General features: G+C 42.8%; 1 protein-coding gene across 1 annotated transcript; it reads left to right on the top strand.

Moving 5' to 3' along the window:
- The first annotated feature begins 38850 nt into the window (after window positions 1–38850).
- Window positions 38851–129664, top strand: MGAT5B (alpha-1,6-mannosylglycoprotein 6-beta-N-acetylglucosaminyltransferase B). Its single transcript, XM_066586394.1, has 19 exons — window positions 38851–38949; window positions 63289–63419; window positions 65986–66098; window positions 80329–80476; window positions 83112–83221; window positions 85239–85312; window positions 85534–85701; window positions 86573–86737; window positions 86846–87015; window positions 88544–88675; window positions 89034–89167; window positions 91414–91544; window positions 92873–92878; window positions 95815–95970; window positions 112665–112811; window positions 114774–114890; window positions 119487–119561; window positions 120297–120559; window positions 128668–129664. Exons 2-19 carry the CDS (start codon window positions 63352–63354, stop codon window positions 128864–128866), a joined length of 2376 nt encoding a protein of 791 aa, XP_066442491.1. The 5' UTR covers window positions 38851–38949; window positions 63289–63351; the 3' UTR covers window positions 128867–129664.
- Window positions 129665–144179: the final 14515 nt, after the last annotated feature.

Below are 144179 nucleotides of genomic sequence, written 5' to 3'. Positions count from 1 at the left end.
TCCCCACCATTTCCCCGTTGTCAGTAATCAGACCCACTGCTGAATGCATTGAGATGTGCTAAATAGTCCTCTCCTTCTATCCATAGAATGGGAGAACTACTTAACAGCCTATGTATTGCAGTCAAGGCACTCAGCAGCGGGTTCGAGCACCGACACCAAGGGAACGATAATTTTAAAACTTAACTCAGCAGGTCAGTTGCTTTGAGCCTATAAGCTTACTGTAGCTTGTAGAACTCAAAGTAGCTGATGGATTCTCTTTAAAGGGGTTGTGCCAAGTTATAAATTTATCCCCAACCACAGGAGAGGGAATAATGTAATGATGGCTAGGAGTCCGACTGCTGGGACCACCACCAATCATGAGAACAGGGTCTGGTTGGTCCTTAAGTGTATTACTTGTTTTAATACCATTGTTTTTATTGGCTTCACTGCATTTTATGAGTATTTTTATTTTATTATTTTAATTTAGTTTTATAAACAATCTGTTTTTATTGGTTTAAATTCCAATAAATACTCCAAATATTAATCCCTCCATCTGATTATGCATTCCTTACCTCTGGACCATGGGATTAAAAGAAGTAGGGGACAGATAAAAGAGGGTACAACTTCAGCATCAGGCTACACTGAACTTCTTTGCTTTCTATAACCAGCATGGAGACACATACAGTGGGTGGACAAAAGTATGGAAACACCATACGAAATTCATGCCTTAAATTACATGGGATTATTTTAATAAGACATGTAGAAACTGATTTTAAGTGAAGGTAAGATGACACAGATTCTGCTGCGTGGAAGTGACCATCTGCCCGAGCAACAAGGTTCCATTGGTCAGGGGTTTAAGCCACTCAACTGCTGTTACCAGCTGGCTCCCAAATCACCCAGAGCAGGGAAAGAGGTGAAGTAAACAAAATTTGGTGTGAAAGCTCTCAGCCAAGCATGGCTCAAAATGTCAGCTTGCGTGCTAATAATTAAAACCCATGCATTTCGTACAGTGTTTCCATATTTTGTCCACCCCTGTAGGTTTGCATAGGGGCTGCAAATACAAAACAGCAGGGTATTTAGAGCCTTTGCAAAGTTGCTTCATTGTCTGGTTTAGATCCTTCGAAAAAAAAACAGAAAATAAGTTGCAAATGTGGACAAAATTTGTTTGTGCTACATAATGCAAGGTTATTATATTTATTACGTGATGCTAAGCTTTCGCTGCCAGCCATTGACACATATATTATGCAACATGAGCTTTTGCGTGTTTCATTATAAAAGAGAAACAGGGCTGTCATGCTGATAACAGAGAACAAGTAAATAAAATCGCCACATTCCAAATCTGTCCGTAAAAAAAAAAAAGGAACAATATGCTTTTGGCATAATAACACATTATCTAACGGCATAATTACCAGCCAGACTGGAGCTGTGAACTTGTCAGCGTTTGCACAAGTGCAAATTTATATCTTAACCCATTAATGGTTCTCCGTTAGATGAAACCATCTGTAAGTTAAGACTTAAATGTGGCATTTACTGAGAATTAATAATCCTATGTAAATGATATACAGAGGAAATTCTGCTGTCGACCAGATAAATTCGGCAAGTGGAATTCAGCACCACTCAGGCCGTGGACAGCTCCTCATAGGCTTTGTATACTGTATTAGAGTAGGATTGAAGGGTGACTGTGGGGACGGATGTGCTTATCTCCCTGGGCTGGTTGTTATACAGGATTTCTCAGGCTGGAAGGAACGTTCTTTACAAAACTATTATCAATAAATAGTTTCCTCCTGTATCTGGCTGCATTCAGATGTCTCACTATCATTCTCTGGCATTGTCGGTGTGAAATTCCTCCTTTGCTCTAATCCATATTAATGCTTCTCCTGGTGCCTAGCAGAGAGAATTCCAGGCAGTATATTCACCCAACTCTCAGCTGACCTCACTAAATTTACTGCAATTTCCCGTGACAGTCAATTAAGTGTCCAGGTTACAACAGGTTAGCAAAAATATAAAGACAGTAAGAACTATCTCTAGCAAATCCAGGATCAAATCATGTCTATATGACTATATTACCTCATCAGACTACTATATATACTTAACTTAATTGGCTTCCTTGGACGTGATGGAATATATCCTCTGCAGCAGGACATGCCGAAGCTATATGAAAAGAGGATAATATTAAAATATAATCACATACAAGAACATGCAGGCATATTTAGCACTATAGTTCAATGTCCCCCATAAAGTAAAGGTAAAGTCCCCTGGTGTAAGTACCGAGTCATGTCTGACTCCTAGGGTGATGTCAGGTTTCTTGGCAGACAGTTTTTTTTTTGCGGGGTGGTTTGCCATTATCTTCCCCAGTCATCTTTTACACCCCCAGTAAAGTTGGGTAGTCCTTTTACCGACCTCGGAAGGATGGAAGGCTGAGTCAACCTTGAGCTGTCTACCTGAACCAAGCAGGGATTGAACCCGCAACCTGCAGGTCATGAGCAAGACCCGATAAGAGTAAGGATTAATGTAAGGCTACTTCAGCACCCAATGTCAAGACTAGTAGAAACAAAGGAGTATGAAGCCAAACAATTAATTTATTAAGAAAACACATACAAGAAATATCACAGACAAGACAAGAAGGTGACCCCTTGAGAAAGGAGGTGAAATGTGCATTGGGGTGTCTCTTGGCTCCATTGGTGGGTATGTTGTTTTGACTCGGCTTGCACTTAGCTCAGTTTACCTATGTGTAGTATTGTTTTTCACTTATGCATATGTTCTACTAGTCAGAGTCCTTAAGACCCATATATTTCTTTGTTATACTGAGATTTGTTATAAACTTTAAATTCCCATTCAATGGATACTTGGTTTTATTTTAGTCTTCTTGTGTTGTTTGTGATATGTAGACAAAAATATGGAAACACCATACACAATGTATGGGATTTTAATCATTAGCACTGAGCTGCCCTTTTGATCCCTGCTTGACTGAGAGCTTTCACACCAAATTTGTGTTTACTTTACCTCTTACCCTGCTCTGGGTGGTTTTGGGAGCCAGTTGGTAACAGTTCAGTGGCTCGAACCCCTGACCAATGGAATCTTGTTGCTCCGGCAGATGTTGACTTCTTCCTGGCAGCATCTGTGTCATATTACCTCCACTTACACCTCTGCCCGTGACATCTCTGCACCCTTCCTCCAAAACATCACCGACTGTCTGTCCGCTGTCTCTAACACCATGTCCTCTCTCACCTAAAACTAAACCTCTCTAAAACTGACTTACTGGTATTTCCGCCCTCCACTAACCGACCTCATCCTGACATCTCCATCTCAGTGTGTGGCGCCACCATAACTCCTAGACAACACGCCCGCTGCCTTGGGGTCATATTTGACTCTGATCTCTCTTTTGCCCCCTACATCCAATCTCTGGCCCGAACATGTCAGCTGCACCTCAAGAACATCGCAAGAATCCGCTCTTTTCTCACTGTGGAGATGTTAAAAACGCTTATTGTCGCCCTCATCCACTCCCGGCTCGATTACTGCAACTCGTTGCTGATCGGCCTCCCCTGCACCAGACTCTGCCCTCTCCAGTCCATCCTGAATGCGGCAGCCAGGCTCATCTTCCTGTCCAGCCGCTACTCGGACGCCTCTGTCCTGTGCCGGTCACTGCACTGGCTGCCCGTTAAATACAGAATTCAATTCAAACTCACTACCTTCATCCACAAAGCCCTCCACAGTGCAGCGCCCCCCTATATCGCCTCCCTCATCTCAATCCATCACCCAGCCTGGGCTCTCCGCTCTGCTAATGAAACCAGACTGAGTGCCCCTTTCATTCGAACTTCTCATTCCCACCTCCAAGACTTCTCCAGAGCAGCACCGGTCCTCTGGAACACACAACCAAAGGCTACCCGAGCAATCCAGGACTCGCAGAACTTCAGGCGTGCTCTAAAAACGCACCTCTTCTGGGAGGCATACCGCATTCCCTAAACAAACCTCTCTGTACTCCGCCTGATAACATGTTCCCTGACCTACTGATTGCAATCCCTGCTAGCCATCATAAACCGCTCCTGCAGTCACACCGTTTCTGCCGTCACACGGCTAAATGTCTGACCATTGTCTATGTGTATAACATCGCTCACACTTTGCCATACCGTGCACATCTCCAGCCCCTTTACCCTCTGTATCACCCCATTACTTGTAGTATGTAGTATGTCTATGTGTATAGCATCCCTCACTCCCCACATCACCATACCTTGCACATCTCCAGCCTTTACCTTCTGTATCACCCCATTGCTTATAGTATGTAAGCTCGTTGGAGCAGGACCCTCACCCCTATTGTTTCCATCAACTGATTACTATGTAACCGTGGTTCTGTAATGTTTGTACTTTTGTCTTTCTGTATCCCCTGTCTATGTAAGTGCTGCAGAATATGTTGGCGCTATACAAATAAAGTTTATTATTATTATTACTTAAAATGATTGAAATATGATTTATAAGCCCATGTAACTTAAGGCATGCCTTTCGTACAGTGTTTCCATATTTTTGTCCACCCCCTGTATTTTATATGTGTTCTCTTAATAAAATAAATGTTTGGCTTCATACTGCTTTTTTTTTCTTCTTGTGTTGATAATAAATATATAATATGGATTTATGGCAATTTTCCATTTACATCTTGGTAAATAATAGTTAACATTACATTGAGATGTCAGAAGCTGACAATCAGACAGAGATGAGCAGGTGATCCTAATCTCTTTCTGCAGAAGCAGTCTGTCATGTGTCACTTTTGCAAGAAGTTCCTTCTCCTTTGCTGTCCACTGATTGACAGAGATGTAGTGCTCCCTCTTTAAGAAGAAGTTCTTCAGTGGCTACAGAGTGTATTATTCAGTTCTGGGTCCCAACTGCTACAAAACAAATTAAAAGACTTGTCTCTCCAAAAGGTGTTATTTGCTCCCCACACTTATTCTCCTCATGATAGTGGATAACTAATTATTAGTGGGGGTCTGGTTGGTGGGATTGATGCTAATCACGAGAATGGGAGTCCTAAAGATCCCTGTATGAATGCAGCAGCAGTTGAGAGTGGGACTACCAGAGATATCCAAGCACTTGAACTCGTCTACCTGAGGCAGTCCCATTGAAATAATTGGAGTGGTGCTCTGCATGAGTGACCATCACTGGGGGTGTAACTATAGAGGGTGCAGGGGATGCGGTTGCACCCGGGCCCAGGAGCCTTAGGGGGCCCATAAAGCCTCTCTTCTCCATATAGGGAGCCCAGTACTATGAGTAAAGCATTATAGTTGGGGGCCCCGTTACAGGTTTTGCATTGGGGCCGGGGAGCTTCAAGTTACGCCTCTGACCATCACTGTATTCATTCTGGGACTTTGCATTGCATTCAGCACTTTTTCTTCTGTCCAGGAGCCGGGCAGCTGAGCAGAATCTCCATTATAGTCAATAGGGTCTATTCAGCAGTGCTTGGTTCCATCCTGAGACGAAGGCGTTCGGCTGTGGGGATTCCCCTTACATCACCTATTAACATAGCAATCACATTTCTAAGAATTTCTTTAAGGAATAGAAGCTGTAACTTTCTTAAATTCTAGTAAATCTTGAAAACATGTTGCAATTTTCAATGTAAAAGCAAAGCAACAGTCCGTTGTCATGTTTAAGGGCTTATCTCAGGCAGTTTGGTATATATACAGGATATACTATAAATGTCTATTGAGGGAACAGATATCCCCTAATCCCTATTTTGTCATTTCTTGCTTGGCAATTTTTGTAATCATAGACCTGAAACTAGAAATCCATACACATGCACAGCAATGTTTCCAATCAGTCTGCAGATGGGTGCCGCTGCCTCACCTGGTGGAACGAGGGTCAGGGTACTCTTATTCTGTCAATAGAATAGGTGGGTTTTCCAGGGGTAGACCTCCTGCCTACCTAGTGGATATGTCATAAATGTGGGTGAGAAAGGAAAATCCCTTAAAGTGAACCTGTTTCGTTGTACACCTAGTCCTATCAGTGGGTGGTGACATATACAGCTGGAGGAGCTGAGCAGATTGATATATAGTTTAATGGGGAAAGATTCAGTATAACTTGTATTTTATTAGTTTAAACCTCTGTACACTCTGATCTGAACAGTCCAATGGGCGGTCCAATCAGTGATTGATCGCTATCTGTGGATGACTGTATATACAGCGAGCTGTCAATCACTGATAGCCCCGCCCATCGGACTGTTCAGCTCAGAATGGGCAGAGGTTTAAACCAATGAAATACAAGTTCTACTAAATCTTTCCCCATAAAACTATATATCAATCTGCTCAGCTCCTCCTGCTCTATTACATGATGCCTGCAGTATATATAGCATATTCAATCTAACAGACTCCCTTCAAGTCTGCACTGAAATAATCCATTCCGGTATATTTTAGCAAATTGTGGAATTTGGATCTTGAAATTGTATCAAACATCAATCCTTTAAATTTCAAGTCAATAGTGCCCTTCAAACGGAAATACATAACAGCCTCCATATGAAGTGTTTCCATACCGTGTCATCGCGGTGTGACCCCTGGATCAGTGTTTTCATTAGTGATACGAGCTCTGTGCTGACACAATACTGGCAATCCAATTTTTCTTTGGAGTCTTACCTCAAGATGAAATAACTTTCACATCACATTAGAACAAAGCTCAGCTTTTTTGAAAGATTCTTCAATAATGGAATTAGCTGACTTTCTCCTGCATGTAAATTATGGTTGGCTTATTTCTAGTGCAACTCTTCAGAGCTCTGTATCACGCAAGATATAAAGCTGAGTAGCTGTAGGATAGGGTGCATACATAATATAGAAGCTATCGCTCTGCTAATAGAACTGCAGCTTCCTGTTTATGAATACATTGTTACTAAATAGTATTTTTCATGTTTGGCTTTATATGACTATTAGCTTCCTAAGGTAGTCAGAGAGGGTAGGGAGCAGATAGGAAACGATAGGCAGAGAGAGAGGAAGGGTCATGTGGAAGTTTACAATTGTTTTAAACTGTTCTTCTTATAAAAGTTATGTGATGCAAATGGGAGATGCTAAAATACCTCAGTAGTCGCACCTATTAGAAGGTAGCTTTCCTACAAGTTAATGTCTGACCTTGCAACAGACCTTGTAACAATGACTGGGAATTAGAGATGAGCGAGCATACTTGCTAAGGCAAACTACTCGAGCAAGTAGTGCCTTATTCGAGTACCTGCCCGCTCGTCTCTAACAATTCGGGTTCCGCCGGGGTGCGGCGGGGGAGAGCAGGGAGGAACAGAGGGGACATCTGTCTCTCTCACTCTCTCCCCCCCCCCCCACGCTACCCCCTGCTCACTCCCGCAACTCACCGCTCACCCGCGTCGGCAGCCGAATCTTTAGAGACAAACGGGCAGGTACTCGAATAAGGCACTACTCGCTCAAGTAGTTTGCCTTATCGAGTATGCTCGCTCATCTCTACTGGGAATATAAGCCAAAACCAGAGTCTTCTCCAGAAGGAAAGGATAACCATGCACAGACAGACTGTTTATGGGGTTTTGCCCTTTATCTGTGTACAGTAGGTTTTTGGCTGGCTGGGTAAGAGGCTTATAATGTAGTTGGGAGGGTACAGTTAGCTGTTGTGAAAACAGCTGACGAGGCAAAAGCCCTGAAACAGTCTGTCTGTACATGGTTATCTTTTCCTTCTGGAGAAGACTCCGGTTTTGGCTTATAGTCCCAGTCATGTTACAAGGTCTGTTAAAAGGTTGAACATTGGCTGGTAGGACAATTACTTTCTATAATACGTGGTGCTGCTGAGGCATTGAACCATCTATCATTTGCATACTAAATTTCTCAGAGGAGCATTGCTTGGCCTTTTAAAGAGACTCTCTCACCTAGTTTTTGCTCTATAGGCTGAAGGTACATGACCTGTGCAGTCTGGGGTGTAAGTGTTTTACTTACCTCTCCCGTCATTCCCCCGGTGTCAGTACTGGAAGCCGCTGCTTAATGAATTGAGCGACATGCTAAATAGTCTACCCGTTTTTATTAACTTTATAATGGCAGACTACTTAGCGCATCACTCAATGCACTGAGCGGCGGCTTCCAGATCTGACACTGGGGAAATGACAAGGGGGGTGAGTATAATAGTTACAGCCCCAGTCTCAGTGGGTCAACTACATTAAGCCCATAATCTTAGTTTATAGGGCTAAAAGTAGGTGACAGATTCCTTGAAGTCTCCTTATACCTACTAGGTGGTCTCCACAAGATAAAACCTCTATCCCTTTTGACTCAATAAAAGTAATAAAATGAATTGTTACGTTAGACTCATATAATCATTATTTGAACTAACATCAAAAAGCTTTTTTAGGATTTTATGGTAATTAACAGATTGCTTATTACAGGGAAGCTTTACACATAAATAGAGAAATGATTAGAATTTACATAAAAAGACAGGCAGAATGAGAATTTGGGCATCTGGGCAGTGCTAGAAGGCATCTAGTGTGGTGAGGTAGCCTAGAAATATGCCAATGCATATCTTTTTTAAAGATTACAGTAGACCGCTTTCTGTTTCACACTCAGCCTTTACCCCGCTACCTGCCGACTTTCCCATCTGTTGACTGCTTTGACTCTTTATATTACATCACCACATTGGTGTTAATCAAAGAAACTGGATTGGACTAACAACTATACACCAGGGAAGGCTTACACCTCATACTGGAATTGCATTAAGGAACTGCGGCTGGCAATCTAGCCTGTTTCTTGTGGCTGGCCAAGCAGTTAATTGGGACAGAATGTAGCTGGTGTTATAAGAAGGGCATTGTGGCTGGTACTATAGGGGAGACACGGGGGCTAGAAAAAGAATGGAGCTGGACATGCAAGAGATAGCACTGTGGTTGGCCATGAAATCTTCAAACTGACCACCAAGGACTGTACTATAGTTAATATTCAGTGAGATAGCCTACGTCACTGCATTTGAAGTACTTTTCAGTGATCTGTTTGGCACCAATTATAAACATAAGCATTACTTGCAGATATTTATTACACTAGATTGACCCAATGTTTGCTACGCTACACGAAGTTAAAATGTTTCAAAAGTGGTTGTTATGAACTTTTAAATCTGCTTGGTTAGGTGATTATTTAGAGCGTCACTTTGTATTTGGAGCAGATATCTAATACAAAAAAGCCTACAGGTCTCTCTCTGTTTGTCTGTCTTTCTCTCTGTCTGTTTCTCTCTGTTTGTCTCTCTGCCTCTTACTCTGTCTGTTTCTTTCTCTCTGTCTTTCTGTCCGTTTGTCTCTCTCTCTGTCTGCCTCTCTCTCTATCTGTCTCTTTCGTTGTCTGTTTGTCTCTCACTGTCTCTCTGTTCGTTCCTGTCTCTCTCTTTCTGTCTATGTATCACTTTGTTTTTCTGTCTGTCCCTTTTGTTCTTTCTGTCTCTCTGTCTGTCTCTCGCTCTTTCTCTATCGCTTTCTCTTTCTGTCTCTATTGCTCTCTCTCTCTCTCTGTCTCTTTATCGCTCTCTCAGTCTCTCTATTGCTTTCTCTGGGTCTTTCTATCGCTCTCTCTGTCTGTCTGTCTATCGCTCTCGTTCTGTCTGTCTGTTGCTCTTGCTCTGTCTGTCTGTCATTCTCTCTCTGTCTATCTCTCTCTCTGTTTTTCTATCGATCTCTCTCTGTCTCTTTATTGCTATCACTATTTGTCCTTCTATCCCTCGCTCTGTCTCTCTACACTTTCTCTCTCTGTATTTCTCTGTCTCTCTATCACTCTCTCTCTGTCTATCTCTGTCTCTCTATTGCTATCTGTCTCTGTATTATTCTCTCTTTCTCACTGTCTCTATATTGCTCTCTCTCTCTCTGTTTCTCTATCACTCTCCCTCTGTCTGTTTCTCTATCACTCTCTCTCTCTGTTTCTCTTTTGCTCTCTCTTTCTATCTGTTTCTCTATTGCTCGCTTTCTGTCTGTCTCTATTGCTCTCTCTGCCTGTCTGTCTATTACTTTCTCTTTGTCTGTCTCACTATCTCTCTATTGCTCTCTCTTTCTGTCTCTATCCCTTTCTCTCTGTGTTTCTTTGTCTTTCTTTCACTCTCTCTGTCTGTCTATCACTATCTCTCTGTCTCTATCCCTCTTTCTCTCACTGTCTCTCTTTATAGCTCTCTGTCTCACTATCTCTCTCTTTCTGTCTATCGCTCTCCGTCTCTCTATCGCTTTCTCTCTGTGTTTCTCTGTCTCTCTTTCACTCTCTCTGTCTCTCTATTGCTCTTTCTCTCACTGTCTCTCTCAATCTCTCTCTTACTCTGTCTCTCTATTGTTGTCTCTCTTTCTGTCTCTCTATCGCTGTCTCTCTCTCTGTCTTTCTATCGCTCTTGGTTGGGCAGTGTATGGTGCAGCTTAGCAATATATATGCTTCACACATTCCAGCGCATGCCTGAAGCACAGCAGTGCCGCCCATAAACTTAACTCACATTTGATGATTTTACGGCAGCGGTGAGCATGTGTGTCATCTAATGATATCAACATCATACACCAAACTTATAGCAAAGGGATGAAAGTGTGGTGGAAGAAAAAGCATCTAGGCTTATTTATATTAGATATGTATACTGCACAGACTCCTATATTGTGTAATGATCATTACTAAGTTGCTAACGTTGGGTTTACATATTGCAAATTAGCAGCATATTAAAAATATACCTGAGTTTTCAACAAGTTTTCTAAAATAAACCAGGTTCACCTTACCCACTCATTTCCTATTGTTTGCACCCGAGTTCATGTGCATAACATAAAGAGATTGTGGAAATTCCATACACTGTGTAGACAGATCTATCAGCCTGTGAGTGCAGGGAAGCAGACTGTAAAGATAGCTCCTTCCCCCACAGCTAAGAACTACAGAAGCTCAGTGCCTAACAACAGGCAGTGGATTGCAGAGGAGCTGGAAGGGAGACTCTGAGTGGCAGCCAATTCAGTTTTGATTTATACTGGTAAAACAGAAACATTTTTAATGAAAGTATATTACAAGAATGATGAGACACACGGAGGCTATTACATGAGCATAAGTTGTCTAAAAAGTTTATGCCCCTTTAAAATGTATCTGTGACTGTGGTGGTAGGTAAGGGACCCAATATCTTAACTGAATAGGTGCCTGGACTTTTCATAGTCCACCTTTCTAAAATTTCTAAGCAAATGCCATGTTGCGCAATATCCAAATATCTGAAAAAGTGGGCAGCACCCGTTATAATGTAGTCATCCTAAAAGGGGTTTTCTGGATAACATGCAATATTTTGTCTTTCCTTTCAAGTCTTTGACTTTACACGCAGTCATTCTTATCCATGTAAATGCTTATTAGTCTATGCCTTTAATGGGCAGGTCTAACATGATTTCAGTAAAGGTGTCAGAACAGAAATGTGAGGGAAGGGAGGAGAACAGAAATAGCCAACGGAGCCGTACGAAGCAGTAAGGTGCACACACAGCACTGTAGGGAGCAAGTTGGCAGGAACCCCGTGCGGTAATAGCCTCTGGGGGCGATTACGTTTCCATGGAGACTGAGCTGTTTACTACCCACATCCTACAACTAAATGAATATCAAACTTGGCAAGGTGCCCTCCACAGGAGAGTGAGCACCCACTGCCGGCTTAAAAACTATTAACCCCTGTCAGCCCTGATTTTCAACAAGAAGAAGGTTTTAATAGATTTGTGCTTGCATAACAAGCAAGTATAGCACAAGACTGCTGCAAATGGAGATAGATAGGAGATGGATGGATAGATGGATGGATAGATGGATAGATAGATAGATAGATAGATAGATAGGAGATAGATAGATATTAGATAGATAGATAGATATGAGATAGATAGATAGATAGATATGAGATAGATAGATAGATAGATAGATAGATAGATAGATAGATAGATAGATAGATAGATAGATAGATAGATATGAGATAGATATGAGATAGAATTATTTTATGCAGAAGTGAACATATATTACAAAATTGCATCGACTCCTGTAATACCATTTAATAATGTAGAATATTTGAAAATCCAATACCTAAGAGTTTCTATTAATGCCAGATTAATGGGATTTCACTACATGTTTTTTGCATTTTACAATTAAATGAAGATTTCCTTTGTTACAGCCTTATTAAGTTTATTATAGGGGTTGCATCACAATTGACTTTTATCCGCTCCCCATAGGATAGGTGATAAAAGTGTTACAGGGGAATCTCATTGCTGATCCCGAGATCAGGGGTCCCGTGTCACCTTCTCCTCCTCACAGCAGACTCACTGTACACGCCTGCTGTGAGAATGAGATTGAATGGAGTGGCGGTAACGTAATACCGATGCGGCTCCATTCATTTTCCATCAGCCCATTGAAGTGAATAGAGTGGCATTGCCCATGTGCAGCAACGGCTCTATTCATTCTCATGTCATCGCAGGGGGTGCAGTGAGCCCTCAGAGGCAAGAAGAGCAAGACACGGGACAGCTGTTCTTGAGATTGGTGGGGTCTCAGATAGATAGGTGATAAAAGTCAATTATGGTACAACCCCTTTAAGGAGGTGTATAACTGGTAATTTCCTTTATAATGGTATTATTATAATCATCTATACTAGAAGAGGAATAATAACCTTGTAAGGGCTTATTCAGACGACCATATATCGGCCGGGTTTTCACGCCCGGCCAATATCCGGTGTCCCTCTCTGCAGGTGGAGGAGGCTGGAAGAGCTGGGAGCAGTGCACTAAACTCCCAGCAGAACTTAGCTCCACCTCTTCTCAATGCAAAGAGCGTCAAGGGGCAGAGAGGGGCGGAGCTAAGTTCTGTGGTTTAGATCCGCCCCCTCCTGCCCCTCCCATTGCAAATAGTGCCGAAGGGCAGAGAGGGGGCGGGAGCTCAGTGCACTGCTCCTGACTCTTCCAGCCTTCTCCCCCTGCAGAGAGGGACACCGTATATCGGCAGGGCGTGAATACCCGGCCGATATATGGTCATTTGAATAAGCCCTAAGGCTGTGAATGGAGCTTAAATGCAATACTAGACACAACCTATAGACAAGAATAGTGCTGTTCCAGAAAAAAATATTCATTATATCTTTGACTAGTGGAGATTTGACTGCTGATGCCCACAGAAGGGTCCTTGGTTCCCTGTTGCTGGCAGAGAAGGGGCTATGCATGTACAGTTTCTTTCTTCTAAGGACTTTCCAAGAACTTTTCAAAGGAAAAGAGGACATTCATTATGTCTGAAAGAAAGGCGACTTAGATATCTATATAGGAAGAGGTTCTTTACAGTTAGACTAGTCAAACTATGGAATGCCTTACCCCAGGAGTTAGTAGCAGCCGATAAGATTTACAATTGCACTAGATGCTTATCTAATAACAAATGGAATTGAGGATTCTAATTAATGATCTATTATTGATCAAAAAAGGTCAAACTTGATGAACCTGTGTCTTTTTTCAACCTATGTAACTATATACAATTGAGTCACATTATTATGACCACCTCTTACTTTGGACATCGGCAGCTCGTAGCCCATGAAGGGAGTGACGTGTCACAGGCTGGATTGGTGGGTACATAAGGCGTGCGATAGGCTGTCTGCTCACATATCACTTATTGTTGTCATGGGTAAAAGGTGCGATGCATCAGAGTAGCAAAAGGGTTGATTATTGGCTTTTGGTTCAAAGGTAATGGTTTTTCTCATGCAATGCAGTTTGTGAACTGTTCGCGTGCTACTGTAGTGAAAGTGTATCGTGAATGGACAAATGGCATCATTGGGAATCACCGACATGGGAACTGTGGAGCAAAACATGCAATTCATGTAAGAGGTGAACGTCTGCTATGAAGGTGCGCGGAGACCGACCAATACACTACAATGGAGCAGCTCACCATGAAAATGAACCAGGGGGCTACTAGACTTGTCTCTAAAACAGTTCAGCAAACCCTACTGAGGCTCCGAAGCTGACAGATGGTCACTGCACCTACGCCAACAAAGATGCAGCGGTAGAAAAAGCTTCAATTTGCACAGCAATATTGAAATTGTACCACCGCTGATTGGCAAAGGGTTGTCTTCTCTGATGAAGTATGGTTTCTGCTTCATCAAACCGATGGACAATGGTGTGTCAGACGAGAAACATTAGAAAACAAATACCCTGCAATCACTGCTGGAAGAGCACAAGCCGGTGAAGGCAGCATCATAGTCTGGGGAATTTTTTTGTGACATTCTCTGTGCCTACTCATCCATGTGGAAGGCCCTCTGAGCCGATTTGGTTATGAATCTATTCTTGCAGATCACCCGTACATGTGGTTTGTCTTACTTCGGGCAAATGAGATCTTCCAGCAAGACAATTCACCATGTCACATGCCTAGAAATGTCTGGCAGTGGTTGGAGGAGTACAACAAAGACTTCCAAGTACTTGTTCCCCAGACTTGAACCCAATTGAGCATATATGTGACCACCTCGATCATCTGGATCCTCCACCACGCACCCTCCAGCAATTGTGGGATGCACTGCAGTCAGCATGGATCTAGATACCTGAGATAACCTACCAGCACCTTATTGAGTCACTCCCAGCTCATCGTGCTACTGTCCGTGCGGCACAGGCTGGTTACTCTGGATATTAGCCGATGGTCATAATAATGTGATTCATCTCTGTATATAATGTATATAGGAGATCTGGAAACAGCCACATGAACTTCTAAATTAATATGTCCTGAATATCCTTTCAGGAGTACTAGTTAAATTATGCTTCAGGTATATTTTGGGTGTTTCAAATCTTTTAAAAATAATGCAGTACTCCAGAACAGAATGACTACACTCATTTTCCTAATGTAATCAAGTAAGTTCTTCTGTCTATTCCATTAACAAGCAGAAGTATATATAAATATAAGACATTTGCAATGAGACTAGAACACGCCTCACTTGTGATAATTATAATTTATTAGAATTCATTTATTATCATTGGTTATTAAAACTAAACATGAAGAGTGACTTTCTAGTAGTTAGGCAGGACTTATCTCAGGCCAAGTGGAACTATTTCTCATGAGAAGGGCTCCTTCACACGAGCAAATGCATTTTAATGGTCGCCCACACACGCCGTTAAATCACATGAATGAAGAAATGACACGATCAAGTCCCGAGCTTAAATAGTGTTTTCTCATTCATTCACACAGCTGGGTGTGACATATTAGCAAAAAAATATACCGCAGTCCGGAAATCTCTCGCTTGCATTAATCCTCAGAATTACTTCAAATGCCTAAATAGAGGCACCAGTAAGCTCTTCCCTGTGTTGGACACAGCTAAACTCCCCCCCCCCTTCCCTAACTTTCCAGCTCCTATAGCAGTCTGTGGGAGCTACTGGCATATTCTGGACGCACGTTAGAACCAGAACTAACTTTCCTGCGTAAAAGCACCCGCTAGAATCAGCAGTGTATGTACTATTTTTTCCCGCTGGGTGATTGTTCACAGAGTAAAATCACCCATGTAAATGAATGCATGGATATCTAATGCCTCAAGTGGTCACGATTTTCGTCCGGTGTGAAAACGCACCTAAATAGCTGTGTAAAAACACTTGTGTGAATAAAGGCGAATTCTGTAAAATGGCCTTCTCATGGAGAACAGGCGCTGATAGCATCAAGGTTATGTAGTCTGGTCCTCTTGTCTTAAAGTACAGAACGTACAGGATGTTCTGACCAAGCAAGATTATACTAGATGTAATATCTACAAAGTTCTCATGAAGGAAAATGTCAACAACATAACATGATATGCTGAAGCATACGAGATGGAAGAGGGATACATATTTATTACTCTAAGAGGAGAAAACCGTATTAACCTTAAAGGGCTTTTATGAGAATAGAGAATTCTTTATTCCAGAAACAGCGCCGATCTCGTTCATGTATTGTGTCTAGTATTGCAATTTAATGTCTTTCAAGCCAACGGGGCTGAGCTGCCATGCCAGACACAACCCATAAAGAAGAGTGGTACTGCTTTTGGAAACAGTGCCACTCTTGTCCATGCCACCATGTTTTTTTCTTCTTAAGTAATCCATATAAATAGTAAACATGATTGTCTTTGAAAATTGAAGCTGTGACAAACAGCATGACGTAAAAAGTTCTGTATGACCTCTCAACTGTTTGTGTTCATAGTATTCATTGATGAAGAGAAGTTTAGATTATCGCATTTCTTTCATATCTAACGTTCCTTTGAAATACGAACGCTAATCATGCAGGTCATCTTTAACCCTTTGCAATCCAATTTTGGATTCAGGGTTTCCTAGGGGGCTTTCTCTTTCTGCCATTATACAATGGCACCATCTGCTGGCTAGAGCCAGTACTGCAGTGTGGGACATGCTGGAGAGGCCCCCAACAACAGAGCGGCCAATAATATACGGTAAGAATACCCTGCCGGACGTCTTCGGGCATCAGAGCTGTACAGCCTTCAATCAGAATGTCTTTAGATATCAGACAGTGGATTGGAAAGGGTTAATGTCTTGGTTGCTCACATCCTGTAACTCTTGTATACATCCAGAGTTTACAGCAATCCCAGATTATTTTTGAACAATGTCCTCTGTGACATAATAGCTAAAGAAAGCTCAAACAACAGCTGCATAGTGGAGCGCAAGTCGTATGGATTTCTCATTAGATTGTTATTTACTTGTTCTGATTCCTGATTGTGATTCCGGGAGCAAAAGTCCTAATCTCATTCTTGCTCTTTTATGTGATTTATAGATCAGTGATTGTAGGGTTTAATGATGTTAAATAAAGGTACTTCATTGGCTACATAGCCATCTGGGTAGAAATATATGACACTGTTGCATTGGTACTACTATGTGAGCTACTCTGCTGTGTGACGGTATAATGTATGTCGCTACCATGTGGTGCCATTGCTATGGATAACTTTGCACTAATATTTTTTATTAACTGAAAATTTAAAGGGGTTGGCCCACCAGACCCCGCACACTGCCGCCCCGGGAGGACCAGCAACAGCCACATGGTAACAGTATGTTTGTCTCATGCAATTTTATTGTCAGGTCTTCTGTGTTGTATGAAGTTGTTTGTGTATTGCATCTCTACACAGTACTGAAAGGGTTAGTGTCTGCAAAGAAGCTGTCTTGTCTGGAAGATGTATCTATTTGTGTTGTGAGTTTGTGGTCACATGAGGATGCTTGATATTTGTCTTGGCAAGGCGGATGCAAAGGGGGAGAGAGGGAGAGCATCCCAGATTTTGGCAAGAGTAGAAAGTCCTACGAGGAGCCCCAGATGGAGCAGGCTGAGCGGTGGCCGTGTGTGTGCCCTGGGCCCAATCTACCCAGGTCATTATGCTGTTGACCTGGAGGACCACAAGTGTGAGAGAGACTGCCATGCAGTGCTGAGTGCTTTGCCCTGAAACGTAAGTGTGTACCGGTAGAGAGGGAGAGAGAGAGGGAAGTTGGTCGGAAACCAGATCACGCAGATAACACGGCTGCGGATCGTCTGGAGTTGAATCGGAGAGAAGCCTCCCTGTCACACCATTAATCTGGTTTGCACCAGTGTCCTGATACTGGATCTAATTTGTTCTGGATTGTAACACTAAAGCTTTAAATAAAAGTGAGCTCTACTGACTGTTCCCGGTTTTGCTCTGAAATCTTAACTCTGTGTGTGTGGACTCTTTATTGTCATCTTATGGATTCACCGCAGAGGACGGAACAGTGGCATTACGAATGACAAGGACTTAAAGTAAACGACAACTTGGGTTACCCTGTGCACATCCCCCCCCCCCCCCCCCCCAGCAATGACTTAGTCAGGTCCTGTGCTACCCTCAGGGGAGGAGATGGTAGAGCCACCGTGACCAGTGACCAACTTTACCCTGCCATCTCCTCGGCTGTGGGCCTGCTCCTTGTCCGCTGCAAGAATCACTGCTAATGCACCGAAGATTTAGGGACAGAGATGACTATTGCTGCCTACTAAGGGGAGATCATTTGTCTCCCAATGTACTAATAGTTAAGTCGTACTCCAGCTGGCAGCGCTCCCTATCAAGCTACCTAGCCTTTGGACAGTTTCCCTGCATAACATAGCCTTGTTCCCGAATCCCACTATGCAGTCTCTTTTCTGGCTCCGCCCTGTCCCTGATTAGTCTTGCTATATAATCCCTCATTCCTTGCGAGATTGTTGTGCTCTATTGCCTTGATCAAGCATCATCTCCTACACCTGTTCTTCTTCTGCATACCGTGATTACCCATTAGCGACTTCTGGCTTCCCTCCTGACCACATTACCTGCCTCATCCATTGTACTGCATACCAAGACTTCCTGGTGCTGACTCCTGGCTTTCCATCTGACTACTCTCTAGACCTGCAGCTGCTACACCTGAGGCTCCACCTTAGTGCCTAAACTTCTACAGTGGGATTCCCATTGCTGCTGAGAGGTTAGTGAGAGGTTGTCAAAGAAAAGGCCCTGCTGCTTAGGCACAGGTGGGACTGAAGTAATGGCCCCAAGTTCTGTTGGTCGATCTGTAAGGAGGAGTCTTGAAATGTGAACGCATTTGCAAGAATTCATGTATTCTGCAAACAAATATTTGCACAAGCAAATTTTTTCTAGCTAAAATGAAGTTCTGCCCCTGAAACAGGTGGTCTGAGGGAGGAGGAGCGAGGACTCTGGCATGAGACTGGGCGAAAACAGCCCAATGTTTTCAGAGTGAGTCAGATCCTAATGCCAGTCGGACGTGCGGGACAGCTCTCCTGCAGAGTATTGTTTTTCCAAGTGCCACAGCGGTTCCTTTCTGAGGGATCCATGGATTTAGTGCCTGCCTTTGTCTAAAGAGTGAAGAAACCCAGAAACTGGAGAACTAAGAAGTTCTGATTACCGCCAAGGTTCTCGCCCCAGTGCCCTCTGTTATTGTAGGTTAAATGAACTGTGATTTAGCTGCCTTGATCTTTAAGGTGAGCCCTGATAAAAACTATTTTCTGCCATGTTAGTGAACAGCACTGTCAGTCTCATAACTAACTCCGCTCATGGGGAACATATCCACAGATTGGATTATACAGACTTTTGCTAATTTGTTCACCAATGACCCCACGTCTGGCTGGACACAACATTATTGTAACATTCCCATCAAATCTAAGAGCCCCAAGAACACCTGGAGAAGTTTTATAAAATCAATTTTATTGAGCATTGATAATGGAGTCCACGTTTAGAGTTGAACTTTCCCCCGGAAAGTTGGATACTCGTGCCCATTGTTTACCATCTCTCTCTTGGCTGCGAGGTCTGGGTAAAGGTAATCTACCAGTGTTACAACCCCAACCTATTGCATCAGTGCCTTGGAGCCCTCATTGCCAAAATTTGACCCAAGTACCCCCAGGGTCTGTGCGCAGCTGGAATTGGTGGCTGAGCTCCCGCTCTAGATTGAACCACCATGCACCCCGGCTTCAGGTTAACTGATACAACTACAGGGACAGAGGGCACCATCACGTACTTTAAACCGGGGATCAAAAAGATAAATTGCCGTGACGGCACGCTACTGTAGACGACTAGGCAGGCTCCTAATTCGCGGCTGGCTGAGCTCCTGGGAGACATGAGAAGACCATATATTTAGGCAGGTAACAGGAACTTTAATAAGGAATGAACTCTGGTATCATTTGCAAAATAATGTTTGATTTGTCAGCATGGTGATGCTGGCTTCCGCTGAAGCAGAGCTGCTGGTGCGCCTGGAAGTATCGCAGGTCGCTCGAACAAAGTCTCTTCGACCTCTTCCGCACTCAGCACCGAGTGTTCTCTTCCCTGTAGGGGACGCGCCTCTCCTCCTTCTTTTCTTTAGTCGCAGACGCAGGATGCCAGAAGCCTTGTTACTAGTCTTTCCTTTCCTCTCAGCCGCAGGTCTGAGTTCTCTCCAACCTTTCATGTCCTCCGTCACGTGGCGCCGCTCTGCTACACGGGGACCAACATCACAGGCCTTTAAAGATACAAGCACTTAAAGGAACAGTATACTCATTAACCATTAAACATGAACGAGCCAACAATGATTTTAATATCCTTCAAATGGACATATGCGCAATTGCGCACGTTTTAGCGCAACACATTTTCGTGTGAAGAAGGCACTTTTGCGCGTGTATCAGCACATTTTACTGTACTTTTTGCGCACGCAGGATATGTTCAGAATACCCCCGCCGCTGTGATTTAAAAGCCCATATCGCCTAATGAGGCCCAGATGTGTTCTTTTTTTCACAGAATTGCGCAGCCTATTGTGCATTTACGTGCACATCAAGTGCACATTTACGTACCCTCCCATAGACTTCTAAGAGCACCATTGGTGCGCAATTGTGCACAAAAGTAGAACATGCTGCGTTTTTTTCCATGCACGCCTAATGCGCACACAAAGAGGAAAATGAGAATGAACCCATTGAAACCAGATTTTGCACGCGCAAATAAGCATAAAAATAAATCTGTCTGAAGGAGCCCTGAAATGAACGATGATCGAAAAGCGGACAATTTATCATTCGCCGTTCGGTCATTGGCTACATTTACACCGAACGATTATCGTTCATTTTTGCTCATTTGAATGATTGTCTGAACGATAATCATTTTGTATAAAAGGGCCTTAAGGACTCCTTCACACCGGCGTGTTCCCGCACGTATTTGCACTCGCAAAATTTGCGTGCTGAATATGCAGAGAATAGAACCCACTGATGGCAATGAGTTCATCCACATTTCCTGCACGTACAAAAAAGTTGAACCTGCCCTATTTTTGTGCGCAGCAAACATCGCCATAGAAGTCTATGGTGTGCGCAATGTGCAAGGAGATGCCTGAAAGACTGCGCAATTCCTCTGGAAAAAGAACACTTCTGGACCTCATTAGGCCAAATAGCCATTTAAATCGGGGTGTGATAGTATCCCGGCCACAAAAAACCAAGTGAAGTGAACCCCTATGAAGTGTAAATACCATATACAGTAAAGTTTTGATTTATCTGCACCCCTATCGCCTTCACCAGCTTACGCCATTTACAACACCAACACCTGCATCTCTTGCAAGCACAAGGGAGAAATCAGTCCAGGAATAAAGTTGCGCTAAGACATGAAATACCCCTTTAAGGAGTATATAAGATGATGTATGGAAGGATGTGGAGAGCCCATGGATCAATAACATCATCTGTAATGGATTCGTGTTTAGCCGTAAAGGCTTCAATTATGCAACTTCCCTGTATTATGAGTTAGAGGCAGATGAATTTGCAAGACAATGGCTGGGAATATAAAATACCTCGCAGTCAGAACAAAGAATTCTTTATACAGACTAATATTACTACACTATGGAATGGGAATTCTATAATCTATTCTCATATGCTCACCTATACTTTAATCAGCATCTGTCACCACTCCTCACACTTGTGTGCCCCATCAAATAACACTTTTTTGCATTGTGCCGTTCCTCTGTTATTCCTCCTAAACAGAGTTTGACATTGTTAGCACTGATTGGACAGTGTGTAGGGACACCCCCTGATTGGTAACACCCAGTGATCAATTTATTCATATATTTCCAGGAGGAATAACAGAGGAACAGCACGTTGAATCATCCAAATGTGAACAGTAATCGTTCAGTGTCAACAGTGCCAACAATTGAACAATGATCAATAATTTGTTCATGTATCGTTTGTTAAAAAGTAGGGCCTGTTCTATTTTTCTGTGGTTTAAGCAGGAAACCCTCGTAGAAGTTTATGGGAGGTGCGTAAATATGCAAGGGGAAACATGAAACACTGCACAAAACACTAGGAAAAGAACGCATCTGGACCTCACTAGACTAATTAGCCTTTTAGTCCATGGAAAGCGTGCATCGTGCGTGCATGGGAACTGGGCCTGCGTGCACCAAAAAGTACAGTAATATGTACAGACACACATTTTTGCGCATATGCTCGTGTAAACCCAACCTAAAATTCAGCGATTTATCTGCACATATAAACTGTTTGGACAAGCGAATGAGCTGGTAAATAGAGGTGGAGTGGGTCAGGAATCATTTCGGCCACCCTACTCAAATCACAGTATACAGGTAGTTGTTCATAAATGAACAACTGCCTGTTTACACGGCCAATTCCTCCTCAGTTTCATGCCTGCAGAAACTGAACCGCGAACAAAAAGCGAATGAATTCTCATAATCATTAATCGATCATTCATATTTCCACTGGATGTGGGAATTTGAACGATTAACCCCTTTGGTGGCACGCCTGGAAAATCTCCGGGGCTTGCTGCACTGACAGTTAAACCCTGGAAGATTTCCATGGATAGCTCTAGTGCTGAAATGTGCAGAGCACTGAGCTGTCATGTGAAATACTCAGTGCAGCAAGCCCCGGAGATTTCCTTTGCCATAATACCAACTGTCAAAGTAGTACAGTACTTTCAAATACTTGCGAGATTAAATTGCATTGTTGCATTGTTTAAAAAAAGTGCCCTGTGAGGCATGACATGGTAATAACAAACCTGTCACTGAAGGGGTTAATCGGCTCGTGTAAAAGGGCCCTAAGGGAGAGCAGGGTAGCAGGTTGTTACGTGTGCTGCTGGGATCTCTAGTTCTAAGCTTCCTAGCAGCACAGCCCTCACAGGCAGGGGCGTAACTATAGAGGATGCAGGGGATGCAGTTGCACCCGGGACCAGGTGCCTTCGGGGGCTCATAGGGCCTCTCTTCTCCATATAGGAAGCCCAGTACTATGAATAAAGCATTATAGTTGGGGGCCTCGTTCCAGGTTTTGCATTGGGGCCCAGGAGCTTTAAGTTACGCCTCTGCTCACACGGTTAATTGATTGAGCTGGCTGGGTGTGAAACTTCCTGCTAGCCAATCTCCTGGGTCTGTGCTCACATATAAACCCAGCTCCTGGTCAGTCTGAAGCTGGTCTTGTACTGTTTGGATGTATCCGTGACCTGTGTCCTGTTACCTGTTCTGTTGCAGCTTGCTGTGTGATCTGTGCCTTGTGGTTCATGTCCGTTTGTACATTTATTTTGTTTCAGTTTGGTCTGCTGAGTTTGTTTGCTATGTCTGTGCTAGGTTGGCCCCTTGGGTCCTCTAGTACATGTGTCTTGCTAGTGTAGGAACTGCAAGATACGAGGGTCCTTGCCGGGGCTTGCAGCTTAAGTTCATTGGCCAATGTACGAACTAACACCTCGCATTTATATTCAGCTTATCATCTGCTATTAGTGTTTGCATTGTGGCTGCTGTATGCTGTATATTCTGGCTCTGTGTGTCCTGTGGTTCAGTCCCTGTCATGTGGTATGTGAATGCATCCTGTTCTGGTGCGTGGTTCCTAGGATCAGCTAGGGCCGAGATCCGAAGACCGCTGGGCTGCCCTTATTGGGGCAATGTCCCCGCTTAGGTAGGGCCAGGTCTACCTCCTGGTAGAACAGGGTCAGTTTGCCAGAAACCCATGTGCGTACCTAGTCCTCCCTTTGGTTGCGATCGTGTGGGCCCTGTGCTTAGTTTGCCCACACGATCGTAACACAGGTGAAGGTGAGACCACGGCAGGCGACTGCTGATATCAGCTACTGCAGCCCACACCTATATACCTGCTAACTGCACGGGGCTTCTGCAGTTAGGATGTATATAGTCGTATATTTATGAAGGGGTTAATGTACTTATATTTTCGTGACTGTTGGGGCTACTCCTATATCTACAGGTCTGGGTAAATATTAGGGCTTTCTCACATGAGCATCTTCTACTGCAGGCACACGGTAGTACACAATGCATTACATACTGCTTCGTGACGGCAAATCCTTATACACTATTTTGCTGTGTATACATGTATAATATGCGCTACGATAGTGAGTGCCGTGTTCTTTTTTGCACATGGAAGAGGCACCGTTGAAAGTAATGTAAAGTTAGTTACCGCAAAACCCGTTTGAGAGAGCCCTAAGAAGATGAATATCTGCATATCAGCAATACTAAGAAGCAACAGGTGAAAACCGCCATCATTACTCATAACAGTCTAATGACAACCCTAACCACAACAGTGGTCCAAATACTGAGTCATGTGTGTTACAATACAGCTACTTTCATAGTCATGAAGGGAAAAGTAGACCGAAGGGACGTCTATATGCTTATCAGACTATATCATGGGTAAATCTTTAGCGTTGGCCACATAAGCTCAAAGCAACTGGATCAATACTGCAAAATGTAAAGCCTGAGAACAAAGCTGACAAGCAATAATGAGGCTATCAGCAGCTATAGGATCATTATCTGACTTGGCCCTTGCCATTTACTGTCATCTTTCGACTTCACTAAAAGGTTATGGCCATTCATCTTAATTTTGTCTAGTTTAAAGGAACATGCTGAGCAGATCTGGTACACTGTATCACGCCTAAGAGGCGGTGCAGTGACACGAGGCATAACATGGTTTTTAAGTAGTATCCCTTTTAAGGAGTATTCTGACATTAAAGGGGTTGTCCCGCGGCAGCAAGTGGGTCTATACACTTCTGTATGGCCATAATAATGCACTTTGTAATATACATCGTGCATTAATTATGAGCCATACAGAAGTTATAAAAAGTTTTATACTTACCTGCTCCGTTGCTGGCGTCCTCGTCTCCATGGTGCCGACTAATTTTCGCCCTCCGATGGCCAAATTAGCCGCGCTTGCGCAGTCCGGGTCTTCTGCAGTCTTCTATGGAGCCGCTCGTGCAGAATGCAGGCTCCATGTAGCTCCGCCCCGTCACGTGCCGATTCCAGCCAATCAGGAGGCTGGAATCGGCAATGGACCGCACAGAAGAGCTGCGGTCCACGGAGACAGAGGATCCCGGCGGCCATCTTCAGCGGTAAGTATTGAAGTCACCGGAGCGCGGGGATTAAGGTAAGCGCTCCGGTAAGCTTTCTTTACCTCCCTGCATCGGGGTTGTCTCGCGCCGACCGGGGGGGGGGTTGAAAAAAAAAAAACCCGTTTCGGCGCGGGACAACCCCTTTAAGACAGAAGTTTCAGGGAACAGATACAAAAGAAGATAAAGAAGTAGTAAAAACTCTACTTGTATTTTAAATGACTTTCCGATGCAACATAAAGTGGTGGAGGGAATGCTCCTTACTCTGTCCACAGAAGTCTCTGAGCGGCCGATGATGCTCCAACAAGTGCCGGTACTAAGCCCTGCCTCTTGCCAGTGACACTGAAGGGGGAGCGTTTGATAGGTGCTCAAAGCTGCGGGTTAAACATTGGCCCTGCCTCTCTGATGACTTGAGCATTGACTAGGCTAGTGCTTCACCGACCTGAAGATTCACCTCTGCATGAAGGAAATGGTGAGGAAGAATAAGCCCGCCACCTACATGGAGTGTCAGGGGCCGAAACATTATAAAAGACAGGTACTATCTTGATTATGTAGAATGTGACACAGCACTACCGATGCTTAAAGTGGCGGAGGCCGCTTATGAAGAGAAGCAGTGAAGGCTGCAACTCTTGCTAGGGGAACCACCAGGAGCAGAAAACCCACCACAGACCTTAGGATGCACGTTAAACATTGTTCTTTATTGAATACAAATATATATGGATTCAGTGCGTCGAGAATATAAAACAACGTTTTGGATTGGACTGGATTGCCCTTCATTGGGCTATTGGAATAGAGAAGGATAAATAAATTACAAGGACGCCACCAGTGCCAGTTGCAGGTGCGGCCACATCCCTGAAGCCCTGCCAGCAATAGGAGCTGAGTGACTAGAGGTCCAGAAAAATCGGGGGGCACCTGAAAAAGGTCTATGCAGAAGGTGACAAAAAAAATGCAAATGGGTCATGGTGAGCAAAAGTGGACGCTTCCATGCATTACAGAGTGAGTAAGCGGAGAGGAGTCAGGGACCTCCCACGATCCAAGGATGGCCACCAGCGTGTGCAAGATGGTGAACACTTCAGTCCGAGAGAGAGGGTTGCTACAGCTGATGGTTGGTGCATGCATGCCAATGTAGACAGCGGGGAAAGATGGAGAAATGAAACAAGCTGCTGTGAGGTGAAACAAGGCCAAAGTCAGATAAGAAGAGAGGTGCTCGCGTGTGTAGGACTTAAAGAAGTCAGAGTCCATGTGTGAAAGCCAAGGATAGCTGACAGGTGAGAAAGAGAAAAGCAGTGGAAAAGAATCTGGACTGAGATGAACAAGAGAGACAACTGTAAAAATAGAGAAGAACTGTGAATTCCCTTTGGCAAAAAAGTCTAAAGGATCTTAGGCTCGGTGTGTGAGAACTGGCAATAATTCTGCAAAGAGGAGAGACTGTTGAGTTGGAAATGTTCTGGTCATAGGCAACGACAAAGCCGTATCCTTTCGGGCAAGCCCAGATCTAAAAGACTCCTTCAGAAGTGAGATTTAAATCGATGTTACCTAGGGCACTGGTAGCTAGAGGGTATTGGTAGATACAGGAGATTAGAAAGGGCTAAATGCTAAAAGGACAACGGAGGATTTAATGCTACAAGGAAAAATGTTTAAGTTGCCATTTGTTCTGTATTGGAAAATAAGTAGTGAAATGTAATGTTTAAATATCCTTCCCCCCTATGGAGAGATATACTCATCGTAGGATGTTATGTAATGTTTAAGCACTGAATCCTCCTGTAGAGTGATGAATATTATTTTTGTTTCTGTTTAGAAAAAAGTTTATTTTGCTGCATTAACCGCTGCTGTCTGTTACCGCTGCGCCAGCATAGACCATCCACTTGCATCTTACACCAGAACAGTCACTCCAGTCCCCACCACTCCGGTCTCAAACGCTCCTGCAATGCTCATCAATTACATGATTGTTGGCCTTAACAGTCATGTCTGCATGAATGACACACGATCACTGAGGCCAGTGATTGTACGCAGCAGTCACATGAAGAACACATGACCGCTGCAAGAGTTTGCAGGACCCATTGTGGCAGTACAGTCTTAGGGCTCAGTCACACGGGCACATCGGCGCCCGTGTTACTGCAGGAAGAAGACGGCCGTACCTCAAGACGGACGTCTCTCTGCAGCGCCGGGAGAAAGAACATGTGACCAGCTTCATTGCCGGTCATGTGTTCTTTTTTTAGAGCTGCAGAGAGACGTCCGTCTTCAGGTACGGCCGTCTTCTTCCTGCAGTAAGGACTCAGTCACACGGGCGCATCGGCACCGTGTACGGGTGCCAATGTGCCTGTGTGACTGAGCCCTTAGAGGGATTTTTAAAAGGTGTGTGTCCTTTTTCATTATTTTATAAGGTTATCTGCACACTGGAGTTTTTTTTTAAAGCTGGAAAGGCTTCTTTAACTATCTATACACTGGTAATGCTAGAGTGTAAGAACAAGTAGACTAGGTAAGCACTATGCAGAGTTATTTTTTGAGTGCTGCTCAGCCAATCAATGCAGTGCTCGATCAACAAATCAAAGCTGCCGCATTGTGGAGGCAGAATTTATGAATTAGCTGAGCTGCGGCATTGATTGGCCAATTCATAAATCCAGCCTCCACAACACGATGGCTGTGATTGGTTCTTCGACAGCTTCTCAGCCAATCAATGGAGTGCTGGGTGAACCAATCACAGTCAGCACATTGGTTCATCGAAAGCTGCAATGATTGGTTCTCGAGTGCTGCTCAGCCCATCAGAGCCATAGCTTTCTGGAGGCGGGATTTATGAATCCCATAACCAGGAAGGACAGGCAGCAGAGCCCCGGAGAGCAGCGGCAGGACCCGTACTGAGCCTGCTAGGAAAGTAAAATTAGACCTCCCCTGAAAATAAGACCTAGTGCCTCTTTTGGGGCAAAAATTAATACAAGACGGGTCTTCTTTTCAGGGAAACGCAGTATCAGGATGGAAGTGAGACATTTTTCTACTGCATTTAAAAAATTCATTCATTTAGAAATTGATGGCAGCAACACATCTCAGCAAAGTTAGGACAGGACTAACAAAAGGAAGGAAAAGTAAGTGGTACTCATGAAACACAGCTGGAGGGTCAATGTTCTACTAAGTCACTTGACTGTATAACAATAGTATATTAAAGAGGCAGAGTTTCTCAAAAGCAAAATTAGTCAGAGGTTCACCAATCAGTGAAAAACTGCATCTAAAAATTGTGAAACACTTTCAGAAAAATATTTCTCAATGTAAAATTGCGAAGACTTTGAATATGTTACCATCTACAGTACATAATAGCATCAAAGAATCAGGAGAAGTCATGTGCATAAGGGACAAGGCCGATGGTCACTATTGGATGCTCGAGATCTACAGCCTTCAGACACCACTGCATTAAATACAGGCATGATTCTGTAATGCGAATCACTACACGGCTCAGGAATACTTCCAGAAATCATTGCTGCATCACGCAAAGAAGAAGCCATATATCAACAGAATTCAGAAACGCCAGCATCTTCTCTGGGCCAAAGCTCATTTGAAATACAAAACTGTTCTGTAGTCAGATGAATTAAAATTTTAATTTTTTTGGAAACCATGGACGCCATGTCCTGCTGACTTGAGAGAGACCATCCAACTTGTTACAAGCACACAGTTCAAAAGCCTGCATCTCTTATGGTACGGGGTTTCATTAATGCCTATGGCATTGGCAGCTTACACATCTTGAAGGGCACTATCAATGCTGAGCAGTATGTAGAGGTTCTAGAACAACATTTGCCCCCATCTTGACAACGTCTCTTTCAGGGAAGGCCTTGCATATTTCAGCAAGACAATGCTAAACCACATACTGCATCCATCACAACAGCAATTGGTCTCCTCACTTCCCAGACGTTTACAGACCGCTGTGACAATAAGAGGGGATGCTACACAATGGCAGACATGGCCCCGGCCCAACTTTTTTGAGATGTGTTGCTGCCATCATTTTCTAAATGAGTTGATTTGTTTTAAATGAAATGGAAAAATGTCTCCCTGTCACCTTCTGATGTGTTTTATGTTCTACTATGAATATGTTTATGTGAGATTTCCAAATCATTGCATTCTTTTTATATTTATGTTTTACACAGCGTCCCAACTTTTTTGGAATCAGGGTTGTATATAAAAAAGACATTAAATGTTATACTAGAATAAAAACAGTGAAAAACCAATTATCTTGATGGCAGATAGGAGTTGGTAGGAGACCTCTAGACAGAGATGGCCAACTCTTCTTCTCGTCTTGTTGGCAGAGTAATGTAATCAACAAATGGATATTGTTAAACTGCACAAGGTAACATTGAATGCTGATAGTTGAGTTTCCAATAACATTTCACTGTATATTAAGTGCTGTAATAGTGAATGTGAAGTGTTCTTAATGAACACATGGATAATGAATTATGGAGGCTTTCAACATCATGTACTACTAAGACTTAAAAGCAGCCAGTTAAAATGACACTAATAATGAAACAAAGCTGAAGAAAGGGCACAAAACCGTAAACTGTGGCTTGACCAGAATGATTTCCTTTGAAGGGAACTTGTCATCTCTTTATCACTGATTCAATGATCCGTAATACACTGTCAGCCACCAAAACCACTTTTTCTAAAGAGTATCCATAATTTCCAATTACACCCACATACCTTAGGAAACGTACTTTATAAACTGTGCAAGTGCCACTACCAGGATGCACAAGATCTGGACCGCTACATAGATGACATAAGGGACATCCCTCACTTGGAGTAAAGGATAGAGGGGCGGAGTTTCAAGTTCCTTGGAAATCAATTGTTAGTCTATGTAATGCATAGACATTGGAACAGATTTACTAATGTGATTGCACCTAGACCTTGTCATGAAATTCACCAAAATTTGGCAGATAATGCTGCATCAACTTTTTAACTTATTTATGAAAAAAAATGCACCAGGAAGAATAATCCACTGCGCCTCGCTCAACAAGGGGGTGTGGTTTATTGGAAAACAGCGTGACTCAAGGCCCATTTACACTTAACGATTAGTGCTCAAAATTCCTTCAAACAATGGAAAATGAGCGATAATCGTTAGATGTAAATGCTGACATTGTGCACTTTTCATTTGAACGATGATTTTAAGGTGAACTTAAAATCCATGGTTCACACACTGAGAGATAAAGTGTCTCTCAGTAGACCACACGCTGTTATCTCCACGGGAGTTGGCAGATAACATAGTAATCTACCATCAGCCTCAAGAAGAACAATGCAGTTGTATGCACTGCTGGGTGTGTGATAAATCACACGCTGGGCTCTACAAACAGCTCCTGGAGGCCCTTTAACATGCAAAAGAAGATGATAACTGTTAAGGTCCATTAACACTTTATGCAAATAGATCACAAAATCTTTAAATCTTTTGAAAGATTATCTTTGCGTGTAAATGGGCCTTTAGTGGGAAGGTGTGCAGTTTGAATTTGACAACATGTGCCAAAATTTCTTCAAAGTTTTGCAATCCAAACAATAGGTGGTATAAAGAGAAAAATCTGTCTTGTGGGAGGCAACTTATTAATAGTCGTAGAGGATGTAAAATAAATCTGAAAGCTGGTGAAAGCAGTCACATGATACAACATCAAGGCTCTATTACCATTATTTTGACCACCAGCTAATATCCAGAGCAACCGCAGAAAGCTATACGGGCTGGGTGTGACTCAATAAGGTGCTAGTAGATTGTCTCAGGTATCTGGAGCCATGCTGACTGAGGTGCACCCTATAATAGCTGGAGGGTGTATGGGGTGAGGAGCCATAGAGTGAACACAACGATTGAGGTGGTCCTACAGATTCTGAACTGGGTTCAAATCTGGAGAGTTAAGAGGCCAGGGAAGTACTTGGAAGTCTTTGACGTACTCTTCCAACCACTGTCAGACATTTCTAGGCGTGGGACATGTCCATTGTCTTGCTGGAAGATCCCATTTGGGAAGACAAACAGCATGTATGGGAGACGTGATCTGCAAGGATGGATTTATAACCAAATCGGTTCACAGTGCCTTCCACATGGATGAGTAGGCACAGAGAATGCCATGAAAAAGTTCCCCAGACCATAACGTTGCCGCCACCAACTTGTGTTCTTCCAGCAATGGTTGCAAGGTGTTTGTTCTATTATGTTTCTCGCCTGACATGTCAACGTCCATCCATTCAATGAAGCAGAAAATTTGACTCATTGGAGAAGACAACCCTTTGTCGATCAGCGGTGGTCCAATTTCGATATTGCAGTGCAAATTGAAGCCTTTTCTTCCAATGGACCTTTGCTAGCATAGGTGCAGTGGCCATCTGTCTGCAGTACGGTTCGCTAAACTGTTATTTTAGACACATATCTGGTAGCCCCCTGGTATATTTTCATGCTGAGCTGCTCCACTGACGCGTATCAGTCATTCCTCGCGCACCTTCATAGCAGACGTTCATCTCTCACACCAATGGCACTTGGTGCTCTGTAGTTTCGGTTATTCCTAAAGGTGCCTTCACGATAGACTTTCACCACAGCAGGATGTGAACCGTTCACAAAATGAGCAGTTTGAAAAATATCGCCACTTTTGGTCCAAAAGCCAATAATCATCCCTTTTTCTGATAAATCACGTCTTTTACCCATAACAAGTTATATGTGAGCAGACATCCAACCACACACCTTCTATACCCACCAAGCCAGCCCACCACACGTCACTTCCTTCATTTGCTATGTACTGCCGACATCGAAAGTAAGAGGTAGCCATAATAATGTGACTCAACTGTGTAGATATAATAGTGCAGTACAGGGAGCTATGATATGACATATGTACAGAGGGAGCCAGATAAATATATGCCTTTTTCTCAATCTACATTCCACCTGGCCATTGCAATGTATTTCAGGCTCACTAACTACACTGTGCTGGGTGAGTGATGCAATTATCATTACAACTCCTTAAGATCTGATAGATCAGTTGTTCTGCAACACTTTTTGGACTATTAGTATCTGTTCTACAGTTGTAATGTTCAATATGAAACTAGTCGACTGAGAACGGATGCCCGCTCTCCCCCAGCCTGCGCTGAAAGCATGCAGTATAGATTTCCTTCTATACAGATGTTGCTTCTTATTCGTTCCTATAGTATAGACAAATGGTAAGTCATTACAATTACTGCTAAACCTTTTCAGAATTGGGCTAGACTATCAATACAATTCTTCAAAATTAACCTCTTACAAATTTGCAGTCCTGGAGCATTATTGCTGTCCACAAAGAGTGTCTCAGGCTCTGTAGAAGCAGTCACGTCCATGCATTATATGGACAGCCCATTAATTTCAATGAGAAGGGTGATGCCTTACTTCACTGAGCTCCAGTGTAATTGAATACATGGTGAAGATTCTCCAACAGATAACAGTAGATCACTGGGGATTCCAGCAACATAGCGGAGGTGGTCGGGGCGCCCAACAATGAGTGGTGAACAACTTTAAAGAAGACTAAAGTTTTTAAAGAAAACGGGGCATTTTGGCAACAGACATAATTAAGGGAGATGGAATAAAACCTCCACAGTGCCACAGCACTGTGGAGGTTTCTTCCAGTAGGTGGCACTGTGGAGGTTTTATTCCATATCCCTTATTTGCATATTACCCAGAGGGGTGTGCATGGCAATTTGAGTCTCCTCCCTCACAGTCTAGGTGCTCTCCCTAAGGAGTAAAGATAGCATTTCTGCAACAGACATGGCATTGGTGAGTGATCTACTTTCCTATTTGCAGCACATTCGAATGGGGTTCCCAAGATGGGGATACCCCTTTAAGTCAACTTATTATAGTCTCGCTTTATGAATTTCAGGTAGAGGACCTCATGTACATAATGTAAAGATGATGTGCTCAGACTGGACACGGTGCATATGTTTTCTCTTGGTAAGACATAATTGTGAAAATAAACTAGAGTTGCCTGGGGAAAAAGCAAGCATCTGTTAGGAGAAGAGATCAAATGAGGTTGGCAGTGGTTTTATCTGGCGTTGTGGTGTATCTATTCATTTTAAGAAGTTACTCTGAAATAAGGGGGCTTTCACACTGGACGGAATTAGTGACATTTCTGCGTCATAATCCCTCTGGGGCTTGAATTCCTCACCTGATAAAATCTGCATTTCTTGGCTTGAAAACCACAGGATTTTATTCTGCAGCAGAAAAGGTTTCTTCTTAAGGATGTCTTGTGGAATTGTTGTTGTGGATTTCTTACATACAGGAGATATAATTCCGCAATTAAAGTCTGCAGGAAAAAATGCAAGAATTTCTGTAGGATGTTCCGCAGAATGCATTCCGCAGTTAAAACTCCCCGGCTGTCATTACGCACCTCACCACCATCTTCTCCCTAACCTCTGGTATTTTCCCCTCCTCATTCAAACACTCCATCATATCCCCTCTGCTAAAGAAACCGACCCCTGACTTGACCGACGCTGCCAACTACCAACCCGTCTCAAACCTCCCGTTCATCTCCAAACTACTTAAACGCCTGGTCTACTTTCACCTCACACGCTTTCTCTTTGATAACTCTCTCCGCGACCCCCTACAGTCCGGCTTCCGCTCCCTACATTCGACCAAAACCCCCATCACAAAAGTATCAAATTGACCTGAGGATGGCCAAATCGAAGGGCGACTACTCCCTACTAACCTTGACCTCTCTGCTGCATTTGACACTGTTGACCTTGGCATGCTTCACTCTATCAGCCTAAAGGACACTGCTCTCTGCTGGTTCTCCTCCTACCACCTCTCTGACCGCTCTTTCAGCATCTCCTTCACCGGCTCTATCTCCTCTCCACTTCCTCTCGCTGTCGGGATACCCTAGGGTCCAGTCTATACATCCCCAATCGGACTAATACCATCTCCATGCTGACGACACCCAGTTATACCTCTCTTCCCCTGATATCTCAGCACCCTTCCTCCAAAACATCACCAACTGTCCGCTGTCTCTAACACCATGTCCTCCCTTTTTCTCAAAATTTACCTCTCAAAAACTAACCTCCTTGTCTTTTTGCCCTCAACCAGCCGACTTTCCTCCAACATCTCCATACCAGTATCTGTTCTGCATCCTGTGGCCTATTCTGTCCCGTGTGAAATCACCTTAACAGAACATTACCTCCCTGCAACTGAACCCTAACATCTGTAAGTTATTTGGAAGTGGTGAAGTAATGAAGACGGACTGTGTGTGCACAACCATGTCTACTGCTGGGCTTGGACTGGTGATACAGGTAACAATTTGTATTTTTTTCCCTGAAAAGCTTTTTAACTTCTGTATTACACCATACATTTTTAATAAACCATATCAAACATTACTTATACCATTAAAGTACACCTAACTTTTCATAATAAGTAGCCATGTGTGTACATAAGGAGTAACACTAGTTCTGACCATTATATCACTTGTATTCTGCATTTTTTAGCTGTTTTCCCCTCTGTAGGCTCCCTTACTAATTCTCGGTTTCCCCTGAGCTGGTGAGTGGAGCCTAGCTGCTATAATGTCTCCCATGTGCAGTACACAGAAAAGAGGAGATTCTGTTCCTCTATCTCTTCTATACGGATAAACAGTAGCAGCATTGACATTATAGAGAAGTACTGAGCAGTGTAGAAGTGATTCTAGCAGCTGCAAGACAGTAAAACACTTACTATTAGCTGCAACAGCTGCAGCATCTCTCTGCTTTTCTCTCACTCAGCTCCTCCTTCCTCTCTGTAGACTCCTATGGGCAGCATGTAATCTAATCCCAAGATACCAAGACACATTTTAGCAGTATTTCAGAGTGAACAGATTAGGAGGAAGAAGGGAAGTGGAAATGAGTTTGATGGATGGAGAAAGAAGCATTTTTTTCAGATTTCTATATCAGAGCTCTGAGTACAATAAATGTGCATTAAGAAATTAACCAGCCCAGAAATTTGGTGCCGACTCAATAATAAAAGATGGACATTCACTGTAAGGCAGCACATTTCTTTCTTGTCGTTGTCTCCTTGTTTCTCTTCATGTGCATGGCCGTCTTTAATCCACGAACCCAATCACTTCCAGTGAGATAAAAATGAACATTGCACAGTGGTGTGATTAGAAGTACGGAAGCACGGCATCTCCAATGACATTAGCTCATCAATAGGAGCAGATGTAATGAAGATCAATAGCCCCATTCTCCCTGTCAGATGTAAAGAAGAGGAGGGGGGGGGGGGGAATGCATGCGTTCAGATCTGGCTCGTTGGATGTATTCATCCGCACCCAGGGTACATATAGACGTTGTGCTGCGAGGATCTGTCTAAATTTATCTCTCTCTCCACCCTGCTCCTCAAATACAGTGCTGGCGTCAGCGGGGAAGCAGGAGGAATGACTAGGAATGGGAGTTTATAGATGATGAGTATGTCTATAGCTCTCACCTCCCCTGCACACCTTATGTTGCACAGCAGAGGCAACGTATATAAACAGAATACCCTCATTTGTATGTGAGCTGTATATGTATACATGAAGAGTGAAAGATGCAATCACAATGACAGAAGATTGCAGAAATCTCTAGTTGTGATGAATACATTGTACATTTTATGCCCTAGAAACTAAAGCAGCCCATCCAGTAGGGCTGGCACCAACATATGCTCGCCATGTATATGCCAACGTGATCATAGACTACCTGTCCAAGTGTATGCCAAAAGAATGCTTAATTGGCATGTCGTTGGCCGGTATACATTTTGCTTGTATACAATATAAATGGATCCCACAAAAAGGTTGTAAGATGTCTACTATTTTTACAATGGGAGTCAATGGCAGACAAGTGTATAGGCATATAGTACATTCATCTGATGCATATGTGTCCGGCATACCTTGAACAGATGCCCCACATGCATTGTAAAACCGAGTTACAGTCTCATCTAGGTCTGTCCATTTCATACATGCAAGATAGAGAAGATTTATCACAATTGATTTTCCAACATATCCGGTCATGATGGTCGTAGATCATGAGTTCATACCATTTTTTTTATCATTGTGAGCATACAAGTTGGATGTATATCAGCCAAACCCCTTGATTTTAGTGGGTCCAGCCAATCATTAAAAGGCTTGTCCAGTAATGTAGGTTTTTTTCTATTGAGGACCGTCAAGAGAGGATCAGCAAGGGTCCGCTGCTTAGGATTCACACTGATCAGCTGATTTCCGATGCTGCTGTCAATGTAGTCAGTGCTGGAAGCAGATAGCGCTGACAATATTGCAGCTGCTTGGCACAGCATCCATTGAATTCAATGGGAGTTGTGCCAGCAGTACCAACCTGAGCCTCTGCACTATGGACGGCATAGTCTGCATGTAGTCCATGCAGCCAGCACCATCAGGAATTGGCCTCTATTTATGAATATTAGCGTATACTGTGCTAATTCTTTTTAGAACAGCCTTAAATTGGGCCAAATTTACTAAAATGGCGCATGGGCTTTTAAATTTGGCGCAATTCACTCTGCACCAAAAATAGGAAAGATGTGCTAAAAAATGCGCCAGTCCCACATAGCAGAGCTGTGTGAGCCAAAAATGAGCTCATTTGTATTCTGAAATTACACCACAAATTAAATTCTGCTTTATCTACTAATTACTAGTCTAATTACTGATTCTAACACATAAGATGGGGGCAAAAACATGAATAAAACACTATCCATGTAGTTTATTCTGCACCAGAAAATGCACCGATTTCCACATAATGCTACTGCGCGCACCAGTTTGCATTCGGAAATCTGTTTCGCCCCAAAAATGTCATTCTGCATCATTTACTAATAAAAAATAATTAGTCAACAGTTAAAATAATGACAATAAAACAAAAGATGGGGAAGAAATCAAGAAAACAAAAAAACTATTCATGTAGTTGAATTTACACCAAAATTGTGAAATTGAGCGTGTGCCAAAAATTTGCACCAAATTTGCACTTTCATTAGGTTTTATTGGCGCCACTTTTTACGAACACTTACTTGTAATAATGCTACATAGATATGTCGGAAAGGGAGACAGACGCTTGCCTCGCCCGCTTTCATGGCTTCTTCTTTTTGGTGCAAACTATTTGTAAATTTGTCCACAACTTTGTGCGCCTTAATTCTGGCGCCGTTTTAAACACAAGTCTGTTGGAAACACATTCGTAAATAAGGGCCATTGAATTGAAACACCCAATCCACCGGTTCTCCCTGGAGAAAAGCTGCCATCAGAGCCGTCTAAGAGGCAGCCGAGCCCAGCGTGCGTGTGTATGGAGGAGTTGGGAGGAACAGCTGTCAGCCGAGCGAGCATTCGGCCAACAGCCATTGTAGGAGAACGGGCAGCTTAATGTGTATGGCAGCCTCGTAACTCTGGCAGATGTTGGGGGAGATAAGGATCAGGCAACTTCCCCATCCTTTTCTTCTTGGGGAGATAAGCTGCTGCCAGCGGTTACTTCTCTCCCATCATTCTGAACATGTGCACGCTTGGCCGCGCTCAATGTCCCTGTGTATGTGGCTGACGTGCCAAATAGCTGTATCAGCTGACAGCGATCTAATGTCTTGGCATGAAAAAGATTTTTGCTACATGTAAGCCACACATTCAATAACTAGAAAAAGGCAAACATTGTAACACTGTTTAGGGTAAATTCAGTCTGCGCAAAATATTTATTAGGTAGCAAGTGCACTATTAGTGTCTAGTCTCGTACACCAGGGATAGTAAGACCCTTTCAGTCCTTAGACCTTTAGCTGTACCAACATTTTTGGACACAGCAAGGGTTAACTATTTCTCTTGTCCTATTAAAAATGTATATATATATATATATATATATATATATATATATATATTAATTAATTTTTTTTTTTTAATTCAAAGCAACCAAAGAATACCGATCGTGATACGCTTCATCCATCCACCCTCCCTCCCCCCAAAAAAGGAGGCACACTTCTCTAGGCGAACTGCCTCTAGTCTATAGCTAGAACATTCGGGCTTCTAAAGAGGAAGGACCAACGTACCTACCAACAAGGGTCTGACCTCCGTATGACGCTATCGGGTAATGCAATAGCACCGCCATACTAAGGCACTAAAATCGAAGTGCTGCGCTGCTAAATCTGACTGTAGCTCTGGACTTCGCTGTTCTATCCCGTTGTGTGAGGTGCCGGTTGATTTGTCTCACGGACTTCTACAAGTATACAGCGAAAAAAAATAAGCAATTAGTAAAACATTTGAGGAAGTTTTTGGTGCGAAGAAGGGCAAAAAATTTCTTTCACGAAACATTGCAACAATGTGGCTAATAAATGACTTCAAAATTATCGAAAAGGTGTTAGAGGATAGAGCAGCTCATGAGAATTACAAAAAGTCTAAAATCGCTGATGCCGATTATCAAAAGGCTTATCAGGAGCGTCTCGAGGTTAAGGCGGCCAAGCGCCGTGAGGCGAGTTCTGCGCTACTGGAGCCCCAGTCATGAAACACCTTTTAACCCCTTCAGTACTTTATTACCATGTCATGCCTAACAGGGCAGGATTTTTAAATGAGTCAGCAATGCAGTAAAAACCCCAGAAGATTTCAGATGACAGCTCAGTGCTCTGCGCATTTCAGCACTAGAGCTGTCCACAGAAATCTTCCGGAGTTTAACAGCATGATCAGTGCAGCAAGCCCCAGAGATTTTCCAGGCGTGCCACTAAAGGGGTTAATCTAGAATATATCTGCCGATTGAATCTCCCACGACTCTGGGGGGTACAAATATAGATTGAACTTTTGTCCATAATATAAACGCCGATCTCTTACCATATGTATGTTACTTCTCATATCACAGACCCGTTGGACATCCACTTTCTCTGGACGATGTGTAAATTAGTTTAGAATTATGAAATGAAATTTCAAAACTAAAATGTCAAACCTCTACTGACTAGATCATTTATTTCGACAATACCTAGCACACGGTTCATTTGCTACATGCCTCAAGACTTGCAGCTGTGACTCCGACACAGCCCCCTATTTTTGTGTACTCTGTAACTGTAACACCAGTTTGGGCAAAAACCCAGCTCTGTGGTCTGGAGAGAGTTAAAGATTTCTTGCTTTCCTCCAGCAGTTTGCTAGAGAGCCTGCAATTCCAACTTTGTGCCAGCAGATGGCGCAGTTGTAATAGGTGTGATCCAGCCGGCTGAAAACAATGCAGCCCCCACACTCAGCTGGCAGAGCGCAGTGCATGGCCGGGTAAGAGGGTTCAGACAGGTTTGTGGAGAAGAGATGGAGCATCCTCTGCCACCCTGGAATAGTCTGACACCCAGCTACCTCTGCTGCTGACTTGGAGCCAGCACTCAGGGTAGGAGCTCTTGTGAGTTATTGCTTACCTTTGTGTATTGGTCAGCTGTACTAGATGCATGATGGATCACTTGATGCTTTGCATGCAACTGAAGACTGGGAACCTCTGGCTCAGTTTGCTGTATGTGCATAAGGATTATACATTGGACAATACTATAGTCTACTTAGAACCGGCTGCATAAATATATGTGGAAGGAATGATGATGAGAGGTAAACCGATTCTCTGAAATGCTTAGCATGAGGCTAAGGTGTTGGCATTATTGTGGGTATTAAAGCGGGTATGTTTTGTCTGCTAATTTTTAAAGCTATATACCCTATAAGATGGTAGATACATAGTGTGCCATTGTACTGGCATCAAAGCACAAGGTAGATGTATTACTATATATCATAGAATCATTGCATATGTGTAGATGTAGTGAAGATATATTGTGACTCTTATACATGGAAATGATGCATCAATAAGTGGAATAAGACAGTCTGCCAACACAGTGCCCATATGCGAGAGCCATGTGTCATCATATAATCACATAGGTGAGATGCATGGAAAATATAGAGCGAGTGCTACAATAATCACAATAGTTCAGGCTTCAGTCATTGTTAATCAGGGAGTTGAGTGCTATATATATATATATATATATATATATATATATATATATATATACACACAGAGGTGTGATTTATGCATGACATTGCATCTGGAAGATGTGCCTGTATGATTAGAATTCCTAGTGTCATGTTAAAGTAAACTAGGTGTAACTATGTAGCGTAAGTTGTTTACTTATTGGACATTTATATATGTAGCAGCTCACATTATTTTGAAACATAGTAGTAGTATGCCGTATTGATTGATACTGTTATGTTATGACCTGTTATTATAAATATATATCATCACCAGTATGAATAATGGATATTCTTGCCATCATTTATTCATGTGGATCTTACACGGTGTCTCCATATGTTGACTGTTATATATGCATACCTTATCCTTATGTAATCGGCATATGTAGCCCAGTAAAGAAGTATGCATTAATATGTTCAGCTGCTTGCTAATGTGCTGTGAAAGGAATATCTGTACTCATTTGCAGCTTATGCATCAGTCTGCATAATATCGAGGTCCATAGACTCGTCTCCGTCAGACAATACGTCCTTTTCTGAATTCCATACAAAGGAAAACACTTTGCAATCCTTTGCTGTAGCCAGTACAAAGGGAAGAGCTGAAGATGTTGGAACAGACCATACAGAATGACGACTGGTGAGATATACTGTATCATATAGAGAAGACAGCCTAGTTTACATCATGGGTAATGGGCACAGTTATAACCCACCTTCGTGAATGCATGACTGTAGGTTCAGGTGTTTAGCTGTTCATCCACCTTGTAGTTATTTGACAGGTTTTGTTTTGAGCTTCTGATTACATTTTGGATGGGGTTTGAGCTGCCCCCAATATTCCAAGCTTTACCTACAATGTCATTCGAGTAGGATGAGAGAGAAACTTGTTTCAGGAGCACATTATATGACTATGGAGCCCTGAAATGACGTTTCTATTGTTCTCTACATGTAATTGGAAGTGCAGTGATTAGATTACCTTGCAGGAAACAATAGAAGTTGCACGGATTTGGTATCAGGTTTGGACCGCATGATAGTAGCATGTTAAAGCAGATGTAGACATCACCAGAGAACTTCATTTGCTTTGAAGTCAACTCTGCTCTATGCTAAATGTTTTCCTCAGCCATCTCCTTCTAAGTAGGAACCTAGAACTTAAAGCCATAATCATGGTCAATTTGAGACTTGAAGAGAATTCAAGACGTGAGTGTGCAACTTGGCTTTAGATTGAGTTTTGTGCTGTCCCCTATATGCTTGACATGGGAATATGTTGGACTCTCCCAGATGCTGAAGAGCAGGCAGTTGGTCTTTGTCTTCGTAAGCAGTTCTATGTATATAGAGGTTAAATGATATAGAATAGCATTTGGTTTTATGTCGTCATTGGAAAGGTTCACATTTTTTGTTCCTATAGAGTTGTTGTTGTTGGCTGTTTAGTCGTTCACTACCCTCGGCGACCCTAAAGGCGAGCTCCCACCATGTTTTTTGGTTTTGCACTGCTTCTTCTTTATAGTAACGGTAGGCAGATACCATTACCCATGTGTAGGCAGGGGTTAACCCAAGGATGGGTGGCTGGACACACTGTATCTACTCAGGGAATTTTAAGCGCATGCCATCTCTGCTCCAAGTGCAACCAGTGGTAAATATAAAAACTTGGAATGCCGATGCCAAGCAGAGGGATGTGGGTCTGCCTTCCCACACACCGGTTTGATTTTGGACTGTCTAAAGAGGAAGCACCTAGGGAAACCTGTTTTTCATCCTTGACCCCTCCAAGTGGCATCCAGTCTCTGCTGCAAGGTTCCTAAGCCTCTACTCAGATAGTTCTGGTTGTGTGGCTGCTGACATTGCACAGGGGTAAGGTGCCTTGCCTAAGGTATGAACAGGTGTGTGTATATAAGCTTTAGTCAGGGCTGGTGGCACAGGTGCAATAACGAGGCCCAAGCAGAAGGTCAGGGCAGGCAGCAAGCAATAATGAAGTCCAGAATACAGAGCCGAGGTTAAGGGGCACAGATATTAGAACCATAATACACAAACAAACAGGGGCTTTGTCAGAATGGCTGATGGATCTAATTGCTTAGGCATCTTCCATGAGAGGAGGATGCCTAATATTGCAGGAAGTGGATGGCGGTTGGTGGGAGACGTGTTAGGAGTGCATGCACTGGCCCTTTAAGTTAATAGGTGGGAGCATGGGTACAGCCTATTGGTCGACAGCAGTGTGTCAGAGGTGGAGCAGACACAGTGTGCAGTGCTTGCAGGATGACGGCGCTCAACCCTGGAACCAGCAGCTGGTGAGCAAGGGGAGTGGTGGCGGCGCAATGATGGCCACTATAACACGTACCCTTTGTATGGCTTGAAAAATGGAGTCTGGCGTTTTAGTCCTCCGAAACTCGTCTATAGACTCATAGATGGTTTCACAGAATCGCAGTTGGTGATCTAATGGATGAGCAAGCATTATTCTTCTTAAAGTGACCCAGAAAGGAAGTAGAGGGCAGATCCCCACTTACCCTCTTGTTGCAAATAAGGTTAAAGTGACACGGGGAAGTGACTTGTCCTGATAGGTTATAGAACACATTCCTTAGCACTGGGGTCTTTTTTTCTTCCTTTCCAGCTTTGTTTGCCTACCAAAACCATTGAGGTTTTTGGAAGTTTCGCTAGCGCCCTTCATGGTGGATGTCCACAACAGATTGGATCTGATGCCTTCTAGTTGCATACATTCTCTACTGGCATTTCTGGTGTGATGGTGACCCTCAGGTGGGTAACACCATAACACCGGCTGAGCCCTTGCCTATATTTAATTGAGGTGTATAATGGGGTTCGTACACAGAGCATTGTCCATCTTTTGAATTATACACTCTCATACTGTATGCCATGGATGTTGGCCGCCCAAAGGTGGTGGAAACGAGAAACTCAGCCTTGACCAGTATAGATACAGAGCTAAGGCAGCAAATTAATTATTTGCCGTAGATGAAGAAAAGCCTAAGAGTTTCCTTGCAGACCCCATCGAGTGTGAAGAGAAGTATTAGTTATGTTGTATGCACCCAGGTATACATGGAATATAACAGCATAAAATATGATGAATGAAGCCTTTAATAAGTAAATCTGGTACCTAATTCTCTGGAAGTTGTATAATTGGGGATAAGCGGTTTTCACAGTTGGAAAACTCGAGTTGTAGGAAAGGATTGAAAAACCTGAACAATAGAGAGGCCTGCTGGTGGCTGAAATTTGGACTTCGAGGGATGTCTTGGAGGATCTCTCTGCCTATTATACTATCCTTCCAAATGTATTAGGACACCCCTATCAGTAGAATGGATTGTGTCTTATTCGCAGGTCACATGTCCTAAACCATAAGATGCAGACTGTTGGAAAATTTCAGCCATAGTTTGGGACGGGAACTGTGATTCGATATAAGGGTTATGCCGCTGCACACAAGCCATCCATTACGTAGTGCAATGTATCGGCCCGTCTACAGTGGTGCAAGGAGCACCGTCTTTGGACAGTTGAGTAATGGAGGAACATTCTATGGAGTGATGAATCACACTACTTCATTTTCATATCACATTGACCTACCTGGGTGTGGAGGAGCCTGGGGGACGCCTTTTGTCTGAGTGGGTTGTGCCACCAGTTAAGTACAGTGAAGGTTCCATTATGGTCTGGAGATACTTTACGTAGCATGGTCTTGGTCCATTGGTAGTAGTGACAAGAACCATGAACACAGAGGTGTAGCTACACATTCTAGACAGTAATGTGCTGCTGACAATGTGGTAATACTCTGGGAATGGTCAGCAATACTTCCAACAAGACAATGCGCCTAGATCCAATTCTGTTTTACGTTGGTTTGAGGATATGGATGTTCCACGATTTTACTGGCTGCACAGAGTCTTGATCTGAACCCTACTGAACATTTTTGGGACGAGCTGGAAGATCGGGTCAGGAAATAGGAACAGGTTGAAATATGAATCGGGTCAGAAAATATTCCATCTTCCTTGGGAGAACTTGCCAGACATTTGCAGGATGAATGGAGGGAAATACCAGCTGAAGTGTATCGAACATTAGTAGAAAGCATGCCACAGAGAGTATCCAACGTCATTAGGATCAAAGGCATCTCCACTAAGTATTAACATATGAAAATAAATACTACCTTTGATTCTTGCTCAGGTGTCCAATTCCCTTTTGGTAGGATAGTGTAGAAGCATTATGGAAAATCTGAAGTTACGATGGGGACCCACAACTGATAGGTAAATAGTTCAGAGTAACAATAATGAACTCAGGTCTTATACTAATGTAATTAGAACATGTGCGCAGAGCCTGGACGGCGGCTCTCATTGTCCGGTTGGTTCTGTATTACACAGCTGTAGGCACTTCTCGTGCTGCCATATGGTTCCTCTATACAGTGCTGTAATACAACATGTGGTGGAGCATTTATAGCTCATGTTGTGGAGAGTTAGTGTTCAGTATCTACACTTATATATTATGTCTAGTTTGTGTAGTCGGAAAAGATGTCTCGTCTCATGTCTACGTAGACTGCAACGATATAATACCATATTGTATCTGTGAGGCTTCAGCTGTCTGGGTATTGTTTATTGCTAGTAGTGGCAGCTTCTTCTGCCAAGCTATATCTGGTTGTCTATAATAAATTTATATTATGGCCATTTAGCTGTTGTTTGGGGGCACATAATATTTATACGCAGCAAAAAAGTGAGGATGAAGATCGTTTCCTGTTGTGAGGCCATGTGTGGTTGGTCTGATGTCCACTAAGGACAATAAATCTGTATTATGGCCTATGGTAGCGGGGAACATATTTTATATCAGCACCACGTCCAACAGTATTACCATATTATTATAATATACTATTACAATAACCACAAAGGGCATTTCTCATATAATTAAAGCACTTTTTTTTTAATAACAATTAAATTTAGTACGGAGAAGTGAAATATTATGTCTAAGTATTGTAGCTATATATATATTATTTTTAAGAATTGAGTGTGCATATTGGCGATAACCCCGTCCTTCCTGTATTGTCTCTACAGAGTGCGCTTCATGGCAGCTGAAATTAATGGCAGTGAATTGCCAAAGAATTGTCATAGAATATTATATATATATGTACATATATATAAGCTGATATACCCGGCTTCACCCAAGTTAATTTGGTACTGGTGTTTATCTGGTGTTCACACGGAAAATCTTATGAAGTCGTGGTTACTTTTGAGATACCAAGGAATAAAATATGTTCACTATTTTGCATGGTTCTTTGCGTTACCCAGGAACCACCACGTGGAGGTAACCATGCGACGTTTCCTTTATATAAAATGACATCAGGAAGTGAGAGAATTAGATTACGTACATAAAATTTGGACGCTAATTCTTTTGCACTTAGAATTAAATTATCAAGTTGGGACCCATTAGCTTTTCCTATTTATGACATAATCAATGCTCGTGCCAAATTTCAAGTTTCTATGACATCGGGAAGTGAGAAAATTAGATTCCGTACGTAAAATTTCGACGCTAGTTCTTTTGCGCTAGAATTGAATAATCGAGTTGGGACCCATTAACTTTTCCTATTTATGACATAATCTATGCTTGCGCCAAATTTCATGTTTTTACGACATCGGGAAGTTGGAGAATTAGTGGCGAGTCAGTGAGTGAGTGAGTGAGTGAGGGCTTTCATCTTTATATATATATAGATACTCCAGCAAGTGATAGAACAACCCCCTCTCCAGTGACCACTGAAGGATTGAGTCTTATTTGTGTTTATGGGGGCAGATTTATCATTGAGAATTCAAGTTTACTAGCACAAATTCCCCCCCCCCCCCCCAAAGCTGTCTTACATACTTTGCACCAGATTTATGGGGTGTTTAGACACTTTTGGACATTTTTTATACACATTCAACAAAGGGGTGTGCTTGGGGGGCCTAAATGTGCCAAATTGTGCCAAAAATTGCACCAAAATTTTGCGCAATTTTTAGTATAAACTACACAACTAATAGGTAGTATAAAATAATGCCCATTCAGATGGGTTCATATCCTATATATGCGCTATCCATGTATTTCACAGACAGCGTACAGACCAATTCTAGCCAATTAGGCTATTCACACAAGCACTTTTTCACATGGACTGAAATAAATTGCTGTATGTCCTATTCTGGTCTACTGCCACTATTGACATTGACATGCTTCCGTGTACTGTGTGATGCAACTTGCTCCTGAGAATCTTGAACACAACTCGCATTCACATTTCCATGGATTAGTTTAGATTTTACGTGCGACTGGAAAAGATAGGTCTTGCCCTAATTTTTGGCCGTGATTAGCCGGCAGTTCCCATAGCAACCTATGGGAGCTGCCAGCAAGAGGAGGCGGAGGGACTTTAGCACAGCTAGCGCTTCTAAACTTCCTCCCCCTCCCTTTGCTGGCAGCTCTCAAAGGCTTCTATGGGAGCTTCTACTGCCATGATCAGCCAGCAAAGGGAGGGGGAAAATTGCAACGCCTGTGCAAGAGAGGCCTTAGGGTGCTTTTAGACTAGACATTTCTCATTTGTACATGCCATTGACATCACTTGTTCGCTCTCGTGCAGCCTTCTTAGACAGGCAGAGAGAATTGTTCAGTGTTTCCCATTCACTACGTGAAACACTGAACAAGCGCTGTTTAAACCGAACGAGAAGTAGAAGCCCCTTTATCTGCCATCTACTGGTAATGTACACAGCAAAGCTAACACATAACAACTGAGCTACAGAAAACAGGAAGCGTCACTGTGTCCCGAGTGCTCTAATTGCCGGTGTTAAAAGTGCAATATTTCAAGATTTTTATATGGATAGTCACATAATAAATAAAATAAAAACATAATAAAAAGTGTGTAGTAAAAATACTTAAAACCTCATTTAAAGGAAACCTTTCATGTTGAAGTAGCAGCCTGATCAGCCGGCATAATGTTATCGAGGAGGAGAAGCTGAGCAAATTGATATATACTGTTGTGGGAAAAGATTCAGTAGAATTTGTAATTTATTGATTTAAAGCTTTATTCACACTCGCGTCGGAGCCTCCGGCACAGATCCAGCAGGAATCCCAGACGAAATAGCACAGCAAGCTGCATTACTTCATCTGGGCAAGTTGCCAGATGGCCCTGATTATAGTCAACGGGGTCCGTTCAGTGCCACTTGATACCGTCCTAGGTCAGATCCATTTGTGCATGGATTATGTTTTCTGCTCCCATAACAGAGCAGGAATACTGAGCGCATATATGTAAATGTGTGAGTGTAATTATGTGAATGTGACCTAACTCTAATAAATGACTAGTTATACTCAATGTACATGAAACAATATATAATATTAATCTATGTAATCTGTTCAACTCCTGCTGCTCCACAACATGCTGCCTGCAGGGCAGATTGCATTTTTATTGTGATAAGTTACCTTTAAATGTCATTTTCCGATGATACATTCCCTTTAGGCCTCTTACACACGACCGTATGCGTTATTACGCTCGGCCGATGTCGGTTAAAAATCACATGAAGAATAGCCGCAACCAAGACCCGAATTTAACCGTTTCCAATCCACTGTCTGATGTCTTCCCACATTCTGAATGAAGCTTGTACAGCTCCAGCGTCAGAAGAACTCCAACAGGGTATTCTTACAGTCTATTATGAGCTAGAGATGAGCGAGCATACTCGCTAAGGCAAACTACTTGAGCGAGTAGTGGCTTATTCGAGTACCTGCCCGCTCGTCTCTAAAGATTCGGCTTCCAGCACGGGTGAGAGGTGAGTTGCGGCGGTGGGCAGTGGGGAGCAGGGGGGAGAGAGGGAGAGAGAGATCTCCCCTCCATTCCTTCCCGCTCTCCCCCGCCGCTCCCCGCCCCCCGCCGGCAGCCGAATCTTTAGAGACGAGCCAGCTGTCTTCTTTCCCAGCATTGGACAACGAAAAAATCCCCCCCCCCCTCTCTTTTTTCAGCCCTTATAGAAGTCTATGGAAGTTTCCGGCGTATCTCGGCAAAAGATAGGGCAAGAACTATGTTTGGAGGCAGCATAAAAAATCAGCAACCAAAAACGACCGCCAATGTTCTATTTTTGCCGGTGCAATTTTTACACGTGGCTAAAAATCACTCATCTGAATGAATAGATTGGAATTACAGATGAGCGAGTATACTCGCTAAAGGCAATTGCTCGAGCGAGCATTGCCTTTATCGAGTACCTGCCCGCTCGAGACAGAAGGTTCGGGTGCCGGCGCGGGGGAGCGGTGAGTAGCGGCAGTCAGCTGGAGGGAGCGGGGGGGAGAGAGGGAGAGAGAGATCTCCCCTCCGTTCCGCCCCGCTCTCCCCTGCAGCTCCCCGCCCGCCGCCGGCACCCGAACCTTTTGACTTGAGCGGGCAGGTACTCGCTAAAGGCAATGCTCGCTCGAGCAATTGCCTTTAGCGAGTATACTCGCTCATCTCTAATTGGAATCTAATGCTTCAGATGGTCTCAAGTTTTAACTCGGCTAAATTAGCCACGTATGTACAGTTGTGTCAATAAGACCTTAAAGGAAGGCATCAACTTTTTCAGTCCCTGAACTGTCATAAATTGGTCACTTACTGTATGTGTAAGTAATGGAGATGAGCGAGCACGCTCGGTAAAGGCAGTTACTCAAGCGAGCATCGCTCTTCTCAAGTAACTGCATACTCATCCGAGCAAATGCGGGGCGGGAAGGGTGAGCGGGGGGGGAGAGAGATCTCTCTTACTCTCCCTCCCACCGTCCCCCCACATTTGCTCGGACGAGTATGCATCTACTCGGGAAGAGCGATGCTCGCTTGAATAACTGCCTTTACCGAGCGTGCTCGCTCATCTCTAGTAAGTAACCAAACTTGTGTTGTAATTGCTATAGTATATACACAGTAGTATATCATCATACTTCTTAGGCCTCTAGCACACTAGTGTGTTTGGGTCCATATGCCGTCCATGTTAATTTATGCCCATTATAGCCTAAGGGGCTATATAGGTTAACGTTTTTTCATGTGGATTGGCTTTCTGTGGGAAAATACTCATCACATACCTGCCCATATCACGGACAAGAAATAGGACACGCTAATCCATGTCTATGCAAATAAGGAAGATGGAACGATACCTCTGCAGCGCCACCTATTGGATGGCAGCATTCCTGCAAATCAATGTACGACTTTTTAACAAGTCTGTAAAACAGTGATTGGGAATAGGAAACCAAGCCAGAAAACCACACAGACAGCTGTTTTGGGGTCTTTGCCCCTCATCAGTGTGCAGTAGGTTTTTGGCTGGGCTGATAAGAGGCCTGGAACATGGCTCAAGACGGGTGTCATCTCTGCTTAAGGAGGGCACCCAAAAAGTGTGTGGAGACCCCTTCTGGGTGCTCTGCTTGGGGAGAGATGATGCCATTCCCCAACCCACTCACCCCCTCGGTGTCTCCACACATTTTTGGATGCTCTCCTTAAGGAGAGACGACACCCCTCTTAATCCATGTCTATGTGCGGTAAATCGGACAGTATTTGGACAGGTGTCTGTGTACCCAACCTAAGACTTTATTCACACAACCGTATATATATGCTGCTAATTTAGATGGGGACTTGATCGCGGCTATTCTTCTTTCAAGTGATTTTTGGCTGTGATGCGGCGAGCGTAAAAACGCATACATCAGTGGTTTAATTCTCATTTCCCTTTTTTTGCACATTTTTTTCAAAAAAATAGAACCTGCTCTGTTTTGGGCATATTTGCACACCAAGTCCCATAGAAGTCTATGTCGGGTGCACAAATGTGCAAGCAATACACAATGGGATGTGCGAAGTACAGCACAAAACTGCGGGGAAAAGAACACACCTGGACCTCATTAAACTAAATAGTCTTTTAAATCAGGGTGGTGGTGGGTGTCTGGCGCCCATGTGACCATGCTGTGCATATGCAAAAAAATATAGTGAAATGCACGATACATGTGCTGAAGAGCGCGCAAAAGTGAATAAGGCTGTGTGAAGCCGCACTAAGGGCTTATTCAAACAACTGTATTTACGCAGGCATTTTGGCGCCTAAAAAAATTGTCCAGAAACCGCGACCGTGCGAAGCATCGGATTTCAATACATTCAATGAGACATACGTTTTTTTGCCATGTAAAATAATAATCGCGTCAGAAAAAAATATCTGACCGTTTTCAGTCGCCTTTTTTATACGGCGTGGGAATAAGATAGGTCTTGCCCTATCTTTAAACGTGATACGCAGCAAGCTCCCATACACTTCTGTAGCAGCTGAGAAAAAGGGAGGGAGTTACAACGCTGGGGAAAAGAAGGCAGCGCGTCCCAATTAGGCATTTAATTACCATTCTAATCCACGAGAAGGGTGTAACACGCAAGCGGGTAACGGCTAGCACGGGCATATCAGCCTACTCCCTGCCATTTATTTTATTTCATGCGGATATACGATCAGGGGTGAACGTATTAGGCGCACCCGCTTTTGTGAACAGCTTTAAATATGTAGCTTCTGATGGAGAATCGAGCATGGCAAATGCGATTATACGGCGCGTACGGGCGAACGTATAAACGCATACGGTCATGTGAAGGAGGCTTAAGTTACCTATTTCGCTAGAACTGAGTGCTACCTGTGTGATGACAGGAACCTGAGTCAGCGAGAACAACATTTGTGCGGTTCCGGCTTTCTACAAATAGACCTGTACAACAGCATTGTGCCGGAGACAACTTGATTAGTGGCTTTAAATAATTACAGCCCAACATTGTGGCTGGGAACCTGGTGGGGCTAATTGTATGCAAATTAATGGGCTGAAATATTGCACAAACACATTTTATTTCCTTATTTTTGTGTAGACTGCGCCATAGAAGTCAGCATCACAATATGTACTCTAATACTAAACTGGCCAGTTGGCCGCCTGCGGGCCTGATGCCTTCAGTTCCTCTGGGATTCCTATGAATCGAAAGCTGTGTGCATGTGGTTATAGCATGTTCCTGCAGTCTGACACTATAGCACTGATTGGACAGCGTTATTGTGCTATTACACCAGCGTGACCGCTGGCACATTTTCCCAACAATTGCAGGGCTGCACCTGCCGCACAGCTACAGCCCAGCCGTTGGCGCTATTACGCTCTGTTAATGCCTGTGTAAGAGCGCTAATTGCTGGGCTGTAGCTGTGCGGCAGGTGCAGCCCTGCAATTATCAGGAAGATCCGAGTGGTTAAGTGCTGTTACTCAAGCGCCATTAATGCTTGTGTAATAGCGCTAATTGCCAAACTGCACCTGCAGGTTCAGCCCAGCGATTGTTGGGAAACTGCAAGCACTAGTGGCAGCCACTAGCTGACCTAATAGCAGCCTGAGGGCTCCTTCACACGGGCGAATGCGATACCGCCGTGAGAAAATTGCAGCAAAATCGCAACTTTTTTCCTGTGATTTTTGAGCGTTTACTCGCAAAAACATGGCTGCCGCTTGCGATTTTTCTCGCATGTTTTTTTCCACGTGATTTTGCCACAATTTTTTATGCGAAAATCAATGGGACTTTCTAATGTTAAAAACGCATCGCACAAAAAACGCAATTTCATGCTTTGAGATGCGACAGAAAGGAGGCTCCATAAGGAAACATGGGAGATGAAAGAATGCAAAACGCAGAAAGATAGGACATGCTGCGATTTTTTTTCTCTCGCAACATCGCAGGAGTGAAAACATCACAAATATGAAGGAAAACATTGAAAATCATTGTTTAATAATTCAGCATTTTCACTCCCTCTCACATCGCACGAAAATTGTGCAATTTTATCGCCAGTATGAAGGCGCCCTGAGGGTGGCTTCAGAAGGCTGTTTGTGCCACTCTGTTCGCCGACACGGAGCGTAGTTGCGCATGAACAAAGTTTTTTGACGGCTGTTCAAACTCCCCAACATTGCACAGGAGTTTGAAAAAATATCGGGAAGATTCGTCCTGCCCTATCTTTCCGGCGTGCAGTTAATCCTCAGCCGTGGCATGTCTGTCTTTGCGCGTTCCCTCGCATCGCATTGCCCATTGTTTTCAATAGAACCGGCAGAGCATCGCACGGTATGCGAGGTGCACGGAGGGAGGTGCGAAGCTTCCCATAGAAAACAATGGGAAACACTCTGCGATCCTCCGGAGCAAATAACTCTGCGGGATGCGCCATTTGTTCCATTAAAGAAACAGAAACCGAACGGAAAGGAAGCTTTCTGTTCGCTGTCCGTTTTTAAAAAAAATCCCATTGAAATCAATGCAGGAAAAATGGATCAATTTTTTTTCCATTCTAATTCCGTTTCTGTGGATCGAAGGAACGGAATTATGACTGAAGCCGTAACGCAGGTCTGAACAGAACCTTTCCGGTGGATCTGCTGCTGGTTTTCCTGTTGTGAAGGCGGCCTTAGGACTTATTCACATGGGCAAGTACAATTTCGTTCAGTGAAAAAACGACCGATTTCACCCCAGGTGTAACTTCAGCTTTTGTTCAGTTTTTGCATTTTTAACTCACGAGTGTCATCCCTTTTTCTTTTAAAAACAACGGAAGTCGGACCAATTGATGTCACTTCAATGGATCGGCCATTCAAGTGAATGAGTGTGTCGGAGAATCGCACCCAAATAAGACGTACTGCGGTTTTCTGCTGGCATTTGTACTAATACTGTCTAAGGGCGGTTTCAGGCGAGCGTGGGCGCAGCTATGCTCAGCAGCACGGAGCGTAGTTGCGCCTCAACGAGGGGAATTTCTTCCCCTTTGCTGGCTTTCCAGAGAGCAGGAGTTTTAAAAATAACCGCGGGAAGATAGGTGCTGCTGATCCCACACCATGTGTTCACTACATGCGAGAAAGCTAGGACAGGCCCTATCTTGTCTTGGTCATACAAGGCTTAAACCCAATGCTGTGGTCGCCACTACGCTTTCCGGGCCGAAGCGTAGTAGCGCCAGGACGAGGAAAATTTATTTTTCCTCGCCAAGTTTTCCAACTCCGCGCAAGAGCGCAGAAGTTTGAAAGAGACCGCGAGAAGATAGGGCATGTACTATCTTTTCTCAGCTGTAGTATTCACGACTGAGAATTGCCCGCAGTAAAGCGAAACCACTGAACTCTTATTGAAATCAGTGGTTTCGTTTTGCGTATTCACGTTCACAAGTGCATTTTTTACTATACTTCTTCCACGTGCAAATCCTGGGCACTTGTGCGCACAAAAAACACATAATGATGCTCTCAGCCATTGAAATGGGCAATTAGCGTAATGAGTTCAATATGTTCTCTTTCCCTGGGCACAAATGCCAAATACGCGGATGTGAACAAACTCATTGAAATCACCGCCGCTGCAGAGCGTAGTTGCGCATGAATCGAAGGGGGGGGGGGGGTCTATTTTTTCATAGTATTCAACTTCCGCTCTTTAGTGTGTGAGTTTGAAAAAAGAAGCTAGGATAGGTCCTGCCCTAGGAAAACTCCATACAAGAAAGATACGGCAAGTCCTATCTTTTATTGCGCTCGTCATAAGAACATGAGAGAATCCCGATACTGAAAATGATCGTTTCATTTCGTCCCATTTTGAGGCTGTGATTTTCACGGACACATAACGAGACTAAGACAAGCCCATCTGTTTAAGCCTTCAAATTCGGACAGAACTAAGACATTAAAATCGCTTGTGTGAATACGTCCTTAAAGTGGTTATCTCACTAAAACATTTATCACTTATGTACAGAATGTTTGATTGTTGGCGGTCCGACCTCTGGGAGCCTCACTGATCCCAAAGACAGTGCACCCCAGTCACCCTAGTCAGTGGAGTAGTGATATGCATGCAGGACCACCGCCCATACACTGTCTCTGCATTTAGCTATTTCCCATAGAAGCGAATCGAGCAGTAATTACACATGCGCACTGCTACTCCATTCTCTACAGGGTCTTGGGGTTTGCCGTTCTCATGATCCCCCGTGATCCCATGGTCATACCCTTCCCCTTGCTTTTTGTAACCTGCCATAGACTTCTATGGCGGCTTTCTGCATAAAACGCAGAAAGATAGGTCAAGTCCTATCTTTTCTCGCACGCAGGAATTGCACATGAGATACACGCTCATGAGAACGAACCCATTGAAATCAATGGGTTTGCTTTGTCATGTTTTGTGGGCGTGAGTTTCACACGCAAAAAAAGTGTGCATCAGATAAGCCCTAAGAACCGTAAAACACTAAAAACAGAAGTGCCAGTGTAGTTGCCCAAAGTATTGGGGCCCCCACAGCACTTATGTGGCTAATCCTTTCTGGTGTGCCCTTGTCACTTTATGTGTCCTGCCTCAAGTAGGTTATTTGTGTGTATCATTAACAGGTCTTTGTCTGGTGTTGGTATAGCTCTGTTGGTGTTTGTATGTGTGTCATCTACACTAAACCACACAGTGTTCTGTCCATCACTCCTTAGCTAGTTCCTGATTGGTTGCAGGAATTTCCGTGGCTCGGGATTGGTTAGGGGGAGAAGAGATAAAAGAGCTGACATCACAGAGTTAGGGGAGATAAAAAAAAGGAGAAAAGCAGAGGGACTATCTGGGGTAGTCGACCCTGAGAATGGTTCGGTGGTTCCGGGGCACAAGCGCCTTTGGAACTTGTGGTCGGCTCACCAAAGGGAAACCGGTCCTCGTCAAGCTGCATCTGGCGGACAATAAGTAATGGAACCAGCCGCAGGAGAGTCTTTCTCCACCCTACCAGACGGCGTCTGAGTAAGAACAGACCCCATGCAACCAAAAAGGAAAACGGGCCTTGGAATTGTGAGTGATTCACAACCCTGTTAGGGAGAAGTCATTGTTCCTCCGACAAGTCCTGTCAGTCTCCTCCACTAGTCACTGCTCAGAGCAAGACTCAGATAACTTAGACTGGCCACTTCAGCTATCCATCAAGGATATTAGAAAATAGACTGTGTGAGAGAGAGAGTTTGAGCAACAAGGACTGCTGTTAAATATCTGTGTAAAATACTGTTGGAGATTCCATGGTTGGATGAAACTGTTTCATGGATGTTAACTTCTACAATTTGCACGCTATAGTAAAACTGTGTGCCTCCGGTTTTGCAAAGATTGATTTGGCTTGGACTCTTTATTATCGGACAATGTTATCCTCAGAGGTACTGGCGTCACGCGACAACTGCTCAATCCTTTTTTGTTGAGTAATCCACCTGCTTGGTGAGCCATTGCTAAAGGTAGGGTAGCAACCACTGGGACACAAGCTTAGGCTCCTACTCAAGCTAATCCTGCCCTCTTCAAGACACCACCCCGGATTCAACACATGCTGGTCCTGAACAGTGCCGAATTGAAGCCATTGGCTATGATGTGTTCTGTCCGGCTGTGGTTACGCACTGCGGCATTTTCCCGGACAAAATGGCACTGTTGACATTGGTATTTTGTCTGGGATTTTTATGTAAATTGGAGATGGTGGCTCCGTTGCTCATGTGAACAAGCCCTAAGTCATGTGTCTGTGTCAGATGAACATGATGCGGACAGGTTTGTTGCTGCTCATATTTAAATTCACGAGCAGAGGTTCTGAAAATGGTCAAGAATTCCAACATGGGATATTTTATAGGGCCAAATAATTCTTTATTGTAGATGTAACTTTATTGTAACTATAGGGGATGCGGTTGCACCCGGGCCCAGGAGCCTTAGGGGGCCCATAAGACCACTTCTCCATATATTGAGCCTAGTAGTATGAATAATGCATTATAGTTGGGGGCCCTGTTACAGACTTTGCATTGGGGCCCCGAATCTTCAAGTTACACCTCTGGCTAGAGTTAACCTGTTTCACAAAGTTCTGCATTACACTTCTGGATAAATGGCATTCAATCTGGACAGCGGGTATTTCTAGATCGGGACGTTACTTGTTGCGGATGTAGACAGCGCTGCCGGAATCATATGCATTTATTACAGGTTCCAGTTTCTGGCATGAACATACAGTGTCAGGTTAAGCAAAAGACATTACATCTCAAGCATAATATGGCAATCACAAGCAATCATCGCGGTATTTTAAATGCTCACCTGCAGGATATGTCGACCGTGGCGCTGCTGTCTGCAGGAATCACAGGGATTTGGCATATTAGCCTCAGACGTTGAATATGAAATACTGTTATGACTCGTATTACAGCGAACACTAAGGGACGGAATTAGGATGCAGCCAATTCCACTCCACAGATCAAGATACACAAGTCTAACTGCCGATTTTGATGCAGAATTGCAGGCAAGTTTTAAGCCATTTTCAATTTCCGCATCAAAATCTGCAAGTAGCCTGCTGATTTTAGTGCAGAATTTACTGCGCCTTGCAAAGTGTTGTGTGGCCTATTCCGTCCCATATCAAAGGTCCCTTAGCAGTAATGAGTAGTACAGCGTATAATGGGCGAAACTGTGTTTCCATAACAACTGATATTTTTCTTTGGTCTGATTTTCTTCGGAGATGTGGAAGATGTTCTTGGATGGGAAAAAATTATTTTAAGATATTAAAATTAGAATTCAAATGAAACGCCAAAGTAGAGCCGATCTTCAAGGAAAACCTTGAAAACTGCATGGGAACGTAGATAATGAGGGTCATATCTATTCTGTAAGAAGTTCTAAGTCCTAACTTTGAAGTCTAGTGTCACCATAAATTGTATCACAACTGATGGGCACCACTCAGAATAAACACCACATAGGGTACTAAGCGATGCGTAACAAATCAACATATGACAAACTAAAAAGAAATAAAAATACTAAAAAGTAAGGGCACTTACTAATCTAACACATTTTATTAGTAGAAGGAAAAATGAAAAGACATGGACATTTGAAAAGAGAAAAAATACTCTAAATACGGTTTTGCTAAAGGACATATATACAGTACAGTATGATAAGATAAATAGGTATATACATAACTCCCCAAGTAGGATCTATATGAAAAGCCAACGGTCTGCTAGAAAACATACCCCTCCCCAACAAGATGTAACAAACCAACCAAATAACTCATGATGTGGCATAAAAAGGCATCAGAAACTAAAAATCTATAGGTAAAGAGGTGTGGAAGCTTAAGACCCCGAGGGCAAGATGCCCCACCATATTGTCCCTAGACAGAGGCGTAACTTGAAGCTCCCGGGCCCCGATGCAAAACTTGTAAAAGGGCCCCCAACTATAATGCTTTACTCATAGTACTGGGTTCCCTAAATGGAGAAGAGAGGCGTTATGGGCCCCCTAAGGCTCCTGGGCCCGGGTGCAACCGCATCCCCTGCATCCTCTATAGTTACGCCCCTGCCCCTAGATCTGTGGCTTCCTCAGGGGTGTTCAAACCATCCTTTATATAATGAAATAAAATAAGGCACAGCTAAGAGTAAAACACTAAAGCAAAAAAATATATAAAAATTAAGGCCAGATTCACACAGATGTATTTGCGCGCACAAAATTTATGTGTACAATATGCCAAGAAAAGAACCCGCAGTGGGTGCGTTCACAGACTCGTATATTCCTGCGCATTTTGGTCACGCACAAAAACCCACAGCATGCTCTATTTTCCTGTGCATTTGTGCACTAAAGGTCCCCTTAGACGTTACTGGGGGGTAGCACATGTACACTCAATATGCTAGGAGATGCGTGACATGCTGCGTAATTCCGCTGGAATAAAGAACACATCTGGAACTCATTAGACTAATTAGTTATTTCAATTGGTGCGTCTGTGTTGTGCAAATGAACATGACTTGTGGGTGCAAAAAGCACAGTTTAATACACCAATGTGCAGTCAAAAAAGCATTCTTCATTCCGCAAAAACGCTACGCTCAAGCCTGTGCAAATACGCATATGGTCATGTGAGTCTGGCCTAAACAATACGTAAGGCCTCCTGTCCACGACTGTGACGAAATATCGATATTGCTAGCAATATTCCGCCACGGGGGAGCAGGGTGGAAAGCTGTCAGGTCCCTGTGAGAATTCTCCGCAGAGAATTTTTCCAGAAGCACTGTAGAACGTGTAGGTAGAACACCATTTTTGTTCAGTGATTTTGTAGTTTTGTAGGTTTTTGTAGTTTATGGAGTCTCTCATAAGGGCTCCTGCTGTTACCCTTGGGTTCTGTTTCAAGATTGCCAGTTGTGCTCTTGCAGTGACCATAACTGTTGTGGCAGTTCTGGGACTGCTTCCTTGCTGATAGTCTGGTGCTGATTTTGGAGATGTTTCAACATCTTCTGGCTCAGGTGGGTGTGGTGTCAGGTGTGACGGGCTTGGTCGCACTTATGGGTAATTATCAGGGCTATTTAGCTTGGCCTGCTACTGAGCTGAATTGCTGTTGATTTTCAGTCTCTCTCTGGCTGGACTAGTAGTCAGAGTTTGGTCCTGGACCTCTCAGTTACCAGTGCATCTCAGAGCTAAGTACTGCACTTGTTTGCTTTCTTATTTTTGGTTTCTTGTGTTTTTCCCCTTTCCCACGTAGGGTCAATTAGGGGCTGAGGCACACGGTCAGGGCGGGACTTATCGGAACGATCACCCTGCTTCCAGGCAGGTTCCCCTCCTGTGTTTCGTTATATAGGGACAGAGTTTCCCGTATTTTTTGTTCTGTTTTGTTTTATCACTATTTGTTTGCCATTGTGGGATATCTGTGGGTGACAGATCCAGCACGTCCTGGTTGGACATAACAATAACAGTGCACCCAATCCTAGAGAGAGTAGCAGCAGTCTTTAATTTTCTCAATTTATAATGTAGATAATTTGTCTAATCGTGGATTAATGTAAACCAAGGTCTATAGCAATGCTTGTATAGCCTTTTCCAGCTTTATGCATCTCTATAACATGTCTTCTGAGGTCTTCTGAAAGTTGTTTGCATCGAGACATGGCTCACACTTACCAATCTTTCTTGAGGACAGATTTTCAGTAACCAGGGGTTGTGTGCCTTTATTTAATGGGCAAATTACCCATGAAACCTCTACTTCCAATCTCATCAATTTAACTGTAACACCTTTTCTTGAATAGCTATTAGAAATGTCTTTAACACAGAGATTCACTTTCTTTTTCTCCCTAGACTGGGGATGTTTACTCAGTTTGCTCCATAAAAGGCATGGACAGTACAACGGTATTAGTTTAGTTAGATTGTGTTTGTCTATAATTGTGACTTAGATTACAATCAGACCACATTCTATTAGTAATAAAGGCATAAATTTGGGTAATTCCCATCTCTATTCACATTGCCATGTTTTTTTAAATATTTGAATTTCATCCTCTAGTTCAAGCACTTGTCCTTCCAGCTTGGCACAGGAGTGGGAGCCATCCTTCCTAGCTGATTTTGGCTTCATGGATGCCTCTTTACTGTTCTCTGCAAGGCTCCAATTTGAATTATTTTCAAGGTTATTGTTAGGTCTCTTAAAGGGGTATTCCAGTGATGGAACATTTTTTTTCAGTTTTTACCCATCCATTGTATATGTGAAAATTGATAGATCGGTGGGGGACCTGCACTGATCCTGAGACTAGGGGATCCCCTATTTCACAGTTCAACTCTGGTCCATTTCTGTTGTGTAGTGTGGAATAGAACCTCTGGTTGCACATGTGCAGCAGCAACTCCATTCCTCTCAGTGGAGCAGGTAGATACCCGACCACTATCACCAACACACTGAAAACCCTCAGGAGGCTGAGCGATTGAAAATTAATCCTAAAATACAATACAATACAGTCTCTTCAATATGATCAGTGGATTATGCAGCAGACCTGCTGGCTATTTGTTAGCTATGGTTGCCTAGATCAGTCTTGTTTGCTAGCCTCTGATTTTTGGCTTCTTCCCTTGTTTGCATCTGATTATCTTTTGTCCATTATTCAGCTTGCTTCTTTGACTTTTGTCTGGATCCCTGTGCCCTCCTATTCTCAAGGATAGTATTTCAGCTAGGGCCACCAGTAGGAAAAACTGAGGCCTAGTTAGGGACAGCGGTGTCGATGTTAGGGTCAGTGTCAAGGAGAGACACGAGGAGGCATAGGTGCAGTGAGCATCAGGGATAGGTTTCACTAGTTGTTATTTCCATTCCATACTATTTATTATCTACTGGAGAGTTCCTAGTTTGTATTATTTTCTACTGTGTTAATCTATGCTTCATATTTATTATGATTGCAACATCCACTTGTTACACTGTTAAGCTGTATTGTAAGTTCTGGGGGTATCTAAGTACTGAGAGATACAGTTAATACCCAGGAAAGCTCACTGCTATTGGTGAAGTCAAGTTCTGCCATTTAGGGTCCAGTTGGCTTTGTTATAGTTGTGCTATTTTGTACTATATCTGCACTGGAGGCTCTGAATGGAGCCTCCGACACATATATGAAGAAAGCATAAACCAGTTACACCAATTCTCTCTCCTACAAAGAATGGATAGTTGGGTGAATAAAATAAGCCTTGGCAATGCATTACCCAAAATGGGGGCATGTAATGTTATGATCTACCACATGGAAGTGGCCCCGTTGTAAATTTTGCCATTGAGCCATGAAATCCTTATTCACCATAAGTGAGCTAATACTACTGAATAATGCAGAATGCAGAACATCATTTGAAGCAGAAGAGATACAAAAAAAAGAGACAGCCATCATGTTACACAGCATGTTGTATTTGTTAGAAAGTCATTAGGCTTTAATAGTGTCTTATTAGAGATATCATTTTGCTCCTACAATATGTTACTGTAGGCAACATGCTGTAATTTAGTCCACCCCCCCCCCCCCCCCCAAGTTCCTAAGAGGTTAACCACACTGTCTTGTTCCGAAGTGTGCCCCAGCCTAGCCATGGGTTTCCAGACTCAAACTTGAAGAATCATGCAAACGGACGGAGCTAAAGACAGTGTAGTTAGCCCCTAATTACAAGAGGTTTGGGGCTGTGACGCAATGTCACTTATCTTGACAACCCAGTTCTCTTCTTTAGGAGATGTAATGACCTGCCCCATCCCAATATTGTTGAAATGAAGAAATGAATCGGAGAAGAATGTTGGACCTGAAATGAGAGGACGATGACTGCACCAGTGGTAGATCCATTGTAACTAGCCAGGCTAGAGAAGTCCCCTAAATAACCAACCATCATGTTAACGAGAGAATGATGAAAAAATGTAAATGTTTATCTACTTGTGTAAATTGATTACACTTTAAGCAAATGACTCTGTTATCGTTTGCTCATTCGAAGGATTACTCACCCTAAGACATATGCTTCCTCATTTGTAACGAAGCTCGTCTGTATGGCCAACCACAGAGTCAGCCTAATCCCTATCTGTATTAGAGACATAAAAGGACGTAAAACAGGTAAAGAGGCAGAATAATTGAAGAAACAGATATTTCGCACTCATAAATCTTGTCTTCTCTGTAAAGTCTACTGTTTGACAAGTAAACCACGGAGGTTAGGGTGATTGTATTCACTCTTTATTCTTTCCTTTTTGCTTTGATTCTGTTTGCATTATTCTTTCTCCCCTGCCGGCAAATCTGATAATTTTATGCGGTGTGTAGTAGATGGATGTAGACAGATGATCTCTAGTGAGGTAGGTGCACAGGTCCACTTCAATTCAAGTTGATATCCAAAAAGCTAGTGAGACTTCTAAGAGAATAAGATGAGACTGCAGCATTTGAAGAGGAATTCCGCAATTTACTTTGGGTTTTAGGATTGTTTTCAGCCTACAAGCTGTCTTTAATTTTGTATTATCTCTAAACTAATAGCTCTCGAGCCTCATCCTCATACTATTCTGGTCCTTGGTTTAGTCTTACGTACACTAGTGATTTACACTCACAAATAAAGCCACCAAATTAAAGGCATCATGAACATTATTATCAATCCAAGCAGTAAAATAGTCAGTGATTCCCAACCATGGTGCCTCGACACCCCGGTGTGCCTTGAGAAGGGGTACCGAGGGAGCAAGGGAGAAGATAAGAAATTTCTGACAAGGTGTGCAGAAAGCAGAAATGATTGGAAAGCACTGTAGTATGTATTAATTTCTTTTCAGACAGTGGGATGTGTTTGTCCTCGGCTTCTCTACTTTCTTCTAACTAGTCTATGTTTTCTTTCGCATATCAGTAACATAGAAAGGATCAAAGTGGCCTTAGTTTTGCCATCTTGCCTGGTATTCGTTTCACTCTTCATATCCTTTTCTTGAACCTTAGGCCAGTTCCCCATCTTCTTGTTTGCTATTAATACAGTTTATTACTTGACGGAAGTCCAGTCCTGGGAGCTCCACCAACATTAATGTGATCTTCCATAAAGGCCCATTTACACAGGATCGGGGATCAACAAACATGTCAATTGGTGCTCGTTCAGTGCTGTTTACACACAGTAGATGATCGGCATTATGGGAACGAACAATTGTTAATATGATCATTCGCACCATATAGCTATTATGGATCAGCTCCACATGTCCCCATTCACAGTAGCCGACCAGCAAGCATTTTTATGTTTGCGTAAAAGAGCAGATCAGCCGATGAAACTCGTTCATCAGCTAATCATTTGCACAGTCACATGGGTCCATAATTGGGAAAATGAATGTTTGTGCTCAATAATCAGCCTGTGTAAATGCACCTTAAAAGTCCATCTACATGGGCTGAGAACTGGCCATCTCTAACAAGCATAGCATGTTGATCAGTTCTCGTTCATTATCTTTCATCTACGGCAGATCATTGGCTTCATGGAAAAGAACTATTTTTGATACGATTGCTTGCCCCTGTAGAGATGCCATTGGTTGGCTACATATATCCTTGTATAAATGGGGAGATTATAGAATCATAGAATGGTAGAGTTGGAGGGACCTCCAGAGTCATTGGGTCCAACCCCCTGCTCAGTTCAGGATAACTAAAAGCCCCATTTACATACAAAGATGGTCGCTCAAAATTCGCTCAAAAGACAGTTGGAGTAACACTTTTGACCAATCGTTTTGCATAGCTACTAATGGGCACTAATGCCTATTAGTAGCTTATTAGCTTCATTTGTATTTAAGTGAAGCTCCCTTAGCTGTATGCAGATAACAGTGGGGGGTCTGTTATCTGCATACAGCTCCATTGTTCTCCCAAGAGACTGCAGCTGAAAACAATGTTATCAGCGCTCCCGCAGAGAATAACAGCATGAGGTCCCTGCTATCAGCTGGCTGGCCCAACTAAAAATCGTCGTCCGGCCGAAAAGCTAACGATGGTAGCATTTGCACGCAACGATTATCGCTCAAAAGACATCGTTTGAATAAATTTTGAGCAATAATTGTTGTGTGTGAGTGGGCCTTAAATAATAATCCCAGAGAGATGTCTGTCCAGCCTCTGTTTGAACACTTTCATTGAAGGAGAACTCGCCACTTCCTGTGGCAACCTGTTCCACTCATTGATCACCCTTAATGTCAGAAAGTTTTTTCTAATATCTAATCTGTATTAACTCCCTTTCAGTTTCATCCCATTGCTTCTAGGGATGTAATGGATGTCTAGAGGTGTACGACTGACCAACGGGCATAAATGAGCAGATCAGTCGACAAACCAGCACTGCTCATTTATCAACTGTTCTTTTGTGCATTCAGACGGGCCAATCGGGGAAATTAGCGTTCCAGCAAATATTTTTGCCAGACCAACCTGTGTAAATGCGCTTTTAGTCTTCTATTATTTTTATGACATATTTTTTATGCATCTGTTAGTAAATAATTATAGTGAATATATAACACAATGAAAATGCCCACAATGTCCAATAAATGTCAGATTACATAAAATTTACTGTATTACAGCTATAAGGTGTAGTATCCCTACAGTACTATATGTCCTATATCTGTATATATTCTTTGAATGTTTCCTTCATCTTTACCCCACCTGACCTGATAATAATAACTATATCGGTACTTCTTCATAGGGTGGAGTGCTGGAAGACTCTGGATAAGTGACTTCATCTGTTGACTAACATTTGGGTACCAGGATGTTGTCTGTTAACTCTGATGGGAAGGTTTTGGTACGAAGATGTTTCCTTACACTCAGGCCATTCCGGTAAGAACATTTTAATAGTAGGAATTTTGTATTTTTGTTGGAATTACATGTCGAGTGTAGACAGGATCTTGTTTTATACTTGTCCAGCGTTGGACAGTTTTTTCACCTGGCTTATAAAATCAAAGTTCGTGCCCTATAAGGATACATTAACCCTTTCCAATCCACTGTCTGACATCTAAAGACATTCTGATTGAAGGCTGTACAGCTCCGATGTCGGAAGACGTCCGGCAGGGTAATCTTACTGTATATTACTGGCCGCTCTGTTGTCGGGGTCCTGTCCGGCATGTCACATACCGCAGTACTGGCTCTAGCCAGCAGATGGCGCCATTGTATAATGGCAGAAAGAGAAAGCCGCCTAGGAAACCCTGAATCCAAAATTGGATTGCAAATGGTTAAAGGTCTTGTCTCACTATGGCAGCCTCTCTAAAGACAGCCAACGACTGAACGCCGAGCAACTCATTTGTTCGTGGTTCAGTTTCTGCAGAACTAAAACCCTGTCGATAGTCGGCCCCTGTAAACAGGCAGTCATTCATCCGTGAACGGCTGCCTGTTTACTCTGAATGGAGGCGGGCGGGCGGTAAGGATCCCCGACACACTCCACCTCCATTCAGTGAGCGATTATCACTCCTGTATGAAAGAGGAAGGATGATCGTTGACTGTAGACTCTTATTATCCTACATTATCAAGGCTTCCAGCAGTGCAGTCGAGCTCTGCTCATCTTGTCATAATCTGTTTAGCAAATCTGTCAAGAGATCTGCTCTAGTAACCAGTGTACAAATTGGAAAATTTCAAGATTTTTTATATAGTCATATAAAAAACACCAGAAATGTTTTAAAAACCCATTTATCAAAAAAGTATTATTTAAATAATATGTCATTTTCTGATGCTAATTTCTTTTCATGGTGAATGATTTTCCTCATTCTGACTCCTGAAAGATTTAATTAGTCTAGTACTGCTCTCTTCTACTAATGTAGGCCTTCTACAACCAAATGGAGTCTTTTCAATAAGCCCTTTCATTACATTTTTTCATATGAATGAAGTACCATTCAATCATTTTTTTTCAAATTAAACCCAAAAATAGGTAAAGGGCGCTAGTAGCTGAACATTAGTAGCCCCAAGTAACGCTAGCATTTCACCGCAAATTGCTGGGCTGCATCTAGACTTGCCATTGCTTTAAGTTGCAAGTCCGAGTGTAACCTACCAGTTGACAGTAAAATGCACTTGCACCCTTAGGGACCTATTAAATGTGATGGAATTGTCTGCAAGATGCAGCGAAGATGTGGATTTTGTCAATTAGAGCAGATTTTGATTCATTTTTAACTGCGGAAGGTGTTCTGCGGAACGTCCTGCAGAATTTCTTGCATTTTGTTACACAGACTTTAATTGCAAAATTGCATCTTCTGTATGTTAGGAATCCACAACAATTCCGCGAGACGTCCTTCACTCCACAGCAGGAAGCTTTCCAGCTGCAAAATGTAATCTTTTGGTTTTGAAGTAAAGACGCATGGATTTTAACAGATGCAGAATTCATGCCCCATAGGGCCAGCATTGTGACGCAGAAATGTCCAAGCGGACTAATTCCGTCCTCTGTGAAAGGTCCCTTAGGCTTTATTTACCCGAGCGTATATTGGCCGTCGTTTTCACAGCCGGCCGATATATACGCTACCATCTGATGCATTGGATTCCAATGCATCAGATCAGATAGGCATATTCCCAATATCGTGCCAAGCTGTTTTACGCCAGGCAGAAAAGATAGTCCTGGAAAGATCTTTCTGGTCGTAGTACGGTGGCGACTCCATAGACTCCTGTGGGAGCCTATGATAGTTGCTGGAGAAGGGAGGTGGGAGGGAATTTAGCAGCGTGACTGCTAAACTCTCTCCCCCTTTTCTCCTCCTCTCCGCCCCTTGCAGGCTGTTTGCAATAGGAGGAGCGGGACAGGGACGGAGCTAGTTGCTAAGCACCCGCACCCTCCCACTCCTGGCTGCTGACAAGGGGCGGGAGTTTAGCACACTATCTCCCACCCCGTCTTAGCTCCTCCCCTTGCTGAGGGCCGGCGAGGAAGAGGGAAGGGGGGGGGGCAGCTTAGGAGAGCTAACTGTCTTCCCCCTCCCAATTGTATTGCGGCCTCGGCGTGTATGCGTCAGGCTGCCTGAACGGGCGCACAAACATTAGCTTTGTGTGCCCGTTCACTCGTTTTTCCAGCACCGATGGGTGAACGTAAAAACGCTGATGCCCTTATGAACGAGCCCTTATTCTGCAGTAATGGTTACAGTCATAGTGATTTGCTAATGTGAGATCTTTCATCTGACAATTAACAATAATTGCTTATTTGTGGCACAGAGAATGTATGACATTATAAATCTGTATGTGCTTCTCTAAGGTTATGGTTTAGCTTTTATTGTTTGTCTCCTGTTTAGTCAACACAAGATTTGGGTAATTATAGCCATTTATGTAAATTGAGGCTGGTAATAGAGATGCTAGCGTTTACCCTGTAAACCTGATAAGATGGTTATTCTGGTAAATAGCGTGATATATTTCATCATTATCTCTCATTCTTCGCTCGTAGGATTTTCGTCCTGGGGATTGGATTTTTTACTCTTTGCTTCCTGATGACCTCACTTGGTGGACAGTTTTCAGCCAAGCGGCTAGCAGATTCCCCATTCACAATCAGGACAGAAGGTTAGTCCTTAGCATGTAACTGTGATCCAAAAATCTCCCTAGAGAGTAAGGGCACACGGAATGATTTCAGCACTTAAGTGCCCAAAAGTGGGCGGGCACCCTAAAGAGCAGATGACATTAAAACAACAAATTAACTTGTACTCGCCTTAAGGCCTCCTTCCCACGAACGGATTTCCGCCGCGTAATTCGCGGCGAAAATCCGCTGCGTTGCCCGCAGCTATTAGGTTCTATTGAACCTAATAGCACAATGCTCACGATGCGTAATTCCAGCGCGGAATTACGCACCGCGATTTCTCCCGTCCTCACCCGCAGCATGCTCTATTTTCTGCGGGTGAGGACGGGCTGTACGCACTGACGGCTTCCATTGCAGTCAATGGAAGCCGACCGTTCACGCTATCTCCCGCTGTAACCAGCGGGAGATAGCGTGAAAAACCGCTTTCCCGCCCACCGCCGCGCGTCATCTGACGCCAAATGACGCGGCCGGCCGCGTCACGTGACACGGCCGGCCGCGTCACGTGACACGCTCGGTGACGCGGCGGTGGTGGGCGGTGACGGGCGGTGACGCGGCGGTGGTGGGCGGGGAAGCGATTTCACGCTATCTCCCGCAGGTAAGTATAGGGGCTCTGGGGGGCGCCGTGACGGGCTTCACTGCGTAATATTACGCGGCGGACCCCGTCACGCTCGTGGGAAGGAGGCCTGACCGTATATACACAGCTTTGTAGCCGCATCAAACAATCGCGACCATCTGAGGCATTGGATTCCAATCTCTTCATTCAGATGAACGATTTTAGGGCACATAAAAAAAATTAGCGCATCAGTCGCCGATTTTATGCACTGCGTCCAAGGATAGGGCTTGCCCTATCTTTTGTCGACATAGGCCGCCTGCAGACAGCCGGGTCAGATCCCGCTGCGAGGATTCTCGCAGTGGGACCCGACCCCCTACAGAGAGCAGCGCGGCACTCACCTGCACCCACGGCTCCGGATCTTTCATGTGGCGCATGCGCAGACCGGAGCCGGCGGCCGGGGAGTGACATTTTTGTGCGGGCCTCTGCGATTTGTTTTCTGCACGTGATTTCGCGCAGACAAATCGCGTCCATCTGCATAGGATTGCGTATTGTAATGCAATCCTATACAGGTGTGTACGAGGGGAAATTCTGCGGGAAATCCAGCTGCGGAATTTCCGCCCGTGTGCAAGGGGCCATACTCAGAAACTCCTGTAGGTAGGGGGAGGGAGTTTAGCTGTGTCCAACACTGGGAAAAGAAGACAGCTGGCCCTATTTAAGCATTAGCAGTAGTGATGAGCGAGCATACTCGCTAAGGGCAATTGCTCGAGTGAGCATTGCCCTTAGCGAGTACCTGCCCGCTCGAGAGAAAAGGTTCGGCTGCCGGCGGCGGGCAGGGAGCGGCGGAGGAGAGCGGGGAGGAACGGAGGGGAGATCTCTCTCTCCCTCTCTCCCCCCGGCTCCCTCCTGCTCACTGCCGCAACTCACCTGTCACGCACGCCGACACCCGAACCTTCTCTGCCGAGCGGGGAGATACTCGCTAAGGACAATGCTCGATCGAGCAATTGTCCTTAGCGAGTATGCTCGCTCATGTCTAATTAGCAGTCATTCCAAGGATTTCAAAGCAGTTGCCCGTATGAATGGCCAAAAATACGCTAATTAAAATCAGGACTTGATCGCGGCAATTCTTCATTCATGCGATTTTACGGCTCGTACGTCAGAATGTAAAAACGCATACGTTGGTGTGAAAGAGCCCTTACTGATGTCAGGGCATGCTGCTATGGTCCCTTCCGACCTCTGCTGTCTAGGAGCATTACTGCTGCGGTCAATCTTTGGCCTTAGCGGAATCAATGCTGAGCCCTGTGATTGGTCGCAGCGATCGCACACTTAGATGGCTATGTGTCTAGGATTGTATTGATGACTAAGAATATTTATTACAAGTATCCCGGCAATAACAGTGCTATAAAGAAACTGAACCAGCAAAACTATTCTTCTGTATGTGTCATAAAAAGTAATCATAAAAATTTGTGAGCATGAAATTGCATTGCCGATCCCACTAGGACGTTGCCGGTGTAAAATTGTTGTTGCTGTGTATATGATTTTAACGTTAGGGCAAATATCTGAAAGTTAGTTTTTGTTAGGAGAATTGAACAGCCAAATTATAGCAATTTCCAAGCTGCATGGAGTGGTTAGAAATGTGTATGTGTAGACAAAGCGTTGGACATGCATCATAGAAAAGTACTGGGAGAAATATAGCCTGTGAGATGCAAGAGGAACGCGGAAGAACATTCCAGCATGACATTCTGTGATGGGACACACAATACAGAATGGATCTGTGAGAAATAGAGATGAGCGAGCATGCTCACTAAGGACAATTACTCGAGCGTGCATTGTCCTTAGCGAGTACCTGCCGCTCGGAAGAAAAGATTCAGGGGTCGGGAGATCTCCCCTCCGTTCCCCCCTGCTCTCCCCCGCTGGCACCCGAATCTTTTCTTCCGAGCGGGGAGGTACTCGCTAAGGACAATGCTCGCTCAAGTAATTGTCCTTAGCGAGTATGCTCGCTCATCTCTAGTGAGAACGCATCACTGATGATAAAGCATAGATACAACTCGGCGTCAAAATGTCTACGGTGATCGGTCTAAAATTTTAGCAAATATTTGGACAGAGTACAGTGAGAGTAAGAGCTGAAAGGGGACATTTGGGGTAGCTGGCGAGATTAACCTTTTCCAATCCACTGTCTGACATCTTCCTACATTCTTATTGAAGCTTGTACAGCTCCAATGTCAGAAGACGTCCGGCAGGGTATTCTTACCATCTATTGCCAGTCACTCTGCTGTCAGAGCCTCTCTGGCGCACACACACTGGCTTTAGCCAGCAGATGGCACTGTTGTATAACAGCAAAAAGAGAAAGCCTTTTAGGAAACCCTGAATCCAAATTAGATTGGAAAGGGTTAAAGGAGAATTACACTTAATTCTGTTCAAAGAAAACATTGATGGGTGTGCAGAAATGGAATGACTACTCAGAGTTGTAGCTAGGCTTTCCCTTATGCAGTGCAAGGATTAGTAGTCCCTTTACACTGGCTGATTATCTGGTCAAAACGTTTCTCCAAATGCTCGTTCACCCAAGAATTGGGCTGTATAAAAGGACCAATGATCAGCCAATGAATGAGCCAAAGTTTGTCAATTGATCGTTGAGTTTCAGAAAGCTCACTGATTGGCTATACATGTGTGAACGGGGAGATGTGCAGCCAGCCTATAGGGACGAATGATCATAATTATGATCGTTCGTCCCCATGATGCCGATTCTCACCACGTGTGAAAGAAAATGAAATACATGGAAAGATGGAACAATGTCTCCACAGTGGCACCTATTGGAAGGCAGCATTCGTGCAAGTCAATGTCAGACGTTTTAACAAGTCTTGTAACAATGACTGGGAATTGTGAGCCGATGCCAGAGTCTTCTCCAGAAGGAAAAGATAATCATGCACAGACAGCTGTTTCTGGGTGATTGCTCTTCATCAGTGTGCAGTGGGGTTTTATCTTAACTAGTGAAAGCCCTATAGATGTAGGTCTGGAAGAGTATAGTTTCTCCTTAGCCTAAGCACCTAGAAGGTGTGAGGAAACATATAAAGCTATACATGCTACTCTTGGAGAGATGCAAAAGAGAAGATGGAACAATACCTTTACAGCGCCAAGTATTGGAAGGTAGCATTTCTGCAATTCAATGTCAGACTTTTTAACAAGCCTTGTAACAATGACTGCGAATTGTAAGCCGAAGCCAGAGTCTTTTCCTGAAAGAAAAGATAACCATGTACAGACAGCTGTTTTGGGGTGATTGCCCCTCATTAGTGTGCAGTAGGTTTCTCTCTTAAGTAGTGAAAGCCCTATAGACATAGGTCAAGAAGAGTATAGTTTCTCCTTACGCAGAGTGCCTAGAAGGTGTTAGGAGATTTATATGAGGTCATCCACGCTCCTCTGGGAAAGATGCGAATGGAAAGATGGAACAAAACCTTTACAGCGCCACCTATTGGAAGGCAGCATTCCTGCAAGTCAATATCAGACTTTTTAACAAACCTTGTAACAATGACTGGAAATTGTGAGCCAAAGACAGAATCTTCTCCAGAAAGAAAAGATAACCATGTACAGACAGCTGTTTCGGGGTGATTGCCCCTCATCAGTGTACAGCAGGTTGCTGGCTTGGCTAGTAAGGGGCAACCACCCCAAAATAGCTGTCTGTACATGGTTATATTGGTTATATTGGACGAGCAGCAATTTTTTTTTTTACCATGAATTTTAAGTGAACTGAAAATCTTTCCTAGATGTGATAATGACATGTGCCACGCTCACGTATGTGCACGTCACTATGCATCACATGACCAGGACACAGTCTAATCATCTAGAATGAAGGTTTACATTCAATGACTATAAGTCGAGATCTAGAGATTCTCGTTGATCGTTCAGTTGCTGGCTCGTGTTTAGACCGAACAATTGCTCATTTGAATGATTTTTTTGAATGATCTTGTTCCGTCTAAAAGCACCTTAACCCTTTCCAATCCACTGTCTGACCTCTGAAGACGTTATGATTTAAGGCTGTACAGCTCCGATGTTGGAAGACATCCGTCGGGGTTCTCTTACTGTATATTGCCAGTCTCTCTGCTGTCGGAGCCTATCCAATGTGTTACCTCATGCAGTACTGGCTTTAGCCAGCAGATAGCACCGTTGTATAACGGCAGAAAAAGAGTAAGCCTCCTAGGAAAATCGGGATACAAATTGGATTGGAAAGGGTTAAGCTAAAATCCCCCTTTAGGCTGCTTTCAGATGCTTTTCCTCTCTATCCGGTTCGTGTTTTACTATGGAGCTAATGTAAATCAATGTATCTACTCACATGGCCTTATTTTGCATGGCCGTGTTTTAAAAACATAGGGTGTGGTTTTGGCCCCATATTCACAACAATTGGCAAATATGGCCCAGTAGAAAATAAAACCAATGATGAAAAATGCAGATCAAACAATGATGAAATGCTGATGACGCACGGTTGTAATGTCATCTGTAACATGTCTGCATTGTGGATGTATATTACGGATGTCTTACAATACGCTTCTATGAAACTGGCCTTAAACATATAACAATTCTGGTTATCTGTATACCTTTTGCAGCTGCAGTAAATGGAGGAAAAGTCCGTCTTTTCCATTTTTATGACAGCACCATACGTTCTTATCGAGGCCAGCAGTCACTGCGCAATGAGCCTGAAGATGATATATCAGAGCAGGACAAATGGCTCTTGTTCCAATGAGAAGGTCTTGCTGAGTCAGAGCGCCATGAGATGCTGTAGGCTCACTTGTGTATTTCCTTCCCTTCAGTGCTGCTAAAGTTATACTAATAACCTCTGGGTAAAATTGATTTGTACTATCGCTTTTTGTTTAGGCCCTCCGCTCTAGCCTATTTGGGGCCGTGTGCTGTTCATGTTAATCAATGGACAGCACACGGCCCCATTATAGCCTATAAGGCTATACATATGGACAATTTAAGTCAGCATCAAAAAACTCATCAAATGTCCTATTCCTATCCGAACAGGACATGTAGATGCACGTCAATATGCTGCCTCAGCATAAATTGGACAATATGAGTTGCACCCGAACCTATCTAGCACAACTTGCATTCACAGCTGCTGTGCATCTAGCCCTATAATGTTGCTGTCATGAAAACTTGACTGCAAACCCCCTCAACTTTCTCGCAAAGGGGCAAGTATCACTTTTAGTAATCCATTAACAACTAATAACAAAGTGATAAAAATCTGTACTATCCAGTAGGCGCCATGAACTAAAAATCCAACACTGCTTACATTGCTCAACCACACCTCTGGTTTCTAGGATTACTAGAGCCCCATAGCAAAGTATAACAAATTTTTCTAAACAGATGAAAGATCCTGTGCCTATTTCACCTTTATAATCCTGTTCCAAAAAATTATAAAATTCTGGATGCCTGCCGCATCCACTAGGGGGAGCTCACTGCATGCAGATGTATACAGCCATTATTGTAGTCAATACTAGCTGTATAAATCCATGAGGACATGCGTGGTCCAAGGACTCTGTGCTACATATGCTATATATGGCAAGTGATGGTTTAGGGGGAGCTCTGGTATAGATTCTTCATTGGAGCCCATGAGCTGCTTAGATCAGTAATCAAAAGGGATTGTGGGGAAGATAATAAAATTCCTGCTACATGCATAGGCCTAAACTATTGGCACAGTGCCCAAAGTCATTGCACACAATGGTAAAACAATGCATACTCCCAATACCCATGCACTGTGATAGCTTTACTGTGCACAGATCTCCATTCTCATACTCCGCTGCTCAGATAATGAAATCTTCGGGCTGCGGGGAAGGGGATATTGCCACAGCAGCTTAAACTCTTCTGGGAGCTGTTGAGAATTGGAATCAAAGACAACTTTATAAACCCCTCCAGCAATCTCTCCCTCCCCCAACTTATGAGGAACGACAGAGCACCTAGGGACTCGGAGTGATGAGGAGAGCGCAAGAAAACCTGCAGCGCAATCCAAGCTGAGAGTAATAATTATACATACAGCTCCATGTTTAATGCATGAGTACTGGCTGTGTCACTGTGTCACCCCGCAGACGAAGAATGGGTTCTATGTCCTAAACATCCCCGCTGTCCTCTGTCACTGTGTCACTTTGCATATGAGCAACAGAGTTTGCTAGCAAGAGCAAACGCTTATGGATTATTCAAATAAGTGGGTCTTCAGACTGAGAAAGTGCATCGTGAAGCCCGGCATCTAAACTACTCTGATCCCTTACGTGTCATGTCCCTTTTGTGTTGCAGCCAGAGCCACTTTAAAACTACTTCCAGACCAGAAGTTTTACTTCCTTCCTTATCAGGCATGGGCCATCTAGACATTTATACTCTATGGGCAGTCAGGAACTGGTTAAAGGGGTTTTCCAAGGCATTTGTGGCAGCGGGCAGGATGCAGAGTACAGAAAAAAAGAAACTTCCCTCTGCCAACACCAGACCATCTCCCACTGCCAACACCTGACCGCCCCCCACTGCCAACACCTGACCACCCCCCACTGCCAACACCAGACCATCTCCCACTGCCAACACCTGACCACCTCCCACTGCCAACACTTGACCACCTCCCACTGCCAACACCTAACTACCTCCCACTGCCAACACCTGACCATCTCCCACTGCCAACACTTGACCACCTTCCACTGCCGCCTTGCCCCTGCTGCCACTTGCCATGCTCTGGTCTTCTCTTTATAAGCACTGTAGTGGTCACATAGGACTGCAGCCAATAGAAGGCCAGACAGGGTTTTGTCTCTAATGACATCGTGGAAACCTGCCGGAGGCTTCTTCAATAGACTCCCACATGACAGGTTTACCGGATGTCACCGGGCCTTCCAATTCCACCAATTTTCCTATGAGTTTCGTTGGAAGAATACAACCAGCAACCGGTGTTCTGATGATTTACTGCTTGCTGAAGCTCTTGTCAGCCCTCTGTTCACGGAATACAGGCTGCCATAAACATCACCTGTATTCTGCTATCTATGCTTTAGGACACAAATTAGGTATTGGACTTCCATGAAGCCCTATTATAGACTAAAGGCCCTTTTACACGGAACGATTATGGTTGAGTTAATCACAGGATTGTGGAAAGCTGAACACTTAGGGCTCCTTTACAGGGCTTTTTTTGTATCATTTCCGCCCTTGGAAGCTGCCATAGGATTGCGTTAGCAAACACAATCCTAGGCAGACGGCTGCGGTTTGTCCGTGCGAAATCTCGCAGGGCAAACAAACCACAGCATGTTCCATTTTTGTGCGGGGCTCGCAGAGCTCCGCACAGAAACGTCACTCACTGGCCGTCGGCTCCGGTCTGCACATGCGCCGGCTGCCGGGCAGCTGGCATATGAAAGATCCGGAGCTGCGGGGAGTGGGTAAATACGCGCTGCTCTCTGCAGGTGCTCGGGTCGGGTCCCGCGGCAAGAATTCTTGCTGCCGGATTCGACCGGGCCGTCTGCAGGCGGCCAAAGTATAATGGAGAGATTTGCATTTCTTCTGTATTTTGGACCCGCTTCTGGTTTTGGCTCGCAAAACACTAATAGGAAAAAAGCCTATGTGAAGGAGCCCTAATTGTTCAGTGTAAATATGGCCAGCGATTGTTAATTAGTTTACTTATTGTTTGTTGTTCATTTAATGCAGGGGTAAAAACCTGCTGATAATCGGCCCGTGTGAACAGGCAGCGGTTCATCTATGAATGGCTGCCTGTTTACTCTGAATGGAGGTGGGCAGTAGAGATCTCTGGCTGCTCCACCTTCAGTCAGTAAGTGATTATTGCTCAAGTGTGAAAGCGCAGGCACTTAACCGCTTGACAGTGGTCCCTTGTAAAAGGTCCCTTAGGCTTCTTTTATGCAAGCGCATTAACAGCAACGTATTTATGCCCGACCGATATACACAAACAACTGAGCCATTGGTTTCCAATGCATCCGTTCACATGGGCGAATATATGACGTGTAAAAACGTTGAACCGTGAAAAGTGGACCGAAATATGCGCTGACGCATATGCGCTGGGCAAAAAGATAGTTCTGGAATTATCTTTTGGCCAATATATGCCGGCAGGTCCCATAGACTCCTATGGGAGCTGGAGAAAGAAAGGGGGTGGGGGGCATTTTCGCAGTGTCCAGCACTGTGAAAAGCTTACAGGTGCCTGTATATAGGCATTGGAAGGCATCCCGAGGTTTTTTGCAGAGCGGGGGTTTTCCGGGGTGCAACTTATTTTTTCCCTAAAACTGACGCTCACGGTCGTGTGAATGGGCAAGAGAATAGAGATGAGCGAGCATACTCGCTAAGGCAAACTGCTCGAGCGAGTAGTGCCTTATGCGAGTACCTGCCCGCTCGTCTCTAAAGATTCGGGGGCCGGTGGGGGAGAGCGGTGAGTTGCGGTAGTGAGCAGGGTGGAGCGGGGGGAGAGAGTGAAAGAGAGAGATCTCCACTCCCCCCTGTTCCTCCCCGCTCTCCCCCGCCGCTCCCCGACCCCCGCCGGCACCCGAATCTTTAGAGACGAGCGGGCAGGTACTCACATAAGGAACTACTCGCTCGAGTAGTTTGCCTTAGCGAGTACGCTCGCTCATCTCTACAAGAAAACACTAGCCATGATCGCGCAAAAAATGTCCATTCATGCCAATAAACAGCGTGGCCGAGAAAACATAAAAACTTCTATGCTTGTGTGAAAGAGTCCTTAAAGAGAGCTATTCTGATAAGTTATTTGTTCCCAAAGAGAAAAAAGAAGTCATCACACTTACGGTTTGGTTGGGGTAGCTGTATGAGCTTGTTCACACAAGGAATTTGCTGTAAGTGGATTTTAATCAAAATTAAATCCACTTACCGTTCACCTGCCATTTATTTCGAGGGGAACTTCGCATTGCTATTTGTACATTGCAGACTTTTTAGCTGGAAATTTGAGATCCATATTGTAGAAAATCCACAGGTGAATTTTGAATGTGGATTTTGTGTCTGATATTTTACCCTCTTATTTAATCACCCTGTGATGATACCCTGCAGTGCAAAAACCGCACCAAATGGTACATCTTTTGTTCTGTATTCTATTGTGGACATACTGTGGATTTGCTGCGGATTTCACCTTTTGCATTTCAAAGAGCGAAAGCTGTAGTAGAAATATGAAGCATTAATTGACATGCTGCGGATTTTAAATCCACACCATATGTCAATTTCCATGCGGATTCCTTGCAGGTTTCTCCTTCAGCTTGCGCATGAGATTTGTTTCAGTCTCATCCACTGCTTTGCTATTGTAAATGCTGTGGATTTTCCATATGGAAATTCTGCACAGAAAATCCTCGGCAGACCCACCTTATGTTGCTATACCCTTAGCCTGCGGCCAGTCTTGGCGGAAAATTCCACAATGGACAAATCCACACAAAAGCTGCATGACTTAGCAAATCCACAGCAATTTTGCTGAAAATCCATTGCAAAATCCACATGCAGATTTTGATTTGGATTTATCTGTGGTGGAATTTTCTGCCATAACCGAAAGCACCCTTAGGCTGGGTTCACACAGCAGCTGATTTGCAGCGAATGTCCACAGCTGGCATTCCGTTTTAGATCAGTAGTGGAAAGTCTGCCACCAAATCCGCACCATTTGGTGTTGGTTTTATTGAGTATTCCTGTGCTGAATTCGCCCCCTCATTGAGAAGAGGTGAATTCCGCAGCAAAAATGGTGATAAAATTGGCATGCTGCAGAATTGAATTCTGCACCACATATCAATTTCCACACAGGCTTTGAGCGGATTATTTCCACAGCTTGTGGATGAGATTGTCAAAATCTTCCTCACTTTGCTGCTACTGTAAGTGCACAGAATTTCCATGTGGAGGGTCCGCACGAAAATTCCGGGGAAAATTCATCCCGTCTGGACCCCCCTTAGGATTCTCTGGGAGAAGATTGGGTTCAGATGGTAAAAGAGATGGGATGTATGCTGCAGTATATGCTGCAGTATGGTGCTGGTGATGTTTTTACATTCTAAGTACACCATCCTACCAAAAGTAATTGGACACCTGATCAAGAATCAAAGTAGTATTTATTTCCATATGTTACATGCTTAGTGGGGTCACCTTTTGCCATAATGAGATCAGATACTCTTCTTGGCATACTTTCTACTAACATCTGAAACTCTTCAGCTGGTATTTCCCTCCATTCATCCTGCAAACATCTTGCGAGTTCACTCAAAGTAGATGAATGCTGTTCAAATTTTCTGACCTGACGTTCCAGTTTGTCCCAAAGATGTACAGGAGGTTTCTGGTTGGGACTCTCTGCAGCCAGTCCAATTGTGGAAAAAATCAACAGAAAACAGCGTTAGATCTGTGACAAAAGAAGTGTTGCCGACCATATCCAGAGTATTACTACATTGTCAGCAGCTCATCATTGTCTAGGATGTCATAGTACACCTCCGTGCTCATGGTCCTCTCCACTACAACCAACAGACTGAGACCATGCCACATAAAACATCCCCAGACCATACCAGAACTTCTGCCCTACTTAACTGTTGACACCAAACATTCGGGTTCCCCAGGCTCCTACACACCCAGGTACCTCCATCTGATTTAAAGATGGAGTGGTGTAATTTAGCACTCCATAGAGCCCTCTTCCATTCCTCAGCTGTCCAATGACTGTAGGTGGGCCAATGTATCTTCTTTGAGAGAACTCGCCAGTCATTTGCAGGACGGATGGAGGGAAATACCAGCTGAAGTGTATCAGACATTAGTAGAAAGTATGTCACAGAGAGTATCCAATGTCTTTAGGGCCAAAGGAGTATTAACATATGGAAATAAATACTACTTTTGATTCTTGCTCAGCTATCCGATTACTTTTAATAGGATACTGTTAATGAAGGGCAGAGATTCTGGTGTTTGATCCAGGTTTATTATTTAGTATGCTTATAGTATAGGTAGAGTTATTATTTAGTATGTTTTTAACTTTTGACTAAAGGCCCCAGCAGTGCTAGACTAAAAACAGCAGGGGCAGCTGTGTTGGGGGTGAGGATGGAAGAATGCCTCTTAGCTATAGTAGTATGTTCTGGCGTCTAAGAATGTCTTTGCAATTTGGAGTCATAATTGCCACTATGTGACTTACTTTTCAGGATCACCCTTTCTCAGAAGCAACATACTCCTTGATGACTTAATAGCGGGGTACATGCAAATAACATCCTCATAAATTAAACGAGAACATTTTGCCCATTAGAGCTTACAGTATTTTATGGGACCCCAGGATGCCAAGATGTAAACTCATTAGTTCAGGCTGATTACATTGCCCCTTTATTACAAAATCCACGGGCACTTTGTACGCTGCTCTTCCAATGCCATGGTGTGATTTCTTAGAGTTATTGCAGTAGGTAACAGTATGACGATAGCAGATAATCAGGTGTGGACAACGTAGGAAGAAATGTCACAGCCTTTCGCCTGAAGCTTTTATAGATTTCAGTAGATATCTATAGATTTTCCAAGTGAGAACAAACACTGCGGGAAGACTGGCGCTTCCTTCGGTGAGGTAATTAGTGCAGCAGGCAGTACACAGTCATTAAATATGTAGCCGTGCAGTCGTTTAATGAGTCTCTGTAGCCTAAACAAACCGTCACATGGTTAATTCTCCCTTGAGGCTTTCAAAGAAGAAAGTGTCGTAGAACACATGATTTCTGTTAGAGTAGTGTTGGTATCTAATTAATGGTATCTAATGGTTATCTCTACATAATGTCACTTGACGCTGAGAGGCTGCTGTACTGACCATGATCTGTTCTTTATATGTTCTTAATGGTTCAGAGATAAACTGTATTATGGTTTCATGTTGTACAGAGCCGAAATACAGCTGCCATAGAAGTCCATATGGCCACTACTGTATCTTTCATATAGAGCCATATGGAGTATTTTTTTCTGTTGGATTTCATACAAATCTGACTGATAAAGAATAGCGGCAGGCTTCATCAGACTCTGTATGTCTTGCCTCTAGGTAAGAATATCTCCATAAACAGAGTCTGACGGAGCCTCTACAGTAGTGCACAAAGCTGTGTGGTTCTATTGAAGACTAAGTACAGGGCTCTGCTATGCACATGATTCCTTATGTTAAAGGGGTTGTATGAGGATACACTTTTAGCACCTGTTCATAGATAAATTATGATAGATTGACCGCCACCGATCCTGAGACCGGGTATCTCATGTCCCCCTCTCCTCCTCATTGTGGGATTTCTGCACCCCCTACAGTGAGGACAGAGAGACTGAATGCAGCAGCGGTTGTGTACCCCTTTCCTTTTAAATGGGATTGCTGTAAATAGCCAAAAACTTGGAATGGCACTGTACATGCTCAGCCACCTCTCTATTCAATCTGATGTGATTACAAGTGGGAGAGGGGGATTTGGGACCCTTGTTCTTGGGATCGGTGCTAGAAAGGCCCCCATCCCAACCAATCAAGACTTTTATCACTTAGGTGTTACGTTCGTGTGGGCAAATGAGCACCAGGCTCACACGAACGGGACCCGAAGACATGGATTAGGGGAAACTGACCCTGTGCTGAAGGGAAGATGGCGAGACCCTACCTAACAAGCATAGTGATTGCCTCAATAAAGGCGGCCCCACGCTGGAACCTCGGCCCTGGCTCTCCCAACAACGGTGGTACACGAAACCAGGACAAGTCCAGACAAACCCAATGCACAAATCACTTACCACACAACCTCACATGCTAAAGCAGATGGTAAAACTAAATTTAAATATGGGGGATTAGTTTGTACATTGGCAAATAAACTTAAGCTGCAAGGCCGCAATCAAGGCTCCTCGAGTCTTGCAGACCCTACACTAGCAAGACACCAGATCAGGCAGCACAGCACACAGTTCACACAGCCTGGAACCTAAACACAACAGAACACACTGCAAGCTGCAAAGCAAGATGACAAGACACTACACAAACAGCAAGCTGCAGACTGACCAGACACCAACACAAGCAGACAAGACTGAGGAGATACAGCTTCCTCTAGCAGAGGAGCAGGAGTATATATACACACACCCAAACCCAGGGAATTGGCTGCACAGAACAACCACAACCAGCCAGCTCAATTAACCCTCACCTGTGCAGATGTGCTCCTGGAACCCTGTAGGACAATAAACTCAGGCAGCACAACCTAACATTAGGCTATGGTTTACTGGTGGAAGTTGTACCTAAAAGGGCTACATTTGAAGAGTAAAAGAAGCGGATCTACTTTTTTTCCTCCTCCATAAACCGAACTTTTCACTGAGTCTACGGAGGACAACCAGACAGCTACCACCTAAAAAGCCCTTGAGGTTGCTGTGCCCAATAGCATTACAAACCACCACGAAGAGTAGGGTGAGGGGTTCCTCTTCCAGAAGCCTGTAACATTTCTGGTATTTTTCGAGCTGCATTTTAAGTCTTATTCAGATGAATGACTATGTTGACTTCTTGATCTTGTTCTTCACTATAAGAAAAAAACTTATGGATGATTCATAAAGTTTCTTTACAAGTGTAACAATGCATACATTCCCCTAACTTGTAGGACACTATAGATTGATTTGTAGTAGACATGTTGGTTTTATCATACCACAATCTGTGCTTCATTAGCTTTTGATCCTAGTCTACATTAAGTAGTTGACTGCTTGGACATGATGGCGCACAAGTTTGGTAAATATGTCATTGTTTTCAGTCTTGGGTTTAGGAGAATCTCGAGGAGCCCTTCGCAGAATGAATGATATACTGGAGACCCTGGTGAGGAGGATGGACATCTTAGCCCGACTCGAAAATGTAAGCGAATCGCGCAGGACAGAAGACACGGGGCACTTCACTTTGGACAGGTTCGTAACTCGGTTGTTTTTCTATTCTTTGTGGATTTAATCAGCACAAACTCTACCAAGCCATGTGGTATAACTCATCACACTGTGTCTGCGAAGGGAAGAAGCAGGATGATCATTTTGATGAGAAATTGTCGTACTCCACAGAAGCCTGGGAACAGAAAATGACATTGTGTCAGGGTTTGTGTGCCTTGTCTCTGAAATATTCCTGACAGTTCTGTGCCAGTCTCAAAAATATCACATTTTATGGCATTGCAGCAAAGTATGTTGGGTACTTAATATTTTAATGATATGCAGATATGGTGTAATGTAAATTTTGTGTAACCATTAGCAGTACGTCCCAGTGCATTGTATTGATTTAGAAACCTTATGGTTAAAATACTGTATAAGAAAATGAAAGTCCCAGGAAGTGCTGAGTTTTGTTAGGTAGAAGAAGTCTATGCCATCTATGGTTGACCCATGGGATTGAACATCTGGTCCTCCATGTTAGCACAGGACAATAGTTCATATGCAATGAGAGTTGGTGCAGCAGATCATCCTTTCAATGCTTGATGTAAAAATGGTAATTGTTTAAGTTTGAAAACAATATCACTACAACAGAACAAATCAAATGAAAAATAACTAAACTTTACTAATACAGTACTCAACATGACATCATTTATAACTCACAAATGGTTGCAAGTATTGAAAAAAATGACTACACTTATCAATTTCTGATGCAATCCTACCCTTAAATCATATATCCATGACTCCCTTTACATTAAAATTTTTTGACCAATATCCAAGATGGCCACCACCCAAAAAGCCTACAGTCACCACAATAATGCTAAAAAAATTCCCAACCCATCTAAGTGTTGTACAAAGTTTTTTACTCGTATCTATTTTTGTTCAGAAGATATTCTGGGTGGCCCTGACTTTTGAATCACCCTGTATAGCCCTGATCAGTCAAGTCATATCTCATTTGGCCGCCTATGTAATTGCTACATTTCTCACAGTCTAAACTTATACTACATTTTGGTTGATTTTGCATTAAAACTAGTTTATTAAGCATATAATCAGATACAGTAATATACAGGGTGATTCTCTCACTAGGAAACCCAACTATTTTTCAAAAACTTTGTAATTTGTACATGGTTCCCTACGAAAATTGATCTGTATTTACCTTGTATGTTGCAAAACAATGTCTACCTAGAGCATATGTTGAAAATGGCCCCTCCAGCATCCAAGTGCTTTTGTACGCGGGTCTACATCTGCTATTATGACATTGGTAATGGTAGCACCCTTCCACCATGCCGCGTCTTTGAGGATATCAGCTGTTTTCAGCCTCCTGCTGTATACACAACCCTTTAGTGAACTCCACAAGAAGGAATTCTATGGTGTCAGATCTGGTGATTTTGGCAGCCATAGATTTTTCAAAATTAATTAGCCAATTAAATAACTTTAAGTTTACCTCATCCATGCATTAAATACGTATGCAGCACATTGTACCATCTTGTTGAATGTAACCTTCCATTAATTTGTCATCTGTTATCTAGTTTTCCGCCAGTTTGTGAATACAGGATTTGGTTGGTAACTTCCTTCACTACTAACTCCGAAATGCCCTTTGACATTGTTTAAATGAACCCGTTCACCAGTATTCACGAACAGCAAACACCTGTTCGTCAATGGAGTACCAGTGTGGCACACTGAGTCAGACACCTATTTGTTGGTCCTGTCTCAACGTCATGGGTACAGTCCACTTTGTGGAGCACTGTGATGGTTCGATAGACCTAGGGTGAGAATTATGAAACTGCCTTAAAAAAAACTGTCTTTGTTGCTTACAGCAACCAATCACAGCTCAGCTTTCATTCCTCTGTGATTGGTTGCTATCGGCAATAAAGTTTTTGTTTTAGACAGTTTCATAACTCTGCTCCATAATCTTTGTCTATGCCAATTTTTATAGGGAACTATACAAAAATGTAAGTTATTGAGGAATGTTTGGGTTTCCTTGCGAGTTTGTGACTATAGTCTGTCTCGTGAAGAGATTGCAGTCAATAGTTGCAGCATTGAGTGCATCACTCCACCGTTTGTGGTTGGAGGATTGACCACCTGTGACAAATGTCCCTGCTGCTAATCACGTGACCATCTCTGTTGACCAGAGGAGAAGCAAGGAGAGAACCGGAATCTTTCAGGATACATTGATGTGAGATATTTATGTGAAACATTGGTCCATATCAAGTATGTATTGGCTGCACTGGAGAAGGAGGTAGGGAGGGAAATTTTTTTGTTGGTTCGGTCTTTATACATCTGTATGAAATGTGCTTAAAATCTCAATAAAAATTGTTTTATTAAAAAAACTAAAAAATTTTTTTTTTCATTCCAATTTTGCACTGGAGTCCGGCTGCATGTGGCCAAGAGGAATCCTGACTATTAATTATCTGTCTGGACATAAGATAATTATTATAGATTTACCATAAATTGTAGGCTGATATAATGTCTCGGTGACTTTGGGCATATTCTCTTAAAACTGGAAAATACAGCAAAATGTTGGATAGAGATAAAAGATCCCAGCAAAATGTTTATGAGAGAAAAGTGATAGATAATAAAAAAAATAGCATGCGACTGCCTGTCACTGGCGATGTGTGTATGTGTCTTGCAGTGTGCACTCAGTGGGTCTGATGGAGAAGATTCAGGCAATTGCTCAGAATGTGTCTGACATTGCAGTCAAAGTTGATCAGATCTTGCGGAACAGCCTCCTGAGAGGAAAAGGTGAGAAAGAGTGCCATAACACCCGTTATATGTATCCTAGACATACTAAAGTTTGAAGTAGTTGCAGATTCTTTGTATTGTTTTCACATTTTATATACAATTCTATTTATTAGATCAAATACTGATTTAATAAGTCCTCCAACCAGACATTGGAGATCCCTGGCTTCATTGTTACTTCAGTAAGTGGCCAACTCCATTCGGGTGCTGGAGTGAGTGTAAATCTAAGCAAATGCCCAGGGCCACTATTTCTAAGGGGGCCACCAAGGAAATGAACCACCTGACAGTGGAATGTAAACCTATCCCACTCCACTGCTATCTCCAGTAGTTGGGCAGAACCCTCTCTCATTGCGTCTCTCTTTCATTCTCCATTGAACTGTATGATCAGTGCAATGCAAAAAGCAGAAACTTAATTGTATCAGTGAATTAGATATAGGGAAAAGGGAAGGGACATGTTATTTGTATAGCACCAACTTATTCCACAGCGCTTTTCGGGTAATTTGTACTCATTTTACCAACCTCAGAGGGATGGAAGGCTGAGTCAACCTTGACCCGGCTACCTGAACCAAGCGGGGATTGAACCCGCAAACTTCAGGTCAGGAGTGAGAGCTTTGGACTCCATTGTGCTGCCTTTAAACCCCTTCATTGCCTTAACACTCTGCGCCACACCCTTAGACCACCTAAGGAATTTATTCTTGAAGGTACTTTGGAATAAACCCTTTCATTTCCCAAGACCACAATGGGATTTATCTTTGAACTTCTTCATTGTTTTAGACCAGTGTTCCCCAACTCCAGTCCTCAAGGCCCCCCTAACAGGTCATGTTTTCAGGATATCCTATAGTCAGTACACCTGTGGCAATGTCTAAAGCACTGACAATAATTACATCACCTGTGCAATACTGAAGGATATCCTATAGTAAGAACACCTGTGGCAATGTCTAAAGCACTGACAATAATTACATCACCTGTGCAATACTGAAGGATATCCTGAAAACATGACCTGTTGGAGGTCCCTGAGGACTGGAGTTGGGGAACACTGCTCTAGACTACCAGGGATATAACCATGTATCGCTTTATTATTCTGCACCAGAGATTTAAAGGTGTATTCTGATTAGGGGATGAATTTTCAAGTTTTCACCCATCCATTAGATGGGTGAAAACTGATAGATTGTTTAGGGGTCGACTACTGAGACCCCCACAGAACCCTAGAATGGGTGTCCCATTTCCTCTATCCTCCTCACTTTCTGGTTGCTTCTCCGATGTTATTGAATGGAGGGCAGGTTGGGCTTGTACAGTGCAGCTCCATTCATTTTCAATTGAACTGCTGAAAAAACGGGAGGACAAAGCACTCCTGCCAGCCCCATTGTATTGAATTTAGCGGTAGCGCAAACGCTACCTGTCTTCTATTAAGTGATGTAGGAGAAGCAACCAGGAAGTGAAGAGGACGGGGGAAACGGAACCCCATTCTTGAGATCGGTAGGAGTCCCTTCTATCGGACCCACGCTTATCTATCAGTTTCCATCCATGGATGAGAACTTGAAAATGCATCCTTTAACTAGAATACCCCATTAAAGATTTAATTATTAATGTCTTCACTGTTCTAGAGCACCCTAGACCACTAGGGATATGAACTTTAACCTCTTCACCTACCAAGATCACAAGGAATGATTACATTAACTACTGTCCATTCATTAACTTGAATTTACTATTTGTTACTATTTGGGTACAGATTGGCAGTATTCTATGGGCATTGTATGGGAGTTTTATATGTGTGTCCATATATGTATAGACACTCTAGACAGAAATGATGAGTGGAAGCTCTACTTTTCGTGTTGCTCATGGCCTTATTTTCTCTAAAACCTCTGTTGGCTCCATGATGGTATTTTCACAGGGTGTCAGAGAAAGTCTGTATAGAGCCAGAGGGGTCATTGACGCTGTTGCTGCCAACCATTTTGTAATGATCTTCTTGTACTAGCTTGTTCTTTTCTTTCATGTATTGAGTTCTTAATATATATTTTAGTTATTGAAGGTCAGAGGGATCTATGTGAAATCCCAAGAGACCCCCGATTCCCAGACTGCTCTGGAAAAGTGGAGGTAAATGATGTCCTACATACATTCTTACTATTTTTTATAAGGACTGCTTTACATACACTGTTTTGTCATTAATATTCTGTATGACATGTTTGATATGAATTACCTTTATGTATTGACGATATCATATTTAAGATATGCTTATTCATTACTGATTGTTACTTAGAAGCAAGTCATCTTGAAGTTGGTATCACTTGTCTTCTAATAACCCTATACCGTTTCAGTGGATGCGATCACGATGGACATCAGATCCATGTTATGCTTTCTATGGAGTGGATGGTACAGAATGCTCCTTTCTGGTATATCTCAGTGAGGTGGAATGGTTCTGTCCAGTTCTACCCTGGAGAAATCAATCCATCAGTCCATTTTCCAAAGCCCACACAAAAAAACAGGTATGAATGGAAAGTCGAATAAAATAAGCCCTATGCACAAAGCAAACCATGGCAAGAAGTTCAACTATACTGGCATATGCTTTAGAAGCAAAATTTTCATGCTTTTTGACCAACCCAATCTGTGCAGACAATGTAGAGAAAAGTCTGGCACACGTGCAGCCTTCCAAGGGAAGATGTTTAGCCAAGAAGTGCAGAAAAACCATCTTTATTGATTAATCAACATAAAATCAGCAGATTGGTTTCCCCACGGCTGGACACTGGTTAATCCACATATCTCCATGGAGCCTGACCTTTTGCCCTAAACAAGATCAGTCAGCCTATACAGCTCAGCTGTCCTTAATCCAGCTTAACTGAAGAAGAGGATCTCCGCCTCGAAATGTGTTTTATGCTGATTCATCAGTAAAGAAGTTTTTATCCTCTACTTATTGGCCAAAAGTCCTTTCTTGGAAGGTTGCTCCAATGTGCCAGACTTTTCTCTACACTTTACTGTCTGCATATCAGTCCATGCCTACCACCAGTAAGCCATACTTCTGGCTTGCTTTACCTCCATGAACCCATCAGCTCAATCATTTGGCCTCGCTCTCAACTGACAATTTTAGGTACCGCCACAGGGTCCCTCTACCCATTCTTCTCCCTCTAGCAAGCCAATCCGTGGCATCAGTCAAGTGTAGAGCATAGTTGTACAGATAGCCATGGACCTCCCAAACCCAGCTGATCCATGCATCTGCTCAAGTTTGCCTGGTGCTATTACAGGCTTCAAGGCTGCTACAGTCCTTCTCACCTAAAACCTTCATTCAACAGTGTTCCAGAATTTCTCCATATTGCTCAAGTTAAGTACCCTTGAACCCTCATGTAACATTTGTTTCCACAGGCGGCCTTCCGCACAGAACTCTCCTCTCTTCTTGATGTAATGGGTACTGGTAAAGAATCTCTCATCTTCATGAAGAAAAGGCTAAGGAGGCTTGAGGCTCAATGGCTTCTAGCTGCTAGGAGGTTAGAGGCCAAGATTCAAAATAAGCCAAATGAGCAGAAACAAGTATGGAAACTTTTAATCCTATTCATCCTGTTTAGTCTAATTTTATACCTACATATTTACTTTTTATTTCTTACACATCTTGTTCTATATTCTACTATCTCTCGGTAGATTCTAGTCCATATTGGATTTCTGACAGAAGAGTCTGGTGATGTTTTCAGTCCGAGAGTGCTGAAAGGTGGACCCCTGGGGGAGATGGTGCAGTGGGCCGATATCCTTGCGGCTTTATATGTGTTGGGTCACAGTCTAAAAATAACAGTGTCTGTAAAGGAACTGCAAAGGTGAGAAGAACAATGGTGGAATGCTATCAGTTTCTCCAATTTCCAGTTGAGCTCCAGAGTTACCATTTTGGTAGATTTGTAACTTGTTATTGGTGCTGAATCCTTTTCTTGACCATATTGCAATTGGCTACATGGTTGATGGCAAGAAATTAAAGGTGTAATTTATATTAACACTCATTGACAAAAAAAAAATAATGCACTGAGAAGTTGTTGAAATGGAATGAAACTTTGTGTGTGTGAATGTAATGATGACAATGGAAGTGATTATAGTATTAGAGCGAAGGGATATGTTTATTGCGGAAAGCTGTACAATTCAAAGCAAGCTCTATTACTCTGTTGGACTACCTCTAGCCTGGATACATGATCAGATACGGTCGGGCATGGAGGCATACAGGCTCTATATGTTATCCTTTGGCACATTTGCCCAGAGATGTTGCAACTGGGTCTCTAGATCCTGCACACTTGAATGCTGCTGAAGCTGGCAGCCCATACATGCTCCACCAGCAATAAATCTGCCGAGAAGGCTGGCCAAGGAAGCGTGGGAACCTGAAGAAAGCAATACTAGGAAAACATACTGTCTTTGGGTGAGCATTATTCTGCTGAAAAATGCTTGTTGGAAGCCCTTCCATGAGAGGAAGACATGTGGTCGCAGGATGCCCTGAACATATTGCTGAGCTGTTAGTGTCCCTTGATCACTATACCAGCAGTTGCTTTGCTCTACAGCAAAGACAAGATTGAAGTTCTCACCACAAGTCCGGCAAACTCAAACACGACCTTCGTAGGTTCCCAAACAGAAACTGGATTCATCGTTAAAGACAATACGGTTTCTATCCGTAGCAGTCCAGGTTTCTCATCCATACACTACTGCAAACAAAGGCGATGGTGTTGGGGTGTTAATGGCAGGACATGCAATGAGCATTGTGATACCAAATTTTCTCCTGTTAAACACACGGAAATGGTCTGGGCAGTGACAGGGTCCAGTAAAGATGGTGCCACCTACGTCTGGATAGTGGACAACAAAATTGTTGGATCTGTTTGTGCTTGTATGGACCATCCGGAACCTGTTTGCCGTGTGTACGTGCCCTCACCTAACCACTGCTCTCAATACCTCCTAGCAGCTTGGTCAGAACGCCCTAAATGGCAGGCAATCGTCAAACAACCATCCCGCTACACTTATTCCAATGAAGTGCCCCATCTAAAAGTTTGTTAACTGGGTAAAAAATCTTTGAGTGCATCGTAGAGGCATGGCTAGCAGTCAACGATCTCTCACCAAGAGGTACACTACACAAAAGTAGCCTTGGAGAGCCTTTTTATAGGGCAACGAGGGAAGCACTTTTATAGCCTCTGGTTGCAAGACCCAGTGTCTAATCAGACCACAACTGTAATAATATCTGCCTGAGACATAACTGTGTGCCAAGTTTTGTAGAAATCTGACATTTCTCTCAGGGAACATTATTTTTTGGGTCAATGAGTGTAGATGGTAATTACCAGATGCTTCTTGAGGACACTAACCCTTTCTTCCTTATAGTTTCTTAGGTGTCCCACCTGGAAGGGGAAATTGTCCACTTACAGAACCTCTAAGTTTTGATCTCATCTACACAGACTATCATGGCATGCAGCAGATGAAGCAGCACATGGGATTGTCCTTCAGGAAGTACAGGTGAGAGCATGAGATTAATTAGAAGCCATGGACCCAGATATATTTTTATGTCTGCAACTATATCTGGGGCTTCCAGGCTTTTTTGACTTTTGACCTCTTACTGACACCTTGACGTATAACTTAGACACCTGACCTCCTGTGGCATCATTTGGCTACTTGATGGTTTACAATGACTATTGACTTGTCCCAGAGTTCGACCAGCTATTATGCTCAAAACTGTAATTATTACTCCCCATAGTTAGTTTCCTATTGTACTTTGATTTATGTTGACACCCCATAAATAAATAGATCCCTGCACTCCACACCGACATTTGGCCCCTTACAGAGGGTCCACACCATGAACACCCCCCTCCTGCAGGTGCCGTCTGCGTGTGGTGGACACATTTGGGACAGAGCCAGCGTATAACCATGAAGAGTATGCCACACTCCACGGCTACCGCACAAACTGGGGATACTGGAACCTGCACCCCAAACAGTTCATGACAATGTTCCGTGAGTTTGGGAAGAGAATTCTTGGGGGGTTCAACGGAAGTGATCGGACTTCTCGCTAAGCATGCTACATGACATTCATGTGTCTTTTTTGTGCTGCCTGAAAATGATAAGCCTATATATATATATGCTGTATTTTGTGCTGTCATTTCCTAGCTAATAAAGGGGAAGTATCACTATGTATTAGTTGACTTTATGTTTACGTACATTGCCACCATTGGCCGATTCAAGCACAGAGTCGTCCCAGCAATAATCGCATGTGTGCCTTCAGACATTAGCGATGACTGCTCAGTGGATGGAGGTGGAGCGGGCCAGAGATCCCTTCTGGCTGCTCGTTTCTATTCACAGTGAACAGGCCGTTGTTCATAGATGACTGACTGCCTGTTCACATGGGCCGATTTATTGTTTGATTTTTATGCCTACTGAAACCGAACGACGAATGATAAGCCAACCAATTATGGTTCGTTGTTCAGTCATTGGCAGGATTTACGCTGAACCATTATATCATCCAGATTCCTGCGATCCAGCGAGAATCTGAACAAGTATTTTTTCATGTAAAAGGACCCTTAGTTATTCCTCATCCTGTGGATAATTTCATTTTGTGGGACAACCCTTTTGAGGGCAGTCAATTGCACAAAAATACAAAGGACCTTTAAATGAAACTTCCCCTTTGTTCTGCTCTTGCTTTGAATGAACGTCCATCTATGTCCCCCGTGGAGTTCATTTATCTTTATCTCTTTATTAGGCACATGCATTGTCCTCCATTATTAGTACTGGCAACAATTGCAATAAAGTATTTATAATGCCCAATGCACTACACTATATTAGAGGGAAATGTCATTTAAGGTGAAGCTCATTTAGTATAATTGGAGGACAGGGAAGTGAGAGGTAGAAGTGTGATTTATGAATTAGCACATTCATTTAGTGGGAAATTGGTTGGCATAAATAGTTTACAATGAAGTGCAGTGAAGACTGGCCAGGAGGGAGTCTGATGACCTGAAGATATGCATTAAATAAGTTATACCACGTTATACCATGAGCAAAGCACAACTAGATGCTCCTGGGCAATATAAATACATTTATGAAAGTTTGCACCTTATATATAGTATAGTGTGGCAGGATATCAATAGGGCTTTATGTCTTCTCAAAAAAGAAGATGCCCTGTAGAACAGCTGCAAGGGAAATGCTATGTAGCATGGCTATATGGCATGGCAAGTATTCAAATGAATGGACGACCAAGTAGGAGTAATTTTATATCTGCACTGCAACCTCGGGTTGCAGGTTCTGTCACAGATCTGGAGGTAAAATGACAGGCAGCTGAGCCAAAACCAAACGGATGCCATTATAGTCAATGGGGTCCATTTGGCAATGTTCGGTTCCGTCTTAAGGCGAAGCAGTTCAGCAAGGGGATTTCTCTTTCCTGCTCTCCGAATGGAGCAGGAAACCAGATCCCCGGTGCCGATGTGAATCTATAGATTGCCAGATTGAAGTCAGGAAAAATTTTTATTCCCCTAAATGGGGAAAATTAGCTTCTACCTCATTGTTTTTTCTCCCTTCTTCTGGATCAACATCGGGGAGTAATAGGCTGAACTGGATCAAAATATGTATTTTTTTCGGCCTTACATACTATGCTACCCAAAATCGTGGTTGCACCAGGTCCACCAGATCAGGAGCTTCTCTCCTCTCTGTAGGACACAAGCCAATGACCTTTCCCCCTTCATGTTCTTATATCCTAATAGCACAGACCCAGTATATAGTCATGAGAAATTTGTCACACTCCATGTCCAATGGAGATAATAAAACTTACACCCAAAACAGTTCATGACATTGTTCCAAGAGTCTAGGAAGAGTTTTGGGGTAATGTCCAGTTGGGAGAACCTCCTTTTTTTTCAAGGTGTGCCAAACAGATCTAGTGCTCTGTAACAATATCGTTCATATGCAGTACACAGATAAAGGACACACATATACAGTACCTTTCAATCATCAATCAATGAATGACTTAATCATAGCACTGCATGAAACTAGTGGCCCCGTTCCTGCATTTGTGGCGCACCTATGTTACTGCACGTCCCTTTTGCGGAGTTTACTGCTTTCCTGCACCTTCATTGCTGCACTGCCGGATTTCTTGTATTGGGTAGCATTGATCGTGCATCTCTGTGCCTGACGTTATCTTCTATAGCTCCCTAACCGCAGTTTAGATACAAAACACGACTTCTAGGCGGTTTCAGCTCTGTATTCTTGTTCTACAGCTCACACTCCAGATAATTCCTTTATGGGGTTTGTGACAGATGAACTGAATGAAACTGAGCGCCAACAGGTGTCTCAGAACAAGGTCAGAAACATGGCTGTTGTATATGGGAAGGAAGCCGCTATGTGGAAGGTAAACTCTCCTCACTTACTTATATGTAAATCTAAGACCACTTTTTAACTACCATAAATCATTCTATTTGGTTATATTCTCCATTTTCATTGAAAAGGTTTTCCCATGAACAATACTTATCCTAATCACATGATAAGTGTCTGATTACTGGGGGCCCCACCACTTGAACCCCCACTGTTAAGAAGAACAGGGTCCCATGTTCCATGTTTGGTTGGGACAGTGGTCATGCATGTGTGCTGCCTCTCCATTCAAACTCTATAGGATTGATGAAGATAGCCAAGTACAGCACTTGGATATTCCCTTCAATAGAGTTTTAATGGAGAGGTAGTACATAGGTTCGACCGGCACCCTACAGTACCAAGGACTTTGGTTAAGACTTTGTTTAGTTTATACTGGTAAAGACTCCGACATGCTTCATATTAATACTGTTGAGTAAACTGAACCAGTAGAACCCTGTTTTGGGTTGAACTTTGCTAAAAGTTTGGTTTGGCACAAACATGAACTGAGCTTTTAGCAAAGTTCTACTGATTTAAGCGCTGCGGAATAAGTTGGCGCTATACAAATAAAGATTATTATTATTATTTGGTTCACTCAACACTGGTGTATAACACTAAGAGCTATACAATCCCAGTATAACACTCCCGGAGTGTTTTGCAGACCTTTTATGGCTCTTAAACAGTGTTATACACCACTTTTAGGGGTTTTGGTGAACTTCCTGTCCAGTTTAAACTAATTCGGACCCAACCGTACGTTTTGGAAAAGTTGGGCAAACCGGCCAAACCAAACTTTTCAAATGTTTGCTCATCACTACTTATAAGTCTACATACTGTTACTTTCAATAATACATTTCCATCATATGTCTTCTACTATTGTTTCGATTTGGTTATGCAATGTTACTTCCCACTATTTATTGTCTGTGCTAACATTTACTATACTTTTATCATCCCATCTGTACTTGCACCATGTAGATCATCAGTATTTGGATGAACAATTCTGTGATATGTTTTCTCTGTAATGTCTGTGTTATATCACCTTATACTAGTGTATGTCCTGCCATATAAAGGTAGAGAAGAGAACACTAGATAACATTTTTGGTTGATCTACGAACTGTTTTATACTTTGGTTCCATTCTTCTCATTTCACCTGCGCTCCATGGAACATTCCACATGTCTGAGAAAACTATTCTGTTGTCCACTACAAGCATTTCCATCGTATCTACTTAACAGCAAGTTGATTCTTCTATCGTTGTTTTACAAAAAAAAGTTTCATGAATTACTCACACCCCTCTCTCTTTCTCCTATGGATTGTTCCTTGATGACGTTGCACAGTTGCAGGTATGAATTTATATCTACATCCTTTGTAGTCATTGATTTATCTTACACTGAAACGTTGACAATGACGTCTACACTGATGGCCATAGAGACATATAGTAGCACTTCTGACCAGCTTTTACCTTTAGAAATGCAGCAGTTTGTCATGGCATAGATTCCACTAGGTGTTGAAATCGTTTTGCGTGAATATTGGTCCAAGCGAGCAGGATGTGTTCATCAATTCATCATGTTTGATGGAGTTTAGGTGACATCACAACTTCAGCCTCAACTCATACCACCATACTTTCGGTGCATACACCCTGTAATTTGATGCTAGGTGCTGAAAATCGTACATCTCCCATGGTGCATGGACTGATTGGCCAACAGGAAGGTGTTTCCCCTAGCCGGCCAATCAGCCATAATGGAAGTGTATTTATTCCAAGTCCGTCTCTCCGTGAGCGCCAGTTATTGTCCTGCCTAAGGTATCTGGTGTGACAGCCATCTCTTGCCAGTTAAATGCCAGTGGCTCTTTATTCTTTGTTGTGCTTATTCACTTCTACTAAATACTGTGCCATATACAGTGCTTTCTCCATCTGCATTAAACATCTTCCCTATCTTTCATCTAGGGACAGATTAGGCCTCTTAGATTCCTGATGCAGGGCCGCCCTTATCAGGACACTTACCCTACTTCTAGGCAGGGTCTGCCACTCCAAAGTTGGTTAGGAATAGCGTTTCCATCACTGTACTTGTGTTACCATTATTTGCCCTATTTTGTGTTTCCTGTGGTTTGGTGATATAACATGTCAATATCAGTCCATTAAAAATATTAATTATGTCTTGGTCTGACGTGTTGGTGATGTCCGTGAAGGATCCCAAACTTGCAGCCTATATGAATGTAACAATGACCATGTTAGATTGGAAGTCATTCAAATAACTTTCCCCTTTTCCAATTCTAATGTGGCTGTACACTAAAATGGATCCACAGAAAATTTGCTCCCTTGATTTTATTAAGCACTCTGGGGTCACATGTCTAATTTCCATATGCGGAAACTCCAATAGTGAAAATGCTGGTATCTCTAATAGGTGGCCATTCAGTGTATATTGTTGGGTTATTAAATGATGTGTGAAAACTGAGATGAATAGGTACACAAAGATAGTATTATATAGGAAGGAACGAGGGAGCAAGAGAAGCTTCTTAAAGGGGTACTTCAATATGATTCAATGACATGCCAGACATCAGAGAAGAGTTACAGTGGTGGAGGTCCTAATAGCGTATTAAAAATATATAAAAAATATTCATTATGAAGCCTGAATGGCTTTACAATGGAAATTCCAGTGGGAAAATCAGTATTTCTGAGTAATTTCATTTAATACTTTACAGCCTAGTAAAAATATATAGGGGAGGAATGTTCCCCCCCCCCTCCTGTTTTTTCCACCGATAGTTTGTTCTACCCTTTCTGTAGACCTCACAAAGGGTAAACCTTGAGTGGATAATGAATATGTTTTATGTCTTTACATTGGCAATGACCCTGAGTGTGCTAAGTGCACCATATCAAAGACAATTGTAGGCTTCATATTACAGAAGAGTGATTATTTCTTATTGTGTCCAGGAAATAGCCTTGCGTGCCGTCTAATGATAGGGCCTACGAAATAATATAGAATTCATCATTTTTGCAAATGGCCTCAGAGTAAATTCAGGAGGTTTTAAAGCGACAGGCCCTGCTACCTGAAATCTGGTAGTATTAACTCAGTATAAGGCCTCATGCACACGGGCGGATTCTTGCCGGGGCTGGCAACTCCCTACGGGTTCCAAAGCAATAGCTATCCATAGCATGCTATGGAAAAATGATTCTTCATGCGTACAAGTGGAAACCAATCGCAGTTTTCGCTCACGAATGAAAAAACGCAGCATGCTCCATTTTTTTGCGGTTTTCGCACGGACGGCTTCCATTGAAGTCAGTGGAAGCCGTCTGACCCGAGGCCTGGCTGCAATTGACATTGCGGAGGGGCCGCAGATTCTGTGGGAAAGGCAGGAGTTTAAAAAAACAAACTGTAATGCACATGTCCAACAGCAAACCGTGCGGACCATCCACAGTATAGAGAAGCCGGAAGAAGACAGGGACGCAGCGAGGAAGACGACGGTTACACAGGGTCACCCGCTGCGGTCAGGGCTAGATTCCATGCGGAATTCCGCAGCCGGAATCCAGACCTGCCATGTGCATTTGGCCAAAGTAGAAATGTATCATTATATATGTATCTATCCTGCGCATCACATAGGGAATATTTATTAACAAGCCTGGAACGTGTATTGTGATATAGGATATGTTTTCTCTGTGGTGTTCCAACAACGCAGTAGACACATGCCACCATTGCATCCTAATAGATAGGGGAATAGAGTCTAGCAAATACTTTGCCTTTCCTGAGATTAGGTCAAATGAACTGGGGGCATCATTTTCTTCTTTTTTTCTGGTGCCCCTCTTCTCTATATTTGCCCCTGTCATAGACAAATTATTTTTCTATCCACGTAAAAAGTATTATTTAGCATTACCCACAATATTTTAGTGCATAAGGGCGCCCACCCACTGGCGTTTGCGTTTTCCGCGGGGAAAAAACGCAGCGTTTTCGCCGCGTTTCCCGCGCGTTTTTCGCGGCGTTTTCGCGGCTTTTCCGTTAATTTCCATTGACATTCATGGGTGCATTAGGAGAAAAATAAGGACACATATGCAACTGACAGTTCCTATGTTAAAAACGCAAACGCAACGCAAAAAAAACGCCAGTGGACAGGAACACATGTTATCTCTATGCCTGTGCAGGAAAAACGCAAAACGCAAAACGCAGGTAAGAAAACGCCAGTGGGTGGGCGCCCTAACACTGAATTAAATTGATGATCATGTATATTGTATATGTTAGTGGCTGACTCTTCTGATCCCTGCTGTTAATGTGACATTGCCTTTTTCTAGGGTAAAGAAAAGTTTCTGGCAGTGCTGCACAAGCACATGGAGGTGCACGGGACTGTTTACTATGAGACCCAAAGACCCCCTGAAGTTCCTGCCTTTGTTAAAAACCACGGTTTGCTACCACAGCAGGATCTGCAGCAGCTGTTGAAGAAGGCCAAGGTGGGAGATGTGTTGTAAAGCTGCTGGTCAGCGATACATGTAGACATTTGCATTAGTATAAGAGCCCTTTTACACGGAACGATTATCGTTCAGATCCTCGATGGATCGTACGAATCTGGAATCAAAACCATAATTGTTCAGTGTAATTACCGCCAATGATTGAAAGATGAACGATAATTTGTTTGCTTATCATTCATCGTTCAGTTTTTGCAGGCATACAGAACAAACAACGATTGGTCCATATAAACAGGCAGTCATTCATCCGTGAACGACTGCCTGTTTTCTGTGAATGGAGGCGGGCAGCCAGAAGCGATCTCCAGCATGCTTCGTCTCCATCCACTGAGTAACCATCACTTTAGCATGAAGGCACAGGAGCAATAACCGCTGGGACAACTATGATGATCGTCCCATGTAAAAAGACCCTAAAGGCCCATTTAGACACAACGATTATCGCTCAAAAGCCGTCTTTTGAGTCAAAATCGTTGTGTGTAACTGCACTAACATCGTGCCGTTTTCGTTACCCCATCGCTCATTAAGTCATCTGAATCTACAGGTTTCTGTGGGATTGGCCAACTATCTAAAGTGTATGGGGCTATACCAACTTTTCCTCCAATGGTTGCTGTCACGCATGTTGGATTTTAAAATCTTTTGTTCCCGTAGGTGATACGCCACTGCCAGACAGCAGACCTTGTTAAGCCATGTGTGCACTTCTATGGAGGAATCAGGAAGAATAGTTGTTTGGCCAATAGCTATTGAAGGTGCCAAGGGCAACCTATGTAGGGGTTTCTTCACACACCACTTTCTGGCTACACCCTGTATGTAAAGATCCTATTGCCTGTGTAATAGAGAATGACTTGATTTCTGAAGAGGACGACAATACAAGATTGTCCCCTGCGTCCCCTTCTCTCCTTGTTGGTTAATGAGCCTTTGGCAAAATAATGATGTATGCCAATGTCGATAAATAAAGATAAAACTGTATTGCTTCCACTTGACAGCCCCCCGACCGTTACATAATAGATTTTTGATTCATGAAAACAGCTTTAAATATTTGGGAACTTATGTTTCCAGGGATACTGAAGTCTTTGAGAAGCTTAATATAGTTTCCCCTGGTGAAGAAATTTCGTGAGAAGATTAAAATTTGAAGTAAAAAGCAATTTAGTCTTGCTGATCGTTTAGCATTATTGAATTTGATATGGTTTGTGCAGATGTTGTACATTCTCATATATTCTCCAGTTAGGATCATTAGGATGGTATAACCACCAGCTAGTGCTCTCCCACCAGTCGTTGTCGTTGATATCCGCCAGCCCTCCATTTTCTGTGTGGCAGGCGCCACACTATTCCCTCAAATGCTGTCTCTTTATAAGGTGTGCTCGGGCCACCTCTTAAAGTGCCAGGGCACATCCAGCTTTCTTATACCCTGCCTATTTCAGCCATTTCTAGATTGTTTAAGACCCCATCCCCACTGGAATATGCCTGAGAAATAGGTTCCTCATGTTCCAGTTTCTGTATCCTGCTTGTTTTTCAGTTTTGATCTGAATACCCAGCTTTTCCGTACTCTGCCTGTCCTTACCTCAACCTGTTTGTTGATTACGTGTATGCTGTTTGTCCTGACCTCCTGCCTGCTACTATATTACATGAACTCTGCCTGCCCTAACCCCAGCCTGTTATCTAACTTCATTGTAGTCTGGTTCTCTGATACCACGCTCTAGTACCTTTTTACCAGTCTGGGTCAGCTGTCCCTGAACTGGTAGTACTTCTGAGGTAATGTCCAGGAAGTTCCCTGCAGCAAAGACTAAAACCCTCCAAAAGGGGGTTAAAGGGTGAAGACCAGGGACCTCTTAGAGCTGCCCTCAGGATTAGCGCAAAGTCAAATCACTCAGTGCCACAGTGGGTCCATACCTGCTGTGTTACTCAGGGCAATATTTAAATCTTTTGAAGACTTGATTAGAGACATCATTTCAATGGTTACTTTCTTTCCAAATATCTTGTGCTTGTATAATAGCCAGTGCGATAACTAGCAAAACTGCTGTTTACTTTATTTAACTAAAATGACGTTTTTGTGCTGAAAACTTCCTCTAGTATGCTGGCCAGTAGGGTCTCGTTTTCCTCTAACATGCTGTACATTGTGCTTGCTGTCAAGTGTGTCACTATAAACCACAACAGAACAGGAAATGCTCCTTGAAGTGTATAGAGAGTAGAGGGGGGGGGGGTAGAGAAGAGACTCATACAGACACTGCCTGCAGCTAATTAGTGTTTACTGTGTTTACCTACTGAAATCACAGCTAAACTACTTAGTACTGCAGTAGTGCCCTACATGATGATGTTATATCTGTGTGTGTGTTACAAACATTAAAGAGTAAAATCTGCCGTTTGCTATGTACACTCTATAAAACAGAGCACAGCAGCCAGACTCCTCCCACCAGTTCAGAGAGAACTGAGAATCAGATATACATCCTGCAAAGGGGGAAAATACAGTATATAAGTCATATAATGGCCAGAAATACCATTGCTCCTCATGTACACGCACAACACCTTATTGTGAAAAGTCAACTGAAAAATTAGGTATGCTTTAAATTGACAATTGGGTGTTACCATTACCTTTATTAATAAGGTATGTTCTTATGTAAGCTGATGCTGTTGACACTGACAGAAAAGTTTCAAAGTTTGTAGGCTCACACTATATTACCAATGGGTCCTTTTTACATGGAGTGAGAAATCGTTGGAGTGAGTGAACGATGACAGAGTTATTTGATTTAAAAGACAGTCTGTTTATACAAGCAGATAATCATTTCATTTTTTTCGACATTGGCTCGCTGGTCTTTATGGGAGCTGTGCTAGTCAATGGGAACGGCTGAACGTTTTACACGTAACGACTTGCAAACGACTCAACAATGATTTTTATGTCTGCATAAAATGACCGACGAATGATAAGCAAACAAATTATCGTCTGTCATTCAATTATTGGCCGTGTTTACACTTAACGATTGTTCCGTTTCGCATGACCCAATGATTTTTTGGAATAGTAATTATTCAGTGTTAAAGGGCCCAAACAGAACACGCAGTTGTCAATTTATTTGCGCATTTCCAGAGGAATAACAGCAACACATTGTAGAGATGTAAGAAAAGATGGTCCAAAACATAAAATGCCCCACCGGCATAGAATACATAGTCATACAAGACTCCAGAAGGGCTGGAACTGAGGCCTGCAGGGCTGTAAGTGGAGGCCCACATGGCAGGGTTACCAGTAAACAAGAGAGGGGAGTTGCAGGGGATGAGAGGAATTACAAAAGTGTGGGAAAGAACATTGCAGGCATCAGAGGAGAGACAAGCATGACTTTGTGAAGAATGTGGGGTGGGGTGGTTTGGTTCAAGAACATTGTCATGGCAGCGGTCGCGGGTAGGGGGTCCTTGGAGTCAGTTATAAAATTGGTCAAAGGGGGGGAGGCAGGGTGTGGATAGCCACCTTTTCCCCCTCTCATTGGATGGTGAATGTTGGTGTCTGTTGTCTCTTGGCTATGACAGGGTGCAATTCTTGCAGAGATGGTGGTGTGTCTAGCCTTGTAAAGACTAGTGGGTCTCCGAGTCGAAAGGTGTACAGTTGGAGGCAATTTGGGATATTGGGTCTCCTAGGCCACTTGGAGTAGAGTATGGCTGGAGGAAATTGTGATATTTCCCTTTAAATGGTGAGGTGACAGATTTTGTGGCTCCAAGGACCTCCCCTCTTTTGGTGGATGGTGAATATTTATTTAATGTGTTCTATGATTAAATTGGGTAAATTTATGTAAATTGTTTGTAATAAAATAGCTGCTGTGGCAAAATTATCCAAAATTAATAAGTTTATGTCATTATTTGGGATGTAGTGGGTGTGGGGAGTAATTGGAAGAATGAGGGCAGTAGGCTACAGATGGTAACGACTCTGTTATACCTGGGTCATGGCATAAGCTGTACATCAGAGTGGCACATTTGATAAAAGAGCCTTTCTGATCTATCAGTTTTCTGAAACAGTGGCCATTTATACGACACGGAGAAGACTGACCATCAGCCAGTTATTTTCTTGGACATGAAAGCGGGATTGACATTAATGTTGATGGATTCATTTGTGGAGGATGTATTCAGGATCAAATTATATGCTTACACTCTCCATTATTCTGACAAATCGTGCCTCATTTACTTCTGATTAATAAGCTCGGCCAGTTTATAGTCCATTTACACATTTTAATAGGAGATGGACTTCGGGTCATTGTGTTTTCTCCCATTGTTACTGTTCCTCCTGATAAACAATGAATTCTTCTTTATCTGGGCTGTCAGACATTTGTGCTAATAACCACCTCTGTCTGGTGCATTGGTTGTGTATCTAGTGCCTGCGGTACAGCTAGCTTTAGACATTGGATGCTTTTTACTTTAATTACATTTTCTCCACAAGGAGAAACATTACCCCCAGGACTCACATTGATGGCCTTTCTCCTAGCCAACCAGAACCCAACTGTCCACTAATGAGGGGCAAGCTCCTCAAAACAGTTTTATGTACATGGATATTCGGGTTTGCTTACATTCTTAGTCATGTCCCAAGGCCTCTTGAAAAGTCAGATACTGACTCGTGGGGCAGCTACCATTCCAGTAAGTGGCACAGTACATGATTATTCCATCCCTCATTTGCATACTTGAATTATACATATTAAAGGGTTGTACTAAGATATAAAGTTTTCCCATTGGATAGCGGATTGTTTCATGATTGATGGGGCTCCCACTGACCTTGGGAACAGGGGGTCCTGATGGCCATAAATAAGAGTGTTTTTTTACTTGAAATGCATATGTTCCAGTAGAGCATGCCAACAAAGTTGTTTTACTATTGGATTAACCCTTTCCAATCCAATTTGTATCCTGGCTTTCCTAGGGGGGCTTACTCTTTTTCTGCTGTTATACACCGGTGCTATATGCCGGGTAAGGCCAGTACTGCATGAGGTGACAAGTTGGATAGGCTCTGACAGTAGAGAGGCTGGTAATATACAGTAAGAGAAACCCGACGGACGTCTTCCAACATCGGAGCTTTACAGCCTTAAATCATAATGTCTTCAGAGGTCATACAGTGGATTGGAAAGGGTTAAATATACTGTTGTTTTTATTGGATCAAGGTGCTAGTTTGAGTATTTTTATCATCTATCTTCACCTGGTGTCCTGATGGTCCCTGTATGAATAAAGTGGAAGACTAGCGTGTGCACCACTGCCCAATTCATTTTCAAAACGTTTTGGTGCGTCCTAGCGAAATGCCCCCTACATCTAGAGGAATGGTGGTTTCTACACATAAACATAGAAGTGGGTTCTTTACTGTAAGAGCAGTGAGACTATAGAACTCTCTGCCTGAGGATGTGCTGATGGTAAACTTGATAAAAGAGTACAAGGCGGGCCTGGATGTCTTTCTTGAACATTAAAATATTACATGTTATCGTCACTGATTACTTCAGAAGGGTCGGTGATCCGGGGATTACTCCGATTTTTCAGATTGGAGTTGGGAAGAAATTTTATCCATTAAATGGGGAAAATTGTCTTCTAAGTCATTGTTTTTTTTTAACTTGCTTTGGATCAACATTGGAGCTACACAACATAAAAAAAGCAATACTTACCTAGCAGCTGCCATTTGGGTCTCTCCCGCTGGTCTCCAGAGCTCCAACGCTATTGCTTCAGTCCTGAGCAGCCGACAGAACAGGAAGCGATGTCTCTGATTGGTTCTCGAGCAGTGTGGCTGAGCCAATCAATGCAGCGAACGATGAACCAATCACAGCCATTTCGTTTTTATACGCTCGTCAGAAACTGGCCTCAGATGTTTCACATGTCTGTAACATGTATGTGTTTTTTTTTATTTTACCTATTTACATAGTGCATACATATTCTGTAGCACGGTACACATATAACCATCACCTACATGGGGCCACGTCTCCACGGGAGCTCACGGTCCACATTTGCCTATTTGTATATTTTTGGAGTGCGGGAAGAAACTGGAGTACCCAAATGAAACCCATTTAAACACAGGGAGAACGTACAAACTCCATGCAGATGTTGCCCTTGATTGGAATTGAACCCAAAGCCTCGGCACTACAAGGCAACATTGCTAACCGGTTAATATATATATTCGTAACAAAAAGCATTAAAGCCTGTCTCCATTTGCTATGCAGTTTCCTTCTCTGTCTATAGATGAAAAATGGTGCAATATAGTCTTTTCACACTTATCTTACATGTTTTTGTATATATTTCTATGCATCCTTAGAGAAAAATAATGCACTTTGAGGGAGCTATAAAAAAGGGAATTAACCATAGCTTCTTAAGATTTATGTATTACTAATTAAATGTTTTGTATGCAGTGACTGCAGTGGAGCTTGGCATTAAATAATGGAAAAGCAATAAAGTTACATTAATTATACTAAATATCAAGTCATTCCACTACATAAGATCCTGAACTGTGAATGGAGCCCGTGACATAACGCTGTTATTATAGGGGGGGGGTGTAGGTATAGGCGTAACTATAGAGGATGCAGGGGATGCGGTTGCACCCGGGCCCAGGAGCCTTAGGGGGCCCGTATAGGTCACACAGCCTCTGTTGTAATTCAGAATATGTATATAAATAACCATGACATCGGGATGAAAAATGACTCGTGTTCCGAAGTGACATTTCTATAAATGATTCATTGTTTCAATGATCTGTAGGCCACATAGATCAATGAAACATTTATAGAAATGTCACTTAGGAACAGGGGTCATTTTTCATGCCCAGTGTCATCCAATGATGATATGAACATAAAGTTTAAAGGGAGTTATCTCATCACAGAGTAGAATATGTCACCAATTTCCAATCGGCAGCAGTCAGAATGCTGTGACCTGGCATCAGAAAACAATGATGCCACTTTGTCTCCCGTTGGCTCTGCTTGACTTTTTTCTTCCAGCTGAATGGATGGCCATTGACTATAATTGGAATTGGAGACCGTGGCTGCACCTACGCTGATCAGACGTTGGTGGCATATCCTAGTGACATACTACCAATGACTGTGAGTGCCAGTAACTGTGTCCATAGTCTAATGTAGTAATATATGGAATGATGCCATGTTTTCAGCATGGTTGCACTGCAACACAATATGTGGATTATCCAGTTTAGCTGCCTTTAAGAAGAGTTTATTAGAGTGGTCATTCACATTAGATAGCTGATGGCTGTTCTCTTGTCCGACACCTCCATGCACATACACACTGTACTCAGCCGAGCTATAAACTAAGAACTAAAGCCCCATTTACACGCACAGATGATCGTTTAAAATTCAATTTGAAAGATAGGAAGAATGACAGTTTGATCGATCATTTTGCATAAGCTGCTAATGTACACCAATGCCCATTAGTAGCTTATTAGCTTCATTTGCATGAGCCTCCCTTCACTATATGCAGATAACAGCAGGTGGTCTGATATCTGCATACAGCCTCTTTGTTCTCTCAAGGGACTGCAGCTGAATACAGTGTTATTAGTGCTCCCATAAAAAATCTCAGCGTGCAGTCCCTGCTATCAGCTCTCTGGCCAAACAATGGATTTTATGCTGAACTAAAAATCATTGTTTGGCTGAAAAGCAAATGATGATAGCATTTAATACGATTATCGCTCAAAAGACATAGCTTGAACGAATTTCGAGCAATTATCGTCCTGTGTAAATGGAACTTAAGAAAGAGGAAATTAAGAGTGAATTAGGGAATAAATCCGATGCTAGAAAGATCCAACTATCTCATTCTTAATTCCCCTCCAATATTTGCAGTCGGAGGAGAGTTACAAGGGTTCCGTACACGTTAGATGGTCAACTAGCTCCACCCAAATAGGTGGTTTGGCAGATAAGCATTGGGTTCAGGACCCCAGATTGTAAGGCAACAGTGCTAATGATTGAGCCACTGTGCTGTCCAATCTGGCAAAATTCAAAAAGCTAAGGGTGACTATACACATTAGATGCATATCTGCCAAACCACCTATTTTGGTGGGTCCAGTTGATCATCTAATGTGTACGGAAGCCTTTCAACGCTTTTCCAACCAAGGACAACATCTGCATGGAGCTTGTACCTTCTCCAAATGTTTGCTTGTTTCCTTCTCACACTCCATACTGATAGGCGTATATAGACCATCAGCACCCATGGGTGCAGGGGCCCGATGTAAGCGATGACAGTGCTGTGGGATATATATAGCACATATATATATATATATATATATATATATATATATATATATATATATATATATAATATATATATATATATATATATATATATATATAAAATATAAATGAGCAAGATAACAATAAATAGATCCCATAAGTATATCTATCAATTTCACAGAGCTCGAAGTTATCACAATATACTTACAAAATGTCTATGCAGTCAGTGAAAAGGCATCACCACTTGTAGTCCTCTTAATTTGGCTGTGAACTCTTATCCAGAACTCCTACAGCAATCAGAGAACAGATCAAACTTAATTCTGTACAGCACATAAAAATATGCAAAATTACTTTAATTCAAGCAAAGCAATATACTGCATAAAATAACATCAAGTAAGATAGACAATAAAAACGATCAAAGCAGAAAAATGGAATGGCTTCTTTGTCTCTTCTTTATGTGATTTTATATATTGTGTTTTATGTTGTACTGTTGTGGTGAACTCAAATTTAATTTAAGTTGCAAATACTTTTGCACATTTTTATATTTTGCGTGGGATAACTAAATTGTGCTGCGGTAATTCTGCCTATGCAGCAAGCCAGGCTTGTAATTTATTTATTCCTTCTGAGCCGTCCTATTTAGTATTAAGTTATTTCAGAAATGTTGGGTTTGATGCCAGGCTGTTTATGGTCAGCGAAAGTAAGATTTTATGCTTTCAAATTGCTGTGGAGGAAAGTTAAGCTAATATTAGTTGGGCTTGTATCAGTATGTTTAATTACTGCAATTAAAATATATACCGGATGGTAAGAAGGTGGTGGTGGGAAACAATGGAGAAATTCTTTTGGGGGGTTCAGGACTTAGTTTGGCGGCAGTGGGAGCCTTTAAGAGGAAGGTATCTGAAGGCTGGTTGCACACATGACATAAAAAGTATGTTGTGGAAACGGCTTTAGAAATCCGCACCAAAATCGGTAATAAAATCCTCACGTTTGACGTGCAAGTTTCACAGATTTTAGGGTGGATTTAGTTGTGAATTTCACTTATTGTAATGCAATGAATTAAATCTGCAGTGAAAATCCGCAGCATTTCCAGAACAGATAGAGCTTGTTGTAGATTTGAAAATCCACAGCATGTATAGAATCCTCTGCAGATTGTTTAGACTGTAATGCCTGGTTTAAACACAACGGTTATCGCTCAAAACATAAGCGATAATCGTTGTGTGCATTTAGCGCAAGGTGATCGCTAAAACGTTGAACGATCACTGTGCGCTCCAAGCGGGGTATGCAGAAGACAAGCGGGACCGCTTGTCTTCTGCATCCAGCTGTTCTCTGCTCGGAGCGCCCAACTGGTATACAGCTGAGCGCTCCGAGTGGGGTATGCAGAAGACAAGCGGGGCCATTTGTCTCCTGCATCCAGCTGTTTTCTGCTCGGAGCGCCCAACTAGTATAGAGCTGAGCGCTCCAAGCAGGGTATGTAGAAGACAAGCAGAACGGTTTGTCTTCTGCATGCAGCTGTTCTCTGCTCGGCCCTGTAAGTGCTAAAAGTACAGTCATATGCGCAAAAATGCATGCAAAGCATAAAGGTATGCTTTTGTGTCTACAGCTCCTATGTAGAACTATATGTGTCCATGGTTCCAGAATACAAAAAACCTTATGTCTCTATGTTGCTCCCTTCCAACTTCTGCCTCTTTTTTCGACCTCAAACAGGGTTGTCTGTAACCATGGAGACACATAGATGTGCATTGGTGTTGAAAGCACAAAACAGGATATTTTTAATTAAGAATACTTGTACAGTTGCTTCGTTTTCATTTTAGATGACTCAGCAATAATGGTGTACGGACCCTTTAAAGACAGAGGAAAATCCAATTGAGGATAAGGGGCAGGAAAATAATATTGCGGCGTTCATAGGTTCTCGGTTACATGTATATAGACAAGCTCATTTTTACTAGCTGTCATTTGGTGATGCTGAAAAATCGCTTTGCCTATCTTCTCGATAACACTCGGGAGGATGTACACATGAGATTTACTTGATAAAAACAGCTGGCTGCTGTTGTGCGCTGACTGAATATGTGATGACTGCGGTTTATCTTTTTTTCCGGATTAATATATGCAGACAGAATTATTCCAAGAGGTTATTTTTATAATGAGTCAAGAGACTTTTTCACTGTATTCAGCCAATATAAAAATCCCAGAGCAACTATTACAAGCTTAGAGGAATATTGGACATTTGTTTGCATGATTAAACAATATTAAAATAATATGGAAGACATTGGAGCAGTGCCATATTCTAAATATATTTCATAGTACTTGACAGGATGTACATGTCACAGACAAAGGGTGAAATTGTATAGAATGCCCAGGTATTGTATAAAATGCCTAACATGTGTAATTCCCCAAATACACGGGACGAGACTGTCCTGGTAAAAGAGCTGGTGACATCAGCAGCAGCTTGTCTTCTCTCTGGCAGCCTGCAGGATTCTCGTGCAGTCCTCATGTACTAGTCATTCAGTGCTTCACATTCCTGGGAAGATAGAACAATATCTCTGCAGCGCTGCCTTGCCTGGCTTGGCTTACCATTCCCAGTGATTGTTACAAGGCTTTTCTAAAAAGTCTGACATTGGCTTGCAGGAATGCTGCCTTCCAGTAGGTGGCGCTGCAGAGGTATTGTTCCAACTTGCCATTTGCATATTTCCCATAGCCTTATTAGTCTCCTCACACCTACTATTGATGATTTATCATCAGGATAATGATTGATCGGCCAGGGTCTCCGCGCCGACCTCTATGTAGTGGCCGGTGCTTGTAACAACAGGATCGGCTCTCATTGAAATCAATGGGAGCTGTGCCTACAGTTACAAGCACCGGCCACTATACGGAGGATGGTGCTGAGGCTTCTGCTCCGACCTTTGTGTATTTGGAGTGGAAGTCCAAACCTCCTATGTAGTAGGCGGCACTTGTAACTGTAGGCACGCCTCTGATTGATTTTAATGAGACCCCATCCTGCAGTTACAAGTGCCGGCCACTACACAGAGGAGACTTCTGCTTCCACTCCAACCTATATGTTAATTGTGGCGCTGTCAGCCTGCACCCGCTCAGCTGATTGGTCAGGGTCCCAAGCAACAGACCCCGGCCGATCAACTATTGATGACCTATCCTGATGATAGGTCATCAATAGTATTTCCCTGGAAAACCCCTTTAAAGAGAAACAATACCCTTCCTGACTCACATTCCTATTTGAAACAGGAATGTTAAACTGCACAATAACTGCATAAGCTGGCATTGATTTTCATGCCGGCTGAAACTGAACGACGGATGAGACAGAATGATTATTATTCAGTTTTGCTAGTTTGAATGATTTTCTGAACGATGTAGACTTAGCATTCTGCCATTATATATGTTACAGGCAATATGTGAAAAGCACAAATTGTATAGAATACCTCGGCAATCCAGTATTGACCTAGCAGCGCAATGTACCTCCGGAGGCCCTCCGCGGCATTGAGTGAGCTTTTCTCTCTCTCCCTTTCTGACTAAGCAAGACAGATTTTCAGAGTGGTGGCGGTCAAGGGCGGTGAGGAGCTGCGTCAGCGTCCGAGGAGCAGGCCCACAACCGAGGAGACAGTGGGGTAGAGATATTAACCTTGCAATGGGGCTCTACCATCTCCTCCCCTGAGGGTAGCTCGGGATCCAAATCCTGTCGCTGCTCAAGGAGATCACAGGGATACTAATCGGAAGTTACCTTAAGTTCGATTGTCACTCGTGACACCACCGTTCCTTCTACTGGAGTGGATCTTGTAGACTAATAAAGTAGTCCAATACCAGAAGAGTATATTTTCGAACAAAACCGGGAACGGTCGATCTTGTCCATAGCTTCACTTCTCAATAAAGTTGATAACAATAGTAGCAATGATAACAATAGTAATCACAGCATACCAGATTTTCTATCTCTGTGGAACTCATAGGTTATTGGAACAATCCACAGTCCAAGTTATCTGCAGGTCCTTTCACTCCCGGTAATCACTATTTCCATCGGTAAAACAATCAAGCTTGATAAAGGCTGATGTTTCAGCCGAAACGCGTTGCACCCTGTGAATAAAGAACCTTTATAAACGTCATAACCTGGACAAGCCTTATTTCTACGAGCTGACCTGGATTTTCAGGGGTGTCATTTGCACTGACACCCCTGCTAAGTAAGTTCCTTCTGCCTTCTCATTTCGCCTATCCGATCACTGGAGCACGGGGTTTTTTTCTAATTTATTGTCTACTGCCTTTGCTGCCTCTGGTATACATTCTACCTAGAGTCACCCTGCGATGCTCTCCCCCATTGGGATGTCATTTAGACCAGCGATCAGGACCCCTTGATGACATCATAGCTCTGACCGTGGATATTACTGCCTGCCAGGATCATTAGACGCACCGTGACCTTACACAGGGTCCTATACGTCTGGGGTGAGTCCAATTGGATTTCCTTTTATTTTTCTTTACCCTGCCATTTTCTCCACCTCACATTGGAGCGCTAATCTCCTTCTTCTACTTATATGTTCTCAATGGGGTCAGCGCTGCTGCCGCCGGCCCCATTGAGCGCATATAGAGAAGAGAACAGAAATCGCAGATCGCACATAGGTGCGATCTGCGATTTCTATGGCCTTAAGAAGGACCGTTGGGGTTCTTGAAACCTAAAATCACGCCTAACACTCTCCCTATAGCAGCTCCGGCATCAGCAGCACTTTCCCTGAACTAATGTCAGAATGCATCTGTGGCGAGCCGCGGGAGGGGCAGATTTTAATACTCGGGTGACACCTAATCTCGCCAGCCACTCACTGCAGGGGGGTGGTATAGGGCTTGAACGTTGCAGGGGGAAGTTGTAATGCCTTCCCTGTCTTTCTATTGGCCAGAAAAGCGTGCAAATTTCTCAGGGAAGAAAATGAAAGTAACCCGAACACCGCGTGGTACTCGTTACGAGTAACGAGCATCTCGAACACCCTAATACTCGAACGAGTATCAAGCTTGGACGAGTATGCTCGCTCATCTCTAGTGGCAGTGCATAAGGCAACTAAATGAGTGGAGCCTAAGAGAATTTGTGTGCCAACACCATGCAGCAGCGGCACTCAATAGCCAGAGAGCCAGACCTGTACAGCCTTGCATGCAGCCTACAGGCATTGTGGTCTCGAGAGTCTAGGCTGTCTATTAGTATGAGTGCAGTGGAGGAGCAAGACAGCAGGTTGGCTTTGTCGGTGTTGACCGATTGGGGAACTGTAGTAGTGCACTTTGGAGGGTGAGGGTTGGATTTTGAGACATTCGAAGATGATGGGGATTGATTGTGGATTATCAGAAGAAGATGATAAGGGTTCAATTGTGGGGAACATTGGAAGAAGATGATGGGGGTTCGATTGTGGGGAACATTGGAAGAAGATGATGGGGGTTGATGGTGCAAAGACTTTTTGTGTAGGGTAAAAAAATGGGGTGCCTGGGGAGACGGGTCTCAATCCACTGCTGACAGTAGTATTTTATACTTTGCCACTTTGTGTTTTGGTATTTTGTAGAATGGCTATATAGTTTGTGAAATATTCATCTTTACATACTTTGACGTCCCATTTTTGGCATTCCATAGATTGTCTAGGCATTCTATACCATGATTCATTTTTTCCCAATGTCAAAATGAAATTATGTTAGTTTATACTTTGTCTAATACATTGTAAAAAATGCCTGCATTTCACACTTTGCCTGTAACATATATATTGTATATATGTGTTTTCAGATGAAGCAATCTTTAACATGACTGGTGCATCACGATAACTCGACTTACAACTTCGTAGAACATTGTAGTTGAGTTACCATAGCATGTTCAATGTCAAGTTAATCATTGCTGCATCTGTAAGACTGGTGTGCCTGTATCCGCCTCTTAATTAGGTGTAAAGTTACGAAGTGGCTTCCAGGATAATAAATCACATATTTTCAGTGTCTCTTTGGTTATTGTTGCATCATCATTAATTTTATTAAAGGAGTTGTCCAAGTTGTATTTATTTTTGTAGAAAACCCCGTTTACCATATTATAACATAACTAACTAGTGTAAACTCACCTTTCCCTGCTCCCCGCTGTGTCCCTTACTGGGGCTTCAGGTCTTCTCTCTGACATCACATTTACAGGCTGCTCCAGCCTCGAGATGTCACAGGCATTTCAGCCAATGACAGAGCTCAGCTGGGAAGGACTGTAAAAAAAACAAAAGAGCGGAGGGCTGAGCAGCGCTGCAGGACAAAGCGGGGAGCAGGGAGAGGTGAGTTTCCACTGGTTCATTATGTTATAACCTGAGGAATAGGGTTTTACTTAAAAAAATACAACTCAGACAACCCCTTTAAGAAGCCAAAGGCTGTGTTAATGAGGAGGGGCCATGAGCGCAAACATCCATTTGAATCAAGGAAAAAAACAATTATATGAGACATACTTGAAAAATCTTTATTCTGCGTAGAGCAGCTGGAAGCTCAGCTCCTGGCATTATAAATATAATTTCTAAATGAAGACACAGCCTATTGTATTATCACAGTAGAACACAACCTAGGAATAAGGATAATCTCCACTGTGACATAACAAGAGAACAAAGCCTAAAATACAGACAAACACTATTGTCAAGTCATTAAAATAAAACACAGGAAACAAATGGAGATAGAGGTCTTTGTAATGTCATAATAATAGACGCAGTCTAGGAATGAAAAACAACAGTGATAGGACATCATCCTAATCGCACAACCAAGCAATAAAGGCTGATAATACAATGCCATGATCACAAGAGAACGCGTCTTATAAATGGAGACATATGCTATTGTAAGATCATCAAAACAGAATACGCCTTGTATATTAGGGCACTTGTCATCATACTATAAAGGCCCGTTTACACGCAAAGATAATCTTTCAAACAATTGAAAGATTAAAAGTTTTAGCAACCTTTTTGCATAAAGTGTTAATGGACACTAATATCTATTAACACTTTATCATCTTTATTTGCATGTAAATCAGCCTCCAGGAGCTGTTTGCAGAGCCCAGTGTGTGATTAATCACACGCCCTGCTGTATTCTTCTCGCCAGGACTGCCGGCACATTACAGTTTAATCTCCCGATTCACGTGGAGAACACAGCATGCGGTCTGTTGAGAGACACTTTATCTCTCTGCAGGTGAACGATGGATTTTAAGTTCAACTTAAAATCATCGTTCAGACGAAAAGTGCACAATGCTCGTGTTTACATGTACCGATTATCACTCATTTTTGGTTGTTTGAACAAATTTTGAGCGATTGATTGTTACGTGTAAATGGGCCTTAACTCGGCATTGAAATAAATGTGATATCATCAGAATGGAATACAGTAAAGAAATAATGACAAACACAGTTGTGGACATCACTAAAATATAATACAGCCTATGAATCAGCGCAAGCAAAATTATGGCTTCATCACATATTTCTTATTTTTAATATAAAATACACTCACTGTAAAAAAAAACAAAACAAGCTCCTAGAAGAAGTTGTAGTCAGAAAGTCTTGTGTAGGCCCTTTGGGGCCTATTATGGTGTCAGACCATGTGCTCATCTGGAGATCCTCAAGTACTCCAATGGGCTAGTCCAACTCTGTTCCTCTTTATTTTAATATATACTACTATATATTTACCACTGGTCTTGGGTTCTTGATCATCAAGGAAAGAAATAACGATATTATCTGGTTGCAGGACTGTAACGAGGTATATGATGGAATGCTAGCATTCTGGACTGATGAGATTCTAATTAATGCATTTAGGGTGGAGACCAGATGTGGCCAGGGACTCACCCGGCTCCTCTACTTTTCATGTTATTCCACAAAATATCTACAGCGCTATAGTTAAGGCCCATTTACACACAATGATTATTGCTTAAAATTCGTTACACCGATCGCATATAAGTGATAATCGTTGCATGTATATGCTACCATTGTGCACTTTTTTTTAGGTAAGCTTAAAATCCATCATTCAGACCACAGGCTGGGTTCTCTATCGGAGCAGGAGATTACATTGTATTCTCTCTGCAGCCTGTGCAAGAAAACAGACCTCATGCTGTGTTCTCCACAGGAGCTAGGGATAACATTGTAGTCAGTTGACAACCTATGCGAGAACAATGGGGCTAATTGCAGAGCTCAGACCACCTGCTGAGTTCTGCAAGCAGCTCCTAGAGGCTCATTTACACTCAAATGAAGCTGATAAAGTACTAATGGGAATTAGTGTCCATTAGTACTTTATGCAAAATGATCGCTAAAACTTTCAATTTTGTAATTGTTTGAAAGATTATCTTTGCATATAAATGGGCCTTTAGCTCTGAGGTCCTGGGTTTGAATCTGATCTCAAGGGTAGCATCTTCATGAAGTCTGTAAATTCTCTAGATGTTCTCCAGACGATTGTGAGAATTACTGACACAAGTATGTCCCAGCTCACAAATCAGCAGTCTAAATTGGTATTAGTTATATTGTTACTCTGCAAGTACTGACTGATAACTTAGTTTTATGTATTTTTGTTCTTCAGTTGTTTATAGGTTTTGGCTTCCCTTATGAAGGTCCAGCTCCCTTGGAAGCCGTTGCCAATGGCTGTGTGTTTCTGCAACCTCGTTTCAATTCACCCCACAGTTCGCTGAACCATGAATTTTTCCGTGGTAAACCAACCTCCAGAGAGGTATGAGGCAGTGACATTTAATTAAGATTGGTAAAGACCTAATAATGACCAATACTTTCAGCAATCAGTCCATGGGATCTGACAGGACATTTTACAAGATTATCATGGCCTATGGTAAAGGATTTTGTATTGATTTAACCACAAGTAGAAAATTGTGTTTTGCACAGCAAGCCTGGGGAATTAATCATAGCGACCTGACAAAAATTATAATTACCTCCATTAATTACACAAGATTTCCCACTAAGTTCTGATGAATGGAGGTGTCAGTCACTAACTGTCAGGGAACGAGCAAGATTCATACAGATGTATACTTATCTCCAGTATTAGAATCAGTGAATTTGGAAAAATGAAAAGCAGAAGAGTCTGAAGTTGTCGAGAACATAACATTAACGCATGATTAAAAATCTACATGTGCATCATAGGTTTCTCTAACGAGGACCATAACTTTTGGCTACTGCCAATAAGCAGCCAAGCATTGGTTGACATATGTATTCTACATACCACCTGGAATGATAACTTATGGCAAGGTACTATGGATTCAAATGATGTGATTGATGTTGTATGAACTAATTCTTGAACCATTGTAGCCAACCCGTATAGCCATTACCATTATTATGACCGAACTTCAATATAGGGACTTCTTATAGCAATCTGGCCTCTATACACTATCCTACCAAAAGTAATTGGACTCCTACTGTACACTGATGAAGGGCAAATACCCTGAAACAGCTGTATGTATATGGAGTCTGGCTTTGCTTTTAAATCCCAGTCATTGTTACAAGACTTGCATAAAGAGTCTGGCTTTGGCTTGAAGGAATGCTGCCTTCCAATAGGTGGCGCTGTGGAGGTATTATTCCATCTTCCTTATTAGCAGTTAAATATGGCATTGGTTCAGTTGTGGTCTGGAGATGGTTTACGTGACAAGATCTCGATTCGTTGATTGTAGTGGCAAGAACCATGAACACGGAGGTGTACCCCGACATTCTAGACCCGTGATGGCGAACCTATGACACGCGTGGCCATAGTCGCTGACACGCGGCCGCTGTCGGACGTTCACCCCGTTGGTGAATATCAGCAGGGGCCGCCGCGGCTCCCCTGCTGGTATTCACTAACCAGCGCTGATCCCGGCGCACACTGTTATGTCAGTGTGCAGACAGGATCCTCCTCCTCCTCCCGTCCCCCGACGTCTCCTACCTGTTGGTTCCGCGGGGGGAGAAGGCATCCTCCAACACACTGACGTCACAGTGTACGTCGGAGATCATCGCTGCTGGAGAGCGCGGAGGCCAGCGGAGGAGCGGAGCTTTCAGGACGTGGATGGGGTGAGTACGCGGGTCTCGGGGTCCACTGCCGCTGCTGGGAGGGTTCGCTGTGGGGGCCACTGTCGCTGCTGCGGGAGTCCGCTGTCGCTGCTGGGGGGTCCACTGTGGGGGGCCACTGTCGCTGCTAGGGGGTACCGCTGTCGCTGCTGGGGGGTCCACTGTTTTGCTGGGGGGGCCGCTGCTGGGGGGTCCACTGTCGCTGCTGGGGGGGACACCACCCGAGTCATGCTTGGTTTTTTGGCGAATTTTGGCACACCGAGATCAAAAGGTTGCACATCACTGTTCTAGACAATAATGTGCTGACAATAATGTGACAATACTCTGTTAAAGTATATAAAATATTAATAAAAAGTATGCTACGGAAAGTATACCATGTCATTGGGATCAAATGAGGCCCTGTAAGTATTAGCATACGTAAATAAACCCTTGGTTCTTGCTCAAGTGTCCATTTACTGTTGGTAGGATACTGTGCATAGGAAACACACTTTCCATTACCCTACTTACTACTGTGGTAAATGTGAACTTCATGACAAATTCATCCAACTCCCAGCAATGGTTTGTCCATTTGAAGCCTATCCTAGACACATGTACCCTGTGTTGCAACCATCAATTGCTTTTCTGAAATCTTCATGATACTCTGCAGGTCTCCTCTCAACACCCATACATGGAGATGACTATTGGGAGGCCTCATGTCTTAACGGTGGATTACAATGACACAAGGGAGTTTGAGGCAGCTATCAAAGCCATTATGAGGAGCAAGGTATTGTGAACTATATGTGGCCACTTATGTATGAGCAGATACATGGTAGTCTAAGATTGGACAAAACTGTCACATGGCATGTAGAAGTCATCAAAATCTGCAGCTACATTAAATAAACCAAAAAAGTGCATGAACCGTCTGGGTTACTAGAGTGCAGAAGATGACAGTTTCAGAAATTTTTTGTCATACAGTAAGTACCTACAGATGCACCGAGGCTATTTTTTCATGACAAGTAATAAGCCACATAAGAACTAAAAAAATGTGTTCACACCCTTAAATTGCAGTTCTCGCGTTTTGGTGGTAATGAGCCATAATATTGTGCAGTGGTGTTATGAAGGATTAACATTTGGCCTTGTTCCAGCAATAAACTGGTTGCTAGGGACACACTACATAACAGCCTTATTGAAGGCTATGCAAACCTTTGTGCATGAAAGAACAATAACCACATACCTTACTAAGTCCCTGTACATAACAGTTTTTGCATTGAGTTTCCCTTCTGGTGCATTTAGAAAGCATAATAATTGGATTACAGGCTCAACTACATTCAAGTTTCTGGCTCTGAGGGGTTTCCAGTAGTGGTCAGCTGTTTTTTCCTATGAACAAGCATGAACTCAGCTCCCCCTCCCCTCTCCTCTTTTAGAGGCTGTGTAGCATAACCACACCCACTCTATACTACACAGCTATCTCTCCTTTATCTCATCCCCTCTCTAAGTAGCTGCTAGTTGTTCCCTCTCACTGCCAATAAAGCAGAAAATTCACTCAGAGTAAATCACAGCCCTTTGTAGTAGTAGCTTTCTTTTCTGTCTGTCCTGATATCCTCCACCATTCCCTGGCACTGTCATACAGTCCTTTGTAATAGCCCGGTGGAAAGGCAGTGAATGCACATTCACAACAGTGGAGCACACTATAAGAAGAGTTGTTAGTTTACTCTGACTTACAGAATTTGCTAAGATTTCAGTCCTCCAATTTGCAGTGCACTGGAAAACAATACAAGGATAGAAACCTAAATAATCAGAATTTTTAAGTAAAAACAAACTACAAAAAGTCTTCATTTCCAAAAACACATTAATTCAAAGAAAAGAAATAGTGCAAAGGTGTGCATAGCTTTAAAAAAAATACTCTTGGATATTTTTTAATGGTGCCCCTGCTTGTAAACCCCATGAAGTAACTTTCTTAGAATCATCTGCATTGGTAAATCACATACCCCACACTGACAACCTGAGTACTGCGTTGACTGGAAATCAAGCTCCCATAGACTTGCATAGAGAGGCTGACTTCCGGTCTGCACAGTAGATACTGTGGTATTCAGGTTGTCAGTGCAGGGTCACATGATCTAACGGAGCCAATAATTCTTCAATTAAGCAACCGGGTAAGAGAGTTCCTGGCAGCACATATTACTTAATGGGGTTTGCAAATGAGGGTTCCAATAAAAACAATCCCAGCATGCTTCTTTAAATAGATTGGTTGTTAGGAAGTGTATCCCTAGCAGTCTGTCAGAGATTACATGTGTTGAGCTCTTCTTCGGTACTGACAGCTAAAAGAAGGAAAAGGCAGCTTAATAACAGTCAAGTCACCCCGTTCCCCATGTCAGGCTGCAGTCCTAATGAGATTTTTTGGCGCAGTCTCTATCGTCACCCCATCATTAGGCCCAGGTTGGTTTTACAGTACACACCTCAAATCTGTAGGTGCAATTCCTATTTGCAATGGTGTAAAAGTCCTTATAAAGTAAATACAAATAGCAATAAGTCAGCTGACCCAATCCTGGATAAATTCCCATACATTCCAGCTGGATGTAATCTTGAAGGGTGCATGGAAGCTCTAATGGACAGCTAGGAGAGGATCACTGGTTTGTAAGATCCAGCACCAACTTGATGAGTAAAATCTTCACTTTATTATGGCATCTATAAAAACAGTTCTGACAAACATCAATTGGCCTCTAGCGCCAACGTGTTTCCAGTGTGACCGCTCTTAATCATGACATACTTACAAATGAAAACATCACAATTTTAAAACCAAATAGCAACCAATCAAAAACCACAAGCCAAATTAGATATTCTATCTCTATGGAAACGTTCCATAGGCACATTTATGTATAATATAAACCAATATATATATATATATACACATCATACATAATGCAATTCAGTAAATATAACAAGGTGCTGATGTGCAGATAGATAGATATGAGATTGATGATAGATAGATATTACCTATATATATATATATATATATATATATATATATATATATAAAAGATAGTTATTAGATAGATAGATATTACCTAGATATATATAAGATAGTTATTAGATAGATAGATAGATAGATATTACCTAGATATATATAAGATAGTTATTAGATAGATAGATAGATAGATAGATAGATATTACCTAGATATATATAAGATAGATAGATATTAGATAGATAGATTGATAGATATGAGATAGATAGATAGATAGATAGATAGATAGATAGATAGATAGATAGGAGATAGATAGATAGGAGATAGATAGGTGATAGATAGATATTACCTAGATATATATATATAAGATAGATATTAGATAGATAGATATTACCTAGATATATATAAGATAGTTATTAGATAGATTGATTGATAGATATTTCCTAGATATATATAAGATAGATATTAGATAGATAGATAGATAGATAGATAGATAGATAGATAGATAGATAGATAGATAGATAGATATTGGATAGATATTATATAGATGGATGGATGGATGTGACACATCCAGAGGGATGACCCCAGACACTTGACTAACGTGAAAAGCTGGGAGGGTTAGGTGTTCGCTTGTCACGGCGGCACTTACCAGGCTCTGGTGCCAGAGGGATGACACGTAGCTAAAGCCAGAGCAGGATTGCAGGCCAGCTTCGACACCCCTAGGATAAGGAATGCCAATAAATGGGTTGATGGGGGTAGTAGTTATCACTAGTGATGCCACCGTTCCCATACACCGGTATGCTACGCAGTGGAGAAAAGAACTCAGAGACCTGTGTATAGTGCCTCGAATGCCCAGGAATGGTTAGTGTCCGGTATAACTTTACTTAATGAATAAACTTTTACGAACAGGTATTCAAGGCAATGCAGGTACAATTCTCTTTAAGTGCTAGCAGGCTAGAGCTCAGAGGTCATCGAGGATACACAGGATGAAAACCGGTCCTACAGTCCACGTTATCTGTACGGCACCAGTCCTGGACTGGGAGCACTCCAGAGGAGAAAGGGTGGTAGGGGTCACTGCACAAACTCTCTGTCAGACAATTATTTAAAGGAAAAGACTTACCAATAACACCCCACACGGCAGGCGCGTGGGGAGTGTCTCAGTAGAGTACCTCTGTGCGGTGATCCTGACTTTGGACGGCTGCACAGGAAAAACCTGTAGTTTGAATTGGTATCTGTATGGTGGGTTTCTCTATACAGAATTATTTGGAATGGCTCTCTCTCTCTGATGGTGGGTCTCACTCCATTCACATCCACACTTCACCCGCTACAGGATATCTCTCCGCTTCCTCCATCTTCACCTACATGGAAGTTGAAGGTGCTTCCATGTGGCTCTGTGTTAGCACTTTCTCCTCCTGAAGATGGACTTGAACTTCTTTTCCACTCTCAAGCACTCCTATTTATACCTTCTGACATACCACATGACATGACAAACTGATACATTTACATGCAGGCAATGATTTTATTACTGTTAACCTCTCAAGTGCTGCAGCTGTGCAACCCACACACTGGAAATAACAGGACAAGCTTTGCACAGTGCATCTACATAGGACAAACATTTATGGAGGAGACCAGAATGGTGTTCTGGACCACTACAGATGGATAGATAGATATTGGATAGATAGATAGATAGATAGATAGATAGATAGATAGATAGATAGATATTGGATAGATAGATATTGGATAGATAGATAGATAGATAGATAGATATTAGATAGATAGATGGCATTCCCTTTGGCAAAAAACAGATATGTAACTAGCTGGAGGGAGGACAGAGGGGACGGAGGAGCGAATCAGCCGTAAAGGGGTTTGAGGTCTGGCTAATGCTTCAATTTGAGGTCATTGAGCCGTAGAGGTGTCAGTCGCGGGTGGTTTAACAGCCAATATTCCTGAGAAGCCGAGAGAGAGGTCTCATTATCTGGAAGGTTCTGTGCAGAAGAATAATAGTATATCACTGAGCTCAGGGACGAGGCCCAAGGGAACTCATTAGACAATGTGATGAGGAGAGAAAAGCTGCAGTCATGGAAGCAGAACCCTAATATTCTCTGTTTATTACCTGGTGAACAGGAGCTGGGCTCTTGTTGCTGTATTAATGTTGCTATGTAGAGACGACTCTGTCGTTTAGTATATTTGGTGAATATGTCTTCTGCTATAGTTATACTGTACATGTACACAATTGTGTTCAGGACTCATGTACCATGACCTTAAATGTCTGCTATTAAGAGATGCACTGAATATCCTATGAGCCATACTCCCTTGTTAACAAATAATAATGGATTTAATAGCAAGACAATGTGATGTAGTTAGTTGTGTCTACAAGACATAACCGATAATAGATCTATTCATTTCCCTGTCCATAGATTGAACCATACCTACCTTATGAGTTTACAAGCGAGGGAATGTTGCAGAGACTCCATGCCTATATCCAGCACCAGGTAAGATGCCAACCAGCAGATACTGGGCAGCATTGTGGCTCAGTGGTTAGCACTGTTGATGGGCTCTTAGGTTGACATCCAATCCAGGACAGCATCTGCATGAAGTTTTCATGTTTTCCATATGATTGTATGGGTTTCCTCTGAGTGCTCCAGTTTCATCCTATACTCCCAAAACCAACAGGTGAATATCTATACAACCCCAATATCAAGCGATATACTATGTATGTACCATACAAATAAAAGTGCTTAGCACTATTTTGTCTGTGCATTAGATACTTGTAACAACCCAGAAAACATGCAGAACCTGCATTATTCTTATTAAATACTTGTATTCAAATGTATTCTGCTCCAGTGGTGACCCTCCGTAAACTGTGCTCCCTACTACACCACAAAATTGTTAAATCAATGAAAAGCTGCCAGTTTGATGGCTGTGTCTGGACAACTGATATTAGCATACCCCAATTTGCTGGAAATGTTCATTACAGATAATGCCTATCAGTGCATAACCCAGCAGAATGTGCTTTAAATTCTTTTTCTCTCTGTGTTTCCTTTTCCATCATTCGTCATCCTCCATTGCCTCACAACAACCTTTTTTTATTCCGTAAACCTATATCTTCCAAATACTGTAATCTGTTCCTTCTTTTCCTCAATGTTTGTCCAATTCCCTTTTTACTTTTGCTGTTTTATCCTTTATTACACTCATTTATATCCTTCCGATATAAAATCCCTTTCCAGGAGTTTTGTTCTCCTCCTTTGCCTCCGCCCATTCCCATTAATACATCCCAGCTTAATCTTCCCTCTTCCTTGGTTCTCATCAATCATACACACCTGGTTTGGTCATCCAGTGATGTTCCACCATCCATGTGGCCCCCTGTAACATCGATGCAGGTGTGGTTGTCTGCAGAAGGAGAATCCTGTACGAGTGCATGCTGGGACCGGGACTTGGTATGTGAACCCACATTCTTCAGCATCATCAACAGGCAACAAGTACTGGAGCAGTAAGTATACTACAGTCCAATGTCATATCCTGTTACAAACCAAGACTTAGGACTCCTCTGTATGGAGAGCTTGATGCCTAAGAACATCTAAGGGGCTAACCACACTGTCTTTTGCAGCATCAGTTTTATGTATGGATTTCGTAAGTGTGTCCCAACCTGACTGTGGGTCTCCGGACCTGAGCTTGGAACTTCATATGAGCATGTGATGCTTGAAGTTCGGGTTCATATAACTCTAATTTTTATTACATATTTTCCAAAATAAATCAAATAAAAGGCAAAAAGTCAATGAGTACATAAAAAATACAACTTGAAATTAGGGTAATTAGGCAACAAAAACTTGCAATACATGTAATACTCCTTTTACACCTAATGAGAACCCCTCATGATTCTAGTTTGCCCGAGTGAACGAGCTGATGACAATATCACCAGCTTGTTCGCGCTAGGGCCGCCTGTTTAGACAGGTAGGTCATTGTTGCGAATTGTGAACTTCTCGTTCAGCGTTTCACATTCCCCTGTGAAACACTGAACGATCAGCGTTTAAACCTAACAAGAAGCCAACGAGCCGATGATGATTTTTATGCCGGCTGAAACTGTGCTGAAAAATTCTCGTTCATCATTCAGTCGTTGGCTCATGTTTAACCTGAACGATTTTTGGAACCATAATTTGCTCCGTCTAAACGCACCATAAGTCAAGATAATCATAGAATGGTAGAGTTGGATGGACCTCCAGGGTCATCGGGTCCAACCCACTACTCAGTGCAGGATCACTAAATCATCCCAGACAGATGTCTGTCCGGCCTTTGTTTGAACACTTCCATTGAAGGAGAACTCACCACCTCCCGTGGTAACCTGTTCCACTCATTGTAATAGACACATAATAGACACATCCATCAACAAACTTTCACATTCAGATCGGAACCATTTCCAGTTAGATTTTAACCAGTCTGGTCTTTTTTCCTAAGTGCCACCAGAAGCATCTAGCAGCTGCTAATCGTGCCTCCCATTAAAATAACACCACTTTTCTGATTTCCTAAAAGTCAGGAAGACACCTTTGAATAACAATTCGGCTAAGAAATATCTTCTGTATATGACCAGCCTATACAGTATATACAGTCCTTGCTTAAAGATGCTGCTAAATGTTCTATATTGTCACTATGTCGATAGCCAAAAAAATGTATGCCTTCATGTGAAAAGTTCACAATCAACTTACCACTCAACTTTGAAGTTTGTTTCCAACATACGGAGACTTCCGAAATTTCCAGTCTAAAGCTAACTAATTTTGTCTGATTAGATCAAGAGTGGCCCCTAGCTAAATGTGGACATGTGGATTGCTAGTAAATGTACCTAAAGAAGCTATTTCCGAAGAGCAATAAGAGATGGTTCCTTAACTATAAAGACATTCTAACAGCGATGTTCTTGGATCAGTGTGCGCTTCTACTAGTTTCTCATAGGTTGAATTGTTTGTACAGAAGAGATGGAACAGTATGGTGCAACGGGTTAGACACAGCTGCATCTACAGCTCAAAGACGTCGGCACTACAGAGGGATCTCTGTTGGACTCAAAGATGAATGTTACATTTAAAACAGAATGTAGGTTCTACTGATCTGAACAAGATTTTTTTTTATCATCCCTTTTTACATCTCCAAGGAGGAAGAAGAAAAGAAAGTTTGTCTTTTTTGAAGAAATGTTATTTTTGGCTGTTTTGAAGTTTACATGGATGTTACAATTGGCTTTACAGAATGTCTTGCTTTTTGTTGCGTTCTGAAAGTATTCCATAGGGAACAAACCATTCAAGGCAGTTAATGATCGGGGCTTACACTTTCATAGAGAAAGTTTCTTTAGCCAAGGTGAAGGTATCAGAATTGGGGCATTCGAGTGAGATAAAAGATGTAAGAAAAAGTAAATGAACCCTGGGGAATTAGCTAGGTTTCTGTATTGGTTACTAATAAAATATGATATGATCGTTATTAGAGATGAGCGAACGTACTCGGTTCGGGTGTTTTTGGACCCGAGCACCGCTTTTTCCGAGTAACTGACTACTCGGACGAAAAGCTTTGGGGGGCGCCGGGGGTGTGTGGGGGGTTGCAGAGGGGGGGTGGGGGGGAGAGAGAGCTCCCCCCTGTTCCTCACTGCTACCCCCCGCTCCACCACGCCGCCCCCCGGCGCCCCCCGAATCTTTTCGTCCGAGTAGTCAGTTACTCGGAAAAAGTGGTGCTTGGGTCCAAAAACACCCGAACCGAGTATGTTCGCTCATCTCTAATCGTTATCTAAGTGCTAATTATAGGCAAACACAATCTAACTAAATGAATAACACACAAACAGTATACCGTTCGTGTCTTTTACTGAGCACATTGAGTAAATAACTACAGTACATAGAGAAAAGGTAATTGAACCTCTGTGTTAATGACTTCTCTAAGGGGACTTTTAGATGGAGTGATTATCATTCAAAAAATCGAAAGTGAACAGTAATCGTTCGGTCTAGATGCGAGCCAATGACCGAATGATAATTGTTCACTTTTCGTTTATCATTCATTTTATGTAGGCATAAAAATCATCATTGGCTCATTTGCTTATTCTTCACTTTAAACAGCGCTCGTTCAGTCCCTGCATTCACTTATGCAGCGAATGTGAAAGACTGAATGATTCTGAATGATTTCTTGTTTGAACAGGCCAACAATGTATCTGCCTGTCTAAACAGGCTCTGCGAGAGCAAATGAGCTAGCAATTATGTCACTCGTTTGTTCAATCTATAATCGGCCCGTCTAAAAGGACCCTAAGTGCTAATTAGCCAATGGTGTTTCAATTAAGAAGGTGAGTTTGGAAGTGAGGGTTTCACGTGCGTTTTGCCCATTAAATAAGGGCACACAAAGCCTGGTTCTTTGTGTGCCCTTATTTAATCTGTTCTTCTCAAGAATGATTGGTTAGTGTAAACCATGCCTTCATTCAAACAACTTTCAGAAGACATGTTGCTACAAAAGCATTGCTAAATACCTAGGTGTACATCAATCTATGATTAAACAAATGATCTTAAAATGGAAAGGGCACCTCGTTAAGATCACTTTGGAAGCATGACAGTAATCTTGGAAAAGGTGAGAAAGAAACAAAGACTGACAGTAAGAGACCTACCAAAGATGTTGCAAATTGCAAAAGCCTCCTGTGTTCATGTGTGGATTATTAGGAAACACTAATCAAGAATAATGTTCATGGAATTACACCATGAAGGAAGCCTCTGCTGTCCAAAACATTTGTGGTCTGTTTCTAGTTTGCTTGAGATCGCCTGCATGTTACACAATCCTTCTGGGAGGATGTTTTATGGACAGATGAGACAAAGTGCATCATGGTTTAGGGCTGCTTTGCTGCCTCAGGGCCTGGACATTTGTGATCACTGAGGGAACAATGAAATCTAAGGTGCGTCGAAACATGTTACAGGAGAAATTAAAGGCATTAGTCCATGAACTCAGGCTGAAGAGACGTTTGATGATTCAACATGAAAGTGTCCCAATGTAGACGTGTAATTCGCTAAAGAAAGGTTATTGGAATGGCCGAGTCCTGCCTTTAACCTTATCGAGATGCTGTGGCCTGACCTGAAGAGGGCTGTGTATACCAGGCATCCTAGAAATATTGATGAACTGAAATGCACTTGCAGGGAGGAATGGTTCAAAATTCCTCCTCAATGTTGTACAAATGTTATTTACAGCTACAAGAAGCATTTGCTGAAGATGATTGTTACTAAGTTATTAATTTCAATGGTTCACTTACTTTTTCTCCCTGCACTATACTCAATGTGCTGAATAAAAGAAATGAACTGTTTACGGGTTAACAGTTTAGATAACACTCAGACCACATCTCTTCAATTAATCAATTCAGAAATCCAGGTAGTTTTAAAGGGTTCACAAACTTTTTCTTAATAAGCAGTAAAAGTGTATTATCATTGTTATAAATAATAATAATGTCTTGGCCCATAACATGCCCAATTTGACCATCACTGAAAAGAAAAGGGTGTGGCTGGCTGAGATTCCTATACCTAGTGGTGACAGGACTGACGAGAAACAACAGAAAATGGCAAATATGAAGATTGGAATGTGGAACTACAGCATCTCTGGCACAAGCCAGTAGCAGTGGTCCCAGTGGTAATCGGCACACTGGGCGCCGTGCCTAAAGACCTTGACTGGCACTTGAAAAATCTCAGTATTGACAGAATTAACATCTGTCAGTAACAAAAGGTCATACTGCTGAGCTCTGCACGCATTTTATGCCCATACGTAACGGCATTCTAGGTTCCTGATGCGTTATGAACATGAATTACCAGGCTGAGATCTTGTGCCGTACTGCTTTTTTATATAATAATAGTAATATATTGGAGATAACGATTACTAAGCCTGGCAGGCAAGTGACAAAGTGAGCGCCCTCCATCTGTCAGCTCTGGAATTAGCAGTGAAGGTATTAATGACGGTGATCACAGGTTGGTAACTAAATGTTGATGTCAGGAGTAAAAATGATATAGAAGGGGAAACACCGAAAAGTTCTGAGAGGAGGAAGAAAAAGCTGGCTGTTCAAGTGTTTGTAGAAAGTGAGCTCAGCCAGGACCCGGACAATCAGTGCCGTTCATTTCAAAAAGTCCTTTGGAAAATGACTTTATGATCTCTGATCAAGGATTCTTTGTTTTGTGTTATGTGAATCAAATGGTCAATTTAATATTGAAAGCAGTTACGTATTCAGGGATGTGTTCCATTACTTGCAGTAACTGAATTGGAATGGGTCAAAGGCTGCCATTTTTATTACAGGTATTATACAGATATAGAATACTGGAATTACGGAAAAACATTGTGAAAAATTGTGGAAAAAATTATGTTAATCTAATTTCACTATTTTTACTTTTAATGAAGAAAGAAGATGTAATCCCTAAGTCTAGAAAACCTTGAAATGTTACTAGAGTGCTTGTGTGCTCACAGACGTGTTAGAAACAATGTGAATGGGATACTACAAGAATGTTGAGAGTCTTTAAAGGCCCATTTAGACACAACGATTATCGCTCAAAAGCCATCTATTGAGAGATAATTGTTGCGTGTAAATGTGCCCATCTTTACTTTTCTGCCGAACGATGGAGTTCAGTTCAGCATGAAATCCATCGTTCAGTAGAACAGCTGATAAGACGGTCCGCATGCGGTGTTCTGCCCGGGGAGCGCTGATAACAGCTGATTACATGGTCTCAGCTGTAATCAGCACAGCAGAACAAAGAGAATTTATTCAGAGAACAGCGGGTGGTCTGTTCTCTGAATATAACTCCTGGCGGCTGACATGCTGCTAATTGGTACTAATAGGCATTAGTACCAAGTAGTAGTTTATGTAAAAATGATCACTCAAAAGCCATCATTTCAGCACTCATCTTTGTGTCTAAATGCACCTTTAGACAGAAATCATAGTAAAATAACTCAGCAATAGAGATGAGCGAGCATACTCGCTAAGGGTCCTTAGCGAGTACCTGCCCGCTCATGAGAAAAGATTCGGGTGCCGGCGGGGGTGAGCGGTGTGTTGCGGGAATGAGCAGGGGCGTGAGAGACAGAGAGAGATCTCCCCTCTGCTCTTTCCCATCGCTCCCCACCCCCCGCCGGCACCCAAATCTTTTCTCACGAGCGGGCGGATACTCACTAAGGACAATACTCGCTCGAGTATTTGCCCTTAGCGAGTATGCTCGCTCATCTCTATTCAGCAATTACAACAGGTTATCAAGAGGAAAAGAGACTTTGCAACTGGTAGACCTTAGGAACATACGGCTGTGGAATCAGTAAACGACAATAAAGTTCCCCAGTGCAAGATATGATTAATTTTCTAAACAGAAAAAGTATGTGAAGAAAAAAAAACGCAGCTAACCTTATTGAGATGCTGTGGCATGACCTGAAAAGCGCTGTGTACGCAAGGCATCCCAGAAATATTGATGAACTGAAACACATTTGCAGGGAGGAATGGTTTACAATTCCTCCTCAGCATTGTGCAAATGTTATGTACAGCTACAAGAAACATTTGGTGGAGGTGATTGCAGCTAAAGTTATTAATTTCAAGTGATCACTTATTTTTTCTCCCTCTACTGCGAATGATTACCGAATGCGCTGAATAAAAGACATACAAATTGCTAATGTTTGCATATTATTAGTTTAGCACTATTTTACACAGAGCATTATCATTCAGGCAATTGCTGGATTGTGCGAAATGATCATTTGTTTGCCTATCATTTGTCATTTAGTTTATGCAGGCATAAAAACCTGCTGATAATCGGCCCATGTAAAAAGACAGTCGATCATCTATGAATAACTGCCTGTGTTCTCTGAATGGAGACGGTCTGCTAGAAGAGATCACCGATGCGCTCCGCCTTCATTTGGCAGTTATCATGAGCGATGATTGTTAGGATGACTGTTGGGTGCTTAAGCACTCAACAGTCGTCCCATGTAAAAGGACCATGACTAGAGATGAGTGAGTAGTGCCTTAGCCTAGTATCTCCCCGCTCGTCTCTAAAGATTCGGGGACCTGCGCGAGTGACAGGTGAGTTGCGTCGGGGAGCGGGGCAGAGCGGGAGGGGGGGGGGGGGAGAGAGGGAGAGAGAGATCTCCCCTCCGTTCCTCCCCGCTCTCCCCTGCCGCTCCCCGCCCCCTGCCGGCCCCCGAATCTTTAGAGATGAGCGGGGAGATACTCGGCTAAGGCACTACTCGCTCGAGTAATGTGCCTTAGCGAGCATACTCGCTCATCTCTAACCAAAACATAAGAATCAGACCACATTTGGAAGTCATTGAGGCCCCTAGCTACCCAAGATCTGTGCCCCCAATCTGTGACCACTGCTCCATCTATTTTTATGGGAGACGGAGATTGCTGAGTGCATCGATCACGACCTGTTTCACAGACGTGAATAAAATGTGATTGTTCTCAGTAAGAGAAACCAAATAATCTTGTAGATTTGATACCTTTTAATGGCTAACAAAAAGCATGATGTTATAGCGAGCTTTTCAACCTACATAGTAGGTTGAAAAGCTCGCTATAACATCATGTATTTTTGTACACATGATGTTATATATCATGAGTTTTGATACACATTATGTGTTTTGTATACATAATACTTAGTAGGTTGGAAAGCTCCCTATAACATCTTGTATTTTTGTTAGCCATTAAAAGGTATCATATCTACAAGATTACTTGGGTTCTCTTACTGAGAACAATCACATTTTGCTCTACTGGCTAACATCGTACCAGACCATTTTTTTTAATTCTACAGAAGTGAATGAAGTAATGCTTGAGCATTTGCTTCACTACTCCATTCACAAGGGCATTCAAGGGTACAGTTTTAGGGATTGGTAGGGGCCATAGCTGTCAGACCTTTGGTGGTGAAACCCCTTTAACCCTTTCCAATCCACTGTCTGACGTCTTCCTGCATTCTGATTGAAATTTGTACAGCTCCAATGTCAGATGACGTCCGACCGTCTATTGCCAGCCACTCCGCTGTCAGAGCCTCTCTGGCGCATGCACACTGGCTTTAGCCAACAGATGGCATCGTTGTATAACAGCAAAAAGAGAAAGCCTTTTAGGAAACCCTGAATCCACAATTGGATTGGAAAGGGTCAACTGTACATCCTAGGGTTCCATCTTAACCCCCTGAAAAAAAGATTCAGATAGAACTTCAGGGTGGAAGCATAAGCATTCATTAGTCAAACAGAGACTAATAAAATCTCATTTGGAACAAGGCTGCATATGTTTCTGACATTTATGCCAGACAGAATAGCATGGTCAACTCAAGAGGGCCAACCATTTTGGAGTGGGTTTCGGGTCACACACTTTGGCCCTTACAATGGGACTACTTTTTTTTTTACAACTGTAGGAAACAACACGTGCTCAAAATGGGAAACAATCTATGTGATCAGCTAGGAAAATGATAAATATATAATTTTCTTTAGATTTTCATGTAACTATTGGCCAGATTGGTCACAACCGCCCAATTTCGACATATGTCTTAGATGTAGCTCTAACTCCTGTGAGATTCATTGACATATATGTTTAATATTTAATGTTCTGTTTAGAAGTGCTCATCATATATTTTATCTCATGTCATCTTGTGCCCCCTAAAGGCTCGGAGCCCGGTGCGAGAGTACAGAATCCGTTATGAGTCACTTGTACCCAGCTGTGTCACCTTCTGTCCGGGAATGCTATCTTCAGAGGGAACCACTACTTTTTAGCTGTTCAGGACAAAGCACAAAGTTCCGCAGACTGTGCGCATGTAGAGACTACCGTCGTGGACAGGTTGCTCTGTGCAAGGACTGCTCGTGATGTGATTGGTTGTCCATTCAAGCTTATAATTGTTTCCATTAAACTTCCAACTACTGACCATATGGACTGCTGCATGTAGAGGTCCTACTGTACTATAACTGAATATACAGGCTGGAATCTCTGCTCAGAGTTTTATGCTGCAGCATAAAGCAATAGTGAGTCTAACATACGCTCACACAACAACCTGTTTAATACTTCTTGGAGCCACGTAATGACCTCCTTGCCCTCTTATGGATTTTGATCAAGGGTCGACTACATTTTTATGAGTAAAGCACAATGAAGATAAAGCAGGACATCAACAATAATGACCAATCGGTGGAAATAGAGCTGCAAAGTTTCAAGAGAGGAACACTCAAAAAGGGCATGCTCTAACTGCAATATTTTGGAACTCCTTGTAATAAATATGTTTTGGTGCCAGATAGAGTGGTGCAGCGAGTGCCAACCCAGTTCCTTCTAGAAGGGACATCACTTCCATTTCTAAACATTACCGATGTGACAATATGATGTTTTTTTGGTTGTTTTTTTTTTTTTACAGGAAGACGGGAAAACACAAATATTAATAAAATATTGAGGATTTTGGAATAAATTGTTAGAGCACTTGGACCAAATGTGAAGTTCATGAATACAACGTATTTTAAGCTGCTGTGGCAGGGAAAGGGTTACCAGATGAAGATATATGCACTTTTTTTTCCGGAAAGCTGACATTTCCAATTAAACTGGGATGTGTGAGAATAAGCTGTGTGAGCAATAGGATTTCTTTCAAATATTTATGTTAATAAAGGCTGAATTGGTGAAACAGATTTAATGTTACTTGATTTCAGTGTAAGGCTGCATTCACGCGGCGAATATGATACCGGTTTAAGAAACTGGGGCCGATATTGCGCTCTTAAATTTACAATTTTGGATGCAAGCGTGATGCATTTTTGCTTAAAAAAAAAAATCACATCGCAATCACATGCAAATCGAATGGCATGTGAGTGAAATGCAATTTTTTTAAAGATCTCATAGGAAATAATGAATCGGTTGAAAAAACAGCCTTTCTGTACATGGTTATCTGTTCCTTCTGGAGAAGACTCTGGTTTGGGTTATATCCTGAGCCATGTTGCGAGACCTGTTAAAAGGTTGAGTATTAACTTATAGGGAAGTTACCATTCAATAGGTGGTATTGCAAGGGCATTGTACCAAATGATGCCAAATTTCACAGAGGAGCATTGCATGGTCTTTAAAGAGTACCTGCTCTGTCGGCCTTTTTCTGCTCCTCTCAGCGGCTGAAGATGGCGCAATATATAGCACTGGATGGGGCCGTCTTTAGCTGCCGAAAGGAGATGAAAATTTCCAATGGAGCAGAAGCGCTCCGAAGATGAAAGTGCAAGTACTCTTTACATTTCCTCACATCTACTTGGTACTCTCCACAAGGAGACGCAGTACCACTCTTGGTTCTCTCTACCTAATAATACCACATAGTCAGGAATTAGAACTGAAGCTGTGAAATTTTTCCACAACAGCAAAGATTAGAACTTTTTCTAATCCAGTTTATACTGGATTTATTTAGTTTATGTGAGGCCACAATTTTCATTAGTTAAGTCAAGACTACAAATGTTGTAGATGTTAACTTAATTTATTCATTAAACTCACAGTTTTAGCAAACTTTGACTTGACTTTTCAATAGCTTTTGTCAATTTAAAGTTTGTTGAAAAGGCCTGTTTAGATACAACAATTATCGCTCAAAATTCACTCAAAAAGCCATCTTTTGAGCAATAATTGTTGTGTCTAAATGTGCCCATTTTTCGGTTTTCTGCCGAATGACGGCTTTCGGTTCTGCTTGAAAACCATTGTTCAACAGAACAGCTGATAGGCAGGACCACACATTGTGCTCTGCCCGCGGAGAGCTGATTACAGCTGATAACACTGTCCCACCAGCAGATCAGAGCGAAAGTAATCAGGAAACAGCGGGAGGTCTGTTTCCTGACTACAGCTCTCAGCTGCTCACACACTGCTACTTGGTACTAATAAGCATTAGTGCCAAGTAGTAGTTTATGCAAAATGATCGCTCAAAAGCCATCTTTTGAGCGATCATCTTTGCAGTGTAAATGCACCCTGTGTATGTAAAGCGACCCTCTGTGCCCGGAGAAACAAAGATGGCCATACCAGCTTCTCTGACTACCTAAGACACACTGTCCATTAGTCTAAAACATTACACCTGCTTTGATGGGCCAGTGCTGCCGTGTGAGCAGCACTCACTAGTCAGAGCGGCATGTAGTGTTTTAGCCTACGAATGCAAACTAATGCATGATCCACCTTTTTGTTTTCCCAGGCCCGGAGGGTTGCTTTAACATGTTAAGTGTCAAGTTAACATATGCTACATCTGTACCATTTACATATGTCAGGGTCAGCTATGGGCTCCGGATGTGCCCACAGTTATGTCTGTTTATACATGGATTGTTAAAAAACACTTTCAATCCACTTTACCAATATCATTATCTGCTTATGATGAAGCTACCACTATAATTTACAGTGGATATACAGAAAACCATCATTGTGTGAGGATATTTATTATATTTGTATCAAGATTGGCTCTAATACTGGGTTTCTGCAAGAAATTATTTAGATGAGCATGTCAAAAGTGATGGTACAATTTCTTTAACTTCCCGAGATGCAAGTGAAAGTCGTAACTCCACCAAATGAACTTGCTCTCATGTACGTTTTTAATCTATATATATAAAATTGAATGTATGCGTGTCTGTCTGCGTGTCTGTCTGCGTGTCTGTCTGTCTGTTTGTCCTTTATGCGCTACTACACCATTCATCCGATCGCCATGAAACTTTGGGAAGTTGTTGAGTACACTCCTGGGAAGATTATAGGCATAGTACATTTATGCTACGATAAATGGCGCGCATGCGTGTGTCGTCGACAGTTACGCCCCCCCCACACGTAGATCGTTCGATTTCCATCACTGTCACTAATTCTCTCACTTCGCGATGTCATAGAAACTTGAAATTTGGCACGAGCATTGATTATGTCATAAATAGGAAAAGCTAATGGGTCCCAACTCGATTATTCAATTCTAAGCGCCAAAGAATTAGCGTCCAAATTTTACGTACGGAATCTAATTCTCTCACTTCCTGATATATATAAATGAATGTATGTCTGTCCGTTATGCATTACTACACCATTCATCCAATTACCATGAGACTTTGGGAAGTTGCTGAGTACACTCCTGTGAAGGTTACTGGCATAGTACAACTATCCTACGATAGGTGGCGCGCGTGCGAGCGTCGTCGACAGTTATGCCCCCCAGACAAAGATCGTTTGATTTCCATCTCAAGCACGAAAGCAAAAGGCATTACGAGCAACGGGATGAGTGTTCAACTACAAAATGATTCATCCGCCGAACGTTTCGCAAGACAATTGCTGGATATTGAGAATGCTGAGGTAACATGAAAGCTGTGCTGCGATTGGTGGCTACTTCTTATACTACTGAGGTAACATGAAAGCTGCGCTGCGATTCGTTGTTATATATTATACCACTGAGGTAACATGAAAGCTGCGCTGTGATTGGTTGCTATATATAATACCGCAGAGGTAACATGAAAGCTGTGCTGTGATTGGTTGCTATATATAATACCACAGAGGTAACATAAAAAACTGCGCTGTGATTGGTTGCTATTTTTTATATTGCTGAGGCAGAATAAAAGTTGCGCTGTGATTGGTTGTTATTTCTCTTACTGCTGAGGTAACATGAAAGCAGCGCTGTGATTGGTTGTTATATTTTATACTGCTAAGGTAACATGAAAGCTGCGCTGTGATTGGTTGTTATCTAGATATATAAAAACTAATGAATGTATGTCTGTCCGTCTTCGCAGCAACGCGCGACGGGTCAGCTAGTGGTAAATATTTTTTCACTGTTGTACATAATAAATTACTAAATTAAAAATATGCAAAGAAATCTATGTTATGGCAATGACTTCAACTTGCTTAAGAGATTATGTACATAACTGTGCATCTCCAAATTTACATAGAAGCATATTGAGTTATGAATTAGATAAAAATGAGTGTGAAATCTCAAAGACATTATGACTTCTAGGACAAGAATATAGACTAGACCTCTAGGGAAGAATCCAGTGCATTAGAGAGGTACAATATAGCAGCACACACAGTACCTGTAGGTCCATAATGTGGAACCAGCTACGTAACTATAGGGGTCGTAGGGGTCTCAGTTGCGACTGGGCCCCTCAGACACACTTGGAGAATGTAAGCAGTTCTTCAGCCTTCCAACTGCTGACAACCTCTTTGTGACTGCAGCAGCTTAATGACAGAGACTATCATTGTATTCTCCTCCTCACTACTATTCTGAGGCATCGGATTGGAGGAGACAGAGCCAGGCAGGAGAATGCATTGACAAGCTTTGTCATCAAGCTGCCATTGCAACATGCTTGTTCTTAGCGAACATAAAGAGGATGCTGGAAAAGCAAGGAGCTAGAGGTGTTTATATGTCAAATTCAGCAGACACAAACTTTGGCGAGAAGAAGTCATCATGGCAGTCTGGGCCGGTGGAGAAGGAAAAAGAAAGTGAATAACTCCAATCAGAGGGGGCATCAACTATGATCACTGGACATAAATGTACTATTATCACTTATACAGTGTGCAGAACACCTGTGTAAAGCTGGTATCTACCACTATATGGTCACCGTATACAGTATTATTGGGCATCATATAATGTCTATTTTTTACCTGGAAATTTTTTTACTTTTATTGTACATTCAAGCAGGGAAATGAACTATTAGGTCACCATTTGCCTGGTGACACATTGCCCCTTAGCAATGGGGGACAGATATATGTCTTGAAGTTTGTGCCCCTGATCTTTAAATACTATGGAAGAACACAACTGGCAGCTGTGAAGAGAATTACGCCCAATAGTGGTGTCCTAACTGAACCTTTTATCTGAAAAAATATATATAATGTGTCATATCTGTTCTGTCAAGTATGTGGTATATTAAAAAACACATCAAATTTTTAAACTAAAAATAGTATTGAATATCTAGTATAGATAATTAATGCATCAGATAATATTATTCTGCATTCCAAAATGCATTCCAAAAGTACCAAGTAATACATACCATAGAGCTCTGTAAGTAAAGGGCCCCACCACCATCCAGCAGAAAATGTAACACATTATTAAAGAGCTAACCAAAAAGAATTCTGATGAGCATTGGCAGCATCAGAGGAGTGGGCCCTCAGCCTAGGAGACAGCAGGGCAGAGTCTGGGCCATGTCATGGGACTCTGCCATCTCCCACCCTGAGGGTAGCACGGGACCTGTCCAAGTAGCTGAGGAAAGGCCTACAAAAAGGGTAACCCAGGGTGCCATCCACCCTATTGATGAGTTGTCACAGGTGACACCATCGTTTCCTCCCCTGCGGTTAGTCTGGGTGATGAAAGAACTGGTCCACACTCACAGAGTTGGTTTTAATAGCATAGGCAGTGCTCCTTTACTTGTGCAAACTTATTTACAGTCCAACACGATGCTATTCATGCCAGCTGGACAATCAGTGTAGAAATTACAAAATGGTGCGACAGGGAGGTAATCATTGGTTCACCGAGGAATCTACAGTCCCAATTATCTGTAGGGCTCTGTGCCCGGCACAAACACCTCTTCTACTCTCCAGCTCTCTACTGGTTTGCACTCACATTTGACATACACTCCACACTGCGATGCAGGTTCACTTTCTTTCAGTACCCCCTGGGAGTAACGGGCCCAGGGACAGCTGCATATGTCCCTCAGCCTCCTCCATCCCGGCCCACATAGAATGGAAGGTGTCTGTGTGGGGATCCTTTTTAGGCTATGATCGGAACAGAAGACCTATTCACAATCCCTTGCAAACACATATATCTCTCGTGATCACATGACTCCAAACTTACAGCATATAATGATACATTTCCAGACAGAGACGGCTCATTTGCAGACATTAACCCATTCAGTGCTGCAAATCTCAACACACATTTTGTTGATTCACTCCTCATTCAAAAACAATGTGCAAGACAATACAGACAATATAAACCAAACATTATGGAGGGGCCCCATTGTTCTGCGCCACTACACATGCAGCACTTTTCCCCCTGTCCAAAAGATGGGCGGAAAATGGGTGTGCCCCATTATAGTCAAAGGGGTCCATCCAGCGTTGTTCCAGGAATGGAACCGTTTAGCTGCGGGAATTCCTTGTTCCTGCTTCCTGAACAGAGCAGGAAAGCAAAATCCCTGCCACAGATGTGAAACCGCCCGTAGATGATCATTGTAAAGATATGAGACAAAAATGGTTTGTAACAATTTAAGCATAGTTTTAGATTAGTTGGTTGATCCTGCAGTTAGCAGTGGTTAAACACTAGTGCAATTACTGTATATGAGGCTTGTACCTTTCTGAGATCTGGTATTAAATGCATCACTCAGCAGGGGAGCTGAATACACAAGTCCTGTCCCTACAGCTTTCTGTCTACTCTACTGCAAGCTAATGAAGCAGAACTCGTCTCTCTGTGAAATAATGACCAAGTTGCAGATCATCAGCAGGTTGGAATCAGGGCTTGATATATATCCACATTTCTTCCCTATGGACCTAAGAACAAATTCTTGTCCTTGAGGTTTAGGACAGGTTAACTATCAATAAATATTATATGTGCCTGTCACCGCCTCAAATAAGGTAAGACATTGCACTTTCTATTAATATATGTCTAGCAGTGGCAAATTGATTTTCAGTAAAGCAATGACACTATTAATGTCTTCTCCTGTAGGATGTTATTAAAGCAAACCTTCTGGTTTCGAGACAAAATTCTGTCCCAGGACCAGAGAGAGTTGGGGGTATATTTCCTACAGTTGTTCTTTTCTGCCGTCCATCCGAACTGCTTGTTCTGGGTCCCATTTTTGGGCTTTACAGATGGCCGACCCAATCTTCAGAATATCTAATCCCCATTGTGCATTGGTAGACTAACAATGCACTACACTTACTCTATAATTGGCCAGTGCTGCTCACATGATCAACATTGGCCAATCAGGGAGCAGTGCACAGTGTGCATTAACTAGATAGAAGATGGCAGTAGCCATGTCGGACGGGTAAAAAATACGAGGCTTGAACTGGTGAATCAGATGGATGGCAGAGAAGAACAAGTGCAGATAATATTCCCCCAGCTCTTTCGATCCCAGGACAGAATTTTGTCCTGAAGTCGTAGGGTGGCTTTAAGTAATGAAATATGTATACAACTTGTTAAGATAATGCGGGTTTTTGGTTTTATGTAAATTAAGCTTAAAGTGGGAATGTCATCAGAACAATCTATTTTCTAAATCAGAATCTGGCACCTTAACAAGACCTCTTCAAATGAGGGGGGGGGGGGGGGGGAGTAAAAACTGTTCTATCATTGTATAATGAAAAGTTAGACACCTTTCGAATTTAGTTCGCATTATGAACTTCCGCTGGAGTTTTCATCGACATTTCTGTCACTGTTGAGGGCAAGAATAGAACAGAACAGCGTGCTGCATTATTCTTGCTGTCAACATGCTAGAAACCTCGATGGAACCCTGACTGAGGCTTGTAGCAGAAGTATGAGCAAAGCCTTAGTGAATTATATATTTAAAAAGTTCATCTAGCTTAAAGTGACTCTTCAGTCCCGGGGTAAAAATTTGTCCAGGGACCAGACGAGGGAGTTATATTACTTGGTGCCATTCATTTTCTGATTTGGCCATCAATCTGATTCTTCTTGGGACTCATCTTGATACTTTTAACATGGCCACGCTGCTCCTCTCATTACTTGATGCACAATGTGCTTTGGTAATCAGACGCTAGACACTGCATGCTGTTTCCTCATTGCATTTTGGTCCATTTGCTTGGCATGTTTAGGCCCATTTACACACAAGGGTATTCTTTCTAAAGATTGAAAGATCAGAGATTGTTTTGCATAAAGTACTAATGGGCACTAACTGCTATTAGTACTTTATCAGCTTCATTTGCATGCAAATGAGCTTCTGGGAGTTGTTGCAGAACTCAGCAGAAGGTCTGAGCTCTGTAATTAGCTCCATTGTTCAGCCATGGGCTGCTAAGAGAAAACAATGTAATCTCTAGCTCCCCGTGGAGAATTCAGCACCATGGACACCAGACACAGCATGCCGTCTGTCTTATCTTCACTCCAGCTGAACTATGGTTTTAATGCACAGCTGAAAATCATCGTTCAGCTGAACAGTGAAATATGGGAGCATATGCACACAAAGATTATCGCTCAAAACATGGCTTTTCAGCTAATTTTGAGCGATAATCCTTGTGTCTAAATGGGCCTTTAGACACAATTGTGTTTACAATTGTATATGAGCAGGGTTTCCCTTTGGGGACTACCCCTTTAAATAAACAGATACAGTGTTTCTTCACCTTATCAACACTTTCAGGCTGTGATACGTTGTAGAGCATTATACTATGTATTCCTCGGCTATGCTCAAAGCGTTGACTACATTGATTTTCTAACAGATCATAATGACAGCGTGGCTTCACTTGTCCCGACTCTGAAGGTCCACGCAGGAGATATAGAGACTTGTGTATCTGAAGCTTTATTTATGTCTCCATGGCTTACTCTAAATCTTCAACCTGCTGATTTCCCTTTATGATGAGTTGTGTGGATTCTCACTTGAGGTGGCAGGGCTCAGATATCCGCTAGGCTCGCATTTGTTGATATCTCTTCTTGGCTGATCTGGGCATCCGCTTATAACTCATTAATTCCTGTGGTTTTATTCCAGCCACTTTCATACTCTTCTCTGCCAGCACAGCTCATCTTCACAATGAATCTTATAGATAACATTTGAGTTGAAATTAGATGTGTTCAGTGATATGTAACTTCCCCACATCATAAGGAATCTCTGAGGGAAATCTTTGGTTTCCTGAGAAATATTAGAGTTGCCAAAAAACCTTCTTTAATGTCCCAACTCCAAATTTGTGCATTCAGACGACCTTATGCCCTGGTACATAATGAACATCGCAGTCCAATTTCCACCACATACTTTTACTATATGTATGTGCCAACCTCCATCTTTTCATTGTTCATATAGTCATGTCACATAATTTGATGACAGAAATATACACATCCATCAAGTTCAACCATTTTTTTTTTCTTTAATTGGTCCAGGGCTGAAAACAAAACTCTTGTGAGGCAGCTGCCTGCTTATTCTATTTTTCATATATTCCAAATTTCTATGGATATTACACTTATTGTAAAAAAAAATCCCTCCCCTAGAAGGAGTTGTCCGAATCGAATGAAACTTTATATGTGTTTGTAACGATGATCTAGGTGATTGATATTACAATATCAGAGCAATAGGATACTTTATTGCAGAACACTGACCTCTTGAAGGGAGGCTCTAGTGCCCTGTTGTACCACCTCTAGCTTGGATAGATGATGTGATACGGGCGGGCATGGAGGCTCTAGTACCCTGTTGTACCACCTCTAGCTTGGATAGATGATGTGATATGGGCGGGCATGGAGGCTCTAGTACCCTGTTGTACCAGCTCTAGCTTGGATAGATTATGTGATAAGGGTAGGCATGGAGGCTCTAGTACCCTGTTGTACCATCTCTAGCTTGGATACATGATGTGATATGGGCAGGCATGAAGGCTCTAGTACCCTGTTGTACCAGCTCTAGCTTGGATAGATTATGTGATAAGGGTAGGCATGGAGGCTCTAGTACCCTGTTGTACCACCTCTAGCTTGGATACATGATGTGATAAGGGTAGGCATGGAGGCTCTAGTACCCTGTTGTACCACCTCTAGCTTGGATACAAGATGTTGTACAAGTGGGCATGGAGGTTCTAGTACCCTGTTGTACTGCAGTGTCCGAGTAGCAGGCGCTTAGCTGAGGAGACAGCGATGTAGAGAAAAGGCCTTGTCATGGGTGGCTCTACCATCTCTTCCCCTAGAGGGTAGCTTGGGACCTGACCTCATTACCACAGGGGGAGTTCACGAAACGGACAACCATATTTACCTGTAGTCCTGTTTGTTACTCGTGACGCCACCATTCTCTCCTCTGTGGCAGATCCCTCAGATGTAATAAGGTAGTCCACACACAGGATATTTTCTGAACAAGAGCCAGGAACGGTCGATTCTGTTCATTTACTTAAACCCATGAACCTATATCAAAACAAAACAGTCTTTGTACAGAAGTCAACGGTAGTGGTGAAGCAGGGAGGATTCTCGGGGCATTTGTATAATCCACGGTCTAAGTTAGCTGTAAGATTTCTCTCCCGGCAAACTCTCTCTCTCTCCTGTCACACACTCACGCTCCTCTCGATTAGTCACGGTTTTCCAATCCTGTGCATGTGATACCTGTGCTGTACACCCATGCGTTTCCATCATGTCCAGGCTTTCACTCTTCACAGATGGAGGTCATAAGCAGTCTCTTTGCAGGGCTAGGGTCTGGCAGGAACAGCAGACCACCTCTCTGATTCTTCCATGTCTCCTCTCTAACTGTCTGACTTGTCTCATCCCACTAACTCTCAGATCTATCTAGCTCTTGCTCTCCTCACATAGACATGTGACCCTTCTTTTATACCACACACAAGACAAAATGAAACATTTCCCAGACATACCCAGACATGACCAGACATTAACCCATTCATGCCTTCAAGCACTCAATACACATAAATCTGGCTCATTCTACATTCAAAACGATGCACAAGACAAACATCATAACATGTATTCTGAGATGCTGGAGGGAACCCTTAACTCTGGGACACAACAGTACCGCCTCTAGCTTGGATGCAAGATGTGATACGGGGGCATGGAGGCTCTAGTACCCTGTTGTACCGCCTTTAGCTTGGCTGCAAGATGTGATACGGGGGCATGGAGGCTCTAGTATCCGGTTGTACCGCCTCTAACTTGGATGCAAGATGTGATATGGGTGGGCATGGAGGCTCTAATACCCTGTTGTATCACCTCTATCTTGGATACAAGAGGTGATACAGATGGACGTGGAGGCTCTAGTTCTCCATTGTACTGCCACTAGCTTGGATACAAGATGTGATATGGGTGGGCATGGAGGCTCTAGTACTCTGCTGAACCGCCTCTAACTTGGATACAAGATGTGATTCGGGCGGCATGGAGGCTGAAGTACCCTGTTGTACCACCTCTAGCTTGGATACAAAATGTGATACAGGTGGGCATGGAGGCTCTAGTAGCCTGTTGTACCACCTTTAGCTTGGATACAAGATGTGAAACAGGCAGGCATGGAGGATATAGTACCCTGCTATACCACCTATAACTTGGATACAAGATGTAATATATATATAAAGCTCATTGCCCCTCAAACCACTACTGGGGGTGACCGACTGTCATATGCAATGGCCCCCCAGCCCATCATACCAGCAGGGGGCATTCTGCTGCTCCACAGCAAAGGCAGGATTGAGGCGCTCACCCCTAGATCTCCAGGCACAAACACGGCCATCATCAGTGCCCAAACTAAACCTGGATTCATCGCTGAAGGCAACAGGCATTTCAAAGGAAAGCAAGGAGACATTTCTAAAAGTTTTTATGCCAGTTTCGCAAAAAATCCGGCATGCACTAAATTCTTGCAAATTTAGACAAATGTCCGAAAAGTGAGCGTGGTTTGTAAGGAAGGGGCACAAATGCCCCAGACCGACATACTTATGTATAATTTATTGCAGAAACTGGCGTAAATTATACTAGAAATCTATGCCAGTAGATGTCTGTGTAGGCACATGGAGGAACCGAGTTATGAAGAGGTGTGCAGCAGAAGTTATATCAAGATTGTTTTTAAGCATGACAGTCTTAATAAATTTCCCCCATAGTTTTAAAAATAGGCGGGACAGGGAATTGTGTCTGCTGGGTGACTGACTTCTCCCTGCTCAGCTCAGCCTGATTGAAAGATCTCTCCCTATTTGCGTAAAGGGAGACACCTGTAATCAAGCGAAGCCCGGTGGAAAGAAGCCAAAGGGAATCCACTCAGTGGATACGTCTTCCCATGTCTGCCTCATTTTAAATCTGTTTTCTCTGAAACACCACAGCATTTTAGAGTAAAACACAGTTCTTTAATGAGGGAGTTTGCTGGTATTTCATGTTTTCCCATGGTGAATTTACGGTCCGAACAGATTCCCTTTAGAGAGGTTTTCTAGTTTAGAAAATATATTTTCAAATAAGCTATTAGAGCATTCTGAGTTAATATATGGGAGACATTCCTTTGGAACCTCAATGAATTTGCAAGAGTGGATAATCTTTACAAAGAGTACCTCTTTCGGTGAAGGACGCTTTCAGGCTGTGCATTACATGATTTAAATAGGCGCCATGCAATGCTTCATTTATCCTTCGGTGGCACTGCAGTGGATTTAAAGAGTACCTGCACTATTGGGAAACTTTTGACATGTCATAAAAACATTTTAGTGATCAGCGTGGGTCTCAGCAACACGACCCCCGCTGATCAATATTTTTGACATATCTCTGTGACATGTCAAAAGTTTTCTGAAAGTGCAGGTATTCTTTAAACACTTGCATCCACGTTTCTCTGCAGATTACAGCTGATTTCTGAGGGTCCTATGGGACTGTAAGATACTTGATCGTCACCCGTCATCTGTGTGATGAGTCCCTTAAGAGATCCAGCGATACAGTCAAAACTGATGGATGAGATGTGGCCAGCGGCCATGAAGAGCAGAATAGCACGGGGGGGGGGGGGGGGCAGGCTGAACTTTTGCACCTGACTTCATGAGCCTTTTGCTTCACCTCTGACAATGATCATCTTTGGAACGTACTAGAACGTTGCGTCAGGAAATATGAACATCGAGGTCAGTCCAATCATGGAGCGTCCATATCCTCAAAACAATGTAAAACAGTGTTAGATCTGTGATGAGACGCGTCGTTTTGTTGGAAGTATGGCCGACCATTACCAGAGTATTACCACATTGTCAGCGGCACACTATTGTCTAGAATGTCCGGGTACATCTCCGTGTCCATGGTTCTTGCGGCTACAACTAACGGACCGAGACCATGCCGCGTAAAATATCCCCAGACCATAACGGAACCTCTGCTGTGCTAAACTGGTGGAACAACACACTCAGGGGTCACAATTGCGACCCAACCCTTTAGCAAACGGGGGCCTGCGGGCCCCTGCCATACGCAGGGCCGCGCCCTGCTGTGGATGGCACCCAGGGAGGGAAGGGACTGTTACCAGGGAGCCAGTTATAAGCTGTAGACTCCCCTGTCGCTTGGCCCTCCCTTCAGCTAAGAGGCTGCAGTTGTGATTGGTCATTACTGCACTATGTCAGTGCACTGCCGGTCATGTGATTGTCTGGCTGGCAATGCACTGAAAGTGAAAATGAGAGCGCAGTCTGCTGATCATGCGGTAGAACCAGGTATGTACCACATGTAATCTTATATGTATAGCTGCTATAACTTATAACAGCTGTACATATATAAATATATAGAGCACATATCCGGGTTATATCAGCATGCCCCATATTGCTATGGATGTATATCTCCTGTATATAGTGATATGGAGCATGCTGGTATAGCCTGCAGGTATTAGTGTATCTTGATGCCACCAGGAAGTCCTGGTGGAGTCAAGATTGAAAGGGGTTTCACGCCCCCCCTTACCTGATTGGCTGCCATAGGTGGGTGTGCTGCAGGTCCTGGCAGCCGAGTAAGCAGAGGCTGTGGCTGCAACATCTTTTTCTCTGTCACCCGCTTTGAAGAAGGGGACGTGTTGCTATTTAGGGCAGGACAATAGACCTAACCAGCGGTCGGCCACAACAAGTTATTCCACTGCAAAGCATGGAGGGCTGCAACGTAGCACGATCCGCCTTACACTGCTGAGCCGGGGTGGCCATGAGGAAACCCACAGCGCCCTGAACTGGATTAGCCTGCGGCGGCTATGAAGGCGTTCCCTCACCCATCTCTTTCCTTACCCCCGGTCGCCATAACGCAGGACACAGCGGCGGACACAGCGGCGGACACAGACGCCGGCCCGCAGACACTTGAAGCAGTAGGACACCTGGGAGGACGGGGGACAGCCGCTTAGCTGATATAACAGCGCAGCAGGTGAGCGGCCCATTACACACACCGAGCACTCCTCACTCACTGAGTACGGCGCTTCCTAATACAATTTAGCCAATTACAGGACCTTTGCTTCTTGACCCTATCAGGAGCTGGGGGTGTGTCAAACCCCTAGTTTCCTGGTGGCGTCAAGATACACTACTACCTAACCTGCATATGTTCTGTATATATTTATATATACACTACTGGTATAAGCTATACATCCTGTATGTAGTGACCATTCTCTTATATCACTATATTCAGGTGATGTATAACTTATACCAAATGTACATATAAAATTACATAGACTGATAACAGCTGTACATATATAATTATATAGAGCACATATCCAGGTTACACCAGCATGCCCCATATCACTATGGATGTATATCTCCTGTATATAGTGATATGGAGCATGCTGGTATAACCTGTATATGTTCTGTATATAATTATATATGTGCTACTGGTATTAGCTATACATCCTGTATGTGGTAATATCACTATATACGGGTGATGTATAACTTATACCAGCTGTGCATATATAATTATATAGACATACCAGCTATACATATATAATTATCCAGGTTACACAGGCATGCTCCATATCACTATATACAGGTGATGTATAACTTATACCAGCTGTGCATATATAATTATATAGACTTCTAGCAGCTGTACATATTTAATTATCCAGGTTACACCAGCATGCTCCATATCACTATATACGGGGAATTGGGGATTCTACTTTTCTGCTCTATTCGGGGAGCATGAAAGAAGACTTCCCGCAGCCGAATGGCTTTGTCTCTAGACGGAACCGAGCAGCATCAGACGGACTCATTGACTATAATGGGGTCCATCCGCTTTCCGCCCAGCTGTCCGGCTTTTGGACAGAAGTAGAGGCGCTGTATGCAGCACTTTGTCTTCTCGTATTTAAAGGCAGATTTGTGAGGTTCCAGCACAGAGGTGAAACCGGACTTACGCCAGCATGGTCAATATCACTGTATACAGGGCATGTACATCTCTCTGTACATAGTGATATGGAGCATGCTGGTATAATCTGGGTATCTCAGTAACTCCTGTACATAGTGATATGGAGCATGCTGGTATAATCTGGGTATCTCAGTATCTCCTGTATATAGTGATATGGAGCATCCTGGTATAACCTGGGTTTCTCAGTAACTCCTGTACATAGTGATATGGAGCATGCTGGTATAACCTGGGTATCTCAGTTACTTCTGTACATGGTGATATGGA

This window comes from Eleutherodactylus coqui, chromosome 13, assembly GCF_035609145.1.
Source record: "Eleutherodactylus coqui strain aEleCoq1 chromosome 13, aEleCoq1.hap1, whole genome shotgun sequence".
NCBI classification, from domain to species: domain Eukaryota; kingdom Metazoa; phylum Chordata; class Amphibia; order Anura; family Eleutherodactylidae; genus Eleutherodactylus; species Eleutherodactylus coqui.
This window is presented reverse-complemented; position numbering and strand designations above follow the sequence as displayed.

Coding starts and splice junctions, on each gene's coding strand:
- MGAT5B (XM_066586394.1), top strand. CDS start 63,352: ATGTTGTCTGTTAACTCTGATGGGAAGGTTTTGGTACGAAGATGTTTC. Junction 80,477..83,111: donor GGGCACTTCACTTTGGACAG/GTTCGTAACTCG, acceptor TGTGTCTTGCAG/TGTGCACTCAGTGGGTCTGA. Junction 95,971..112,664: donor AGCTGTTGAAGAAGGCCAAG/GTGGGAGATGTG, acceptor TTTGTTCTTCAG/TTGTTTATAGGTTTTGGCTT.